Source organism: Amblyraja radiata, chromosome 30, assembly GCF_010909765.2.
Source record: "Amblyraja radiata isolate CabotCenter1 chromosome 30, sAmbRad1.1.pri, whole genome shotgun sequence".
Taxonomy (NCBI): Eukaryota; Metazoa; Chordata; class Chondrichthyes; order Rajiformes; family Rajidae; genus Amblyraja; species Amblyraja radiata.
In genome coordinates, this window is record NC_045985.1 from 23,869,290 (window position 1) to 24,013,468 (window position 144,179).

Sequence of the window (144,179 nt, forward strand, 5' to 3'; positions counted from 1 at the left end):
CCACTGCTCCACCGTGTCGCCCTATAAGTCTGTTATTTGTTCCACTCCAAATGTCTTTTCAATGTTGTCATTGTTCACTCCAGTTGGAGTTCATAAGATCATAAGTGATGAGTATAATTTGGCCATTCAGCACATCAAGTCTACTCCACCATTCAATCATGGCTGATCTATCTCTCCCTCCTAACCCCATTCTCCTGCCTTCTCCCCATATCCCCTGACACCTGTAGTAATCAATAATCTATATATCTCTGCCTTTAATATTCCACTGACTTGGCCTCCACAGCCTTCTGTGAGTTAGGGAAAGCTTTTGGATAACCTTCAAGGAAATTAATTACTCCAGCACTATGTGTGTTTGGATAGGTCGGTACATCAATAGGAAAAGTCCAGGCATGGTCAAATGGGATAAATTGGGTTAAAAGGGACTGTTTTCCTGCTTTGTTACTCCATAACTGTGGGGATGAGAGGGAGAGATAGATCAGCCATGACTGAATGGCACAGTAGACTCGATGGGCCGAATGGCCTAATTCTTCTCCTATCACTTATGAAATGCGGTGGAACATTAGGGTCAGACTTGTGAAATTAAACTTTAAAAACTTGAACCAGTGGATTTCCCCTCTCACACCGAGCCTGACCTACTTAATGAGAGGCGTCGTCCACTGGCCTGAAGACGGATGGAAAATGTGGCTTGTGGTTAAAAAGTTGCCAACTGCTTCTCGTTGAGTCATAAACCACGGAAACAGGCCATTTGGCCCATCCTGTCCATGCTGACCAAGAGGCCCCACGCATGCTAGTCCCACCAGCCAGTGTTTGGCCCACATCCCTCTAATCCTGTCCTATCTGTCCCTTGTCCAAATGTCTTATAAATGTTGTAAAAGTGCCTTCCTCAACTACCGTACAGTTTTGGTCTCCTAATCTGAGGAAAGACATTCTTGCCTTAGAGGGAGTACAGAGAAGGTTCACCAGACTGATTCCTGGGATGTCAGGACTTTCATATGAAGAAAGACTGGATAGACTCAGCTTGTACTCGCTAGAATTCAGAAGATTGAGGGGGGATCTTATAGAAACTTACAAAATTCTTAAGGGGTTGGACAGGCTGGATGCAGGAAGATTATTCCCGATGTTGGGGAAGTCCAGAACTAGGGGTCAGTTTAAGGATGAGAGGGAAGTCTTTTAGGACCGAGATGAGAAAATCATTTTTTACACAGAGAGTGGTGAATCTGTGGAATTCTCTGCCACAGAAGATAGTTGAGGCCAGTTCATTGGCTATATTTAAGAGGGAGTTAGATGTGCCCTTGTGGCTAAAGAGAAGGCAGGTACAGGATACCAAGTTGGATGATCAGCCATGATCATGTTGAATGGCGGTGCAGGCTCGAAGGGCCGAATGGCCTACTCCTGCACCTATTTTCTATGTTACCTCCTCTGGCAGCTCGTTCCATACACCCACCTGACATGTTGCCCCTCAGGTCCCTATCCTCACCCGGTGTCCACTGTCCACCAGTCAGGCCAGACTTCCATCTCGTTTTGTACATTGAGCCTTTTGCTGAATACATCAGGAAAAATGTGATATAAGAAAGGGGTCACCCAGGCAGTGGGAGCACCCAGATCAAAGCTTCCCTGAAAAATGGGCATGGTCATTGCCTTCTACTCAAACCAAGTCAGTTCACAGATTACGTACCATCTGCGATTGGTTTGAACTCCGGGATAACAGAGAGGCCATGTTTTTTGGTAACAAACCTGACTAATTGTCTGTCCCCTTCGCTATCAGGACAATTATCATTAGATTAGTTTAGTTGAGATAGAGCACGGAAACAGGCCCTTGGGCAACCAGCGATCCCCATATTAACATCATCCTACACACACTGGGGCAATTTTTTAATTTACCAAGCCAATTAACCTACAAATCTGTTGGTGGAAACCAAAGTGGAGTGTGGGAGGAAACCCACGCAGCTCACGGGGAGAACGTACCAACTCCGTACAGACAGCACCCATAGTCAGGATCAAACCCGGGTCTCCGGTGCTGCAAGCACTGTAAGGCAGCAACACCCTAGGGACTAGGAATCTGGTTTGGAAGAACTGGGCAATGTGGTGGGATTATTTGGAGTGAATGGCCAAGGGGAAACAAAATCCTATTGCTTCATTAACCCATCAACCCAATTGCAACAGAGTGGCGCAGCGGTAGAGCTCCTGCCTCACAGCACCAGAGAGCCAGGTTCGATCCTGACTACAGGCGCTGTCTGTGCGGAGTTTGTATATTCATCCTGTGACATGCAGGCTTGTAGGTTAATTAATCTGTAAATTACGAGTGTAGGATACAAGAGTCGGATGACATAGAACTGGTGCTTTTTCTGAGATACGGAGCAGAAACAGGCCCTCCGGCCAATGCCGACCAACGGTCCCTGCACATTAATACTACCTGACACACACTAAGGACAATATACATTTACTGTATACCAAGAAAATTAACCTACAAACCTGTGCATCTTGTTGGATCTTTTTGGAGCTAATGCATTTCGTTGTCTCTGTACTGTACACTGACAATGACAATTAAAATTGAATCTGAATCTGAATCTGAATCGGAGTGTGGGAGCAAACTGAAGATCTCAGATATAACCTATGCAGGTCACAGGAAGAATGTACAAACTCCGTAAAGACAAGCACTCCTAGTCAGAATCGATCCCGGGTCTCTGATGCTGTGAGGCAGCAACTCTGCCGCTGTGCCAACGATGATCGATGGCTGAAGAGGCTTGTTTCCATGTTTCTGTAAACATTAACCTCATGTACAAATTATCCAGTTTAGTTTAGTTTATTGTCACATGTACCGAGGGACGGTGAAAAGCTTTTGTTGCATGCTATCCAGTCAGTGGAAAGACGACATGATTACAATCTAGCCACCCAGTGTACAGATACATGATACTACGAAGAATGTGAATAGCATTTAAAGTCATTTAAATACATAGTGCAAGTAAATGTACAGTCCAATCAGAGATAGGCCAAGGGTCGCCAATGAGGCAGATAGTAGCTCAGGACAGCTCGGTAGATGTTGGTATGATGGTTCAGTTGCCTGATAACAGCTGAGAAGAAACTATCCTTGAATCTGGAGATGTGGGTTCTATACACTTCTATACCTCTTGTATGATGGGAGATGGAAGATGAGGGAGTGGTCAGGGTGCGATTCATCCTTGATTATGCTGGTGGTCTTGGTGAGACTGCATGAGGTGTATATGGAGTCAATGGAAAGGAGTTTGGTTTGTGTGACGGTCTGGGATTTGTCCACAATTCACTGCAATGTCTTGTGGTCTTGGATGGAGCTGTTCCTAAACCAAGCTGTGATGCATCCCGATAAAATGCTTTCTATGGTGCACCTGTAGAAGTTGGTGAGAGTAGAAGAGGACATGACAAACGTCCCAGTCCTTCTAAGGAAGTAGAGGTATTGGCACACTTAATGATTGCAAATTTGATTATTGTAGATGAACAAATTCCATGGGGTGGCGCCATCTATCTTTTCGTATTTTTTGTTACTTTTAGTGTGTTTTAAAAAGTTTGTGTTAATGTTGTCTAGTTTGTTTTATGTGGGAGGTGGGGGTTGGGAGAACCTTTTTTCAATCTCTTCCCTTGCCGGAGATGGATCGTATCTCTGGTCATTCTGCGGCCTAACATCATGGAGCTGGAGGCTTTGCTCAAGACTGATTTTAAGCCCCACCGCGGGGGCCGTGGACTTACCATCGGAGCCTGCGATCCCTTGCCTGGGATCGACGTTCCAACAGATTGCAGCCTGCGATCCCTTGCCTGCAGATTTCAACGTCGAGGAGCATGCAGTCTCTGGTAGAGACTGATATTGGGAAGCTCCAATTTGGACGAGGTTCGAATAGCACTGTTCCGGGGTCCGATCGCCCGGCGCGGAGAGCTGAGATCCCGACACACGAGCTTGATCGCCCCGATGCAGAGGGCTCGACCGCCGGCTGTGGGAGCCAAGATCGCTCCGACAACGGAAGGCTCGAGGCCCCCAACCACGGGAGAACAAAGAAAGGAAGAGATTTAACTTTTTTGCCACCTTCCATCACAGTGAGGAATGTGGAGAAGTCACTGTGGTGGATATTTATGTTTAAATGTATTTTGTGTGTTTTGGTGCTTTTTATTGGCATGACTGTATGGCAAATCAAATTCCTTGTATGTTGCAAACGATACTTGGCTAATAGAGTATGATTATGATAGGTTGACATCAACTTGGTGGTCCAAAAAGCCTGGATCTATCCTGTACCACTCCCTTGAACCATATGGATGTTTGTAGATTGGTTAAAAATACATATGACTGGTGTGCAACCTTAATAATGGATGACACAGGTTTTGTTATTATACTGCATGTATAATGATCAATATATGAATGGTGATTATTAGAGCCAGGATGTTTAGGCACTAAAAAACTCTTAAATAGGCAGGCTTAAAGGCATCATAAAATTACTAAAAAGGCATGAAAAAGGCATTTATTGACAAAAAAGGCATTTATTTCCACCACCAAAATATGGTTACAAATGATAATATAAAGGTATACTATATAAAATGACCAAAGTTGCCTGGTTGCACATCATTACTAGCATTTATTACAAATTAGCTGGTGTCAGACAGAATATGCTTCAGTTGTGAAAAGCTTCTGTCTACCTCAGCTGCGGTCACTGGTGCATACCTGAAACAAGCTACAGACTCTACATTCATGTCAATATCTTGTGCATTACAACTACATAGATACATAGAAAATAGGTGCAGGAGTAGGCCATTCGGCCCTTCGAGCCTGCACCGCCATTCAATCTGATCTTGGCTGATCATCCAACTCAGTATCCTGTACCTGCCTTCTCTCCATACCCCCTGATCCCTTTAGCCACAAGGGCCACATCTAACTCCCTCTTAAATATAGCCAATGAACTAGCCTCAACTACCCTCTGTAGCAGAGAGTTCCAGAGATTCACCACTCTCTGCGTGAAAAATGTTTTTCTCATCTCGGTCTTAAAGGATTTCCCCCTTATCCTTAAGCTGTGACCCCTTGTCCTGGGCTTCCCAAACATTGGGAATAATCTTCCTGCATCTAGCCTGTCCAACCCCTTAAGAATTTTGTAAGTTTCTGTATATATTTTTTTATTAAAGGTAATCAATTACAATGCTTCAAACAACTTTATATCAAATTAATTCAATTTGCATTAAGTAAAACACTAGTAATACTTATCTACTATTTTTTTTAGAAATAATAATAGAAAAAGAATAGAACAGTTATAAATCATTAAGAGAGTGATTAAATAATAATTTGATTATATATAAGAAAGAAAAGAGAAACGAAAAAAAAAAAAAAAAAAAAATGAAAAACCACAATATGTATTGTTAATAACACTACAAGTGATAGTATCAATAAAGACATATATGTTAATTCCAATATAAAAATGAATTATTCTCACCAAATCCCGCAGGGTGCACGCCGAGCTGTGTTGCCAAGAACAGCTACTTCTCTAAATACTGTATATATGGAGACCATATCTGTTCAAAAGAATTATACTTGTCCAATAGGACAAATCTAATTCTTTCCAGATGTAACGTCTCCATCATCTCTGTTGCCCACATTTTGGTTGTGGGGGATAATGTTCCCTTCCAAAATTTCAATATGATTTTTTTCCCAATTATCAAACAGTAATCAAAGAAATTTCTTTGATTTACTGTAAGTGATAGATGTAAATCCGGAATTCCAAATATTATTAGCTTTGGGTTAGGGTCCAATTTAACTTTGATGACTTCAGAAATAACTTTAAAAATTTCTGTCCAGTAATAATTCAATTTAGGACATGTAACGAAACTATGTATTAAATTTGCCTCTGCTTTCTTGCACTTATCACAAATAGCGGAGAGATTCGGAAAAATACTATTTAATTTAGTTTTCGAATAATGTAACCTATATAATACTTTAAATTGTATCAATATATGTCTGGCGTTTAATGAACACCGGTGTATTCGTTGTAGACTTTCTTCCCAGTTTTCTTTTGTTATAGCCAATCCCATTTCATTTTCCCATGCTTGACGATATATTTCCGTTATTGGATTCTCCTTATCCAAAATGATGTTATATATATAGGCTATTAATTTTTCTGTATTTGGATATAAATTAAACAGTTCGTCTAACAATCCTGCTTCTTTATTTTTATAATCTTGTGTATTGGATTTAATATAATCTCTAATTTGTAAATACCTAAACAAATGTTGTGGAGACAATCCATAAATATCTTGTAACTCCTGGAATAAAAGAAATTTTCCTTTTCTATAAAGGTGTTCTATCCTTGTAATTCCTAAATCATCCCATTGTTTAAACCCCCCATCTAATATAGCAGGTTTAAACGATGGGTTATTCATAATTGGTAATCTAAATGAGAGATTATCCAAATGTAGAGTCTTAACTATTTGTTTCCAAATACGTCTATTATTATATATTATTAGGTTGTCTTTATAATTTTTTTTTTGTACTTCCGTTGGTGCAAAAATTATCGAACCTACATTGAAAGGTAGACAGTCTTCCTTTTCTATATTTAACCATGTCGGTTCATGATCCATATTTACCCACCAGAAATTCATATTCTTAATCTGAACAGCCCAAAAATAATATAAAAAGTTTGGAAGCGCTAATCCTCCATTTATCTTAGCTTTGCATAGATGTTTTTTATTTATTCTGTGATTTTTATAATCCCAAATAAAACTATTAACAATATTATCAATTTAAAAAAAAAAAGTTTTCGGAAGAAAAAAAGGAATAGCCTGAAACAAATATAACAACTGTGGTAGAAATACCATCTTTATGGCACTTATTCTACCAATCATGGATATAGGAAGTGTTTTCCAATATAAAATATTTTTTCTAAGTTTATCTAATAGTTGAGGATAGTTGGATTTTATTAATGAGTTATGAGTTTTAGTTACGTTAATCCCTAAATATTTAAATTTGTCTGTAACTACTTTTAATGGGTATTGTTGTAATGTATTTAGATTTATTCCTGTTATTGGCATAATCTCGCTTTTATCCCAATTAATCCTATACCCAGAAAATGCACCAAACTTAGTTATAATGTTTAGCAGGTTGAGAATACTAATTTCCGGTTTTGTAATATAAATCAAAACATCATCTGCATATAAAGAAATTTTATTAATTGTTGTATCAGTATTATAGCCATATATTTCAGGTTCAGATCTAATTTTTTTCCGCCAATGGTTCTATCACCAATGCGAACAATAAGGGTGATAACGGACATCCCTGTCTGCATCCCCTAGAGAGTTTAAATTTGGCTGATAAAATTTGGTTAGTCAAAATTCTTGCAATAGGATTCGAATATAAAATTCTTACCCATTTACAAAATCTATCCCCCAATTGAAACTTTTCCATTATATTAAATAAATACATCCATTCCACCTGATCAAACGCTTTTTCTGCATCTAATGATATAACCGCTAGTTCCGTATCTCGTATTATTTTTGAATATATAATATTAAACAAGCGTCTGAGATTATGGGATGAATAACGTTTTGGGATAAAACCTGTTTGATCATAATGTATTAATTTAGAGATCACTAAACTTAATCTCCTAGATAAGACCTTAGTTAATATTTTTTGGTCTGTATTTAAAAGGGCAATCGCTCTATATGATCCAGGATCTTCCAAATCCTTATCTACTTTAGGGATGAGTATAATTGTGGATTCATTTAGAGATTCTGGTAATTTTCCTTGGTCATATGCATATCTATACATTATTTGTAATCTTGGAGAAATCAGATCTTGAAATTTTTTATAAAATTCTGCACTCAGGCCATCCGGGCCCGCTGCTTTTCCGTTCTTTAGCGAACTAATTGATTCTATAATGTCTTTTACTGTTATTTCAGCATTTAACAATTCTCTACCTTCCTGATCTAAGCTATTGATTTGACATTCTTGTAAAAATATTTCCATACTATCTGTTTGTCCTGTTAGTTTTGACAAATAAAGATTTTTATAATATTGTAAAAATCTATCATTAATATCTTTTGGAGTAGTCAATATATTTCCATACTCAGATCTAATTCCGTGTATCATCTTCTCATCTTCTAATTTTCTAAGCTGTCGTGCTAGTAATTTTTGTGGTTTATCTCCAAATTCAAAATACACTTGTTTAGTTTGTTGAAAAAGTTTAATAACTTGATTAGAATATATTTTATTTAATCTATATTTTACTGATGCAATTTTATTACTTAACTCTTTGGAAGGCTGTTTTATATTTTCATTATCTAGACGTTTTATCTCATTTTCTAAATTTTGTTCTATTTTTCGATTTTCTTTATTGAGATGTGCTTGTGCGGATATTATTGCGCCACGCATGAATGCCTTAAATGTGTCCCAAAATAGTGATGGGGAAGTTTCAGGATTATCATTAGTTTCAAAAAATAATTTAATCTGATCCATCACATATTTACAACAGTCATTGTCCTTTAATATCTGAGGGTTAAATCTCCAGGTAGTAGTTTTATTAGATATATCTTTTAATTTTATCTTAAATGTTAATGGCGCATGATCCGAGATGATAATATTATGATATTTTGCGTCATACGTAAAAGGAAGTAATTTAGAATCTATTAAAAAATAATCTATCCTCGAATAGGTTCCATGTACGGGCGAGAAAAAAGAATATTCTCGTCCGGATGGATTATCTAACCTCCAGATGTCTTTAATATTAGATGTATTGATAAAAGCATTTATGAATTTACTTGATTTCGAGGCAGCTTTCCTTTTTGCAGATGATCTATCTAGATAGTTATCTAAAGTACAATTTAAATCACCTCCAATTATTAAATTGTGTTGAGTGGATATAGGAATATTATTAAATATTTTCTTAAAAAATAGTGGATTATCAAAATTAGGGGCATATATATTCATTAAAATTACCTTTTTTGAATATAATTCCCCTGTAATTATTACATATCTGCCTTCTTTATCCTCTATAATAGAACTTTGTATGAAAGGTATACCTTTGCGAATAATTATTGCAACTCCTCTAGATTTATGTATAAATGTAGAATGATACACCTTAGAAATCCATTTAGCTGTCAATCTATGTTGATCATCTTTTTTAAGATGAGTCTCTTGAAGGAAAATGACATCTGTCTTCAATCTGTTCAACTGAGCTAACACCTTTCCCCTTTTAATTGGTTCATTAATTCCTTTTACATTCCAACTGCAGAAGGTTACTCCATCACCCCCAGTCTTCACCTTTATATCATGCATTTTACTATTAGGGCGGCTTTTTTTGGAGTAGCTTTCTTGACTCCCCCAGCTCCCCGTTGCACCCGGACATTAATCCAATGAGAATTTCTATCCACCTTAATCCGCATCTATGTCTTCTTAAACTAAATACACAATATCCTTCACATCTACATTCAAATAATATATAATATAAGATCAATAAAAAACAAAAACAATAAGAAATATCAATAATTAAAAAAAAGTAAAGGGTGTTAATAGGGTGCTCAGAAAAAAAAGAAACTACACTTATATAGTGTGTAGTATGTGAAGGTGAAAGCCACACTAACGTGGCCATTAATCTAAAGACTTCCGTTTTTTTAATAAAAAAAAAAGATGTTAATTATACCAGCTCCTATCTCAAATGCTATATATATTGGGGTGGGGTACTAACTTTATATACTTAGTACTTAGTAATTATTTCTATTATTCATATTACTATTTGCTAATTACTAATATCAATTGTATTTAATACTATAATATGTAATACTATTATCATGGAATAATTAAATATTTTCTAATAATTAATACAGAACTACAACTAAATGTCCATTATTCCACTTCCTTCTAAGTGAGTATTTCATAACCACAGCTCGATGATAAAAGTTCAGTTCTCTCCTTCTCCCTCGGGTCCTTCCTCCGCGTCTTCTCTCTCTTCATCTTCTGGCTTCTGCTGTATGCCTCGGGCGAATTCCAATGCTTCAGTATACTTAACGAAACGATATTCCTTGTCATCATAAGTTACTCTCAGTATTGCTGGGTACATCAAGCCATATCTCAGATCCTTAGTATTCTGTAAATTCCTCAGGATACCTTTTGTTTCTCTAAATAGTGATCTTTTCTTGGCCACTTCTGCTGGGTAGTCTCTAAAAATACTGATGTTGTCTCCCTCGTATTTCAGGTTTCTCTTTTTTATTATTATCTTCATCATTTCTTCGAAGACATGATCAAAGGCCACTTTTACAATCATTTGTCTGGGCGATGAACCTATCCCAGGAGCCCGTCTTAGAGCCCTATGTGCACGGCTCAACAGGGGTTCATGATCCAAATTCAGAATATCCTTTAAAAGTTTTGCAACAAATTTTCGAGGATCTTGATTCCCCTCACGACCTTCGCTCAGACCAACTATACGCAAATTTTTACGGCGTTGGCGTCCCTCCAGATCAATACATTTCTCGTTTGTTTTGCGTAATAATTCTAAGAGGCGTTTGTTCTCGGCACGGAGTTTTTCGGTCTCCTTAGTATTCAGTTCAGCAATCTTAGTTAGCTCTTTAATTGCTTCGCCTTGTTGGTCTAGCGAAATTATAGTAGGATCTATCTTGCCATCCAGCTTTCTTTCCATCCCAGCAGCTATATCCTTTACCTCCTCAATTTGAGTTTGTAACTCGGCATTAGCCTTTTCCTTCCACTCATCCATCATACTTCTTACCGTCATTATAACTTGTTTTATTAAGTCTTCTTTATTTTTCTCGTGAGACACCAGCATATCCGCTTTTAAACTTTTTATCTCCTCCATATACTCCTTCCTCTGCTTCTTTATCTCACCTAGAATGGTAGTCTTGAGTTCCTCCATTTCAGCTTTCCTCTGTGAGACATCTTCTTGAGAAGCAGCAGCAGCTCCCGAGCTCAGGCCTGTTTCCTTTCTCGTAGATTTTTTTCCAGTGGTGGGGGGAGGGGAGCGCTGGGTCATAATTTCTTCTTAAAATCGCTCGCGCCTGATGACGTCACGCACCTTTTAAACGCTGCCGGAGCCGTTTGCAATCGATCTCCTGTGGTAAGTGCGTTTGTTTGACCCTTTTACCCCCGTTTTAAATTCAGTTTTTTGCGGAGCTGTAATGGCGCGATTCCACTCATTTTGTAAGTTTCTATAAGATCCCCCCTCAATCTCCTAAATTCTAGCGAGTACAAGCAGAGTCTATCCAGTCTTTCTTCACATGAAAGTCCTGACATCCCAGCAATCAGTCTTTGAGAACTTTAGCTATGTTTTGTATTTCTTCAAGTTCTTTTGCTTGGGTAGTCTACACCCCAGCAGTATCAACATTAACTTCTCTAATTTTAGACAGCCCTTGTCTTCTACCTCCTCCCCTCCCCTTCCCAGCTCTCCTTCTAGTCCTGTCACTGCCTCTTCCTTTCCTTTTCCCGCCCCCCCCCCATCAGTCTGAAGAAGGGTCTCGACCTGAATCATCGCCTATTCCTTCTCTCCATAGATGCTGCCTCACCTGCTGAGTTTCTCCACATTTTTCATCTACCTTAGATTTTTCCAGCATCTGCAATTCTTTCTTAAATAGATCTTGGAGAAGACTGAACCAGCAGGCAGCGGCACGAGCGAATGAATGATCGACTGTGGCACCCTCGGTTTCGCCCCGGTGGTGGAAGTTTTCTTGTAAGTTATACTATGTTAACACTTTAATAATAACATTAATATTAATGTGTTAACATAGAAATCATAATTGTAATCATGGTACAACTAGAGAAAATAGCACGACCTTTTAGCAAAAAGGCACAAAAAGGCTGGTTTAGGCACTCGATCATGAAAAAGGCATTATCCCGGTGAAATCATCAAAAAAGGCATGAAAAGGCTCATGGCATTTATGGAAAAATCCTGGCTCTAGTGATTATTGTCCGTAAACTCTGTAAATGGGTAATTTGATTGTACATACTGAACAAACAGGTAAAGAAAGGAACGTGTTTCTACTGACTTCTGTGAGGAGGCAGAATGAAAACACAATGTCATCATAAACTGATGAAATACTGATGTTCCATTTAATACCTAACAGCTGCCAATACTTTGTCTCCCTGCTGTGTCAAGGGCAGCAAGCCTCCGAAAGTGCAAGCAAATACATGCGTTGGAAAGGATTGCTGTTTTAAGAACAACGCTGGGAAAGGGAATCCTTGACAGTCCCGGCAGGGAACATTATTGTGCAAGGGAACCACAGCGACCTCCAGGGATACAGCCAAGTAGTCTGGGCAGCCGCAGGGAGAAAAATGCAAGATATGGCAAGGATCAGTAGTGGCAGACGACAGAATGATCCTGGGGCTAGCAATCTGGCAGGCAATGAATGTGCTCAGCAGGCAAAGCAGTTCAGGCATGTGTGCAAGTTTGTATTTGAGTTGAAGATAGACACAAAAAGCTTGAGTAACTCAGTGGGTCAGTCAGCATCTCTGGAGAAAAGGAATAGGTGATGTTTTGGGTCAAGACCCTTCTTCAGTTCACAGATTGCAGTCAGGACTATCTTCTGTGGCACATGCTGTATGGTAATTGTACCGTGGAGAGATTAGTCCTCCAGGCTCTTCACGCATGGTACCTTAAAACTATGATTCAGGTGCCTGTGATAATTTTGGCAGATTATCAAGAATTACATTTCTTGAGGCCAAGAGATGAGATAAGTGCAATTTTGTTCTCTCCCAGGGTACGACCAGTTTCAGCTGCAGAGCACCATTTTCCCACTGTGGGAGAGATGGGTTTTCCAGGTCCCAGTCTATGGGAGGGACACAGAATTTGCCTTGATTGTGAGTGTCCCTTTTAAACGAGCTGAGGATTTTCAGGTTCAGCTGCAGGTTCAGAATGTTCTAGTCTCATGATTTGCAATTCTTGCCCTTCTCCATTACCCTAAAATAAACAAAATGAACACAAAATATTTGTTGCAATGTGATGACAAATCTTCATAGTCAAACAATGAAGATATGGACGAGAAGGAGAGAGAGGGAGAGTGGTGGATGGAGGTGGCAAACCAGGCACAACAAAGAATGCAAATGGAGAAGACCATACACAATCTGCAGAACCAGACATGTATCTGGAGAGTTGGTAAATGTCCACAATTTACATGGGGTTGTGTCCAGACATGAAAATAGAAAAACAGTACGGGAGGGGGTAGATGATGTTAAATCTAACCACACATCATGCATATTAGTAGAGATCAAGATTTCCTTTGGGCTGAGTGTGTCAATGTCTGACCTGGATAGGCATAAACACAGAGAACGTTTTCAATGAGTGTATACATGTACAAGAGCAAGAGAGAGGGCAAGGTAAACGATCATTTTGAACCCCCCCAAAAATACAGCAGCAATTTATCTTAATAAAATACCTGTTCTCTTTCAGTGGTGTTGGCTCTGCGAGTTCCATTACTTCTGCCTATAATGAATGAAATAATTATTCATCAACTCCTCATGCATGATACACAATATTGTCAGTGTGTAGGAAAGAACTGCAGATGCTGGTTTAAACCATAAACACAAAAAGCTGGAGTAACTCAGCAAGGCAGGCAGCATCTCTGGAAGAAAGGAATAAATGACTTTTCGGGTCGAGACCAGAGTCTGAAGAAGGGTTTTGACCCGAAACGTCACCTATTCCTTTTCTGCAGAGATGCTGCCTGACCTGCTGAGTTACTCCAACTTTTTGTGTCTATTGTCAGAGATTGTTGATGCCTCATCTCCCCTCTCAAAGAAGTGTTATTTTGATTTTGCGTTGCTCTTTTATTTTAACCTTCCAATGGGTCTCTGCCCCTATCGGTTTTCAGTGAGGTGGGCCCTTGGGTCGTTGGGACACAGGTGGCTGTTACTGTCTACAGAGCATGGATCGGGAACGTAAGCTAAGTTGTATGACCTAAGCTAGAATTCAGGAACAGCGGTAGTCCGAGAGCCAGGAGCTGGGAAAATGGTTATGTTTGGTCAGGTTTGTGCCTGTTCCAGAGACCTGGAATGCGGTTAAGTATACAACTGGAGTTGAGCCAGTAATGGTGTAACATAGTGATGTTGGTGGCCAAGAATACACCCCACCCACAAACCCTCTCAGATATCTGACATCGAAACCAATGCTGATATTTTAAACAATGAAAATTTAGATTATTTTTAAATAAACTAAATTATTTTAAAAATATATATTTTTAAACAAATAATACTTTGGGCGGCACGGTGGTGCAGTGGTAGAGCTGCTACCTGACAGCACCAGAGACCAGAGACAGGTTCAATCCTGACTACGGGTGCTGTCCGTACAAAATGTACGTTCTCCCATGATCGTGTGGATTATCTCCGGAAACTCCCGTTTCCTCACACACTCCAAGGACGTGCAGGTTTGTAAGTTAATTGGCTTCTGTAAATTGTAGATTTCCCTAATGTGTGTACGATAGTGTTAATGTGCAAGGATTGCTGGTCGGCGCCGGTCGAAGGGCTGAAGGGCCTGTTTCCACGATGTATCTCCAAACTAAAACAAACCAAACAATTCAAGCTGCAGCTCTTCCCAGTCCCCCTTTCCCAATGAATGGGCAGATGTAGGGGGCGCTGTTCTGGCAGCAGCCATGTCAGCAGCGTGTCAGTTTTTTCTCTCAACTTTTTCTTATTTTTTAGTATGTTTTAAAGTATGTTTTAATGTTCCTTCATGTGTTTTGTGTGGGGGGTGGTGTGGGGGGGTAAGGGGGAAACCACTTCGGTCGCCTCCTCCACGGAGAGGCGACTTTTTCCAGGTCTCCTCCCCCGTGGCCTAACATCAAGGATCGGCGCGGCCTTTCCCGGAGACACGCCTGGGGCTTCAGCGGCGGGCGCAGCGTGGACTCGGCGTGGAGCGGGTGAGCCCTCGCTGGAGGGGAGCGCTCCGTTTCGCTGGCCCGGTGCAGCCGGCAGCCTGAAGTCGCAGCCTGAAGCCGCGGTCTGCAGAGCTCCAGCTGGTGCGGCGTCTACAGCCCGGGATCCCTCGTGGGGGACCCGGGGGAAGAAGAAGCCACCACTGCCGGCCCGCGGCCAACTTCTACCGCGAGTCCGGCATGGACTTTCCATCACCCCTGGAGGGGAGCTTCGACCGCCGGCCCTGCAGTCTACGGTGCTTCTTGCTGCGGCGGGGACTTTAAATCTCGACCGCCGGCCTGCGGCCTACAACAACTTAAAGCCGCGGTCTCCGGTGAGGAAGAGCCGATCCTGGACTGACTCTGGACTCTGGTCCTGTCCCCGGGGGGGAAATGGAGGAGGACTGGCCAAATTTTTGTGCCTTCCACCAGTGATGAATGCTGTGGTGGATGTTTGTGGTACAGTTTTATTGTGGTTGTGTGTCCTTTATTATCGTACTGCTGCTGACAACCCAAATTTCCACCGACCCTGGTTGTGTGGCAATACAGTAATTAATTAATTAACTATCTATCTATCTATCTATCTATCTATCTATCTATCTATCTATCTATCTATCTATCTATCTATCTATCTATCTATCTATCTATCTATCTATCTATCTATCTATCTATCTATCTATCTATCTATCTATCTATCTATCTATCTATCTATCTATCTATCTATCTATCTATCTATCTATCTATCTATCTATCTATCTATCTATCTATCTATCTATCTATCTATCTATCTATCTATCTATCTATCTATCTATCTATCTATCTATCTATCTATCTATCTATCTATCTATCTATCTATCTATCTATCTATCTATCTATCTATCTATCTATCTATCTATCTATCTATCTATCTATCTATCTATCTATCTATCTATCTATCTATCTATCTATCTATCTATCTATCTATCTATCTATCTATCTATCTATCTATCTATCTATCTATCTATCTATCTATCTATCTATCTATCTATCTATCTATCTATCTATCTATCTATCTATCTATCTATCTATCTATCTATCTATCTATCTATCTATCTATCTATCTATCTATGAATCCTGCATGCGGTTAGACCTGGCACAGGATCCAGGGGTGGGTTCCTCAGCTGGGGAATCTCAGGGGGTCTCTGCTCCATCATTGGCCAGCAGGTACTGGGCTTCTGCATTCCTGCGAGTGTCCCAATAATACCGGCACTGGTCCTGTAAAGGTCAGCAGCTCTGTATGGAACTTCCTGCCGAACATGGAAATCTCCATGCCAGAGGGTTGCTCTTGAATGCCAGCAAACAGTCAGGGACAGAATGGACAAATTTGTTAGACTCACACAGCATGGAACCAGACCAAAGATAGACACAAAATGCTGGAGTTACTCAGTGGGACTGGCAGGATCTCTGGAGAGAAGGAATGGGTGATGTTTCGGGTCATGACCCTCCTTCAGTGAGAGTCAGGGGAAAGGTAAACTACCTCACCATCTAAATCTTTCGTTTCCCTTCTGCAGGCTCCCCCCCCCCCCCCGACTCTAAGTCTGAAGAAGGACTCGACCTGAAATGTCACCGATTCCATTTCTTCCGACACACTTAGTGGCCAATTTAATGTTTGATCTAATTGTGACATCACCACCCTGCTCTTGCATTCTGGAGATTTGCTCACAATAGCATCCTTTCAGAAACTGAAGTTTCACCAGGATTGGGGGAAACTTTTCACTGAAACTGAATCCTTCAGAAACTGCTTTGATGAACGATACTTACTGTGGCCAAATGGAAGTGCCATGGGTAATGCTAACAGCCATCCCAGCATTAGCGGAACAAGCAGTGTCCAGGTAGGAAAGTTGCTGTCACAACGTTCACCTAAAATACACAACAACGAACTCACTGAGAGAATTACACTGAGTGTTCACACAGTCTCACTTTTTAACAGTACATTTAATACGGCAAAACATACAATGCAGAACAGCATTGTTAACATATGATGAGTGTTTGACGGCAGTGGACCTCGACACTAGAGTTTAGAAGGATGAGGGGATGTGTCATAGAAACTTACCGAATAGTGTTTCCTGGATAGAATGGATTTGGAGAGGATGTTTCCATGAGTGAGAGAGTCTAGGACCAGAGGTCATAGCCTCAGAATTAAAGGATGTTCCTTTAGTCAAGTCACATTTATTTATATATCACATTTTAAAAAACAACTCTCGTTGGCCAAAGTGCTTTACATTTGTTATAAGAATAGTATAAACAAACAAACTACATACATATATACATATCGCCCTCGCTCAGTGAACGTCAGGAAAGGCTTGGGAGTATAGATAAGATTTTAGTCTTGACTAAAGGAAAGGGCTTTAGGAAGATGAGGAGGAATTTCTTTAGCCAGAGGGTGGTGAATCTGTGGAATTTATTGCCACAGAAGGCTGTCGAGGCCAAGTCAATGGATATTTTATGGGTGTCAGAGGTTATGGGGAGAAGGCAGGAGAATCGAGTTAGGAGGGAGAGATAGTTCAGTCATGATTGAATGGTGGAGTAGACGATGGGCCGAATGGCCTGATTCTACTCTAACTTTCTGATTATTCTACCCTACTGGTTATGGTTATGTGTTGGAAGTAACTGCAGATGCTGGTTTACACCGAAAATAGACACAAAACACTGGGGTAATTCAGCGGGACAGGCAGCATCTCGGGATAGAAGGAATGGGTGATGTTTCGGGTCGAGACCCTTCTTCAGACTGGTTATGGTTATTGGACTTAATTTGTCACATGCCACGAGTCACAGCGAAATTCATTTTTGTTTTCAGTTCGGTGCGTATCATTATACATAAGCACTTAGATACATATTAGATAAGCTTCTGAGTCAAGGTGCCTAGGTCTACACTGTGGCTGTCTGCCCCACAGCCTTTCTTTCATCCTCACAAGTAGTAAGTGAACCTTACCTATCCAACAGGATCAACACCTTCTATGGACCTTATCCTTAGCTTGTTGCAAGTGCCCACTATCCAGCTCAAGAACAAGTTATGCCCTTAGTTTAGTCAATTAACATACAAACCTGTACGTCTTTTGAGTGTGGGAGGAAACCAAAGTTCTTGGAGAAAACCCCACGTGGTCAGCTGTTATCAGGCAACTAAATCATTCTACCACAACCAGAGAGCAGTCCTGAACTACTATCTACTTCATTGGTGACCCTCGGACTACCCTTGACCGGACTTTGCTGGCTTTACCTTGTACTTTACCTTGTTATTCCCTTATCATGTATGTATACACTGTAAATGGCTTGATTGTAATCATGTATTGTCATTCCGCTGACTGGATAGCAGCAACAAAAACTTTTCACTGTACCTCGGTACATGTGACAATAAACTAAACTAAAATGAAACATTTAAAAAATACAAATTTCTCTCATATTTAGGTCAAAGGCCATTTACTTATTATTTCATGCAAAAAAACATTTCAGTCTTGACAACGTGTCACCTTTTTATCTCTCTTTAGGATGTAATGTTGCAGTTCACCGTTACTATACCACCCATCTTTGCACCGTAGGTGAATTTGATGAAGTGACTATCTAATTACTCAAGTTGGCCTGCGAGAAGTTACAGCCCCAATATAGATATTTGAAGAAGGGACTCGACCTGAAACGTCACCCATTCCTCCTCTCCAGAGATGCTGCCAGTCCCGCTGAGTTACTCCAGCTTTTTGTGTCTACCATAGATCTTTGTAGACCATGAATCACAGCCTGATGACTTGTATCTTGCAAGTTGTTCCTATATGCTGCTTCCTGTCATGGGAGCACCAATAATCCATTATCATATTCCTTCCATTTCATAAGTTTTAACTTACAAAGGACTTTATCTAATGCCCTCCAGAAGTCCAGATGTCCAACCAGTCATCCATTATTGACTATATTGGGTCTCACAATGCAGGTGCAGGTAGTTCAGGCAACATACATTATAATGTACTGACTGAGATACTGCATTCATTCCAACCATCTGATACAGTACCAAGTTTCCAATTTCATGAAAATAAAGAAAATGTGTGCACATACCTTTAAATGCAATCCAGCAAATGAAAGCAATGAGGATGGTAACAAGAGACACAATGTGGCAGATTTTCAGGCGCCACCACCACCATTTGTCCTCTGCAGTCGGTGTAGAGAAAAATTAAAATAGTTTGAAAAAACGAAATAGTAGATTGACACAAATGATTCAATGCATGCAATAACAAACAACGTTTGGAGACACAATGAGCCTGGAAGTCGAGCAAATATGTGCAGTTCTGGCGACATCCTTGTAAATCTTCCCTGCACCATTTCCAGTTTGGCAACATCTTTCCGATGACATGTTGCCCAGAACTAAACACAATACTCTAAACACAACGTCTTATATAACTGCACATGACCTCCCAACTGCTATACTCGATACTCTAATTGATGAAGGCCAATGTGCCAAAAGCCTTTTTGGCTACCCTAGCTATCTGTGACCCCACTTTCAAGGAACCATGCACCTGCATTCCTAGATCCCTCTGCTCTACAACACTCCTCATAGCCCTACCATTCACTGTGTAGGTCCTGCCCATGTTAATCTTCCCAAAATGCAACGCCTCACATTTCTCTGTATTATATTTCATCAACCATTCCTCAGCCCACCTGCCCAACTGATCAAGATCCTGCTGCAATTTTTGACAACCATGTTCACTGTCTGCAATACTACCCACTTTTGTGTCATCTGCAAACTTGCTAATCTTGCCATGTCATTGATACAGGCGACAAACAGTAACGGGCCCAGCGCTGAACCTTGAGGCACGCCACTAGTCACAGGCCTTCAGTCCAAGAAGCAACCTTGCACCATCACTCTCTGCGTTCTTCCATGAAGCCATTTTTCTATCCATTTAGCCATCTCTCCTTGCATCCCACGAGACCTAACCTTCCAGCAGCCTACTATGTAGAACCTTATCGAATTACTTGCTGAAATCCAGATGTACAACATCTGCAACTCTGCCCTCATCAACCTTTATGGTCACATTTTCAAAAAACACAATCAGATTTGTGAGATTAGACCTCCCACATACAAAACCATGCTGTTCCTAATCAGTATTTGTCAGTCTAAATGCATGTATATGTTAGCCCTCAGAAAACCCTCTACTAGCTTTCTGACCACAGATGTCAGGCTCACTGGCCTGCAGTTCCCAAGCCTTTCCCTGCAGCCCTTCGTGAATAGAGGCACAACATTTGCCACCCTCCAGTCTTCCGGCACTTCACTGGTATTTAATGACGACTCATAAATCTCACCCTCGGCTCCTGAAATTTCCTCTCTAGTTTCCCAGTGTCCTCGGATATATCTGATCAGGCCCGGGAGATTTGTCTACCTTCCTACTCGTCAGGACTTTCAGCACCTCTCCGGCCGTAATATTGACTGCGCTCAAGACACTTCCATCGGCTGCCCGAAGTAACCCAGTCCCACTGACTTTCTCCCTGGTAAAAACAGAGGAGAAATACTCGCTGAGGACCTTGCCCATCTCCTGTGGCTCCACGCAGAGTTGACCACTTTGATTCCTGAGAGGCCACACTCTCTCTTGTGGTACTGCCTCAAAAAGGCAGGTAGCATCATTAAAGACCTACACGATACTGGCCATGGTCCCACGTCATTCTGACCATCAGGAACAACGGAAAACTGTGACCATATGGTTCAAGAATAACTCTTCAAATCAACCATCAGGCTCTTGAACATGACACAGCACTAACCAGTGAATTATGGACTGTCTTGGGTTGCCCTAATGACTTCAGCATTTATTTTCCACTGGTATTCCAAATCTACAATTTGAGAGGGAGAAAGGAGAATCGGAAATGTCAGTATTGAACAAAGGGAACTATGGAGCCATGAGGGAGGTTCACAAGGTTAATTCCGGGATGGCGGGACTACCATATGTTGACAGAATGGTGCGGCTGGGCTTGTATACTCTGGAATTTAGGATGAGAGGGGATCTTATTGAAACATATGTAGCCCTGTGTAACTTCATATTAGTTTTTCTTATTAAGAAATTTATATAAGTTTTGCTGTGAATATGTGTTCTGCATTTTGATTTGTTGTTAATGAGTTAGATCATTTTTCCTGTGTGATTGGTTTGGGGGCGGGAGCTGGGAAGTGTGGGTAATCGAAGTCCAGGAGAGAGAGAGAAGAAGTCCAGAAGAAGCCTAGGCTAACTGCTACCCCTTCAGCTCGGAGGTGTGGATTAAAGACTGTCGCTGTTTGGACTTTGTGATTACAAGGAGAGTGAGAGCAGCGGTTAGCTGAGCCCTGGAGACAACGAGGGAGAAGGAAGATTTCTGCCATATGGGGTCCTCTCTGGTCAGCCAACTCCCGCCATCTTGTGAGCTTCTGCACTGTGCACTTGTCGGCTTCCACTGTATTTGGCCGCGACGCTCTCCAGCTTCGACCAGGCCTGCAACGTGGGGTTATTCTTGTTTTGTTTTTAATGTTGCCGGCTTGTGCGAGTGAGTGTGTGGGCCCACATAGTAATTAATACTTAAAGGTACTATAAAAGATTGATTTATTGAGTGTTGTTTTTTTTTTGAATATCTGTGTGAGAAACACCAATAAAACACCTATAAGGGAATTAAAGTTTACGAACCTGGGGCGCAGCTCATGTAGAGGGCAAAGAAGCGCTACACAAAATGGAGGCACCGCTGAGATTAATTCTCATTTCATTTACTGTTAGTTTTTGCCTTTAAGAAGTGTTTTTGTTTCCCGACTTTTGTATTAAAGTGCCTATAGCAGTTGTAGTATAATGGCTACTCAAGCAGACTCTCAGTTAGCAGCTAAGATTCATAGCTGGTGTAGTGAAGCATGCTTAAACCCAAACCATGCTTTTGTCCTGTTTGACGTGCCGACTAATACTGACCAAGCAGACATTGAAGAGACTGTTCAGACAGTAAAGGCACTTGGGAGAGTAAAGGTACGGGACGTCCAAAGTGACATTCAGACTGGCAGCAACCTGGTACTCTGTGAATGCCGTGAAGTTGTACAGCCAGATCGCATTCCCCCCCAACTGCAGCCAGTGAAGGAAGGCTCAGAATGGAAAATTTTCCTCTTCAATGAACCTGTGAGCCCAGCTGAAGATTTTTTAGCTAAGCTAAACAAACTAATGACTGATGAAGGAAAATCAGTAAATGATGTTCAAGCCATGCTGACTACAGAGACTCCACAAGGAAGCTCCCCAGAGTCCATCATCCGAGCAGTGGGAGACCTGTTGGGAAAAACGATGAGACCTACCAGTGAGAACAATGCATTTCGACGTGTGCGGATGTTCTCTGGAAACCTTCCCACACCGCCAGGAGAGGAGAGCCTTGACCATTGGCTCGAACAAGCCTATCTAATGATTGAAGAATGTGACTGCTCTGAACGTGAGAAACGAAAGAGAATAGTCGAGAGCTTAAAGGGGCCGGCCCTGGAAATAATTCAGGCTGTACGACTAAACGACCCAGATGCTGGCCCTGACTGCTATGTAAAGGCCTTGGAAAGTGCCTTTGGCACGCCTGTGTCAGGAGAAGACTTATATTTTGCCTTCAGGAGCCTTCACCAACAGTCTGGTGAAAAGCTCTCTGACTTTTTAAGGAGGCTGGAACGCTCGTTGATCAAAGTAGTGCAGAAAGGAGGCCTTCTCAGCCACAGAGCCGATCATGCTCGAATTCACCAACTTATTAGAGGTGCTACTGACTCTGATATGATGCTGTTACAGTTGAGATTGAGAGAAAGAAAAGAGAAACCTCCTACCTTCTTAAAGCTCCTAAATGAGATTCGTGAAGAGGAGGAATATGAGACAGCTCGACGAAGATTAACTACAACAGTAAGACATGTACAAGTCAGAGACCAAGCCAAAACACAAGCTACAGGACAGATGGAACCCCTTGCCCTATGTGGTGATAGCACAGTTGCCCAATCTTCCAGTGTATCGTGTGAAACCAGAGAGAGGAACAGGCACAGTGAAAACAATGCACAGAGATCACTTGCTTCCCATTGGTTACTTGGTAAGACTGCCTACTCCTGCAGAGAGGAAAACACAACCAAAGAAACCAGTAACCAGAGCACAGAAAGTAAAGTGTCAAGCCCAAAACCCAGAACATGCGAGTCAAGAGCCACCGACTTCAGAGTCTGAAGAGGAGAGTAATTACTACTTACCCCAGCTAAAGCTCTGTCTACGTCCGCAAACCCAAAACCCAGAACATGTGAGTCAAGAGGACCAGACTTCAGAGTCTGAAGAGGAGAGTAATTACTACTTACCCCAGCTAAAACTCTGTCTACTTCCGCAAACCCAAGGCCTGGAGGCTGAACACAGACATGGTCCGGTCATGATAGGTACAGCTATCAGCGTCTGTTCCAATGATCATGACTCACCTGAAGAGGAGGATCAAGTGGATGAACTGCCAGTAGCAACAGAAAATCTGGAAGAACCCTTACAGCCACACCAAGACTCTGTGGTGGACACAGAGCTGGGGGAGGGAGACGTCCCTACCCCTAGCACCTCGGCTGTGGTTGCTGAGTCCTCCCAGACACCCTGTGCCAAACGGCTTGTGAAACCTGTCCTACGCCTCAGTTATGACAAACTTGGACAGCCGACTGACAGACCTGTGACGATAGTTTTTAGAGGCCTGATTATTCAAATATGCTGTGACACAGAGACCACAGACACTAGTGAACCAAGATTAACGTTAAGTTCAGAATCCATCTAAAGAGCCCAAGTAAGCAGATGTGTTTAGTGCACAGTAGGTTAGCCTGATAGGGACATCAGACGTTTAGCAGGGGGAGGGTGTAGCCCTGTGTAACTTCATATTAGTTTCTCTTATTAAGAAATTTATAAATTTTGCTGTGAATATGTGTTCTGCATTTTGATTTGTTGTTAATGAGTTAGATCATTTTTCCTGTGTGGTGATTGGTTTGGGGGCGGGAGCTGGGAAGTGTGGGTAATCGAAGTCCAGGAGAGAGAGAGAAGTCCAGAAGTAGACAGAAGAAGCCTAGGCTAACTGCTACCCCTTCAGCTCGGAGGTGTGGATTAAAGACTGTCGCTGTTTGGACTTTGTGATCACGAGGAGAGTGAGAGCAGCGGTTAGCTGAGCCCTGGAGACAACGAGGGAGAAGGAAGATTTCTGCCACATGGGGTCCTCTCTTGTCAGCCAACTCCCGCCATCTTGTGAGCTTCTGCACTGTGCACTTGTCGGCTTCCACTGTATTTGGCCGCGACGCTCTCCAGCTTCGACCAGGCCTGCAACGTGGGGTTATTCTTGTTTTGTTTTTAATGTTGCCGGCTTGTGTGAGTGAGTATGTGGGCCCACATAGTAATTAATACTTAAAGGTACTATAAAAGATTGATTTATTGAGTGTTGTTTTTTTTGAATATCTGTGTGAGAAACACCAATAAAACACTTATAAGGGAATTAAAGTTTACGAACCTGGGGCGCAGCTCATGTAGAGGGCAAAGAAGCGCTACACATATAAGAGGTTTTGGGATTAAGGGATTGGACACGCTAGAAGCAGGAAACATGTTCCCGACGTTGTGGGAGTCCAGAACCAGGGGATACATTTCAACAATAAGATGTAGACCATTTAGAACAGAGATGAGGAAAAACGTTTTCACCCAGAGTTGTGAATCTGTGGAATTCTCTGCCTCAGAAGGCAATGGAGGCCAATTCTCTGGATGCTTTCAAGAGAGTCTTAAAGATAGCGGAGTCAGGGGATTTTGCGAGAAGGCAGGAATGGGGTACTGATTGGGGTTGATCAGACATGATCACATTGAATGGCGGCGCTGGCTCGAAAGGCCGAATGGCCTACTCCTGCACTTATTGTCTATTGTCCCGTCAGCTGGGGAGCTGCGACCCACTCAGAAGACTCTAGCTTGGCTGCGGTTCAAATGGCTGCAAATTCTCATCATTATCACCACCCGGTCACCAGACGCGGCTCACAACTGTATGCCCTCACAGATTGGAACCAACCACAGAGGTTAAAGCGACAGCATCTTTATTTAAGCCACATCTCAATAAAGTACTGAGTTTCAAAAAAAATGTGAGCGTAATTCTTTCTTTCATAAGTTCCAGGAGCAGGATGAAGCCATTCGGCCCATCAAGTCTACTCCGCCCTTCAATCATTGCCGATCTATCTTTCCCTCTCAACCCCATTCTCCCCCCCATAATCCTTGACACTTGTACTAATCAAGAATCTGTCAAAGCCTCTATCAAACTTTTCAAAGCAATTTTATCAACTGTCTCACATGTTATTATTACTACACTGTGTAATTCTGCGGCACGGTGGTGCAGCGGTAGAGTTGCTGCCTAACAGAGCCAGAGTCCTGGGTTCAATCCTGACGACGGGTGCTTGTTTTTTCGGAGTTTGTAAGTTCTCCTCGTGACTTGCCTCGGTTTTCAGTTTCTTCCCACACTCCAAAGATGTACATGTTTGCAGGTAAATTGGCTTGGTATCAATGTAAAAATTGTCCCCAGTGTAGGATAGTGTTAATGTGCGGGGATCGCCAGTGGGTACAGACCTAGTGGGCCGAAGGGTCTATTTCCCCGCCATATCTCTAAATTAAACTAAACTGAATACTTCCATGCATCCAGTCAGGTGTGAGTGCGGGCAGCCTGCACGTTCAGCCTTACATTGTTGTGGAGTAGAGTGTGCTTACTACCCAACCAGATCGAGGGCTTCCCTACCCCCAGTCCTTGGCTCTAAATTGACTTCCACGATGCGTCAATCATGAATGAATTCAGAGGCTCTTCTCAAGGTCACTTCTCCACTAGTGTCCTTGCTGGAGTCAGGCCAGAATACTTCCCGATGTTCTGTGTCATTCCGAGGCACCACTTCACAACTGGGCAAAATGTGGGGTCATTGCTTTCCACAAGTTACAGGAGCTGTTGGTGAGTTGGATAGGTGTCGGGAGGAGTTAATAAGTCATGTTTTGCGCTTTTGCTTTGCTAATGCTAATCACTTGGAAATGCCTGCGAGTTAATGCTTAAGTGCAAATTAGACAATATCAGATACCTGGGAACTCCTTAAATGTCCAGCAGAGAAACATAATGGCATATGTTTGACAAAGTACCAGTCCCACCATCGATGCAGCAGCAATTATAACGTCCTCTAGTGTAAGGTCTGCAATTAAAAAGAAGTTTGAATAACAAAATATGAACCCAAATGTAGATCATTATAGTTACAGTTTAGTTTATTGTCATGTGTACAGAGGCACAGTGAAAAGCTTTTATTGCGTACTAGCCATCGGTTATTGAAGATGTTATAACAGCGCATTTATAAATCAGTGACAGGATCGGTCAAAGTCAGCTTGGATTTATGAAGATCATGCTTGACTAATCTTGAATTTTTTGTGAATGTAACAAATAGAATGGATAAGGGAGAGCCAGTGGATGTGGTGTATCTAGACTTTCAAAAAGTCTTTGACAAGGTCCCACACAAGAGATTAGTGTGCAAAATTAGAGCACATGGTATTGACATGGATAGAGAACTGGTTGGCAGACAGGAAGCAAATAGTAGGAATTAACGGGTCCTTTTCAGAATGGCAGGCAGTGACTAGTGGGGTGCCGCAAGGCTCGGTGCTGGGACCCCAGTTATTTACAATATATATTAACGATTTAGACGAAGGAATTAAATGTGACATATCCAAGTTTGCAGATGACAAAAAAGCTGGGTGGCAGTGTGAGCTGCGAGGAGGATGTTATGAGGCTGCAAGTCTATGGATAGGTTGGGTGAGTGGGCAGATGCATTATAATGTGGATAAATGTGAGGTTATCCACTTTGGTGGCAAGAACAGGAATGCAGATTATCTGAATTGTGTCAGATTAGGAAAAGGGGCGGTGCAACGAGACCTGGGTGTGCTTGTACATCATTACAGTCACTGAAAATAAGTAAGCAGGCACAGCAAGCAGTGAAGAAAGCTAATGGTATGTTGGCCTTCATTGCGAGAGGATTTGAGTTTAGGGGCATGGAGGTCCAACTGCAGTTGTACAGGGCCCTGGTGAGACCTCACCTGGAGTATTGTGTGCAATTTTGGTCTCCTAATTTGAGGAAGGACATTCTTGCTATTGAGGAAGTGCAGCGAAGGTTCACCAGGTTAATTACCGGGATGGCAGGACTGACATACAATGAAAGAATGGGTCAATTGGGCTTGTCGTCACTGGAATTTAGAAGGATGAGAGGAGATTTTATAGAAACATATAAAATTCTTAAAAGAATGGACAGCGAGATGCAGGACAATTTTCCCCCATGTTGGGGGGGGGGGGGGGGGGGGGGAGTCCAGAAACAGTGGTCACAGTTTAAGAATAAGGGTAGGTCATTTCGGGCTGAGATGAAGAAAAACATTTTCACCCAGATGGTTGTGAATCTGTGGAATTCTCTGCCACAGAAGACAGTGGAGGCCAATTCATTGGGTGTTTTCAAGAAAGATTTCGATTTAGCTCATAGGGCTAAAGGAATCAAGGGATATGGGGGAAAAAGCAGGACAGGGTACTGATTTTAAATGATCAGCCATGATCATATTGAAAGGCGGTGCTGGCTCGAAGGGCTGAATGACGTACTCCTGCAATTATTTTTCTATGTATCTATCCAGTCAGTGGAAAGACAATACATGATTAGACATCGAGTAATTTACAGTGTATAGGGAATAATGTTTAGTGCAAGATAAAGCTAGCAAAGTCCGATCAAGGATAGTCCGAGGTTCACCAATGAGGTAAATACCAGTTACCTGATATCAGCTGGGAAGAAACTGTCCCTGAATCTGGAGATGTGCATTTTTACACCATTACATTTTGTTGATGGGAGAGGGCAGAAGAGAGAGTGGCCTGGGTGTGACTTGTCATTGATTGTGTTGCTGGTCTTGCCGAGGCAGCATGAGTCAATGCCTGTTATCAGAAGGTGGAAACTAACAAAACCTGTCAAATGCTGTGAAAGGGTCTGCAGTGAATTTCTCCATTGAAAATCAGAAATCTGCTATTTCACTGCACCTTTCACCACCATGAAGTATTTTAAATGCAGTCATAATTATAGGGAATGGGGAGGGAACCAGTTTGCGCTGAGCTGGGCTGAATAATCATTAATGTGACACAAACCAAGCAAGTTGCATTATGGATTTGAGTTTCATATTTTGTATTCCCTTATAACATAGGTGGCCATTCAGCCCAATGACTCCATCCGAGATCTCATCCCTCCTTTCCCTGTAACTAATTCTCTCGCATATGCCCATTAATACTCCCCAATTCTCCCGCCATTCACCTACAGGTGTAGATAATTTGTAAAGCCAATTAATCCACCAACCCACATCATGACTCTGGGATGTGGGAGGAAATTGGAGAACCAGGGAAACACCCATGCGGTCATGAGGGGAACATTGAACCTCTGAATACACAGCACTGAAGATCAGAATGCATCCCAACAAAAACCTTCCAAGTGTTTCCCAATCATAAGCCTTGGATGAACTATGAGATCCGCACTCTTCTGAAGACCAGACACCGGGCATTCATGTCTGATGATACAGTGGTCTACAAGAAGTCCCGATACGACCTTGGTAAGGCCATCAAAAAGGCCAAAAGGGACCTACTCCAAACTGGAGGATGAGACAGATGTTCCGCAGCTGTGGCAGGGCTTGAATGCGATCACCTCCTACAAGGCGAGATCAGGAGGCAGCTCGAATGTCGGCGAAACATCACTCCCTGATGAGCTCAATGCGTTTTACGTACGCTTTGATAGGGAGAACACTGATGTGCCTTCTCGAGCCCCCATTCGCTGTGATGGTATTTCAGTCACAGTCATAGACGTCAGAAAATCCTTCAGAGGGGTGAACCCTCGAAAAGCGCCTGGACCTGATGGTATATCTGGTCGTGTTCCAAAAACCTGTGCGGACCAACTGGCTGGTGTTTTTACGGACATTTTCAACCTCTCACTTCTGAGGTCTGAGGTTCCCACCTGCTTTAAAAGGGCATCAATTATACCGGTGCCCAAGAAGAGCAAGGTGACGTGCCTCAATGACTATCGACCAGTGGCACTAACGTCTGTGGTGATGAAGTGCTTTGAGAGGTTGATCGTGGCGCAAATCAACTCCTACCTCGACAAAAACCTGGGTCCTCTGCAGTTCGCTTACCGCCACAACAGATCAACGGTGGATGCGATCTCGTTGGCTCTCCACTCCGCTCTGGACCACTTGGTCAACAAAAACTCATATGTCAGGCTGTTATTCATTGATTACAGCTCGGCATTTAATACAATCATCCCCTCCAAGCTGATTACCAAACTTGCAGAACTGGGTCTCTTCGCATCCCTCTGCAACTGGATCCTCGACTTCCTCATTCACAGACCACAGTCAGTTCGTATTGGTGGAAATGTGTCAGCCTCTATAACAATCAGCTTGGGAGCACCTCAAGGCTGCGTGCTTACCCCCCTGCTGTACTCACTCTATACTCATGACTGCGTAGTCGGTCATAGTACGAACTCCATCATCAAGTTCGCTGATGATACCACTGTTGTGGGACGTATCACTGATGGGGACGAGTCAGAGTATAGATATGAGATCGACCGACTGACCAAATGGTGCCAGCACAATAACCTGGCCCTCAACACCAGCAAAACCAAGGAACTGATTGTGGACTTTGGAAGGGGGAGGATGGGAACCCACAGTCCTGTTTATATCAACGGGTCGATGGTGTAAAGAGTCACGAGCTTCAAATTCCTGGGCGTACATATCTTTGAAGATCTTTCCTGGTCCGAGAACACTGATGCAATCATAAAGAAAGCACATCAGCGCCTCTACTTCCTGAGAAGTTTACGGAGAGTCGGTATGTCAAGGAGGACTCTCTCTAACTTCTACAGGTGCTCACTTTGTAAGAATGGGGCAAAACTCATATTTAATCCATAAGTAACTGTATTTTAACTATGAAGTAGGGAAATTATTTGTGAAGTGTATTGTGTTTTAATTAGGATTGTAAGTATTAGACATTGTTTAAATCTGAAGTTTTAGAAATAACTTTCTTTTCCAAAGTGAAAATATATGTTTTGTGTGTATGTATTGTGTGATTGCTGTATGATGTGTATTTTATATTCTGAGAGGTGGTCTATGAGAATTAGTTTTATATTTCTGTGGTTTTACTTCATTGAAATAAAATGATTTTGAGCAAAGAGGTTAAAGAAAACCACAGAGGGAAAAAGGGTTGTAAAGAGGCCAGAAAAGGGGAAATCGTGTGATTATACGTGTTGTCAATCACTGGGAAGGATTTCGTTGATTGGTTAATGCAAATAAGCTAAATGTATGGTAAAACATAATGATTGGTTAATAGTTTGCCACTCCTTCTGTACCATAATTGTCTAATACCTATATAATGTGTTACATTTGTACCAAAGTCAGTAGTTCTTTCGACGTGCCCCAGAGTTTCAAGCTCTGTGTTGGAAGGTTTAAAGAATTATCCAGTGCTGTCAGAATAAAGAATTGATTTTAGCAGCAATGGTTTGAATCAAGTTTTCTTGAATTGGACTGGCAAAATAACTCAGTTTAACAAGAGCGGAATTAAGCCATTCAATCACGGCTCATCTATCTCTCCCTCCTAACCCCATTCACCTGCCTTCTCCCCATAACCTCTGACACCCGTACTAATCAAGAATCTATCTATCTCTGCCGTAAAAATATCCATTGACCTGGCCTCCACAGCCTTCTGAATTCTAGATTCACAACCCTCTGGCTGAAGAAATTCCTCCTCATCTCCTTCCTAAAGGCACGTCCTCTAATTCTGAGGCTAAGACATTTAGTCCTAGACTCCCACACTAGTGAAAACATCCTCTCCACATCAACTCTATTCAAGCCTTTCACTATTCGGTAAGTTTCAATGGTTGGTGAGGACTTACTTGCCCTTTTGGAAATAATGGCATGAGATCTTTCACATCCGCCCGAAGAACACATGGAACACATGGTTCACTGTTTATGGGCCAATGGAAAGATGAGGGTTTTTGCATTAGACCATTTTATTGGTGGGGCTACACTTCTGAGCCATCAATACAAGAATATTCACAAGGTTACACCCCAGCAGTATGAATATTGACATCTCTAACTTCAAGTAATTCCTGCTTCCCCTCTCTCACCATCCTTTCCCCTTCCCAGTTCTCTGACCAGTCTGACTGTCCCCGATTACATTTGCTTTGCTTCATGGAAGGAGGCAGAGGGTGATGGTGGAAGGTTGCTTCTCAGACTGGAGGCCTGTGACTAGTAGTGTGCCTCAGGGTTCGGTGCTGGGCCCATTAATGTTTGTCATCTACATCAATGATTTAGATGAGAGCATTCAGGGCAAGATTAGCATGTGTACTGATGATACAAAAGTGGGTGGTTTTGCAGATAGTGAAGATGGTTGTGAAAAATTGCAGCAAGATCTGGATCGATTGGCCAGGTGGGATGAGGAATGGTTGATGGAATTTAATAGAGAAATGTGAGGTGTTGTATTTTGGGCCATCTAACAAGGGCAGGGCCTACACAGTGAATGGTAGGCCTCTGGGGAGTGTTGTGGAGCAGAGGGATCAAGGAGTGCAGGTGCATGGTTCTTTGAAGGTCGAGGTGCAGGTAGATATGGTGGTCAAAAAGGCTTTTGGCACATTGGCCTTCATCAGTCAGAGTATTGAGTAGGTCATGTTGCAGTTATATGAAACATCAGTGAGACCGCATTTAGAGTATTGTGTTCAGTTCTGGGCACCACATTATAGGAAAGATATTGCCAAGCTTGAAGTTCAGACAAGAATTACGAGGATGTTGCCCGGACTGGAGGGTCTGAGCTGTAGGGTGAGGTTGAATAGGCTGGGTCTCTATTCCTTGGAACGCAAGAGGACGAGGGGTGATCTTATAGAGGTGTATAAAATCATGAGAGGAAAAAAACAGGTAGATGCACAGAATCTCTTGCCCAGAGTAGGGGAATCGAGGACCAGAGGACATAGGTTCATGGTGAAGGGGAAAAGATTTAATAGGAATCTGAGGGGTAACTTTTTCACACAACGGGTGGTGAATGTATGGAACAAGCTGCCAGGGGAGGTAGTTGAGGCACAGACTATCCCAGTTTAAGAAACTGTTAGACAGGTACATGGATCGGATAGGTTTAGAGGGATATAGACCAAACACAGGTGGGTGGGACTAGTGTAGCTGGGACATGTTGGCCTGTGTGGGCAACATTCCACACAAAGGGCCTGTTTCCAAACTTTATCACTCTATGACTATCTATGTTTGCTTCATTCCCTTCTCCTAGCTAACAATGATCTATTCTCCAATTTCCTTGATCTCCAACCCCTTTCATGCCTTGTTTTCACACCTTACTTCCATATCTCTGTATCTCCCTCTTCCCTGACTCTCAGTCTAAAGAGGGTCTCAATCCCGAAAACATCACTCATTCCTTCACTCCAGAGATGCTGCCTGCCCCACTGATTTACTCAGTATTTTGTGTCTATTTTCAGTAGGCTCCCTTGGTATTTCATCAATCACATGCTCCCTTTATGTCCTCTGCACTCCCATCATTCTATGCAACTAACAGTTGTTTCATTTCTAATGTTTCCCATTCTGAATAAACTTAATCAATCTGAAACGCTGTGATTCCCTCTCCGTAGATGCTGCCTTACCTGCTGATTATTCCTAGCAGATACAATTTTTACTGCAAGCACTTAAAGAATTGAGACAGAAGTAGATGATTTCTGTAGCGACAAGGAACTACAGGTGCTGGTTTGCAACACAAAAACAAAGTGCTGGGGTAACTCAGTGGGTCAGGCAACATCTCTGGAGAAAATGCATGGGCAAGTTTCGGGTCAGTTTAAAGAAGGGTCCCAATCCGAAACATCGCAGATCCATGTCCTTTTTTAGATGATTTAGGTCCTTAATTTATGGGGGGTGGAGGTGTAGAGGAACTGGATGTCCATGGTAAAGATGCGTGAAAGGGGGCCTAAAAATTGAGAGTTATTAAAGAGTTAAGGGACAGAAGTTTAGGGGTAACATGAGGGGGAACTTCTTTATTCAGGGAGTGGTAGCTGTGTGGAATGAGCTTCCAGTGGAGGTGGTGGAGGCAGGTTCGATTTTATCATTTAAAAATAAATTGGATAGGTATATGGACGGGAAAGGAATGGAGGGTTATGGTCTGAGTGCAGGTAGATGGGACTAGGGGAGAATAAGTGTTCGGCACGGACTAGATGGCCTGTTTCCGTGCTGTAATTGTTATATGGTTATATGGTTATAGTTGAAGGGCCTGTGAGGTGAACCGGTTGTAGGTGGGAATGGATTCTGGGGGGGGGGGGGGGGAACAGAATAGGCTAGAATCTAGGTACATGGATATATGTTCGGGGGGTGGGCAAAAGCAGGAAAAAACAATGGGTCTGCCACGACTGTTCTGTTTGTGGATTTTGGGGAGGAAGTAGAAGTGGATAGTGCAATTCTGGGAAACGATAAGCTTGGAGGCTGTGGAGGACAGATCGCCAGACTTGATGAAATCAGAGGCAGTTTGGAAGATATTGGGTTGAGCCCCTGAATTAGTACTGATTCGCGCCCTGAAATGTCGACCATCCTTTTACTTCCATAGATATTGCCTCACCCAATGAATTCCTCCATCAGTTTGCTTTTTGCTTTAAAAACTACTTTGCTCAATAGTCTTTGCATCCCAGTTTAATGACGTACATTAGCCTTCAGTGAATCACATTTGCCACAGGTTTTTCTTTTTAACCTATTAATTTAAGTAAGTAAGTTTATTGGCCAAGTATTCACATACAAGGAATTTGCCTTGGTGCTCCGCCCACAAGTAACAACATGACATACAGTGACAGTTACGAATGACTCAGAAAACACTAAACATTAATAATAATAAAACATTAACAATAAAACACCATTGATCAAGCATGTGAACCAACAAAATACCAGATCAAAGATAGGCTACAGATTTTTGGCTGTTGAGTAGTGTTTTTATGTCTGGCTGTGGCAGCTTTGACAATCCGGAGTCGCCTTCCAGAAGGAAGCGATTCAAAGAGTTTGTGGCTAGGGTGAGAGGGGTCAGAGATGATCTTGCCCACTCGCTTCCTGGCCCTTGCAGTGTACAGTTCATCAATGGAGGGAAGGTTGCAGCCAATAACCTTCTCTGCTGATCGGATGATTCGCTGCAGCCTCCACGTGTCGTGCTTGGTGGCTGAGCCAAACCAGACCTAGATGGAGAAGGTGAGGACAGACTCTACGATGGCCGTGTAGAATTGGACCATCATTACCTGTGGCAGATTGCGCTTTCTCAGCTGCCGTAGGAAGTACATCCTCTGTTGTGACTTTTTGACTGTGGAGTCGATGGTAGCCCCCCACTTAAGCTCATTGGAGATGATGGTTCCCAGGAACTTAAAAGACTCCACAAATGTGACTGTGGTGTTGTTGATGGTGTGTGAGGTGAGGGGAGGGGGAGCTCTCCTAAAGTCTACAATTAATCTTAAAGTCTTAATAGCATTGAGCTCCAGGTTGTTACGTTGGCACCAGGACGCCAGCTGTGACACTACCTGCCTGTAGGAAGATTCCTCCCCATCCTGGATCAGTCCAATCAGGGTTGTGTCGTCCGCAAACTTGAGAAGCTTGACAGAGGTGTCTGTGGAGGTGCAGTCGTTGGTATAGAGAGAGTAGAGGAGAGGACAGAGTACGCAGCCTTGCGGTGCTCCTATGCTGAGCGTTTGCGGGTCCGAGATGTGCTTCCCCAGACTCACATGCTGCTTCCTGTCTGTCAGGAAGCTGGTGATCCACCGACAGAGAGGTTCAGGCACAGTCTACTCTGAAAGTTTGGAGTGTAGTAGCTCTGGCACAATGGTGTTGAATGCAGAGCTAAAATCAACAAACAGGATCCTCGCATAGGTCCCCTGGTGGTCCAGGTGCTATAGGATGAAGTGCAGGCCCAGGTTGACTGCATCATCCACAGATCTATTGACCCGATATGCAAACTGCAGAAGGCCCAGTTTTTGAGTTTGTGATATTTTTCAGCTTGGCCAGCACAAGCCTTTCGAGTGTCTTCATGATGACAGAGGTCAATGCGACAGGCCTGTAGTCATTAAGACAAGTAATCCATGCCTTTTTGGGTACAGGAACAATAGTGGAGACTTTGAAGCAGGCAGGGACAGTACATGTTTGCAGGGACTGGTTAAAAATGTTTGTATATACTGGTGTCAGCTGTTTGGCACAGAGCTTAAGAGTAGAGGGGGAAACGTTGTCAGGTCCTGGAGATTTCCGGCTTTTTTGTCCTCTGAAAAGCCTCTCCACCTCCTCTATTTTTATTGTTGTTATTGGATAAATGATGTTGTGCAGCACAGAGGGTGTGGGTGATTGGGTGTGAAGTAGTGATTGGAGGGGGGTGGGTGTAGAAGGGCCCAGTCTTTGCAGAATGAGGTCAGGCTGTGAGTGGGTGTGAAGTGTTGGTTGGGGTGTTAAATGGTCCTGTCTTTTCATACTGGAGTCTTGTCTTAAGTAGGTGTGAAGTGGTGAATGGGAAGGAGAGGGTGCAGGGTTCATTCTTTGTAGACTGTGGTCTGGCTGTGTTGGTTGGGGATGGGGTGGACGCGTAAATGATGTAGCGTAAATTACGTGCAAATGACGGCCAAGTGGGACAGGCCCTTAACTAACGATTGAGTTTTTTGAGGAAGTGACGAAGGAGATCGATGAGGGTAGGGCGGAATAAGGTGAACTAGACAATGATCAGAGAGACCCAGACCTGCCCAGCGAACAGAGCGATATGTGTTCTTGATTGCCGTATAACAGTGATCGATGTTCTCTCCCCTCTGGTGGGGCAGGTCATATGAAGTCTGTATTTTGGAAGGTCACGGCTGAGGTTAGCTTTGTTAAAGTCCCCCAAAACAATGACCAAGGAGTCCGTGAAGTCACTCTCTACCCTCATTACCTGGCCAGCGAGTTGCATTTGCGCTTCACGTATGCAGGCTTGGGGGGGGAATGCAAACTCCAGCGAGAATAAAGGAGTTAAATTCCCTTGGAGAATAGAAGGGTTTGCAGTTTATAAAGAGGGATTCTAGGTTGGGAGAGCAGAAATTTGACAGTACCGTGATGTCACTGCACCAGTCCTGGTTGGTATAGAAGCATATTCCACCGCCTCTTGATTTCCCCGCTGCCTCCACTTCGTGATCTGCTCTGTGAAGTTGGAAGCCAGCCAGTTACAGCTCGCTGTCCGGGGTCGACTCACAAAGCCAGGTCTCAGTGAAACACAGGGCAGCAGCTCGAGAGAAGTCCTTGTTTGTCCGATGTAGGAGTTGCAGTTCGTCCACTTTGTTCTTGAGAGAACGTACGTTTGCCAGGAATATGCTCGGGAGTGGTGTGCATGATCCTCGTCGACGGGTCAGGTGAGTGCTCCAGAGCGCTTCCTACGGGTATTCTCCGTCTCAGGACCTTGAATGCAGCCACAGCCCCACCGACGAGTATGTCCAAATAATCCAGCGAGTGAGAGAAATCCGGAACGATGTTTGGAGGTACTGTATGTCCGATGTTTATGAGTACCTCTCTCGTGAAAGTAATCTTTGTAGGGTTTCCACAGACGACACAAACAAATAAACACATACAAAACAGCAAGGAGCAGTACACCGTGGCCGCCATCGTCGGCGCCAGCAGCAGCTGCAATGCAAGCAGCTACACTTATGTTAATGATGTACCAATAAAGTTGATGTTATCCTTCGTTTCATTGGGAAACTTGAAATTTATCCCGACTGTATATGCCATGTCGTGTCTAAAGGGCCTGTCCCACTTGGCTGTCATTTGCGCGTCACGCAGATGGCATGCGAAGATTTAGTACATCACAAAATCCTGCGACGCTGCGCTCGGCCGTGCGTCACTGCCTTTGTCATCACGCACCATGCGCGTGTAATGCGCGTTGTGCGTCGTGACGCGTAAATGATGTCGCGTAAATTACTTGCAAATGACGGCCAAGTGGGACGGGCCCTTAACTAACGATTGAGTTTTTTGAGGAAGTGACGAAGGAGATCGATGAGGGTAGCGCGGCGGATGTTGTCTGCATGGATTTTAGTAAGGCATTTGTTAAAGTCCTCTATGGTAGGCTGTTGTAGAAGATTAAGATGCATGGGATTAACTGTGACTAGGTCATATGGATTCATTTCAGAACAGGCTTACTGATAAAAGACAGGGCTGTGGTGGAAGGACAATATTCAGGCTGGAGGTCTGTGACCAGTGGGGTTCCACAGTAATCTGTGCTGGAACCACTGCTGTTTGTGATATATATTAATGACTTGGACATAAATGTAGACAGTTGCTCATGTTTGCAGATGACACCAAGATTGCTGGGGTCACAGACTGTGAGGAGGGCTGTCAAGGTATATAGCGGGATTTCGAACAGCTACAGAAATGGGCAGAGAAATTGTAGATAGATTTTAAGCCGAGCAAATGCGAGGTGTTGCACATTGGGAGGTCAAATATATGGGGAAAATTTACGACTCTCAACAGCATTGATGTACAGATGGATCATGGGGTCCAACTCCATAGGTCTCTGAAAATGGCAACACAAGGAAATAATGTGGTAAAGAAGGCATATTGTATACTTGCCTTCATTAAGTCAGGCATTGCATACAAGAGTCAGGATGTCATGATGCAGCTTTATAGGACTTTAGTTAGGCCACATATGGAATACTGCATGCAGTTCTGGCCGCCCCTTTATGTGGAGGCTTTGGAAAGGGTGCAGTGGTTTACCAGAATGTTGCCTGGATTAAGGCCTCTTACAGGAAGAGGCTGGACAGACTTGGTTTATTTTCTCTGGAACACTGGAGGCTGTGGGCAAATCTGATAGAAGTATATAAAATTATGATGGGCATAGATAGCGTAGTCAGAACCTATTTTCCAGAAATAAGTTGTGCGGAGCGTCCTTTTTTACACAGAGGGTGCCGATTGCCGGGAACATGCCGCTAGGGTTGGCGGTTGGGGCAAATACAATTGTGACATTTAAGAGGCTTTTGGATAGGCATATGGAGGTGCAGGGAATGAAGGTAAAACACAGGTAGATAAGAGATGGTATTGGCATTATGTTCAGCACAGGCATTGTGGGCCAAAGGGCCTGTTAGTGTGCTATGCTATTCAATGTTCTATTCCATTATTCGAATCAACCTGCTGAAATTTTACAGCCCTCATCACACTCCTTCCAGGCCACCATCAGTCACATCCTGTCAGCTGCTGCTCCTGTGAGCAATCTCAATGTTCTGTTGAAGATAGACACAAAATGCCGGAGTAACTCCAGTGGGTCATACAGCATCTCTGGAGAAAAGGAATAGGTGACGTTTCGGGTCGAGACCCTTCTTCAGATTGCCACAGAACTAATTGTCTATTCATGTCAACAATAGGATGGCACAGTGGCGTGGCGGTAAAGTTGCTGCCTCACCGCACCAGGCACCCGGGTTTGATCCTGACTATGGGTGCTGTCTGTACAGAGATCGCACCTTCTCCTTGTGACTGTGTGTGTTTCTCCAGGTGCTTCAGTTTCTTGCCACACTCCAGAGACGTACAAGTATGTGGGTTAATTGGCTTCCATAAAATTGTAAATTGTCCCTAGTGTGTTGGATATTGGTAGTGTATGGGGTTGATCGCTGGTTGCCGTGGTTGGCCGAGGGCCTGATGGCGTGCTGTATCTCTAAAGGTCTAACATAAATATCCTTTCAATTCCATGGGCTGGTGCTGGTGGAACAGGTCACGCAGTACACAATAATAATAATAAATTTTATTTATGGGCGCCTTTCAAGAGTCTCAAGGACACCTTACAAAAATTTAGCAGGTAGAGGAAAATGTAAGGGGAATGAAATAAATAGTAGAGACATGACTAGTACACAAAGTAAAGACAGAATTCAATACAAAACACAATAATAAGGCAATTAATGCACAGATGAAAAGGGAGGTGGACGTGGGGCTAAGGATAGGCAGAGTTGAAGAGATGGGTCTTGAGGCGGGACTGGAAGATGGTGAGGGACACGGAATTGCGGATCAGTTGGGGGAGGGAGTTCCAGAGCCTGGAGCTGCCCTGGAGAAAGCTCTGTCCCCTAAACTGCGGAGGTTGGACTTGTGGATGGAGAGGAGACCGACAGATGTGGATCTGAGGGACCATGAGGGTTGGTAGGGGGAGAGGAGGTCAGTGAGATATGTGGGGGCCAGATGGTGGAGGGCTTTGTAGGTGATACTGTATACAATATACTGATACAATATACAATGATACAATATACTGACTAGGATTCTCATTCTATTCCAATCACCCTGCTGAATACAGAGTACATTATTTTTATTTAAATACAGAATAATAATCGTTTCCATACTCATCTGGATAATCCAGGAAGCACTGCGAGTCATTTTTTTTAACTTCACCAATGCTTTTAACACCATCCAGCCTGCACTGTTAGGGAGGAAACTGAAGAAGATACTGGTGGATGCTCCACTGGTGTCAATAGACAATAGACAACAGGTGCAGGAGGAGGCCATTTGGCCCTTCGAACCAGCACCGGCATTCAATGTGATCATCGCTGATCATCCCCAACCAGTACCCCGTTCCTGCCTTCTCCCCATATCCCCTGACTAGATAGGGCTATTTTTAAGAGCCCTATCTAGCTCTCTCTTGAAAGCATCCGGAGAACCTTCCTCCACCGCCCTCTGAGGCAGAGAATTCCACACACTCACAACTTTCTGTGAGAAAAAGTGTTTCCTCGTCTCCGTTCTAAATGGCTTACTCCTTATTCTTAAACTGTGGCCCTGGTTCTGGACTCCCCCAACATCGGGAACATGTTTCCTGCCTCTAGTGTGTCCAAGCCCTCAACAATCTTATATGTTTCAATGAGATTCCCTTTCATCCTTCTAAACTCCAGAGTGTACAAGCCCAGCTGCTCCATTCTCTCAGCATATGACAGTCCCACCATCCCGGGAATTAACCTTATAAACCTACGCTGCACTCCCTCAATAGCAAGAATGTCCTTCCTCAAATTAGGGGACCAAAACTGCACACAATACTCCAGGTGTGGTCTCTGTAGGGCTCTGTACAACTGCAGCAGGACCTCTTTGCTCTTATATTCGATTCCTCTTGTTATAAAGGCCAACATGCCATTCACTTTCTTCACTGTCTGCTGTACCTGCATGCTTACTTTCATAGACAGATGTACAAGGACCCCCAGATCCCGTTGTACTTCCCGTTTCCCAACTTGATGTGTCCTGGATCACCAACAACCTGACTTAACGACGACAGTAGGTCAGGCTGCAGAACTGTCTCTCGGACATGGTAGTTGCATCGTATTGTATTGTATTGTATTGTATATTTTAGCACATACCTGGCGACGCTATCTGGGAAGTGATTGCGATGACGTTGAAAATGAAGGAAATTAACAAAATAACTTTAGCGATAGGCAGACATCGTCTGAATCTTGGAGATGCTTTAGAGAAATGAAAACAAGAACAGTTGAAGTCCATTGCAACAGATTTTACACAAATAATTGAATTCATGCATCAATGTCTAAGGTGTTTCAAGCAACTGGTTTGTCATGCTGCTAGCGATATTGTGTCCAATCAGCTCAGATACTTGACCATATCTGCAGATACTATAGAAGTTATATAGAGTGTATATAGAAGAAACACGTTACTTCTTAATTTTACCAATATGTTTAAAAACATTTAGTAAAGCTCGCAGATGTCAGCTATTTTTATGTGATCAGAAGGCCCAAAAACATGTTATTGCTTAGTTTATTTTTGCTTCAGTTAGAACATCATGGTAACTCAGAGATTGGAGATAAAGGGCAAGGACAGTGAGAGGTTAAAGTTAGTAAAAACATGCTTGCTAAGCAGCCAAAGATAAGAACTGAAATTATAATAAAATGCTGCTTGAAATTATGGATCAGAGAACATTTGGAGAGTGGCCGAGCTGTACTATCTCTGAATGTTCCAGGCCCAGATTTGTGCAAATTAAAGGCTTCTCGTCTTCTTGAAGAATTCTCCGTGTCTGTGTCATCTTATCTTTAATTTGAGTCTGGTAAACCACGACAAATTGGCGCAGCGAGCAGGGTCGGTAAGAACCATTAATTAAAAGACAAGTAGCCCAGGGCCTTCCCAGCCCCTAATGTGGCTCTTAAGGACAACAGGACAAAGGTGGCCACCTAAAAACTATGCGGTTTTCCGCTTCATTTGGACTAATAACCTGCTGTTCATGATAAGCCATTGGGGACACAGAAGTGCCTAGGTAGTTAGAAGGTCTCTCCGACCCAAGAATCTGGCACTAAATTGTTCTAAAAAGGAGGCCCGGGAGGATTGTCCAAGAAGGCCGCGCTGTGTGTGGTGAGTAATAATAGTTGTGATAAGAAAGTAATGTGATAGTATTAAGAGTTTATTAAGAGAAATCAGGGGTTTGTACGGGCGAGGCAGGTATTAAGACCTCTTGGTTACCACCCTGAGAAATCAGGGGTTTGTACGGGCGAGGCAGGTATTAAGACTTCATGGTTACTACCCTGAGAAATCAGGGGTTTGTACGGGCGAGGCAGGTATTAAGACCTCATGGTTACTGCCCTGAGAAGTCAGGGGTTTGCACGGGCGAGGCAGGTATTGTGTGGACAACGCCTTGGGTGACCAGGGGTCATCCGGGCAAAATACGAATTTGGGGTAGGTGCGTGGCAGAAGGTGTACACGGTGATAGAATATTGTAGAATAGCAGAAAGTAGAATAGCAATAATAATAGTGTATGGTTTAAGAACTGAGTGTCTTAACTGTTTGTGGAGATAAGCTTTCAGCATTCTTTAAGCTGAGAGATCAGAAAATAAATGTGTTTCCTTTGCCTGGAAATTAATGGGAGTGGTGTTTGGTCAGATGTTGAGTGACTAGGATTTTGATTGGTTGTGATTTAGTGGGGTGTGGTTAGAATTTGAGTGACGGTGAGTCTGACTGGTCACGATCTGAATCATTGTCCAATCACAGCGTTTGGGAACCTGACTGATGGAGGATTGGATCATCCTACTTTGGCTTGGGAGGGAGATAAGAATTATATAAATGTTAATTTTGAAATTTTAATACGTGTAGAAAATTGAATAATTTCTTTGAAGTAAGAATGGAACGAATGTGATTTGTGTGTAAAAACCGGTTTTGAATGAATGAGGAAGTTTATATATGTGATAATTATTTTGTTTATTGTATTTGTAGACCACATTGTAAGGGTAAGTAAGTTTTATTTATATAGCACGTTTTGAGTCAACTCGCATTGACACCAAAGTGTTTTACATAAAATAGATAATAAGTTTCCATAACAACCAGAGAAAAAGGTTAACAAATAAATAAATAAAAGAAAATAGAACACAACAAATTATAGAGTTGATCACAAACGTCCCCCCACAGCAGAATCAAACATTTCCACTGTGGGTAGGTGTATGTTCCTTTAAATAAATTGGAAGCAATGGGGGAAGGTTACGAACAGCTGTAAGATAATGATTAACTGTTTGTATCCTCGTAACCTAAAAGGGGAAGTTGGAAAATGTAGGTTTTTTGGTCTTTTCTGATGTTTCTTTTAGATTTCTTTTCAGTAAAGTTAATTTGGAAAATTGTTACTAGTGCTAGGAATTGGACATTTAAAATAGTGGTGAGAATGGATTGAAATAATTGGAAATAAGTTAATTGATGAAACATGACCAGCTTTTATGGTTTGTTGTTTTATGGTAAACATTCTGGTTAGAGAAGGGTAATGATTGTTTGGTGAGATTTTAAGAATTTGCTGAGATTTGAGGAAGTGACGTAAGGAAGGAACTTTTAAGGTGTGACAAGATGAAAGTGTTAATTATGAATTATATGGCCACAGATAAGTTGGAAAAGTGGGAAAAGCGGAAAGGAAAGGAATTAGATACACTTAAGCAGTTTAGAAAGAAAGGAGAGAGAGGCAGTTAGGAGATAACAGAAGTAGGAAACAACAGGTGTGAAAGTAATAAAGCAGGAGGAGTCAGTGGAAGATTTAAAAAGAAAGGTGAATGAATTTGCAAGGAGGCTAGAATATTGGAGAAGCAAGAAATTGAGTTTAGAATAAGAAAGAAGGCATACCAGAAAGGATTAAAGTGGGAAGCATAGGGATAAATTAATGAGACTGCTTTAAAAAGAAATGAGAAGAACAGGCATAGATTATCCCTTGGGACACCCATAAACTGAGAGGGCTAAAAAATACCTCACCCTATATCCCTGATGGGGGAGGAAATGGATTAGGGCTTTGGAGGAGGAGAACGTGGGACAATTATTGGCTATGGGAGATTTGAAGGCACTGTTGGTGAAATTGATAGGAACCACTAAACTGACAGAACTACTGAAGATGGATGGTATAAAATGATGCGAACAATGTAATAAGCAATGGCATGCTGTTTGACACAGTCAGGCAGAGGGTGTGGCAGGCCCTCAGACAATGTTACCCACTTAAGGTGAACCCCAAGGAATAAAGGGGAGATACACTGGGAGAGGCAAATAATCCTGCAGCCTATCTGGAAAACCAGCTGAAAAGGTGGAGAGTTGAAAATGAACAAGAAATAGAAGGAAACCAGTTAATGAACATTATATTATGAACTACTGTGGTGATGTCATTCATCTTAAAGTCAAGTAGATTGGAGGAGGTGGTGGGATTGTCATTTATTTCCCACCCCCGATTCAGCGATCAGTTGGTCGCTGCGGTCGAGAAATATCGCAAAGATAGGAAAAAGACTTTCAAACCAGCAGGAAGAGCTTAAAAAGAGAGCGTGAAAAAAGAAAGACAATGTTGTCAATAACAACGGACCTGGTTGAAAAGACTGAAATAAGTGATGAACTCACACGCGAGTCCCATGACAAAACCAAGCAGGGCCAGAGAATTACATGCCAATAATAAATGTATTTGGGGGATGGGTTCCTCAAAATGTCCTATAAGGAGTGAAATTAATCTGGATATAAGCCCTAACAGGACTGGGGTCCCCAAGGGAGGGAGGGATATAAAGGAGGATGTCAAGAAAGGTTAGGATGAGGTAGGGTTTTGAATACTAGCCCCATATTTTAATCAGATGATAAAGGCAGAGTTGGAAGGTGTACCCTTAGAAAGTATTTGATGATGTGGATGATTTGTTGGTTTGTTCCACAAGTGAGAAGCAATGTAAGAGAGAGAGACATTGTAAGTCTAAAAAATTTAAGAATGTAGGACAGAGGATGATGACCTTGGGAAAGGCAGGATATAGTTCAGACTAGATTGGAAAGAATGTTGAAATTGTGACATCATTAAGAAAGATAATGAAGGAAGAAGGACAAACAAGCCTAAAGAATGTTTACAGTTAGAACTTTTGAATGATGGAGACAAAAAGATTTTGTTTGTGAATGTTTATTGTTAAAAGGGACCATAATAGCAAGTATGTAGGGTTTGAAAAGGTGTATAAGGATGAATTAGACTTTAAGGTAATTAAATTAGAAGCCTGTAACCTTGCTTAGCTCAGTTGGCAGAAATTAAGGCTTTAAGAGAAGCATGTGACATGAGGGAAAGTGAGAAAGATGAAGTTTATACCGACTAAGCATATGATTATGGAGTTTGTCATATGTTTAGAGTAGCAGGGAAATAGAAAGGCTTTGAGAAAAGCAATGGAGACCAAAAGTTAGCAGTAAAGTTAGACCTGATAAGAGCAATATTGAAGTCAGGGGCACTAGCTGTCATTAAATGTCAAGCACATAAGAAGGTAAATTAAAGTGCAGACGAAGCAGCCAGAACAGCATCTGGAAGATGATAAGCTGTTGTTACGTCTAGGGTAAGTTTGAATAGATTTAGGTATGAGCACTGTAGTGTCGTTTATGATGAATAAGGTAATTAAGAGGTTTGGTAGACCTACAGGAATCAGCTTTGACAACGGATTGTTTTCATTTAGGGAGTAGTCAAGTTGGCGATACAGGCCCTTAGAGTAAAACACAGATTTGGGTGTGTAACACCTGCAGTCACAGGCATGGTGGAAAGAATAAATGGAACATTGAAGGTTAATATAAATAAGATTTGTGTAATTACAAAGTTGAATTGGATTGATGCCGTGCCATTGGCACTGAAGAGATGTTGCATGCAAACTAACCGAATAACCCACATAACACCACATGAGATGTTTATTGGCCGACCTATGTAGGTGGCACAATGGAGAGGTCCTTACAACGGACCAAGTTTGGAACAAATAGAGATAGAATTTAAGAAGTATATGCAACAGTTAATTATGATATACAAGTCTATTTGTGAACAGGTAAAGTAAAAGCTGTTGGAGGTGGACCAGGAGAAAGGACCCTTTAAACCTGAAGACAAGGTGTATGTATGAGTTTTCCAAACCACTGACCGATGTTCAGGTAGAAGGTTGATATACCTGGTACCATTTCAATCATTACATGAGGGCTGTCCCGCAGGTACAAATAGATAATAGCCCTGAGGTAAGTGAACAGGAGGACAAGGAAGTGAGAAAAGAGTAGAGTTTTAACAAGAATGTTGTTTGACATCAGTGGTGGGCAAAATAATGGAAAAGATACTTAAAGATAATATATATATAAGAATTTGGATAAATAGGGTAGGATTAGGAAGAATTAGCATGGATTTGTGATTAGAAGGTCATGTTTGACTAATCTTGAATTTTTTGAAAAGGTTATTAGGAAAAGGATTGATAGAGATCTTTAAAATGATGAGAGGAATAGACAGAGTTGATGTAGATAAGGTTTTTCCGTTGAGAGTAGGGAAGATTGAAACAAGAGGACATGATTTGAGAATTAAGGGACAGAAGTTTAGGGGTAACATGAAGTGGAACTTCTTTACTGAGAGAGTGGCAGCTGTGTGGAATGAGCTTCCAGTGGAAGTGGTGGAGGTAGGTTCGATTTTATCATTTAAAAATAAATTGGATAGGTATATGGACGGGAAAGGAATGGAGGGTTATGGTCTGAGTACAGGTAGATGGGACTAGGTGGGAGTAAGTTTTTCTGAGCCGGTGGCGGCGCGACTCACCTGTTGCAGCGGCCCCTACAGCCTGTCTGCCTTTTTTTTTTTTTTTGTCTAGTTAAATGCAGTTGTTTGTGTTTTTAATAGTGTTTTTAACTGTGTACATGTGGGGGGCGGGGGGGAAACTTAAAAAAAATCTATTCCCTGCACGGGAGACCCGACCTTTTCCCTGTCGGGTCTCCGTTGTCGTGGGGCCTAGCACCGTGGAGCGGCCTCCAGCTGGAACGACCTGGGGGCTCCAGTCACGGAGCCTGCGGAGCTGCAGACCTACCATCGTGGGGCTGGCCGGCCTCGGAGCATGGGGAGAAGTGGTGGCTCGCTGCTGCGGCCCGACACTGGAGCTCGGAGGGTCCAGCAACCTAGCTTCTGTGGACTGTCGGGATATCGGGAGCTCGCGGGTCCGGGTGGAGACCGCTTTTCAGAGCTCCCGCAACGCGACTTCTCCAGCCCGTGTCGCGGGGTTGGAACGACCCGGAGCGGGGCCGTACATCGCCCGGTGCGGCTAAATGGCCGCGGGACATTCCAGCGCCCGCCGGGGTCTCCAACTTTGTGACATTTAGACCGGGAGCGGGGCCGTACATCGCCCGGCACGGCCTAAAATGGCCGTGGGACTTACCATCGCCCGCCTGGGGCTTCGACATCGGGAGAAAAATGGAGAACAGGTGAGAGAAAAGACTTTGCCTTCCATCACAGTGAGGAGGAGGTTCACTTTGATGGATGTTTCTGTAAATTGAATTGTGTGTATGTCTGTAGGAAATTGTCTTTGTTTGTATGGCTGTGGAAACTGAGTTTCGTTTGAGCCTCACTGAGGTTCAAATGACGTAATAAATATTGTATATTGGCAAGGACTAGAAGGGCCAAGGTGGCCTGTTTCATTGCTGTCATTGTTATATGGCTAAGATAATGTGAGTTTTTTCATTAGTGACTATGAAATTGGTGTAAATAAGGTCAGAATAACGGGTGTATGTGTCTTGTTTGGGGAACAATATTTCAATTTCATACATAATAATACTAGCCCGAAGGGGTCTTTCACTAAAGCCATGGATAAGTTAAAAACCTAAGGAGTAAGGTTAAACAAAACACAGGGTTAAGACATCAATTGTGTGGGTGGCTTGAGAGGATGTTGGGGGGTTTGGGGAGAATGGCTGATTCAAAATTGGTCTGACCATTGGGGTCGTACTACATGTAGTGGCAATAATGTTGTGCTGTGTTTTCCCCTGTATTAAGTCCCTCCTGGTGAAAGATATTGTGAAACAACTGCCAATTATAACGGGTGCAGACGAATCCGGCCCTAAAGGAAAATGGACCTGGGTGATAGAATACTACTACGATGAAGAAGAACTGTTAGGAAAATGTTAAATGTAGCCTGTAAGGGAAGCTGGGTCTTTTTTCCTGCCTCACGTAATGGGGGTGGGTTTTTGGCCCAGTTTCTCAAGGAGCCAGAGAAAGAACATTACACAGCATTACGTTAAATTAATTAAACGAGCCTGCATTTTAGGGCTATATGAGTGATTAGACCTGGGGAATGTGTGTGCAGTTTTCTTTGTCTTTTGAGACTTTGTAAAGTCTCAGAGAAGGAAGTTATATAGAAGTTATATAGAATGTATATAGAAGAAACACGATACTGCTTAATTTTACCAATATGTTTAAAAACATTTAGTAAAGCTCGCGATGTCAGCTATTTTTATGTGATCAGAAGTCAAGGCCCAAAAACATGTTATTGTTTAGTTTATTTTTGCTTCAGTTAGAACATCATGGTAACTCAGAGATTGGAGATAAAGGGCAAGGACAGTGAGAGGTTAAAGTTAGTAAATACATGCATGCTAAGCAGCCAAAGATAAGAACTGAAATTATAATAAAATGCTGCTTGAAATTATGGATCAGAGAACATTTGGAGAGTGGCCGAGCTGTACTATCTCTGAATGTTCCAGGCCCAGATTTATGCAAATTAAAGGCTTTTCGTCTTCTTGAAGAATTCTCCGTGTCTGTGTCATCTTATCTTTAATTTGAGTCTGGTAAACCACGACAATACTTGACCATATCCACCATAGCCACCAAGTGGTCACAGGAGTGGAAGGAAACATCATCTCCATTACACAGCTACATCTCTTCACCAGATAAAAGCTGAGCTCCCCAGTGGAGCATGGGAGAAGCTCAACAGACTTGGTACTGGAGTTGGGTTTTAATACCAGCATGTGGAGATGGGGACTCCACCATAGCCCAGCCTGTCAATGCGGAGCAGAACAACAGACAGCCAACCATGTCATCTCTGGGTGCCCGCTCTACCATCCACCAAATGGAGATCAGGGCCTTGCAGACAATAACGCAGAGACAACAACATGGCTGCTCAACACCAGGCTTGAGATTTAACTATTCCTTTGGTTTATGTTTCAATCGCAAGAAGAAGAAGATGTCCGAGTGGGCGGCCAGCCTGCCTGGTGAATTAGGGGGGAAATTGGAATCATTGATGTCAAAAGGAATCTACCAAATAATTATCTCACCATATAGGCGGGGTCCCCATCGGGCGCAGTGGAATGTCTTCCCTGGAAACAGAAAATAGCTTTGAATTGACATTGATAGTCACAAATTATCCCAGCCTGTCCAACCTGTTATTGTAACTGAAGCCCGGAAGCACACACAATAGTCAGGCGATGCTTCCTGTCATCCCACCTGTGGTTGGGCCTCCATACCTGCACACAGTTCTCCAAGTGTGGTCTCGCCAACGACTTGCACACCTGCATCACGCCATCCCAAATTTGCAGAAAGCAACTGCAGATACCAGTTTACAGCGGAGATGGACACAGAATGCTGTAGTAACTCAGCGGGACAGGCAGCATCTCTGGAGAGAAGTATTGGGTGACGTTACGGGTCGAGACCCTTCTTCAGACTGAGAGTCAGGGGAGAGGGAGACAAGGAAGTGTAAGGTTTGAAAACAAAAGTTCTAAGGGGATAAGCATCACGGTCAAAAATGTCCTTCTGCAGTTGTACTTTTGGAATTCTGAAGCAGGCTAAATGTCTCTCACGCAGATGGGATAGGCAACTCTTGAAGAATTCTCCGTGTCTGTGTCATCTTATCTTTAATTTGAGTCTGGTAAACCACGACAATACTTGACCATATCTGCAGATCTAACTCGTACAGGCACCCATAGGAAAGCCAAAATTAACCGCCGTCACCATAATTCACCTTACTCTTTCTCTTTATAAATGACTAATGTCCTTCTCACGACTTACTTTCCTACTTATCTTTGCGACAAATTTAACAATCACACCTTTGGAATCTTTATCACATTTTCCTCTACAGTGTGAACAATGATATGAAGATAGGTGGAGGGGTAGGTAGTGTAGATAAAGCAGGGACTCTGCAAAAGGACTTGGACAGGTTGGGAGAGTGGGCAGAAAAGTGGTAGATGGAATATAGTGTAGCAAAGTGTAGAGTCATGCATTTTGGTAGTTGGAATAAAGGCGTAGACTATTTTCTAAATGAGAGAATCCAGAAATCGGAGGTTTAGTTTAGAGATACAGCATGGAAATAGGCCCTTTGGCCTACCGAGACCGCACCGATCAGCGATCCCTGCACACTTACACTATCCTACACACACTAGGGACAATTTACATTTATAGGGGGGTTGCACGTAACGTCACCGGGTCATAGGGCTCGACGCATGGAGCCGCTAAATCCAACTGGAAGACATCCGTCACTTCCGGTATATGTTATTAATGCAAGAAACGCGCACTTTCCTACCTGTTAAAAACCCGCCAAAATGTTGAATTTTAGCGCTGAAAAAAATTGTGGGAGTCGGGGTAAGTGTGAGAGACATGTACCCAACTTTAGAATTCCAAACGTGAAGTGAAATGTAGGTAAAGAGAAGCGAGAACAGAAGGGACTACAGCAGCTAAAGTGCTTGGTAAACATTGAAAATATTGGGAATTATCGCGTTTGCTCACTGCATTTCATCAAGTAAGGCATTATTTGTGTTTTTTCTTGATTCCTTTGGTATCTAAAAATTCTCAGAAGTGATCAATCTGGCTGTAAATTTTTCTTCAGATGCGTTTTCATTTTGTATGTAAAAACCCATGAGAACCATGGGCGATTTAAAAAAAATTAAAGCCAGATTTATCACTTCTGAAACTTTTTAGATGCCAAAGGAATCAAGAAAAAACACAAATAATGCCTTACTGTTGATGAAATGCAGTGAGCAAACGGCCAATGTTCGCTAAGCATTCTGGCTGTTGTCCCTTCAGCTCTCGTTTCTATCTACCGTCATTTCTCCTCACTTTTGGAATTCTGAAGCAGGCTAAATGTCTCTCACGCTTATCCCTTTAATTCCATAATTATTTACAGCGCAAAAAATGACAAATTCAGCGGGTTTTAACGGGCCCGCTACGCTGGAAACAATGGTAAGTGCCTACTTGCAGTTCATCGCGTGTAATCCACTTGGAGTAGCGTAGCAACAGTACGGGTCATGGGTCGTGACCCGACTGCCGTGAAACCTCCCTATACCAAGCGAAATAACCTACAAACCTGTACGTCTTTGGAATGTGGGGGGAAACCAGAGATCCTGGAGAAACCCATGCAGGAATTGGGAATGCTGGTGCAAAATTCCCAAAAAGTCAATTTGCAAGTTGAATCAGTAGTAAGGAAGGCAAATGTATGCTGGCATTTGTTTCAAGAGTACTAGAATACAAAACAGAGATGTGATGCTGAGGCTTTCTAAGGCTCTGGTCCGGCTGCACTAGGAATAATGTGAGTAATTTTGGGCCCCATATCTGAGGAAGGATTTGCTGGCTCCGGGGAGGGTCCAGAGGAGGTTTACAAGAATGATCCCAGGAATGAGTGGGTTAACATTTGATGAACATTTGACGGCACTGGGCCTGTACTTACTGGAGTTCAGAAGAATGAGGGGGGACCTCATAGAAACTTATTAAATAGTGAAAGGCCTGGATATGGAGTCTAGATCACAGCATCAGAATTAAAATGTGTTAGTTTAGGAAGGAGATGAGGAGAAATGTCTTTAGTTAGAAGGTGGTGACTCTGTGGAATTCATTGCCACAGACAGTTGTGGAGGTCAAGTCAATGGATATTTTTAAGGCAGGTAGATAGATTCTTGATTAGGGTGGGTCTCAGGGGAGAAGGCAGGAGAATGGGGTTAGGTGGGAGCAGTGCTTCCACACCTCAACTGCGCACGCTGGGATACCGGGCCCACTGCACACGCACGGGGAGACGGCTTCCCCAACAGCACATGTGCGATTGCCGTCCCAACTGCGCACGCTGGGATACCGGGCCCACTGCGCACGCGCGGGGAGACGGCTTCCCCAACAGCACATGTGCGATTGTCGCCCCAACTGCACATGTGCGATTGCCGCCCCAACTGCGCACGCTAGGATACCGGGCCCACTGCGCACGCGCGGGGAGACGGCTTCCCCAACTGCACATGTGCGATTGCCGCCCCAACTGCGCACGCTGGGATACCGGGCCCACTGCGCACGCGCGGGGAGACGGCTTCCCCAACTGCACATGCGCGATTGCCGCCCCAACTGCGCACGCGCAAGGAGACGGCGTTATTATGCGTCCCTACCGTGTCACCGGCACCATTTTCAATTGTGCGCGCGCGCGTGCGCGGCTGATGGGCCTGCCTCAACCAAAGATCTTATAGCGGAGCCTCAACTGCGCGGGAGCGGGCGGTCGAAACATTCCCCCCCCAAATCCCTTCGCGTCTCCCCGCGCGTGCGCAGTTGGGGCGGCAGTCACACATGCACAGTCGGGGAAGGCTTACCAGACCGGGAAATGTCCTGAAATTATTTAATTACCCGAACACAACCAGAATTTCCCGACTTTCAGGTAATTTCCTTCAAAGTGGAAACACTGGGTGGGGGAGATAGATCAGCCGTGGTTGAATGGCGGAATAGGGTGATTTCACGAAAGGTCACTGGAGCGTAGATCCGCACCCACGTGACCGAAAATTTTAACTGGGGGACAAGCGTCACTTCCGGTACATGTTAGTGAATGGGAAAACACGCACTTTCACACCCGTTAAAAACATCGAAAACGGCCAGGTTTTGAGCTGCAATTTACTGAGCCAGTCGGGGTGACCGTGAGGCACAGCGACCTAAATTTACAGTAAAAAAAAAAGATAGAAACTAAGGTAAATACAAGAGGGAGCTGAAGGGGCAAAATAAGCGGAGGTTGATAGCGGACATTTTTCGTGGAGATTTAAAGATCCAAAATATCGGGAATTATCGCGTTTGCTCGCTGCATTTCATCAAAAGTGGCATTATTGACTTTGTTATCTTTATTCATTTGTTAGATGAAAAGTATTAAAAGTTAGAAATCCTTCAGTAAAATTGCAAAATCGCCCATGGTTCTCGGGTGGGTTTTAACATGCAAAATGAACACGCTTCTGAAGCTACATTCACCATTTAAATATCCGTGAATCATAAATGCGTCTTGAAATAAATTTTACTCAGATGCAAGCTAAGGAATGGTATAATTCTCAACTGTTAATTTGACAAAAGCAGGACATTTTTTGGCTAATAATAAAATGTCCTGATTTTGTCAAATTAACAGCTGAGAATTATACCATTCCTTAGCTTGCATTTGAGTAAAATTTATTTCAAGACGCATTTATGATTCACGGATATTTAAATGGTGAATGTAGCTTCAGAAGCGTGTTCATTTTGCATGTTAAAACCCACCCGAGAACCATGGGCGATTTTGCAATTTTACTGAAGGATTTCTAACTTTTAATACTTTTCATCTAACAAATGAATAAAGATAACAAAGTCAATAATGCCTTACTTTTGATGAAATGCAGCGAGCAAACGCGATAATTCCCGATATTTTGGATCTTTAAATCTCCACGAAAAATGTCCGCTATCAACTTACGCTTATTTTGCCCCTTCATCTCCCTCTTGTATTTACCTTAGTTTCTATCTTTTTTTTAAACTGTAAATTTAGGTAGCTGTGCCTCACGGTCACCCCGACTGGCTCAGTAAATTGCAGCTCAAAACCTGGCCGTTTTCGATGTTTTTAACGGGTGTGAAAGTGCGTGTTTTCCCATTCACTAACATGTACCGGAAGTGACGCTTGTCCCCCAGTTAAAATTTTCGGTCACGTGGGTGCGGATCTACGCTCCAGTGACCTTTCGTAAAATCACCCTATAGACATGATAGGCCGAGTGACCTAATTCTGCTCCGATCAATTAAGCTGTCATAATATATTATTCATAAGTTCTTATGAAGAGACCTTGTCAACTTGTGACATCTTAACAACCAGTAAAAAATCCAGTCTGTTTTCCATTTCCTCTTGGTCAGCCATTCTGCCTGTACTAATGCGTGACCATTTTCACACAAGGTTTTATTTACACAATAAGCATGCAGGTACAGCAGGCAGTGGAGAAAGCGAATGGCATGTTAGCCTTCATAACAAGAGTATAGGAGCAAAGAGGTCCCGCAGTTGTACAGGGCCCGAGTGAGGCCACACCTGGAATATTGTGTGCAGTTTTGGTCTCCAAATTTGAGGAAGGACATTCTTGTTAATGAGGGAGTGCAGCGTAGGTTCACAAGGTTAATTCCCGGGATGGCGGGATTGTCATATGTTGATAGAATGGAGCGGCTGGGCTTGCATACTCTGGAATTTAGAAGGATGAGAGGAGATCTTATTGAAACGTATAATATTATTAAGGGTTTGGACATGCTGGAGGCAGGAAACATGTTCCTGATGTTGGGGGAGTCCAAAGCCAGGGGCCACAGTTTAAGAATAAGGGGTAAGCCATTTAGAACGGAGACGAGGAAACACAGTGAGTTAAGGCGACGGAGGCCGGTTCTCTGGAAACTTTCAAGAGAGAGCTAGATAGGACTCTTGAAGATGGGGTGGACAGGGTACTGATTGTGGATGATCAGCCATGATCACATTGAATGGCAGTTACGGCTTGAAGGGCCGAATGGCCTACTCCTGCACCTATTGTCTATAACTTTGGATGTAGCAGCTTATCAAATATACAATATATTCACTGCTACCGCTTCATCCATACTAAATTATTTCTTCAAATGACATCAAGAAATTGGTCAAACACAATTTCCCCTTTCTCAAAACCACGTTGTCTTTGCCTTTGACCATGAATGTTTTTAGACATTCTGTCGTAATATCCTTAATAATAGATTCTAACATCTTCCCCATGATAGACATAATGCCAATGGTTTGTTGTTTCGTGTTTTCCGACACCTGCCCTCTCAGAATAAAAATGTTACTTGTGCTATTTTTCAATCCAATTGAACCTTCCCTGAATTGCAAGAGTGTTTGAAAATGAAAAATTCCATGACTATGAGTTCTACGATTAATCATTACTAAATCCTGAGGATAAAGTCTTTCTGGACCCAGGGACTTGTCAGACCAGAGCTCCAACAATTTTCTCATTAGCTCTTCTCTGGCAATTGAGGGCAGTGGAGGCCAAATCACTGGATGGATTTAAGAGAGGGTTAGAAAGAGTTCTAGGGGCTAGTGGAATCAAGGGATATGGAGAGAAGGCAGGCATGGGTTATTGATTGGGGGACGATCAGCCATGATCACAATGAATGGCTCGAAGGGCCGAATGGCCTCCTCCTGCACCTATTTTCTATGCCTATGTCTATGATAAGGGAATAACGTTTAGTGTAATGTAAAGCCAGTAAAGTCCGATCAGGGTAGTCTGAGGTTCACCAGCGAGGTAGATATTGGTTCAGCACTGCTCTCTGGTGGTGGTAGGATGATTCAGTTGCCTAATAACAGCTAGGAAGATACTGTCTCTGAATCTGGAGGTGTGCATTTTCACACCTTCTATACCTTTTACCTGATGGGAGAGGGGAGAAGGAGTGGGCAATTGAGATGCACTGTTCTCTAGTTTCTCACCTCCATGTCAAATCACAGCACATTTGACTGCAGAAATATGAAACATGAAAAAAAGACTCCCATTTCTCACGGCTATTTTCCTAAAGACTCCTCTAGTCAGGTCAGCAGTGCCTCCACAATTGTTCCAGATACCTTGTACCACCTCACAACCAGGGCTGGCCTTAAGCCGATTGGACCGATTGCTCCCAATTGGGCCCCACACCTAAGGGGGGCCCCGCGCTAGAGTAATACAAAGCTCCACTCTAGGATCTTTGGAGTAATCTACTCTCGGCTCGGGTAGATCTACCCTGCGTGGAGGGGGGAGAGAGAGAGTAGAGGGGTGGAGGGGGAAGAAAGGGGTAGACGGGGAGGGGGGGTGTGAGGGGGAATGGAGAAGGGGGAGAGGAGGAGGTCCCTTACGTTCCCAGGGCAGCACTCCCGCCCCTCCAGTCGCCGTGGTTCAGGTACACAGCCCCGGCTCCACCCCTCTCTCTCCCCGGGGAGACACAGTGAACAATACAGGGAGGGCCGGGCTGGGGTTTGGAGCAACATTTACAAACCTCGGCCTCAGCTCACACGCGTTTGCCCGGAACCCGGCACCCGCTCCCGCCGCCGGCTCACCAAAATTGTTCCCAATTGGGCCCCACACCTCCTAAGGCTGGTCTTGCTCACAACTGACCAAAATTGCACTGACACCATCCCATAGGTCACAGCAACATGGAAGGGTAATTATGGATGGAGTGATGTCCTCTGCCTCTGTGAGGTGGAGGGATGGAGGTTTGTGGAGTGGTTGGGGAGAGTTCATTGGTCATGATTTCCTCATTTTTTGTTTTATTAAAGCTAATCATTTGGAGATGTCTGCTTATTTATGCGCATGCAAATTAGACCAGAAAAGATACCTGAGAACCTTGTACAACACTGCAGGAGCTTCAATATAGTACATGCTGCAGGAAATGGCAGTCCTATAATAATTGCAGCACCAATTATTGTGTTCATCATTATAAGATCTGCAATTAAAAATAGGTTTTAATAATTAAATGTGAAACCAAATCAAGATCATTAGCTGTCTCCCATTTAGAAGGGCATTGCTTACATAAACTGATACCCACAACACCCATCAACTGCTGTGAAAGGGTCTGCAGTGAATTTTCTCATTGAGTAACAGTGTTATTTCACAACATCTTTCACCCCCGAATCCCAGGAGCGGGTCCCAGCCAGAACAACCCATTCATCCTAGTAATTAGCTTAATGAACTGCTTTTCAACCCCCTCCAATGCTACCAAATACTTCCTCCACTGAGGGGATTAAAATTGTGCATGTTACCTCAGGTTTGGCTCACCAACACCCTGTATAATTATAAATAGTTCCTCATTTCTGAACGACAACTCCTTTGCAATAAAAGTAAATGTTTTAATAGATCCAAAGGGATTGACCTAATTTGTGCCAGAATTGAAATCTGTTTGCAATAGTACCATGCAGCATTATTATTTGCGACACAACATACCATCCACACTGCTTATATCAACTATCTTTGTGCTACGGAAATTATAGTTACAGACTTTTAAAATTCAGATTACTCGAATCAATTTGGCAAAAAATTTGAGCAGAAATCCAATTTCCTGAAGGATACCACGAGTCAAATCACGTCAACTTATCCTATGATATCCGAAGGAGTTAGTGGTGGACTTTAGGAGGAGAGGAACAGCCCTGGCCCCATCAATGGTGTGGAGGTGCGGATTACCAGGGAGTACAAGTACCTTGGAGTTCACCTCGACAGTAAAGTGGACTGGTCCAGGAATCTGTACTTTCGGAGAAGGCTCCACTCTTTCAATGTCTGCAGTAAGATGCTGCAGATGATCCACCAATCAGTGGTGGCTAGTGCCATCTTCTTTGCTCTTGTGTCCTGGCGTAGCAGTGCGAAGGCCGCGGACGCCAACAGAATTCACAAGCTCATTTGGAAGGCTGGCTCTGTCCTGGGGCGGTGTTGGATACATGGGAGGTGGTCTTGGAGGGGAAGATGCTCCTCAAACTGCGGAGCATCCTAGACAATAACAGCTCAACCCCTCCATGACACACTGGTCAACCTGAGGAGCACCTTCAGTAACAGACTAGTTCCACCAAGATGCAGCACAGAATGCCACAGGTGATTCTTTTTTCGCTGTGGTCATCAAACTGTACAACTACTCCCCTTCTCCCCCTTCTGTCGTGGGGTAGACTGACTCCTCTTGTTGTTCTGGCACTATTCCATTAGATTATCAATCTCCCTCCTAAACTCCGATTTATCATTCTTCATAATTTGCCCAACAACTGTGGTGTCATTGGTGAATTTAAAGATGGCGTTGAAACTGGGTGTGGATACACAGTCATGGGTATAGAGTGAGCAGATCAGGGAACTGAGTCTACAACCTTGAGGTGATCCTGTGCTGATGGTTATCAAGGCGGAAGAGCCAATTTGTGCTGATTGTGGTCTGTTGATGAGGAGGTTGAGGATCCAGTTGCATAGGGATGTACAGATATGTAATTTCCTGAGCTTGATATTGTTGAGAGTGGATAATGATGCTGAATGCTGAACTGTAATTGATGAATGGCCTGACGTGCACGTTCTTATTGTCCAAGTGGTCTAATTCAGGGTGGAGAACCAGTGCCATCACATCCCCTCTGGCAGTAGGCAAATTGTAGCGGGAGTTTGGAGTTGATATGTGCCACAACCAACCATATGTTAAACACAAATTAATTGAGACATCCTCCTCTCAAACCCATTTCTCCAAAAGTTCCCTTTGGAGTTAGGTCAGACATTACTCCAGAATTGTTCCCGGAGTGATGCATCACTGCGGAGCATCCACTTTGCAAATTGACACAAATGTAGGGCAATTTCATCCCACAGTAGAGTCAGAGTCATACAGCATGGAAACAGGCCCTTAGATCTAACTCATTCATGCTGCCCAAGATACTCCATCTAAGCTAGTCCCATTGGACTGTACTTAGCTCATATCCCTCTAAACCTTTCCTATCCATGTACCTGTCCAAACAACTTAGAAATGTTGTTATTGAATCTGCCTCAACTACCACTTCTGACAGCTCGTTCTAGAAAACCTTCCACCCTGTGTGAAAAGGTTGCCCCTCGGGTTCCTGTTAAATCTTTCCCCTCTCACTTTAAACATATGCCCTAGAGCTCTGTTTGGAGTTTGCTCCTAAATATACAGTAGGCAACAACAGAAGTAATGCACAAGTCGTCCAAGAACACACGGTACTAAGACCAGCCATTCAAGTCTAAACATCCATTAGGTTTCCCTGCTGTGTGTTGTGGGCTATTGTTCAGAGAACTGTGGGTGCTGGCGATCCGGGTGAAGCTCACAACACTCTGACTGACATACACCACTCCAGTCACCCTTCATCATTTTCATATGTTCAGAATAATATTTGTACACATACCAGTAGCGACGAAAAAAAAAATAATGCAGATAATCCACGACGTAAATATACACGCATCACCAAAGATTAGCAGGTACTTCAACCAAATTTTCATTCTTCGAAATGTTCCTCAAAAGCAAAAAATTAAAATAGTTTGAAATCCATAATAACAGATACGTACAAATAATTTCACAATAGCATCATGAGACAAATGTTCCAAGCAGCAGAAGTGAGCTCAGGATTGGTCAGGTTAGTAGCAATAATGAGTTTCCGAAACATGGACAAAACAAACAGTTTTGAAACAAGGCAGATGTCAGAGCACTGGACTGAAAGGATTTCAGAAACCAATCTCACACTGGCAGTGTGGAAAGCCCAGGGAGAGACAAAAGGCACTTTGTGCTCATTCTCCCTGTAACTTCGATTTCCTTCCCACATCCCAGACATGCAGTTTGCAGATTAATTGTCCCTCTGCAAATTGTTCCTAGTGTGTTGGGTGTGGATGCAAAAGTGGGATAACATAGAACTAAAATGAATGGGTAATCAATGGTTGGTGTGCAGTCGGTGGGCTGAAGGACTTAGTTCCACGCCGTATCTTTCAATCAAACAGTTCATTACGCCATCACTGGTGGATGTACTTTCATCAACCTCTGCCCAAGGCTCTGAATTTGCCACCCGACTCTCCATTTTGTACCCCTCCTTTAAAGCTCAACTCCTGTGGTCATCTAACCCATTATTGCTTGCTGACAGATTTTATTTAGTAATGTGCCTGTGAAGCAACAAGCGATGTTTCAGTATATTAGTGCCAAAAAGTCCCTGAATTAGGACATGAGGAATTGAAATGTCATAGGTAAAAAAAGAGAAGAGGTCCTGAAAGAAGAATTTAGGGAGTTAGGTAGAGAGTTAAGGAGAAGGACTGCAAAGGTAACAATCTCAGGATTACTGCCTTGCCACGCGACAGTGAGAGTAGGAATGGAGCGAGGTGGAGGATAAATGAGTGGATGAGGGACTGGTGCAGTGGGTATGGATTCAAGTTTCTGGATCATTGGGACCTATTTTGGGGAAGGTGCGACCTGTACAGAAAGGACGGGTTGCACTTGAACTCGAGGGGGACCAATATCCTGGCGGGAAGATTTGCAAAGGCTACTGGGGAGACTTTAAACTAGTATGGTTGGGGGGAGGGACTCAAATTGGAAAAGCTAGCAGTCAGTGTGTGAGGCAGGTGGCAGAGAATGGTAGCACTCTGACCCAAAATGTAGGGGAGAGAGAAGAAAAAGACAATAAACAGAGAATAAGAGAGGGTGGGTTTCTTAAATGTGTATATTTTAATGCTAGGAGCATTGTAAGAAAGGTGGATGAACTTAGAGCCTGGATTGACACCTGGAAGTATGATGTTGTGGTGATCAGTGAAACATGGTTGCAAGAGGGCTGTGATTGAAAACTAAATATTCCAGGATTTTGTTGCTTCAGGTGTGATAGAATTGGAGGGGCAAGAGGTGGAGGTGTTGCATTGCTTATCAGGGAAGATATTACAGCAGTGCTCTGGCAGGATATATTAGAGAGCTCATCTAGGGAGGCTATTTGGGTGGAACTGAGAAATGGGAAAGGGGTAGCAACACTTATAGGGGTGTATTATAGACCACCAAATGGGGAGCGAGAATTGGAAGAGCAAATATGTAAGGTGATTGCAGATATTAGTAGTAAGCGCAAGGTAGTGATTGTGGGAGATTTCAATTTTCCACACATAGACTGGGAAACACATTCTGTAAATGGGCTGGATGGGTTGGAGTTTGTAAAATGTGTGCAGGATAGTTTTTTGCAGCAATACATAGAAGTACTTACTAGAGAAGGGGCGGTGCTGGACCTCCTGTTAGGAAATGAGACGGGTCAGGTGGCAGAGGTATGCGTTGGGGAACAGTTCGGGACCAGTGATCACAATACCATTAGTTTCAATATAATTATGGAGAGGGTCAGAACTGGACCTAGGGTTGAGATTTTTGATTGGAGAAAGGCTAACTTTGAGGAGATGCGAAAGGATTTAAAAGGAGTAAATTGGGACTGTTTGTTTTATGGGAAAGATGTGGAAGAGAAATGGAGGACATTTAAAGGTGAAATTTTAAGAGTACAGAATCTTTATGTCCCTGTTCGGTTGAAAGGAAATAGTAAAAATTGGAAAGAGCCATGGTTTTCAAGGGAAATTGGACACGGTTCGGAAAAAGATAGAGATCTACAATAATTATAGGCAGTATGGAGTAAATGAGGTGCTTGAGGAGCATAAAGAATGTAAAAAGAATCTTAAGAAAGAAATTAGAAAAGCTAAAAGAAGATATGAGGTTGCTTTGGCAAGTAAGGTGAAAGTAAATCCAAAGGGTTTCTACAGCTATATTAATAGCAAAAGGATAACGAGGGATAAAATTGGTCCATTAGAGAGTCAGAGTGGACAGCTATCTGCAGAGCCAAAAGAGATAGGGGAGATATTGAACAATTTCTTTTCTTCAGTATTCACCAAGGAGAAGGATATTGAATTATGTGAGGTAAGGGAAACAAGTAGAGTAGCTATGGAAACTATGAGATTCAAAGAAGAGGAAGTACTGACACTTTTGAGATATATAAAAGTGGATAAGTCTCCAGGTCCGGACAGGATATTCCCTAGGACATTGAGGGAAGTTAGTGTAGAAATAGTAGGGGCTATGACAGAAATATTTCAAATGTCATTAGAAACGGGAATAGTACCGGAGGATTGGCGTACTGCGCATGTTGTTCCATTGTTTAAAAAGGGGTCTAAGAGTAAACCTAGCAATTATAGACCTGTTAATTTGACGTCAGTGGTGGGCAAATTAATGGAAAGGATACTTAGAGATAATATATATAAGCATCTGGATAAACAGGGTCTGATTAGGAACAGTCAACATGGATTTGTGCCTGGAAGGTCATGTTTGACTAATCTTCTTGAATTTTTTGAAGAGGTTACTCGGGAAATTGATGAGGGTAAAGCAGTGGATGTTGTATATATGGACTTCAGTAAGGCCTTTGACAAGGTTCCTCATGGAAGGTTGGTTAAGAAGGTTCAATTGTTGGGTATTAATGGTGGAGTAGCAAGATGGATTCAACAGTGGCTGAATGGGAGATGCCAGAGAGTAATGGTGGATGTTTGTTTGTCAGGTTGGAGGCCAGTGACTAGTGGGGTGCCACAGGGATCTGTGTTGGGTCCACTGTTGTTTGTCATGTACATCAATGATCTGGATGATGGTGTGGTAAATTGGATTAGTAAGTACGCAGATGATACTAAGATAGGTGGGGTTGTGGATAATGAAGTAGATTTTCAAAGTCTACAGAGAGATTTATGCCAGTTGGAAGAGTGGGCTGAAAGATGGCAGATGGAGTTTAATGCTGATAAGTGTGAGGTACTACATCTTGGCAGGACAAATCAAAATAGGACGTACATGGTAAGTGGTAGGGAATTGAAGAATGCAGTTGAACAGAGGGATCTGGGAATAACTGTGCACAGTTCCCTGAAAGTGGAATCTCATGTAGATAGGGTGGTAAAGAAAGCTTTTGGTGTGCTAGCCTTTATAAATCAGAGCATTGAGTATAGAAGTTGGGATGTAATGTTAAAATTGTACAAGGCATTGGTGAGGCCAATTCTGGAGTATGGTGTACAATTTTGGTCGCTTAATTATAGGAAGGATGTCAACAAAATAGAGAGAGTACAGAGGAGATTTACTAGAATGTTGCCTGGGTTTCAGCAACTAAGTTACAGAGAAAGGTTGAACAAGTTAGGCCTTTATTCTTTGGAGCGCAGAAGGTTAAGGGGGGGACTTGATAGAGGTCTTTAAAATGATGAGAGGGATAGACAGAGTTGACGTGGATAAGCTTTTCCCACTGAGAGTAGGGAAGATTCAAACAAGGGGACATGACTCGAGAATTAAGGGACAGAAGTTTAGGGGTAACATGAGGGGGAACTTCTTTACTCAGAGAGTGGAGGCTGTGTGGAATGAGCTTCCAGTGAAGGTGGTGGAGGCAGGTTCGTTTTTATCATTTAAAAATAAATTGGATAGTTATATGGATGGGAAAGGAATGGAGGGTTATGGTCTGAGCGCAGGTATATGGCACTAGGGGAGAATACGTGTTCGGCACGGACTAGAAGGGTCGAGATGGCCTGTTTCCGTGCTGTATTTGTTATATGGTTATATGAAATGGGAATGACATAATCTAGACATTGGCTTATAAAAGCCATGGGATGTGAAGTTGGTGCAAAGTAATTACAATCATCTCTGTGAGCCATGAATGGGACCCCTACCATGCCACCATCCAGAACCTTTATTCCAGATATTACCAGGACCCAGCAAGGGGGGACTACCATGAAGGGGGGGGGGGGGGGAGGGAAACAAAGAAGGCCCAGGCGCGGGATATTTTGTAACCATGTCAGCGCTCTATATGTGGAGACTATTTGCATACCTTGGGTATGCACGCAAAGGATTTCACTGCAACGTGTTACATGTGGCAATAAAGATTCATTCATTTGAAAGCATCACCACAATCAATGTGGGACTATTTCAACCGGCAGGCTATGTAGGGACTGGGGGGGGGGAGCGAGGGTGGGGGTGAGGGGTTGGTGTAGAAGGGCAGATCAAAGATTAATAATTCAAACTGTTCATTGTCATCATTTTTGTAAAAAAATCATAATTCACTTGGAGAGGTGCTGTGAATTCATATCCAGGTGTAAAGAATTAGGCTGCAATAGATACCTTTGCCTGATCTCGGGAGTTGGTCCACAAATTTTTGAATATATTCTGAAGAAAGAAACAGTCCTGAGGCCCATATATTCATCATCAGGGCAGTCAATGGCGAAACACCTGAAATTTAAAATAAATTCAGAGACACAAACATGTCACAAGGCTCCGTAAAATGATCAAAATAGCTGCCAATTGTTGCCAGCGAGCTGGTCCACTTATCTCCTGCACGAAAACGAGATCGCAGACATCACACATGCAACAAATGACTCGACATGGCCCTAAGGTGGGTTAACAAAGCACAGAATTGTTATGCTAGCCAAGAATGGATAATTAAAGGGGTCTTTTCAGTCTTTCCCGTGAATTGCCAGTCCAATTTCTGCATCACATCTGCTGCCACCATATTTGAGGAAGGATGTGCTGGCTCCGTATCTTGGGCAGCACATTTGAGGAAGGATGTGCTGGCTCTATATCTTGGGCAGCACATTTGAGGAAGGTTGTGCTGGCTCTGGAGATTGTCCAGAGGAAGTTTACAAGAATGATCCCAGTAATGAGTGGGTTAACATTTGATGAGTGTTTTATGGTACTGGCCTATACTCACTGGAATACAGAAGATGAAGGGGGACCACCTAGAAACGTACCGAATAGTGAAAGGCTTGGATAGAGTGGATGTGGTGAGGATATTTCCAATGGTGGGAGAGTCTACGACTAGATGTCATAGCCTCAGAATTATAGGACTTTCCTTTAGGAAGGAGAGGAGCAATTTCTTTAGTCAAAAGGTGGTGAATTTGTCGAATTCTTTGTCACAGAAGGCTGAGGAGCACTTCAATGTATATTTTGAAGGCGGCTATAGTTAGATTCTTGATTAGTATGGGTGTCAAGGGTTATTGGGAGAACAACCGCAAGGTATATTCACAGGTTAAGGCCAGGTCTGCTGCGTACAAGTCAAACGACCCCGCTATGATCTCCGCAAAGCCATCAGGGATGTCAAGAGACAATACCGGGACAAACTGGAGTCCCAGTATAATCACTCGGACACACAGAGAATGTGGCAAGGTCTGAAGAAGATAACTAGCTAAAAAGCACGGTAAGGTGATTGTGCAATTATACCCAGTGAATTGAATCCCTTCTATGCAATGAACGGAATCCTTTCTATGCTTGCTTCGAGCAGAAGGCCAACAAGGCGGTGACTCCTGGGCCTTCAGATTCCAATGAGCCTCCAATGAGGAGGTGATTGTAGCAGAGGTTAGATCGGCCTTCCTGAGATTAAACGCATGAAAAGCAACTGGCCCAGATGGAGTTCAAGTTCAAGTTACATTTATTGTCACATGCACCAATTGGTACAGTGAGATTTGAGTTACCATGCAGCCATACGAATAAAAAGAATACAATACACGATAGAATTTAACATGAACACCCACACACAGCAGAATCAACGTTTCCCACTGTGAGGGAAGGCAATAAAGTTTAGCAATGTTATAAAATTTTGAGATTTAAAAAATCAAGTCTGCAATTTATCCCATCAGATAAAGCATAAAAAGAAGTTTAATTTTACACCTAATTCACTTTCATATCTTCAGTATTAAAAAAGTTGCCATTTTCATACTCGTAAATTAGCATCATGTTCCCTATTGCTTTTCCATTGGCTTAACACAAAAGCTGTGATCGAGGACAGTCAAAAGCCCATAACATTCTAAAAAATTAAGAGAACTGAAAGAAATGTTCAGTTATTATAGATTGAAGCATTCTGAAACAAATGTGAAACAATCTTATTTGGATGACCTGAAATGAAAGCATATAATTAGTTAGTTACCTAATTGTAGCTAATTACAAAATTCAATTACTAGATCTAAACATCTATCTATTTCTTAAGAAAAGATTAACATTTTTTAATAGCCCAAGTGTCCAAATAATATTCACACAAGAATTCACAATATAACATGATTTTTAAATCTCATTGTCATGAATTTATAGGCCAAATGGAAGGAATTTAGTGTTTAATTCCCGTAAATTAATGGCCATTTTAATCATCGTGCGCGTGAGATTTTGTGAAACGCGATCGATTGGAACGTTGCTGTTGCGGCGAATTTAAACCCCATATCGGCAGGAAAAACACTGCTTGTTCGTATGGGACCTAAATCACCTTTTCGCAACGTGAAATTTGGTTTAATGTAATCCTAAGAAGCACGTTTATATGTAAAATAAACGGATTACCTTTAGCTGTACCGTACGTGAAATCCGTCCCGTTATCGGCGTTGACGGCATTAGAAGCGGATTTTTATTTTGCTCCAGCGCTGAAATTGTCCCGAGATTTTTTTTTTAAATTCACAAAACAGCCGTCGGAACAAATTCGTCAGCATTAGCCAGCACCCCGAGAAAATATATCACGGACAGGCAGGAGAAAAAACGCATTTTAACCCTGCCCCCCCCCCACCTCAAAGGCGCCAAAGTCGCACACACGGCCAGTGGCAGAATTGCAGCGCCGCTGAAGGTAAGTTTTGTAACATACCAATAAAGTTCAGTTATCTTCCTCTTCATTCGCCCGTGGTCGGGGCCTTTGAGCCCTCCACAGTCGCCGCTACGGGCAGCCCGATGTTCAGGCTCTCTTGCCGGGATGATCGGAGCTCCGGCGTCGGAAGGGAAGAACGCACTCGCGGCTTGGAGTTTCCGAATCGGCCGCTTCATACCAGAGACCGCGGCTCCAGAAGCCCTCAGGCCAAGCTGGGCGGAGATTCAACACTGGCGACCTTCGGCAAAAGATCCCAGGACTCCGCGATGTTAAAGTCAGCGCCGCCCGCGGATAGAAGCTCCGCAAACCACAGTTCAATGGTGTTAATCAGTAGGCCCAACACTCTGGAGGCGATCCTCGGTAAGGCGATCGCCGGTAAGGCGGGGATCGCCTCATCGTCCTGCTCCCCGATGTTAATTCAGTGCTGCGCTGCTGCTGAAGTTCATGCCGGTCTCCGGTAGGAAAGGCCGCACCAATCCAGATGGTAGGCCGCGAGGGGGGGGGAGGGGGGGGGCGAAGATGTGATTCGGAGAAAAGACGCATCTTCGACCAGGTCAGTGACTGGGAAACAGTCTCCCCTATTCCCCCCCACCCCCCCACATAAAAAAGACTAAGAACCTTTAAGACATACTTTTAGACATACTAAAAATAACAAAAAAGGGTGAAAAGGATGGACAGCTGCTGGCGAGGCTGCCACACCTGATAGACGTGATAGTTCTTGGCCGTGTCCTTAGTAGCTGCATGAACTAGCTAGCAGGACCATTCACGGACATCTTTAATCTCCCCCTACTCTGTTCTGAGGTACGCCACTTGCTTCAAGAAGACAACCATCATCCCAGTGCCAAAGAAAAGCAAGACACATGCCTAAACGACTACTGTCCAGTGGCCTTGACCACCACCATCATGAAATGTTTAAGAGACTTGCTATGGAACGCAATAAATCCACTCTACACAGCGGCCTTGACGCACAGCCGTTCACCTACCACTACAAAGGTCCACGGACGGTGTCATCGCCCTAGCCCTACACTCATCTCTAGAACACCTGGAGAAGAGAGATACCTATTCATAAACTACAGCTCTCCCATTATACCATCCAAGCTTTTCACCAAACTCACAGGACTTGGGGGTCAACACTCATCTCTGCAACTGGATCCACGATATTCTGACCAACAGACCCCAATCAGTGAGGGTAGGGAACAAATCATCTTCCACGATAATCTTTAACATGGGGGTTCCGCAAAGATGCGTTCTCAGCCCCCTTCTTTACTCCTTGTATAACTACGATTGTGCAGCCATGTAGAAATTTAATTCTATTTTCAAATTCGTAGACGACACCACCATTCTGGGCCGGATATCAAATAATAATGAGATGTACATGAAGGAGATTGAGAACCTCGTGTCCTGGTGTCGGGACAACAATCTTTCTCTCAATGTCAGCAAGGCAAAGAAGATAGTGATCGACTTCAGGAAGCGAAGCAGTACACATACGCCAGTTTGCATTGATGGTGCCGAAGTAGAGACGGTTGAAAACTTCAAATTCCTTGGAGTAAATATCACCAACAACTTCTCCTGGACCACACATATTGAAGCAACGACCAAGAAGACACACCAACGCCTCTACTTCCTTAGAAGGCTAAGGAAGTTCGGCAGGTCCCCTACAACTCTCACCAACTTCTACAGATGCACCATAGAAGGCATTTTATCAGGATACATCACAGTCTAGTTTAGGAACAGCTACATGCTGGGCAGCAAGAAATTTCAGTGAATTGTGAACACAGCCCAGACCATCACATAAACCACGTTTCCTTCTACTGATTCCATTTATACCTCACGCTGCCTCAACAAGGTATAGAAGTGTGAAAACACACACCTCCAGATTCAGGGGCAGTTTCTTCCCAACTGTTATCAGGCAACAGAATCATCCTACCACAACCAGAGAGCAGTGCTGAACAACTATCTACCTCTTTGATGACCCTTGGACTATCCTTGATCTGACTGCTGGCTTTTCCTTGCACAAAACATTATTCCCTTAGCATGTATCTATAAGCTGTAAATGCATTGATTGTAATCGTGTATTGTGTTTCAGCTGACTGGTTAGCACGCAACAAAATCTTTTCACTATGCGTCGGCACACGTGACAATAAACTAAATTGAACTAAGGCAAGAGAATGGGGTTCGGAAGAAGAGATAGGTCAGCCATGATTGAATGGCAGAGTAGACTTAATTCTGCTCCTATCACTAACCAACATTCTGCACTCACTGCTTCTTCTGGTGTATGGATGGCCAGATATTGAGGATGCATTATGGAGCTGCTGGGCATCAGGAGAAGATCCATGCTTTGTTTCAATTTATATCCACAAAGTTAGTTATGTAGAAGCCTGCATGATTTCACAAGAACCATGTTGAATCTCCAATCCTCAATCTCATCAGACCCAGCTCCCCAGACTCAGCGGTCCAGCCTGAAAGGTTCTCCATCCACCGCATGGACCGTACCCTGGCATCTGGGAAAGGGAGAGGAGGGGGCGTCTGCCTCATGGTCAACTCTGCATGGTGTTCAGACGTGACAGTCCTGTCCAACTCCTGCTCTCCACACCTCGAACATCTGGCGGTGAAGTGCCGTCCCTTCTACCTCCCAAGAGAATTCACCTCCGTTATCCTGACAGCGGTCTACATCCTACCCCAGGCAGACGTCCGTCTGGCACTGGAGGAGCTGCACGCCGTGGTCAACAAACACCAGACGTCTTACCCCGAGGCATTTACCACCATTGCTGGGGACTTCAATAAGGCGAACCTCAAGAAATCACTCCCCAACTTCCACCAACATGTCTCCTGCTGCACCAGAGGACCTAACACCCTCGACCACTGCTACACCACCATCAAGAATGCCTATCGTTCTATCCCTCGCCCTCACTTCGGTAAGTCCGACCATACCGCGGTGCTGCTTCTTCCTGCCTACAGGCAGCAATTAAAGAGCGCACCCCCAGAAGTGAGGACAGTACAGAGCTGGTCGGGGGGGGGGGGGGGGGGGGGGGGGGGCAGAAGAACAACTACATTACTGTTTGGAGTCTGTAGACTGGGCAATGTTCAAGGACTCGGCAACGGACTTGAACGAATATGCCACAGTCGTTACAGACTTCGTAAAGAAATGTGTGGAGGACTGCATCCCTACAAAAACCTTCCAAGTGTTTCCCAATCAGAAACCTTGGATGAACTTTGAGATCCGCACTCTCCTGAAGTCCAGACACAGGGCATTCACCTCCAATGATACAGTGGCCTACATGAAGACCAGATAGTCCTTGGTAAGGCCATCAAAAAGGCCAAAAGGGACCTGCTTCAAACTGGAGGACGAAACAGATGTTCGGCAGCTGTGACAGGGTCTGAATGCAATCACCTCCTACAAGGCAAAACCAGGAGGCAGCTCGAATGCCGGTGTAACATCACTCCCTGACGAGCTCAATGCGTTTTACGCACGCTTTGACAGGCAGAATACTGATGTGCCTTCCTGATCCCCCATTCGCTGTGATGGCATTTCAGTCTCAGTCACAGAGGCCGATGTCAGGAAATCCTTCAGAGGGGTGAACCCCCGAAAAGCACCTGGTCCTGATGGTATACACGGTCGTGTTCTAAAAACCTGTGCGGACCAACTGGCGGGAGTTTTTACGGACATTTTCAATCTCTCACTTCTGAGGTCTGAGGTCCCCACCTGCTTTAAAAGGGCATCAATTATACCGGTGCCCAAGAAGAGTAAGGTGACGTGCCTCAATGACTATCGACCAGTGGCACGAACGCCGGTGGTGATGAAGTGCTTTGAGAGGTTGATCATGGAGCAAATCAACTCCTACCTCGACAAAAATCTGGACCCACTGCAGTTCGCGTACCGCCACAACAGATCAACGGTGGATGCGATCTCGCTGGCCCTCCACTCCGCTCTGGACCACTTGGACAACAAAAACTCATATGTCAGGCTGTTATTCATTGATTACAGCTCGGCATTTAACACAATTATCCCCTCCAAACTGGTTACCAAACTCGCAGAACTGGGTCTCTGCGCATCCCTCTGCAACTGGATCCTCGACTTCCTCGTCCACAGACCACAGTCTGTTCGTATTGGTGGAGATGTGTCAGCCTCGATAACAATCAGAATGGGAGCACCTCAAGGCTGCATGCTCAGCCCCCTGCTATACTCACTCTATACCCATGACTGCGTAGCGAACCACAGTGCGACCTCCATCATCAAGTTCGCTGACGACACCACTATTGTGGGGCGTATTACTGATGGGGATGAGTCAGAGTACAGAAGAGAGATCGAGCAACTCTCCATATGGTGCCAGCGCAATAACCTGGCCCTCAACACCAGCAAAACCAAGGAACTGATTGTGGACTTTGGAAGGAGTAGGAGGGGGACCCACAGCCCCATTTATATCAACGGGTCGATGGTTGAAAGGGTCAAGAACTTCAAATTCCTTGGCGTGCACATCTCTGAAGATCTTTCCTGGTCCGAGGACACTAACGCAATTATCAAAAAAGCACATCAGCGCCTCTACTTCCTGAGAAGATTACGGAGAGTCGGATTGTCAAGGAAGACTCTCTCTAACTTCTACAGGTGCACAGTCGAGAGCATGCTGACCGGTTGCATCGTGGCTTGGTTCGGCAATTTGAGCGCCCTGGAGAGGAAAAGACTACAAAAGTAGTAAACACTGCCCAGTCCATCATCGGCTCTGACCTTCCTTCCATCGAAGGGATTTATCGCAGTCGCTGCCTCAACCACTTTCTGTTATTTGCACTTTACCAGTTTATTTATTCATGTGTGTATATATTTATATCATGGTATATGGACACATTTATCTGTTTTGTAGTAAATGCCTACTATTTTCTGTATTATGTTATATACAATAGTTTATACGATCGTACATTGCTTCTAATAATAAATAAATAAATAAATAAATAATACTCATTCCAATCCAACCACCCTGCTGAGTAATACAATAATCATTTTCATGCCAGGAAAGAAAATGTGTGCACGTACCTTGCCGGATTGACAAATAATATGCAATGTAGGTGGCAACATCAACCATTATTTTGCAGAAAACAAATGTACTTCCAAGAAATGCTGTGGAGAAATCCAAGAACATAAATTGTTCAAAATACATGCACATTTATTATGACACAAAAGGAGACCGATGCTCGCTCCGAGAGAACAAACCCATGTATTGCCCCCTTCTTATTTTCCCTGTGGCATTTTTTCCTTTCCTTTTTGATTTTTTCTGTTGTTTGCCAACATGAACTGTAACTTTCAGCAGCCACATAACCTGCCAACATGTCTTAGGGGAAAAGAGAAGCATCCAGGGGAAACCCACAAGGTCGCAAGGAGAATGTACACACTTCCCAAAGGCAGGACACAAACTCAAAACCATCACTGAAGATAACAGAAGCACCATCTGATGGGGGGAGGAGAGGGGGAGAGGGGAGAGCGAGGTCGGGGGGGAGAGAGAGCAGAGCTGGGGGAGAGTGAGGATGGGAGAGAGAGGGAGGGAGGGAGGGAGGGGGGGAGAGAGGGGGGAGGAGAGGGGGGGGGGGGCGAGAGGGGGGGAGAGTATAGGGGGAAGTGGCCAGAGGGGGGGGGGGGGGAAAGAGAGGGATGCCATTTAGAACATTTAGAAGAATAACGGGTAAGCAATTGTGAACGGAGACGAGGAAATACCTTTTCACACAGAGAGTTGTGAGTGTGCAATTCTCTGTCTCAGAGGGCTGTGGAGGCTGGGGGTTACTTTCAAGGGAGAGCTAGATAGAGCTCTTAAAGTTAGTGGATATGGGGAGAAGGTTGGAACGGGTACTGATTGGGGATGATCAGCCATGATCACAGTGAATGGCGGTGCTGGCTCGAAGGGTCGAATCACCGCCTCCTGCACCTATTGTCTATTGAGAGAGAGGCTAGGGGGACGGGAGGGGGGCCCAACTGAGGAGCCGAGAGATCGGGGGTGACGTCACTCGCAGCACGTGGAAGAACGGCGCGCGGAGCAGACCCATTGTGACGTCATCAGCGAAAGACAGTAGTTTTTAAATTCAAAGTTTTGTCATATTTTTGAACATTTTCAGTAATGTCGAGAAATAGAGCATGAAATTTTCAGATAAGTAGTTTAGGCCTCCAGGGAAAAATGTCTAGCGGAATATGTAAACATTTTACTGGTACCACGTTGTTTTTTTTGCGAAGATGTGATTATACACAGACAAGATCAGACTTTTAATAGTTACTAGACCAAGTGGGACTCGTTGGGTCCCATGTTCACACGGGAGGGCTGGTCCCCCAATGCAATATTCCATTTCTCCACCAATTCCAATATTGGTGGCCAGTGGGGGGGGGGAGGGGGGGGGGGGCGTTAGTATGGATGTTGTGGGCCGTTAGTATGGGTGTTCTGGAGCGTTAGTATGGGAGTTGTGGGCCGAAGGGAGTGTTTTTCAGAGCAAATTGGAGGCGTGGGTTCGCATCCCACTTCTGACCCTATGTCCTTACAATAACAGTGGTCTTACACCAAGATAATGATATATAGACTTTATTAGGTACAAAGCAACACAACTTCCCTCTTGAGAGTTCCACTTTAAACTAAAGGAATGCAGCAGACCATGATGCTGACAAGCTAGTGGGCGTAACTACAAATGCATGACTCAAAACATGAGTCACTAATCCACAGCTAGTATGGACATTGTGGGCCAAATGGATTATTGGGCTGGCAGCCCAGTCACTCAGGCCTGGTGAGCTGGCAGCTGGGTGGAGCAGGGACAGGTAGAATTTAATCCAGACAAGTGCAAGCTAGTTCACTTCAGGATGTCAAATTCTGTGTGGACATATAAATCATAAGTGTGGACATAAAAATCATAGGAGCAGAATTAGGCCATTCGGCCCATCAAGTCTACTCCGCCATTCAATCATGGCTGATCAATCTCTCCCTCCTACCCCATTCTCCTGTCTTCTTCCCATAACCGCTGACACCCATACTAATCAAGAATCTATCTATCTCGGCCTTAAAAATATTCGTTGATGACCTCCACAGCCTTCTGTGGCAAAGAATTCCACAGATTCACCACCCTTTTACTGAAGACATTCCTTCGCATCTCCTTCCTAAAGGAACGTCCTTTAATTCCGAGGCTATGACCTAAACTCTCACACAAGTGGAAACATCCGCTTCATATCCACTCTGTCCAAGCCTTTCACTATTCGACAATAAATGACAGGGAATTAAACAGTACTGAGGCACAAAGAGATCTAGAGGTACAAGTCAATAGCTCCCTGAAAGTGCCAACAAAGATGGACAGTGTAGTGTAAAGGTTGTTTGGTATGCTAGCCTTCACAGGCTGAGCATTGAGTATAAGAGAGTATCTGGTAAGTACACTACAGGAAGAATATGGTAATATAATACAGCAGAGGTGCAGAGGGATACAGGGCTAATGCAGGCAAATACAATTAGTACGTATGTTACAATACTTACCTTCAGCGGTGCTGCAGTTCTGCCACTGGTTGTGTGCGCGATTTTGCCGCCTTTGAGGGGGGGGGGGGGGGCGCGGTGTTAAAACGCGGTTTTCCTCTACCTTGTCCTGGATTATATTTTGTTGGAGTGCAAGCTTTTGCTGAAGAATTGTTCCGACGATCGTTCTGTGTATTCTTTTTTTTTTTAAATAAATACAATCGCCCGACAAGTTCAGCATTGGAGTCATTTTAAAATCAGCTTCTAAAGCCGTCAACGCCGACAATGGGGACGGATTTCACGTACAGGACAGGTAAAGGAAAGGCGTTTATTTCATGTATAAAAGTGCTCCTTAAGATGCCTTTAATTCACATTTTACGTTGCGAAACGGTGATTATTTCCCTCATACGAACCAGCAGTATTTTTCCTGCCGATATGGGGTTTAAATTCACCGCAACCACAACGTTCCAAATGATCGCGTTCCAGAAAAACCCACTCGCAGGATGATTTAAATGGCCATTAATTTACAGGTATTAAATTCCTTCCATTTGGCCTATAAATCCATGACAATGAGATTTAAAAATTATGTTATATTGTGAATTCTTGTGTGAATGTTATTTGGACACTACGGCTATTTAAAAATGTTAATCTATTCTTAAGAAATTGATGTTTAGATCTAGTAATTGAATTTTATAATTAGCTCCAATTAGGTAACTAGCTAATTATATGCTTTAATTTCAAGTCATCTAAGTAAGATTGTTTCATATTTGTTTCAGAATGCTTCAATCTATAATAACTGAAAATTTATTTCAGTTCTCTTAATTTTTAAGAAAGTTATGGGCTTTTGACTGTCCTCGATCACAGCTTTTGAGTTAAGTAAATGGAAAAGCAATAGGGAATAAGATGCTAATTTCCGAGTATGAAAATGGCCATAGCTCTTTTAATACTGAAGATATGAAAGTGAATTAGGTGTCAAATTAAACTTCTTTTTATGCTTTATCTGATGGGATACATTACAGGCTTGAATTTTAAAATCTCAAAATGTTGTAACATTGCTACAATTAGCGTAGAAATACAGTCAGCATAGGTGAGTTAAAAGGGCCCATTTCTGTGATGTAAATTTCTATGATTCATACCGCTAATTTATCCGCCAACTGAAATAAATGAACATCCCCGTTATTCTCTACACTATTGGTCACCGTGTCTTGGCCTTATATAATTCTGTACACCTCAGCCTCCTTAGTTCCAAAGAAAGAAACCTAGTTGAGACACTGTGCCCTCATGCCCACTGACAGCATCACTGTAGGGTGCAACCAGATTCGTCCTCGACTGATGACTGGAGCCAAATACAGGTAGGTGAGGCAGAGGTTTATTTGCACCTCCTCCAACCTCATCCACTGTATCCACTGTATCCACTGTTCCAGGTTTGGACTCCTGTATATTGGCGAGACCAAACGCTGGCTCGCCGATCATTTCGCTGAACACCTCGGCTCAGTCCGCCTAAACCCAAATGATCTCCTTGTTGCCAACCACTTTAACTCCCCCTCCCATTCCCACACTGCCATTCTATCCTGGGCCTCCTGCACTGTCAGAGTGAGACCCAACACAAATTGGGGGAACAGCACCTTATATTTCACTTGGGTAGCTTACAACACAGCAATGTGAATATTGACTTTGCTAACTTCAAGTAACCCTTGCTTCCCCTCTCTCCCCATCCCTCCCCTTCCTAGTTCTCCGACCAGTCTGACTGTCTTCCTGATTATATTTTATCTTTGCAGGCTTTGTTGTCACCTTCCCCTAGCTAACAATAATCAATTCTGCATTTTCCTTGACCTTCTTCCCCTTTGATGTCTCATTTTCACACCTTACTCTTCCATATCTCTCTGTCTCATTCTCCCGACTCTCAGTCTGAAGGAGGATCTCGATCTGAAATGTCACCTATTCCTTCTATCCAGAGATGCTGCCTGTCCCACTTAGTTGCTCCAGCATTTTGTGTCTATCTTAGTTGTACTATAATGTGTTCCCATAACAATAAGTGGATACAGTTTAACGTATCAGATAAATTACGGAGGATATTACGCAGGATGAATTTGTTATCACGTGATTTTGATTTGGAACTAGAGAAAGCTTAATTTGGAAATTGACAGACAGAATAAAAAAGCTGCCTAGGGTTAAAAAGTAAGGGAAGGTTTCCACATAAACACCATTGGCAGTAATCTACTGCTTAAGAATACCGTCTATCAGTTTCACTGTAGGTAGTCATAGAAATTGACACGTGATCACTTTTATTAACACTTGCACAATGATGCAGCCTTAGTATTTTTAGCTACCTGTAATTTAAAAAAACATTATAGCTAGTACAAAGAACTTTGCTTTTGAAAATCAAGTGGGTAAAAATAACTTCATTACTGCAAATCTGAAATTCTTTAACTCCTAACCCCTTTGCCCCACTGACACAGTTCTCTTTACGATGTACATTTCCTATCCATGTACCTGCCTAATGTCTTTTAAACGTTATGGTACCTGCCTTAAGTATTTCTTCTGACAACTCATTCCATACAGAGGAAGGAGTGTCTGGTTTAGTTTAGTTAAGAGATACAGCGTGCAAACAGGCCCTTCGGCCCACCGAGTCCGCACCGACCAGCGATCCCCATACATTAACACTATCCTACACTCTAGGGACAATTTTTACATTTACCAAGCCAATTAACCTACAAACCTGTACGTCTTTGCACTATGGGAAGAAACCGAAGATCTCGGAGAAAACCCACGCAGGTCACGGGGAGAACGTACAAACTCCATACAGACAGCACCCGCAGTCAGGATCGAACCTGGGTGTCTGGCACTACAAGGCAGTAGCTTTGCCGCTACGCCACCGTGCTGTCCTCCCACCACCGCATCACCGTCTGGTGATGGACTAGTAACGGTTCATAACAAGGAGGATGTAACGGCTTTGTGGCAAAAATCACTGTTGATACCCAAAGATCAGAGAGACTACCCTTCCTCCTCTACTGCACCTAAATGAGAATGAAGCACTCCTACCTACCATCAAAGCCAGTCAGGATCAAAGAGCACATTACCATCAGTTTTTAATTAACTTAAGAACTGATGGTAATGTGCTCTTTGTTACGATTTAATGCAATCCAACAAGCACAAATTAATTGAGACATTCTTGTCTTAAATATGTAGCAAGGAACTGCAGATGCTGCTTTAAACCAAAGATAGACCCAATATGCTGGAGCAACTCAGCGGGACAGGCAGCATCTCTGGAGAGAATGGGTGACGTTTTGGTTCGAGAAGAAGGGTCTCGACCTGAAACGTCACCCATTCCTTCTTTCCAGAGATGCTGCCTGTCTCGCTAAGTTCCTCCAGCATTTTATGTTTATTCTCATCTTAAATAATTTCTCCAAAATACACTTTCAGAGGCAGGACAGAGATCTTTCTAAGTAGTCTGTCACTGTGACTGTGAGGCACCACTTCACAACCAAGCAAAATGGACAATTGCAATCCACAAGTTAGAGGGAGAGAGGGAGTGAAAGCTGGGGGGGGGGGGGGGGGGGGTAACCAGGTGGTGGAGAAATTATTGATAGCATTTTTCTTGCGCTTTTGTTAATATTCAAAGTTAACACAGATGCCTATAAGTTTATACAGGAGCAAATTCATCCTTGACAGATACATCCTAGTGGTTTCCTCCTACAGTGGTACGGCATCATACCTGGATGAAGAGAAGCGGAAGAAATCACCAGTCCTGCAACCGACACAATAACAATCATACTGTCCTTCTCAGAGATACCTGGAATGAAAAATAAATTCAAACAATTAACCAGAATAGCGACTGTGAAAACTGATAATTGTGGCTACAACCAAACTGTTCCACTTGTGATTATTTTTGACAACCTGTGACTTCAGAACTAAATCTACAACCCCTCCAAGGACGATTAATAATCACTTAGTCGTTGTGCCAGCCAATAATGGATGATTTCATTCTTCCCTGCAGGTCTCCAGTCAATCTTTCCAATGTCACCTTAGTTTCAGTTTAGAGATACAGCGTGGAAAAAGGCCCTTTGGCAGACAAAGTCCACGCTGACCAGTGATTCCCTGCACATTAACACTATCCTACACACACTAGGCCAAGTTACATTTTACACCAAGCCAATTAACTTACAAACCTATACGCCTTTGGGGTGTGGAGATCTCGGAGAAAACCCACGTGGTCACGGGGAGAATGTATAAACTCTATATAGACAGCACCCGTAGTTAGGATTGAACCCGGGTCTCTGGCGCTGTAATGGAGCAACTCTCCCGCTGCGTCACCTGCTGCTGCCACTATTCTTCACAGGCTGCTGCTCCTGATGTTGGGATGGCCAGATCTTGAAGAGAGCATCATCGAGCAGATGAACCAGGGTTTGCTTTCCCAAAACCCACATTAACCAGTTAGGAAAAAGTCTCCATGATTCTAACGGGAAAATGCCCAATTGCATCCCTCAATCTGATCTCTCCTTGCCAAGGGGATTAACTTCAAGGACAGGTTGGACACACTTGGGATTGTTTCGCTGGAATGCTGAGATTGTGGAGAGACCTGGTCGCAGGCCCCCCTCGGTCATGACTGACCATGGGTGATGCTTCCTTTGTCTGCTTGCTTCAAACCTCGGCTAGAACAGCGTCGCTTGTGGCTGAAGAGACCAATGTGGGAGTGACAATACAATCTCTGTCGCAAAGGTCACATTTGTGTGTGGTCTCTGGTCTGTTGAAGTTGCTGCGCTCCTTGTCTGCCACTGCGTTCATCAGTTTCTCTTCCTTCGTTTTGAGATGTTGGTGCAGGGTACCTCTCCACCTCATGCGGTCTGCTGCAAGGCTCTCCCAGGACTCCACATCGATGTCGAGCACCTTCATATCTCTCTTGCAGTCATCCTTGTAACGTAGCTGGGGGCAGCCGATAGTTCTCCTCCCAGGCGTCAGCTCTCCATAGAGGATGTCTTTTGGAATACGACCATCCTCCATGCGGTGGACATGGCCCAGTCACCGTAGTCTGCGCTGCCTGAGTAGAGTGTACATACTGGGAAGGCCAGCACAAGACAGGATCTTGGCCTTAGACATTCTGTCTTGCCAGGATATGCCCAGGATACGGCGGATGCTTCTTAGGTGGAAGGTGTTGAGTCTTTTCTCCTGTCTGGCATATGTAGTCCATGTCTCACTGCCGTACTGTAGTGTGCTGTTGACACAGACGTTGTAGACTGCTATCTTTTTTTTCACTGTCAGCTTTGGGTTGTTCCCAACATACAGGAGCATCTGCTGTTCTCTGCACTTCTCCTGGAGGTGGCGAAGGGAGAAGACCATGTCTACTGTTGACATTCCAGCTCGGAAACTGCATTGTGACTCTGGGTAGACACGTTCTGCCAGCTGCTGCAGGCGGATCAAAATGACCTGAGCAATGACCTTGCCGATGATGTTGAGGAGGGAAATGCCTCTGTAGTTGTTGCAGTCGCCTCTCTTGCCCTTGTTCTTGTAGAGGGTAATGATCGTGGCATCCCTCATGTCACGCGGTACATCTCCTTCTTGCCAGCACTGGCAGAGGGCTTAATACAAAGGAAGCAGTAAGCTAGTCTTGCCATGCCTGATCAGGTCCCTTCGGTGCCTGGGGCCTTGCCTTTGGCCAGGCTGTCAATGGCCTTGCAGAGTTATTCTACCATCGGCTCTCCGTCTAACTTATCATGGTCGGTAGGCACTCAATGGCATCAAGGGCTGAGGGGGACACAGTGAGACCTGGTGGAATGTCATTAAATTACTATGAGAAGCTTGGATCAGGTAAACCTTTTTCTCAGATTGAAATAATCAAATACTAAAGAGCATAGATTGAAGATAAAAGTTTAAAGAACATGTGTTGGGCAAGCATTCATTTTACAGAGGCTGGTGGGTGCTTGGAATGCACTGCCAGGGATAGTGAGGAAACAGATATGATAGTAGTATTTGAGAGACTTTTGGATAGGCATACAGTATATATATGCAAGGAATAGAGGAATAGAGATTATGTGTAGACATACTGCTTCAAAGCGCCTGGACGTGTACTGTTCTATGTTCTATCGTCTATGTTCTAAATCTGCGATTCATAAAAAGAGCCCGATGCAAATTTCTCAAATTGGGACGATTCCTTGCTACTTCCATTCCTTCACTTTGTCATTTGATTTCTCCTATTCTTTTGCCAGAGGGTAATTGTGGTGCTTTCCATGATGTGGTCAATGATTCATTTCTGGATTAGAGTGTTGCACATATGAAGGTTTAGATTTTCATACATGGTGGTCATTTTCACCCGCCACTTTGCTCCTGATGTTTGGGGCAAGTACACGAGATAGCACAAAGGCAGGAAATAGAAGAATGTTTAGAGTTTAGCGATGCAGCGTTTAAACAGGCCCTTCAGCCCACCGAATCCACGCCAACCAACAATCACCCGAACACTAGTTCTATCCTACTCGCTAGGGACAAGTATCCTACAAACCCGCACGTCTATGGCGTGTGGGAGGAAAGGGAGCACACTGAGCAAACCCACAAGATCACAGTGAGAATATACAGTACAGACAGCATCCGTAGTCTGGATCGAACCTGGGGCCCTGACTCTGTGAGGCAACAACTCTACCGCTACACCAACATGCCACCAATGTGTTTTTAGCACCTGAATACAATTATCTGCTCATCAAATATGATTGCAAGAGTTGGAAGAATGCGATGAAGCAACAAATTAAAGGGAACATTTCTAAAAGGGTTACAGAACAAGAGAAAGTGGTTAAAAGCATTCTGGATTCTGGCATAGACATTAAAAAAATCAAGCTAAACATGTCTCATATACAATTCCCTGTCCTGGGTATAAAACTATAGTAAAGTTGTGATGGGTTTGGAAAGGAGGAAGAAAAAATGGAATAATATTATTTTAGGAATGGGGGCTTCAATCATGTGGAAAGACTGGAGAAGCTAGCGGTTGCTTTAGGAACAAAGGGGGTTATCAGTAAGTCTGACAGAAATATTCAAAATCATAAAGGGTAATAGAAGCTAGATAAAGAGAGACTGTTCCCAATGTTGCAGGAATTGGAAACCAGTTCAAAAAATGAATGTGACGAGCAAAAGAACAGAATGTGACTTATTTTATATACACAGCAGATGGGTGTAATCTACATTTCTCTGCCAGGGGCAATGGGAGGAGATTCAATTGCGGTATGGTGGCGCAGCGGTAGAGTTGCTGCCTTACAGCGCCAGATACACAGGTTCGATCCCGACTATGGGTGCTGTCCGTACGGAGTTTATGGATTTTCTCGGAGATCTTTGGTTTCCTCCCACACTCCAAAAGCGTACAGGTTTGTAGGTTAATTGGTTTGTATAAGTGTAAATTGTCCCTAGTGTGTGTAGGATAGTGTGCAGGGATTGCTGGTCGGCACAGACTCTGTGGGCCAAAGGGCCTGTTTCCACGCTGTATCTCCAAACTAAACTAATTGTATTGTTTATAGGTGACTTGATGAATATCCAAAGGAAAGCATTTGGAGGGCCATGGGAAAAGGAGTGAGATTAGCTGGATTAAATAGAACAGTAAATTACTAATTGGCCAAATGGCATCCTTTGATGCTGTAACCTTTAAGAGATTCAATGAACTATATTAACTCAGCTCGTGTCTATCTATTACGGTGCTGATTTGCACAGGTTGCATTCGATAGCACACCAACAGAAAGTGTTCACAAAGATTATCCTAAAATAATTAATGAAAGATTACCGTAAAGAATTAAATTGTAATCTTGCTTGATGGAGCTGATGGGATTTTTGGCGATACAGGTATACGTTCCACAGTCACTGACCAAACTATGTTTGATAACAAGTGTCCTGTTCTCTTCTGTAAGTTCGTGATGCGGGGAAATTTCCACTCCATCTTTCCACCATTGATACTCAGTAGGATTTCCAGTGACGTCACATCTGAGATTGACGAGGAATCCCAAGAATCTGTTGTCTGTCAATATCGAAACATCTGAAAGTTTTTCTGTAGAAGAAAAAAATGTTGCTGAACTATAATATTCTGCCTTGATTCAGAATGAATTCCTGCCCAATAACATTGCACCAAATGTGTACAAATGGACTTGTATTTCTTTATGTTCATATACACAAAGATATATATACAAATATAGAAATTAGATACAAGATACATTTATTTGTCACATGTGCCAGTTGGCACAGTGAAATGTGATCACCATATAGCCATACAATAAACACGACACACGATAGAGTCCAACATAAAACATCCCTACACAGCAGAATCAAAAGTTTCCCACCGAGAGGGAAGGCACCAAAATCAGTCATCTTCCTCTGATGTTCACCCTCTGCAGTCACGGGCAGCCCACCGCTCAGGCCCGCTCGCCGGGATGTTGCCACTCCGACGTCGGAACGGGAGGCTAACCTCAGCGGCTTGGACCGCCAAAACGGCCGCTTCCCACTCCGCAGCTCCTGACGTCCCCAGGCCGCCGGGCAGGGATTCAACGCTGGCGGCCCTCGGCAAAGAGTCCTAGGGACTCCGCGATGTCGGTCAGCGTCGCCTGCGCTGGGAGCTCCGCACCACAGCTCCACGATGTTGGAGCAGCAGGCCCAACGCTCCGGAGCTTCAAACGGCGAACCAGGTAGGTGTCGCCCGCTCCACAGTGAATCCAGTGCCGCACCGCCGCTGCCGAAGCTCTGGTCCGGTCCCCGGTCTCCGGTAAGAAAGGCCGCGCCAATCCATATGGTAGGACGCGAGGTGGGGGGGGGGGGGGGGGCGAGGACGAGACTCAGAGATATAGTCGCATCCTCGCCAGGAAGCGACTGGAAAACAGTTTCCCCCTTGCCTTAAGAGCAGGATTAGTATTTCAACCGGAAACCTGAACTGCCATTGCATGAGATCACGACTTATTGTAACCTCAACTCCACATTCCTGTCTACCCACAGTACCAATATACCACGTGCGTATTCATTACCTCCTTAGCTTCTTAACAATATTACAAAACTCAAATCCTCTACCTCAAAAGGAAAAATAGGAGAGCCAGCAAGATCTCATCCCACATTGATATATTGTGGTGGTGAGCAAATTGCAATTGTTCCGGGTTCTTGCAAAGGACTTGATATGAACCATAACCAACGTCTCAAAGCACTTCTTCACCATGGACCTTAGTACCATCGGTCAGTGGTCATTGAGACACCTATGAATTGCTCTATCACCTTGCTCTTATGACTGCCCTTTGAAAGCAGGTGGGAACCTCAAACCTCAATAATGAGAGGTTGAAGAAGTCTGCAAAATCTCCTGCCAGTTTGCCCACACATGTTTTGAGAATGCAACCATGTACACCATCTGGTCCAGATGCTTTCCGAGGGTTAACCCTCCTGAAGGATCTTCTGACATCGGCAACAGAGATTGCAATACCATCATGAGTTATGGTAAGGCGCATCAGTGTTCTCCCTATTGAAGCATGTGTAGAACACATTAAGCTCGTCCGGGAGTGACGCCTCACTGTTGTTTGATGTGCCACTTGATTTTGCCTTGCAGGAACTGATGGCGTGCAAGCCCTGCCACAGCTGCTGAATGTCTGCCTTGTCTTCCAATTTAGAGCCAAAGTCCCTTTTAGCCTTTTGGCCTTACAGAGGTTGTATCTGGACTTGTTCTATGAATCTGCGTCGGCAGACTTGAATGTCCAAGGTCCGATCCTCATAAGATAGCGGACCACCTGGTTCATCAAAGACTTCTGTTAGGGGAATTCTCGGAATGGCTTTTGTGGGAACATGCTCTTCCACACATGATCTTATGAAGCCGAAAACAACCGTGACGTGTTCGTTCAGGTCCATTGCTGAGTCCTTGAACATCGCACAGTCTACCAATTCTAAACAATCCTGGAGTCATTCCTCTGCCTCCCCTGACCTTGTTCAAACCTGGACAATACTAGGGCTCAAGGTAACTGAAATGTCCTTTTATTGTCATTAATAAAGTGATTCCCAGACTCTCCTGCCATCTCAAATCCCTCATCAACTTGATCTGACCCAACACTATTCATGAATAGGCCAGGTCCCATTGCTTGTGACCTAAACAGGTTCCAGCTCTGGCAATGCTTTGGTTCAAAATTCTCAATTCTCCATCTCATTCTAAAAATTTCAGAAGGGCTTTATTTCCCTGCTTCAGACACTTAATCCTCAGCTTCCTCAATTCTAGCTTCTTAAACGTTCTCAGTTTTATGCCCCTATATTGTCAGCTGAATTTCCATTCTCTGGAATTCATTCCCTGAACTTCATTTTCGCTCTACCTCCAAGATGATATTTAGCCATTTTCTCACACTGTGTTGCTCAACATTAAACCTATGAAGGCTTCTTGGAAATTCCTTTGGTCATTTAAAAATGCGCAATTGAAAACTGTTGTTTCCTGTCAGTGACAAGATTGCATGAGACTATCAATATCTTCGCACTCAATTTGTATATTGATGTCACTGATACTGAAGCAAAAATCATGCAAAATGCAAAAAGAGCAGCCTGCAACTGAAAATGAAAACGGGAGAGGAAAAGACAATCTAAGAATTTAAATTAAAAGAGACACAAAGTGCTGGAGTAACTCAACTGGTCAGGCAGCACGTCGTGAGAACATGGATAGGTAATGTTTCGGGTTGGGACCAGTCTGAAGAAGGGTCCCAATCCGAAATGTCACAGTCGTGTTCTCCAAAGATGTTGCTCAACCCGCTGAGTTACTCCAGTACTTTGAGTCTCTTATTTTTGTAACACAACATCTGCAGTTCCTTGTGACCCCATAACGTTTTTGATTATTAGCTATCACGGGATAGTGCATTGACACAGCACCATGGACATTGCACCATCCTCCGCAATAGGAAATTCCAACCCCTAGGTTTTATAAACACTTCTCTTTCTCCCATCGCAGCAGTAAAGGGATAGAGAGTGGATTGCGGTCCCGATTGAACCCTTCCATGATGGCTGCCTGAACGGCAGCTTTCAATGCCAAGTATTTCAGTATTTATTCCATCATGTGTTCTTTAATGGAAATAACCAACACAAATTCTATACTCACTATTTTACATTTTGTGATATGAATAGTGAAAATTACCTACCAAAGATAAGCAGTCGTAATATTTTCATCTCTTCGTCATTTATAAGAAATGTGTAATTTCCGTCGTCACCATGTTGTAATTCATTTATCATCAGAGTGCCCATGGAAGGATTAAACTTCAAACGGGACTTGAACTGGTCAGTTGGTTCCATTGTGATGTGACCCGGGATGTGACTTAAAATATAGTCGCCATAGAAGGTCCAACTGATATAATTCTTACTGGGATCAACTTTGAGTTCAGCATCCAATAAAACTGATGAACCAAGGACACCAATTACTTCTTTTATTTTATCTGTATAGAAGAAAAATAAATGTACTCATTTAAACACTGAAACATTGACAATGCAGCAAGTATAACTAAAGCAAATGAATACATACTGTACCACGTGAGCAGACACTGGAAGAATTTGCTGGGTTTACGGACTTGGCTATTGATTAAACATGTAATATCAACCTAATCTAAGTTAAATTGCCAAAAAGGACACAAAAAAAGCTCATGAACATTTAAATTAATTACAGCCAAAGCTACACATCTGTGTTCCCCTTGGTCCGCACCTTTCACCCACCAGCCTCCGCATCCAACAGATCACCGTCTGACCTTCTCATCACCACCAACGTGATCCCAGAAACCGTTCCCTCCACAACTCCTGGGCTCACATCCCATCCTAACGAAACCACTGCCTCCCCATTAACTTTCTCCTACGACCACAGGAGATGTAACACCTGGCCCCATACCCCTTCCGTCACCTCCATCCAGAGACTTCAGCAGTCCTTCCAGGTGAGAAAGAGGTTCATGTTCACCTCCTCTGACCTCATCAACTGCATCCAGTGTTCCCAATGTGGGTTCGCCCTCAGTCCTCCAAGGCATACTCGATTCCCAGTTGCGAACATTGAATTCTCCAATTTCTTCCACTTCCAACCCCCCCCACCCATACACAATTCTTCCTCTGGCTTCACTGTGTGAGACAGAACATAAAAACTTTCAGTCTTAATCTTTGGCCTTTGTTCCAACCATCTGTCTATCAAAAAAGCACCTTGCCCGTGTCTACCTATCACCATACATAGACACAGACACACACAGACGCACACTCAATCTGAAGAAAGTTCCTGACCCAAAACGTCAGCTATCCATAAATCTAGACTGAAGAAGGGTTTTGACCTGCAATGTCACCTATTCCTTTTCTCCAGAGATGCTCTCTGATCCACTGAGTTACTCCAGCTTTGTGTCCATCTTCAGTTTAAACCAGCATCTGCAGTTCCTTCCTACACTGAAATCATCAACATCAGGTAACTGACTTTCCCCATTGTGTCAGAACTGGCGAGGTCCATTGAAGCTCATCCATCTGTAATGTTGACTCAGTCTATCTTTTTCTGCTGTCATGTCCTGGCAATGTTAGGAATTTCCTACAGCTCTGCTCTTCAGTTATCACATTGTTATTTGCGCTCTCTCTCCAACTTCTCTTATTAATCCATTAAACAGATCACTCATCACTGACCGTTTATCAGCAACGCAACCTTGGTCTTACCCCATTACAAATATTCTCTCTCTCCTATCCCTCCCTCATCATTCTCTCTGCATCTTTTTCCATCCCACAAATAGAGTGGTGGAAAATCCGATCACAATTCCAAGTTGACTCCTCTATGAGTTGATATATGTATCGCAGTAACGGAAAGTGACTGTGCGACCGCAGTCAACATCTAGTCCAGCAGTGTATACTCGACAAGGCACGGTGTACTACTTATTCATTAACGTAAACAAGCACAGATTCCGCCATCGACAATCCTAATGCAACATCTCCAACAGGTGCAACTACTCACCATTGAGAAGTAATTGCATTACTCTGAACTCTTGTCCATCCACAGAAAATATATAATCTCCTTGGTCACTGGCTTTTAATCCGTTTATTCTCAGTCCACCAGAAGAAGCAAAAAACTGTAAGCGGTTCTTGAACTGGTCACTTGGTTCCATTGTGGCAATATTTGGGATGTGATCCATAATAATGTCACGGTTTTTGTTACTGGCAACAAATGTCCAAAGAATTTCATTCTTGTTGGGATCAACCTTGATTTTAGGATCCAATAAAACTGATGAACCAAGGATACCAATCACTTCTTTCATTTTAGCTGATTAGGAGAAAAGAAAACCTATTTAAACCAAGGTACTAATGAAACATTGAAATGTGGCGCAAATGAAATAATTACAATACATTTGTGTACATTACATGAGGAGAGATTGTGGAGCTGAACTCTAGTTCATGATCCAACTCAGAGCTCATTTCACAAGTTTACATTTGTAATATTAATAATTCAACTAGGCTAAATTGCCTTAAATAATGTAAAAGATCTGGAGGTTTTTAACATAAATGTGCACTCATGCTTGTGTTTCTTTTGAGCTAGTTTAAGATTCAGTTTGCCCCAGTCAGATATAGTTGTTGTGAACACCTCTACAAAATCTTCAGGTCACCTTCTCTGCACCGTTAACAACCCAAGTTCCTGCATTTATGGTATCCTCTGGTAGCGGTAGAGTTGCTGCCTTACAGCACTTGCAGCGACAGAGACCTGGGTTCGATCCCGACTATGGGTGCTGTCTGTATGGAATTTATACGTTCTTCCCGTGACGACATAGTCTTTCTACTAGATTGTCAGTTTCCTTTGTCGGCAAATTGGTGTTTGCATACTTGGATTAAGTGTAAATTGTCCCTAATCTGTGTAGAATTGTGCTAATTTGCGCGGATCGTTGGTCGGTGCAGACTCGGAGGGCCGAAAGGCCCGTTTCTGCGCTATATCTCAAAACGAAACTTCCTCCCATACACTTTACACCTTTTCTATGGAGCCCAAAATAAGGCACAATTGACCTTTGGGTTCATATCAGGTCAGCATAAGTTCCTACAAAGGTCAGCTGGGGTATTGTGCCTTATTCTGGGCTCCATAGAAAAGGTGTAAAGTGTTCTGAGCCAAAAGGCCAAGAAACAATTCTGGCAAATGCCTCAATTCACCAAAAGGTGCTAGAATGCAAACTGTTATATTACCATTCATTGACTGACATTAATATATTATTTGCCTTGCATGTTAAGACTACACATACCAGACCTGCACAATTGTATTAGAAGCAAAATCATGTAGACATGGCAGTATGGAATTGAAAGAGGAAATGAGAAGGGCAAAAGTTATCAGCTAACATTGAATTGAATTTTTTTAATGAAAATCAATCGAATTGCTACAGGATTGATAGTAAGAGATGGTGACTAAATATAAGGGCGGCATGGTGACGTACTAGTAGAGTTGCTGCCTTACAGCGCCAGAGACCCGGGTTCGATCCTGACTACAGGTGCTGTCTGTACGGAGTTTGTACGCTCTCCCTGTGACCTGCATGTGTTTTCTTCGAGATCTTCAGTTTCCTCACACACTCCAAAAACATGCAAGTTCATTGGTTTGGTATAAATGTAAATTGTCCCTAGTGAGTGTAGGATAGTGTTAGTGTACGGGATCGCTGGTCGGTGCGGACTCGGTGGGCGGAAGGGCCTGTTTCCGGGGCAGTATCTCTGAACTAAATAATTTGGAAATCACCTTGTCAGCTGCAAAATTTAAATTCACATTATGAAAAGAATGGTGACAATGAAACTAACAGATTTACATAAATATTCACCTGGCTCACGTGCTCTCAGTGAGAGAAGTCTGTTGTGTTTACCAGGCCTGGTCAACCATAACATTACTGAAGCTGATCACCCAGTTCCGATGTAGATTTTCTATTTGTAACATTGACTCAGTCTTTTTTTATCCATGAATATGGGATGGCATGCTGAAAAGTTCATAGTGTTTCCACTCCTTTATTTATGCTATCTCTCTTCCTCTTTAAACAGATCACATCATAAACATTTTATCACTGAGGCAACTCTGGTCTCACCCCCTTAAAAGTATTCCCATTTGTCTGAAGAAGGGTCTCAACCCGAAACGTCACCCATTCCTTCCATCCAGAAATGATGCCTGTCCCGCTGAGATACTCCAGTATTTTGTGTCTACCCTTTGTTCTATTGTTCCCTCCCACCCCCAACCTCTCTTAAACAACTTTGAACTCACAAGCGCTGCAGTGGACGTTGGATCATAATCCCAAGTGAACCGCTCCATAGGATGGCAGGTATATCATAACATTACAGTGCTTGTTCTACCAGGGCAGGCTTCCTTCAAAACTATTCTTGAAACCAACAGCCGCATGTTTTACATTCTTCACCACAAAGAAGTGAAAGGTCTTACCAATGACAAGCAGTTGTATTGTTTTCAAATCTTTGCCATCTACAGTTAAGGTGAAATTTCCCTCATCACTGGCTTTTAGCCCATATATCATCAGCACACCATTAGTAGCATTGAACTGTGTCCGGTTCTTGAACTGTTCACTTGGTTCCATTGTGAAGAGACCTGGGACATGATCCAAAATAACAGTGCTTTCGTCGCTGCCATGAAAAGTCCAAAACATCTCATACTTGCTGGGATCAACCGTGATTTTAGGATCCAGTAAAAATGACGAACCAAGGAAACCAACCACTTCATCCGTTTCTGCTGATTAGAATAACAATAAAACAATCATTTGAACTGTCGAGGCATTAAAACGTTGAAATGCAGCAACAAATGAAACAAATACAACAGTCAAGAACATATTACGAATGGTGAAGGGTCTCGACCCGAAACATCACCTATTCCTTTTATCCAGAGACCCACTGAGTTGTGTCCAACAGTTTGTGCTAATATTATATGAAGTGGCGGCGCTGTGATACAGCTGCGGCTCGCCTGCAGTCTGTCTGTTTTTACTTTTTGTGTTGTTTTTTTTGTCTAGTTTAGTAATTTTTTTGGTTATTAGGTGGTGTTATGTGTGTGGGGGGAGGGTGAAACAGAGCTTTCTGTCTCTCCCTTCGGGGGAATGCGACTTTTTGTCGTATCCCCTTCTCTTCCCCCGTCTGCGCTGAGGCCTAATGGCGGAGCTGGCGGCCTCCAACCTGCGACCGACCTCGAGGGTCCGGAGGTAGAGCCTGCCAGGACTCACCAACGCGAGGCTGGCCGTCTTCGAGCTGTGGCGACGTCCGGGTAGCGGCACGACTCGGCGCTCCGGTGAGGGCGGACGGCGCGGAGCTGAGACACTCCTGTGTGAGTGGCACGGCTACCGGCTGGAAGGCGCTCCCGTGTGAGCAGCCCGGTGCGGGGCTGAGATGCTGCCGTGTGGGCGGACCGGCTCCCGGCTGGAAGGTGCTTCCGTGGGGGCAGCCCGGTGCGGGGCTGAGACGCTGCCTTGTGGGCGGCCCGGTGCGGGGCGGAGACGGTGCTACGGCGGCTGAGACGGCGTTCTGGCGGCGGCGACCTGGATCCGGGGCTCGGCCGCGGGCCAGTGGAGGACAATGTCGGGAGCTCGCAGGTCACAGGCTGGTGCCTGTTTTCCGGAGCACCCGTTGCAACAGCTTCGACCACCCCCGGGCCGCGGAGCTTGAACCGCGGGACTGATGCCATCGCCCGGTGGGGTATCGCCTCGGCGCAGAGGGAGAAGAGGAGGGAAGAGACAGTAACTCTAAGACTTTTGCCTCCATCACAGTGAGGAGGCGTTTGGTGAACTCACTGTGGTGGATGTTAATTTGTGTTTATTGTGTTTTGTTATTATTACATGTATGGCTGCAGGCAACAGCATTTCGTTCAGACCGAAAGGTCTGAATGACAAATAAAGGATTCAATTCAATTCAATTAGGTTATTTAGTTAGTATTCAGGATCTGGCTATATGTAGTTTTCTCTTAATGAAATGGATAAGATCAACTACTTCACCAATTATCTGAGAGAGAACAAATGTTCAGGAAAGTTTAGTGAAAATATACTGTAAATGAGCAATAGTAAGAACCACTCGAGTTCATGCTTTTGTTTATTCATGATTCAGTTGGCCTCGTACAGTTTTTGCTGAATTTAAGCACCTCTGTAAAATCTTCCCATAAACTTCCCTGTACCAGTTTACAAACCTCAACTCCTTCAGTCATCTTCATCAGGGGAATCCCCTCTGCACAGCATTATAACCTTTCAATAGACCCCCGAGTTGGGCACAATACTCCAGCTGCTCCAATCCTTTTTTTGGTTTAAAATCATTTCCTAGCTTTTTATTTTCACATATCAAAAACAGTGTGAAATATTATGCCACAGATCTCCTTTAAATCTCATATTAAACCTCTGCCCTTTAGTTTTAGAGGCCCGTGGCATGGGAAATAAGCACTGGTTATCTATACCTCTCAAAACATTATGAACCTGTATCATGTCACCTCTCAGTTTCCTTCCCTCCGAGGATAAAAAAAAATTAGTTAAGACCAAAGTTGGACCCTTGAAGACTGAAAAAGGTGAATTTATGCGTAAACAGCAGGCCTCTAATACAATTCATAAAATAAGAGATCCTAAAACCAATCAATTATCACATGAGCCAGATGAGATAGAAAGAATATTTGAAGAATACTATAAGAAACTCTATTCTAAACCACCATCAGCTGACGAAAGGACAATGAGAAGTTTTCTTAACTCACTTGATCTGCCATCAATTGGTGAGATACAAAATAATACCATTACGTCACAATTTACGGTTAAGGAGCTGGAAGCTGCAATCAGTAGACTCAAGGCTAGTAAATCGCCAGGCAGCGATGGGTTTCCACCAGAATGGTACAAGGCCTTTAAGAAAGAGCTAACACCTCTGCTCCTGTCTTGCTTTAACTGGACCCTTAAAGAGGGCAGGGCTCCCCCATCATGGAAGGAAGCAATTATTACCATTTTACCCAAGGAAGGCAAAGACAAAGAGCAATGTAAAAATTTCAGGCCAATCTCAATTTTAAATGTAGTCTACAAACTATTTACCTCAATCATTTGCAAAAGACTCGAGACTTTTGTACCAGGTCTGATTAATGAAGACCAAACTGGATTTATTCGGGGGCGTCAAACATAGGATAATATTAGAAGAACCCTCCACATTGTGGATAATGCTCAAAAAAAGGATACAAATATGGTCCTGGTTAGTTTAGATGCAGAAAAAGCCTTTGATAGTGTTAGTTGGGTATTCTTATATGAAGTACTGAGGAGATTTGGTTTCAATGAAGATGCAATTCGGTGTATTAAAACAATATATCAGGAGCCTACAGCTAGGATTAAGGTAAATGGAAACATATCAAAAAGGATCCAGTTAGAGAGGGGCACAAGGCAAGGATGCTGTCATTCTCCTACTCTCTTCGTTTTGTATATCAAACCCTTAGCACAAGCAATAAGGCAGAGAGAAGACCTGCAGGGGGTCAAAATAGGGGGGAAAGAACATATCATTGGTCTTTTCGCTGATGATATCATTATTTTTCTTGAACGACCAGATATATGTCTCCCAAATCTAATGAACCTATTTGAAACATATGGATACTAATCAGGGTATAAATTGAATATAACAAAAACACAAATTTGTTCATTCAATTATTCTCCATCCCAACAAATCAGAGATGCATATAATCAGAAATGGAACTCTAAAACAATGCAGTATCTTGGTGTAACTATAACCAAAACACTTTCCAACTTGTTTGAAACTAATTATAACAAAATTGAAGAAAACATCAAAAAGGATGTTGAGAGGTGGTCGACCCTTCTGACTTCAGTGCCAGAATACAAATGGTAAAAATGAATATCCTACCTAAACTATTATATTTATTCCAATCTCTCCCAATTAATGTTCCCCGAGACAAATTCATAGCCTGGGGTAAAATGATCTCTAGATTCATTTGAAATAGCAAAAAACCAAGAATAAACACTTCAACTGCCGAAAAGCAAGGGTGAAATGGCTTTACCAAATCTGAAGAAATACTTTTATGCAGCTCAACTCAGACCTCTGGCTTGTTGGTGTAGACCTGATTATGAATCTTGATGGAAAGAAATGGAAAGGGAGATACAGGGTTACCAGACCCAGATTTTGGTGGGAGACAAAAATCTGAGAGGGGCTTTGAGACATGCTATGGATCCAATAGTAGCATTTACGTTAGAAATATGGAATGTTATAGTGGAAAATACAAATTAAAAAGAGGGGTTCACGCATTGAAGTGGTTCGCATATGACTCAAACTTTAAGCCAGGGGTGTATGATTCAAAATTCAAAGAATGGGCACAAAAAGGCATAACGGCAATGTATACAGTTTCAGAAAATGGCGAGTTTATGAGCTTCCAAGATTTAAAGTCAAAGTATGGTCTCGAAAACAAAGATTTTTTTAGATACTTGCAATTAAGAGACTACTTTATAAAAGAGATAAGTCCAGAACTAGATGAAACTTCAAATAATGTGATCAAGGTGATTGTGGATGCATACAAACAGAAGGGGTCTCGGGTCATCTCTGCTTTCTACCAAGCTCTGGTGGAAAGCGGGGGAGAATCAACGCTCTACATAAAAACAAAATGGGAAGCAGAATTAAAGATTCAAATAACTGAAGAAGAATGGTATCAAATGTGTGAAACACAATGTTCATCCACAAGCTCACTAGTATGGAGAGAATTTTGCTGGAAGAATCTATCTCGCTTTTTTATAACACCCAAAATAAAAAGCAGACAACTTGCTGTCCAACAACACTGTTGGAGGCTGTGTGGGAGTACGGAGGCAGACCACTCGCATATTTTCTGGAACTGTGTAAAGATAAGGCCATACTGGGAAAATGTTAATGCAGCTGTAAATAATATCTTGGGTTATAAAATCCCAAATACTTGCCCTGTGATGTATCTGGGGCGTATTAAAGATAGTTTAAAAATAGAAGATACATATTTGATTAAAGTTTTGCTTGCAGCAAGTAAGAAGACCATTATCAGGCAGTGGCTTAATGAAAAAAGTCCAAAACAGGAACAGTGGTTAGAAATTGTGCGAGACATCTTTAATATGGAGAAATTGACACATTCCTTGAGAGTCAAGGAGAAGTTATTTGAGAAGATCTGGGAAAAATGGACTGTTTATTTGAGTCATGACACCAATTAGATAAATGCCGAGCTAGATATGGGAAGATTGCGTTATATAGAACTAGATGGTATGTTTGTATGAATGTTGAATTATCTCCAGATAACTAATCAATGTAATGGTTTTTCTTTTTTTAATTTGTAAGTGAACCACACGGTCTTATTCCAATGTTTTTAATTTATTTACTTCTTTCCCCCCCCCCCCCCCCATCTACTTATTTTTTAATTTTGATTGCTGTTTTTCTTACTTTGTTTTATTTATGGTGATGGTGTTGCACTGTTTTGAAAATATCTCTTAAAAATCAATAAAAATTTAAGTGAAAAAAAAAAGATAAAGGTGAATTTAATATGGGGAACAAGGAAATGGCAGATAAGTTGAACAGGTACTTTGGATCTGTCTTCACTAAGGAGGACGCAAACAATCTTCCTGATGTACTCATGGCCAGAGGATCTGCGGTGATGGAGGAACTGAAGGAAATCCACATTAGGCAGGAAATAGTGTTGGGTAGACTGATGGGACTGAAGGCCGATAAATCCTTAGGGCCTGCATCCCAGGGTACTTAAGGAAGTGGCTCTGGATGCATTGGTGATAATTTCCCAATGTTCTATATATTCAGGATCAATTCCTGTGGATTGGAGGGTAGCTAATGTTATCCCAATTTTTAAGAAAGGTGGGAGAGAGGAAACAGGAAATTATAGACCAGTTAGCCTGACATCGGTGGTGGGGAAGATGCTGGAGTCAATTATAAAAGATGAAATAGCCACACATTTGGATAGCAGTAACAGGATCGGTCTGAGTCAGCATGGATTTACGATGGGGAATTCATGCTTGACTAATCTTCTTAAATTTTTTGAGGATGTTATTAGGAAAATGGACAAGGGAGAGCCAGTGGATGTAGTGTACCTGGACTTTCAGAAAGCATTTAGAAGTATGAGAGGGGATCTTATCGAAACATATAAGATTATGAAGGGTTTGGACATGCTAGAGGCAGGAAACATGTCTTATTCTTAGTATTCTTATTACAAATTTATTGTCTCAATTAGAGACAACGAAACGAATTTTCCTTACAGGCAGTATCATAAAAATAAATAAATAATAAATAATAAAACATTAAAAATAAAATTGAATTAAAAAAGAAAAGCACAAACACAGAAAGTCCACGACACAACATAACACAGTGGCACCAAGGTGAGGAAGGCACCATAGTCCAGCCAGCCTCCCCTCCGATCTTCCCAGATGTTCATCCGTGGTCTGGGCCTTCCGAGCACCTGCAGTCGCCGCACCGGGCGGCCCGATGTTCAGGCCCTCACGCCGGGCTGGTGGAACGCCGACGCCGATTCTCGACGGTGAACATCCTCCTCCTCAGCGGCCCGGACCTCCTGGTCAGCCACCTCCCGCAGCCGGAGTCCGCAGCTCCCGAGTCCGCAGCTCCCGAGTCCGCAGCTCCCGAGTCCGCAGGCCGAGCCGGGCGGAGTCGCAGGACCCCGCGTTGTTGATCAGCGCCGCCCGCGTTTGGAGCTCTGCAAACCGCAGCTCCATGATATCGGTGCAGCAGGTCCAGCACTCCGGGCTCCAGACGGCGATCCCCGGTAAATCATCGCCAGCCTCGCGATGTATCAGCGCTGTCCCGCCGCTGCTGGAGCTCTGGTCGATCCCGGCAGGAAAGGCCGCGCCAATCCAGTAGGTAGACCGCTGGGGGGTGAGGACACGACTCGAATAATAGTCGCGTCCTCTCCAGGAAGGATGGTATCCCCCGCACCGTGCCCTCTTCCCCCACATAAAGACATTTAAAAAAACATAAAAAACACACTTTAACATAACTAAAAAAAAAACAAAAAGATACCGTGTGCCCAATGTTGGGGGAATCCAGAACCAGGGGCCACAGTATAAGAATAAGGGGTAAGCCATTTATAACGGAGACGAGGAAACACTTTTTCCCACAGAAGGTTGTGAGTCTGTGGAATTCTCTGCGGCGGAGGCCTCTGGATACTTTCAAGAGGGAGCTAGATAGGGCTCTAGCGAAGTCATAGGATATGGGGAGAAGGCAGGAACGGGGTACTAATTGAGGATAATCAGCCATGATCACATTGAATGGCGGTGCTGGCTCGAAGGGCCGAATGGCCTACTGCACCTATGGTCTGTTGAAAACAGCTCCAACCTACCTAATTTAACCTGATAAATCAAGTCCTCCAATCAAAGTAACATCCTTGTGAATATTTTCTGCAACTTTCTAGATTATCTAGATTTTTTACCTGCAGGGAGAGTGGGAGAAATGGCTCCACACCAGGATAGAGCAGTTTTGTTTGCTGGAATATAGTGCATATTTTCAGAAAGGATACACCAGCTTTAAAGACCAAAAGAGATTAATTAAGCTAATTCCAACATCTGCAGTTCACTGTTGGAATGTGAGGTTTATCCTTTCATCAGTAGATAAAGAAATTGACCTGGACCTATGGCGTTAACCCCAACTTGGGGTTGAGTCGTGCCATCTGCTTCATGGTGTCCTGCCTGCTAGCTCTGACCAGAGAGTTGATGTTCTTTTTGCTGCAGTCTGCTTCAGGCAGTCACTCCATATTTTTGGTGATCTTCCTCTTGGGAGGTTTTCATGGACACGTGCCGCAGGAAGAGATAGACTGGTTAGTATAATCAGGGGTTAAAACCCTGGTAGGTACACAAAATTGCTGGGGAAACTCAGCGGGCGCAGCAGCATCTATGAAGCGAAGGAAATAGGCGACGTTTCGGGCCGAAACCCTTCTTCAGACTGATGGGGGGGGGGGGGGGGGGGGGGGAGAGAAAGAGGGAAAGGGGGAGGAGGAGGATGAGGAGCCCGAGGGCGGGCGGATGGGAGGGAGGGAGGAGACAGCTGGAGGGTTAAGGACGGGGAGGAGACAGCAAGGGCTAGCAAAATTGGGAGAATTCAATGGTAATGCCATCGGGAAGTAAGGTCCCCAGACCTTGGTCCGGGCCCAGACCTGGTGCTGTGTTGGCTTTTCATCATTTTTTCACTTTTCACGGCAGCAGCAACGGCCAACGGCCGCTCCACGTGACCAATAAACCCGAGCGCAGCCGCTCGGCTCAGTGCGGGCGCGTCACGTCACCACCCCCCCCCCCCCCCCCGCGACACGTGACCATCAGACCCTCCTCGCTCGGCCATCTCCGGACCCGTCACGTGACGAGGGGACAACAACCTCCCGCCTCCTCTCCTTCGGCGCCATTCCGTCCAAAGATCTTTGATTCCGTCGGTCAGGCGACCGGCCGGCGGTCGGGAGAGTCGGGGCTCTGTCCGTTTCTGACGGGAGGGGGGAGGGAAAGCAAATAATAACCCCTCTTTTGAAGCTGGTCCCCGTTTCCCGCCCTGAACTAAACTGTCCCCTTACCTTCCGCGTCCAGCGCGAACAGTGAAAGCAGCAACAGCAGCAGCAGCAGCAGCAGCAGGAGACGGGCGACACACAACATGTCCGGGCGGGAGCCCAGGCGACCAGTGCGGGCTCTTGAGGATCGAGGTGAACGGGGAGAATCTCCACGGGGACTCGATGACCCCCAGCCGGGACCGACAGCAGCGGCAAACAACAGGCGTTGGGGATTCCCGACTAATTGTGAAACCGAAAGCAAGGTGTGAATTCACTCTAAAATGAGGAAGTGGACAGTGCAAAGCCGACACACATAATTAACTGTTGCAGAGAGAACAAATACATTAAACGAATAAAATTATTCAGTGATTGAACAGGCTAGATACAGGAAACATGTTCCCCATGTTGGGGGTCCAGAACCAGTGGTCACAGTTTAAGTATAAGGACGTCATTTATTGCTGAGATGAGGAAAAAACTTTTCACCCAGAGTTGTGAATCTGGAATTCTCTGCCACAGACGGCAGAGGAGGCCAATACTGAATATTCTCAATAAAAAGTTAGATTTAGCTCTTGTGGCTAAGGGCCCCATTCCTAAATATCAGTCATTGTGAGTGATGAAGGGTCCCGAACCCAAACATCATCTATCCGTAGTCTCCAAAGATGCTGCCTGATCTGCTGAGTTACTCCAGTGTTTTGTGTCCATCTCCACAGATGCAGCCTGATCATGTTCTTCACAGATGCTGTTTGATCTGAGTTACTCCAGTATTTTGTGGCCTATGGAGAAGACCACCATCTATAGTTCCTTGTTTCTACCCCGTATATTGTCGGTCATTGGACTCGAATGTTGCTCTCTCACCACTTAATGCCTTTAATATCCAGAAATCCCACAAAGTCTATTGCAATAATGGTACAGTATGTTATTTGGAACTTACCGAGGTACAGTGAGATACATTTTTGTATTCAGAGATACAGCACAGAAACAGGCCGCACCAACCAGTGATCCCCACAAACATTTTCCGGCACACATAAGGGACAATTTACCATTATACCAAGCCAATTAATCTACAAATCTGTACGTCGTTGGAGTGTGGGAGGTAGCCAGAGCACACGGAGAAAATCCATACAGGTCATGGGGACAACGTACAAACATCATACTACAGACAGCATCCGTAGTAAGGATCAATCCCTGGTCTGACACTGTACGGCAGCAACTCAACCGCTGCAGTCGTACCATCCTGTCAGACTACTAACCCTTTGCCCATCTTTAAATCATATCATCATTGTTATTATCTGCCTATTTCATCACTCTGTGGTGCCTTTCTCCCTCTCTATTTCTTCCTTCTTCCTCCCCCCTCTTCGGTGAGGGAAGCAGGCCGGTGATGGGACAAAACGCCGCTCGGAGACTGTGTCTGATTGGCCGCCAAGTGACCAGCGCATTATGTGATCGGAGATAATGCCCATGGAGACAGCGGCTGATTGGACAGGAGGAGACTGATTTGTTGATTGGACGGGAATTTTAAGGGAAGCTGGTCGGTGATTGGACGCAACCCCCTTAGAGACAGCGTTTGATTGGCCGCCAAATAATCGGGCACAAAAAACTGACAAATAGGAAAACAATAAAATGGGAAGAATATCATGCCTGATCTGCAGCAAAGATACTAGTATCCACTCTAGTGTCTTTGATCTACAGTTCCTTCCTATTGAAGAACCCTGGCACGAAACATCTCCTAATGCGGAACTTGTTGAGGGGCTTTAGCTGCGGGAGGTCGTTCGAGTCACATCGGAGATTCTAGAGGCCCATGGCTTCAGAGAGCGGTGGGGCTGAGGGTGGTGGGTGGCAGACTGTAGGTAAGGAAAGGGGGGGCTCTAAGAGAGAGGCATCGAGCGAAAGACCCGAAATGTCAGGAGACGAAGGAAGTAAAGTTAGGAGAACTAGAATTATTGAAGAATTCGTCGTGCTGTTTAAAGTTAAAGGAGTAAATCAAGGAGATGCAGGATTTAGAGCAGTGAATCCATTAAAAATTACCACCGCTTTGGAGAGCCAGATAGGCAGGGATTTTCAGGCTAAGATTCTGTATAATGGGATGTTAAGCGTTTGTTGCAAAGACAGAAAACAGTTTAATGATGCTAGGGGTGTGGGGAAATTAGTGGTCAAGGTGGAGAGTTTGGTCCCTAGAGGAAGACAGCCGGGAATAAAGGGAGTGGTGTATGGGATGTATGATGGCTTGTCTGAGAAGGAGATCTTAGAAAATGTTAAGGGGGCCCAGGTAACTGATGTTGTGAGATTTAAGAGTAGGAATGGAGTCAGGGACCCGCCGGTCCTGCTTACGTTCAAAGATGGAGTACTGCCACAGAGAGTGTTTCTTGGGAGTATGGCATATCAAGTGAGGGAGTACATTAAACCACCGTTGCGCTGTTATAACTGTCAGAGGTTTGGACATGTTGCTGGGTCTTGTCGGGGTAAAAGAAAGTGCGCAAAGTGCGGTGGAGATCATGTAATACAAAATTGCAAGGCAGAGGCTCCTAAGTGCCCTAACTGTGATGGGGATCATGCAGCAGGGTTTCATGGTTGTGAGCGCTTTGTTCAGGCGAAGCGAGTGCAGGAAGTGAAGGATCAGAACAACGTGTCATATGCAGAGGCAGCTCAAAGGGTGGCTAGAGAACGCGGAGATGTGAGCGCTGGGACTAGAGTGGTGCTAGGAAGCCAGATCACTGTGCCAAACTTGCCGTCGGCTTTTCCATCTGACATGTTGATTTTTAATAAGGAGTCATTTCTGTCTTTTGTTTCTGATGTGCTGGTAGGAGCTAAGAAAGCAGCTAACCGGTCAGATATCATCAGGTTAGTGGTGGGGGCAGCTGAAAGGTTCCTCAGTGTAAAGCAGTTGCCAGAAAAGTTGCATCAATACATGACGGAGAGTCAGTGTATGGAGAGGTCACAGTTGTCGAGAGCTAGCAGCATGGAGTATGTCAGTGAGGTGGATGATGGTGATCCTCATTAACACCATAATGTTTTATATACTTCAATGGAACGCCCGGAGTCTGATTGGAAATGGTCAAGAGTTAAAGAGATTTGTTGATGAATTTAAAGAAGCACCAGAATTAATATGTATCCAAGAGACATGGTTAAAGCCCTGTCTAGATTTTGTAATCCCAGGTTATGAATGTGTGCGATTAGATAGGTCTGATAGATCAGGTGGGGGTTGTGCAACTTTTGTTAAGACAGGGTTGCAGTATAGGAAAGTTGACATTAATTCTAATCTTGAGGTTTTGGCTGTGGAAGTTAGGAGCGGCCAGAATTCTATCACTGTGATAAATTATTATAACCCCTGTCAACCCTTGATATTGTCAGATTTTGCTGAGATAATGGAGAAGGTAAGGTGTCCTGTTATATGGATTGGAGACTTTAATGCGCATAATCCTTTATGGGGTAGTGATCACAGGGATAAAAATGGTGTTATTGTTGAAGAATTTCTAGACAAGTATGAGTTGGTATTGTTAAATGATGGAAAGCCGTCTAGGTATAATATTGTGAGAAACACCTGCAGCCACATAGATTTATCAATTGCTTCATCAAATTTAGCAAGAATTGGTGAATGGGATGTAATGGATAGATATACACTGGGTAGTGATCATTGTCCAATTTTATGTAGGTTTGGTAGGGATTTGAGGAGAGAAGTGGAAAAGAAAGTCCCTAAATATAACTTTTTTCAGGCCAAATGGGATAAATTCCAAGAGAAGGCTCAAAGTTTAGTTGGAGAGGTTAGTAGTGAGGGTTCTGTAGATAGTTGGAATACTTCCATTAGTCTCATGATTCATGAGGCAGCTTGTTGTACTATTCCTGTGAAGCAGGAACCTAGGTCCCGTATGTCTGTTCCTTGGTGGAATAAAGAATGTGATGAAGCTGTAAGGAATAGGAATATAGCCTATCGAAAATTAAGAAAGTATCCAATTTTGGTCAATGCAATGGAGTACAAGCGGCTAAGGGCAGTAGCAAGACGAGTTGTAAAGGATGCAAAGAGGAATAGTTGGAGGAAGTTTTGTGGTACGCTAGGCCCGGAAACTCCAGTAAGGCATTTGTGGTCAGCTGTGCGTAGAATGTCAGGAGTATACAAAATAAGTTTGTTACCAGTGTTGCAGAAGGGTGAGGTGGTAGCAGTCTCCAATAAGGAAAAAGCAGACATGTGTGTTGACAGTTTTCAAGCTGTGCATAGATCAGAGAGCATGGGAGTGGAGAGGTGTAGAAAGATAACTGAGCTGATGGCAGTTAATCAGTGGAAACTGGAGAGGAGTTTAGTAAATGATAATACCTTTAATCTGTTTTTTACCATAAAAGAGTTGAAGGATGCAATTATGTCGGGCAAATACCACCCCGGGGAGAGATAGGTTGTCGTATGAGTTATTTAAACATCTGGATGATACTGTACTTGATGAAATCTTAGCTTTGTTTAATACTGTGTGGGCAGAGGGTTATTTACCAAAGGAATGGAAACATGCAGTCGTGGTCCCTATTTTAAAATCGGGCAAAGAGGCATCTGACCCTAGTTCATATCGCCCTATAGCGCTCACAGCAGTGCTCTGTAAAATTATGGAGAGGATGGTAACCAACAGACTAGTTTCTTTTTTAGAAACCAGAGGACTATTTGTTGATGTACAGAATGGCTTTAGGAATGGAAGGTCTACAATGGAGTCTGTATCCGTTTTGGATCAGGATATTAAAAGGGCATTTAGAAGCAAGGAAACAGTAGTGAGTGAGTGTATTCCTTGATATTGAGAAGGCATATGATTCTTTGTGGAAGGAGGGATTAATGATTAAAATTTTTGACTTGAGAGTCAGGGGACGAATGTTCAACTGGATTAAGGATTTTTTATTGAATAGAACAATACAAGTAATGGTTGGTAGTGTCAGCTCAGAGACTGTAGAAATAGAGAATGGAACCCCGCAGGGAAGTGTTATCAGTCCAGTTTTATTTAATATCATGATAAACGACATATTTTGTAAATTAGAGAGAGGATTTGGTCTGTCTTTGTTTGCAGATGACGGGGCCATCTGGAAAAGAGGTCGTAATGTAGAGTTTGTTTTAAAACAGATTCAAAGAGTGTTAGTGTCTGTAGAGGAATGGGGGAACACATGGGGCTTTAAAATCTCTGCCTCTAAGACTAAATATATGGTATTTGGTTTTAAAAGAAAGTTACCTAAGTTAGGGCTGTATATGTATGGGTCTCTATTGGAGAAGGTAAAGGTTTTTAAGTTTTTGGGTGTTTGGTTTGAAGAGCGTATGACGGGCTGTGCATGTAGGTAAAATTGTGTTGAAGTGTGGAAAAGTTCTGAATGTTATGAGAAGTCTGGTTGGGTGTGAGTGGGGGCCAACAGGGAGACAATGCTGCTAATTTATCAGGCCATGATCAGATCTTCTCTTGACTATGGGTGTTTTGTGTATGGGTCTGCGTCTAAAACTGTTCTGGTTAGGCTAGATGTGTTGCAGGCAAAGGCTTTGAGGCTTTGCTGTGGAGCCTTCAGGACTTCCCCAGTCCCTGCCCTGATTGTTGAAATGGGAGAAAAGCCCTTATGGTTAAGGCACATTAAGCTAGGGTTACATTACTGGGCTAAACTTTGTGGGTGTAATGATACCTTCCCAGCAAGGTGTTTGTTGCAAGAGGTTGATGATGGTAACAAATATAACACATTTTTTGTCATTATAAATCAGTGGGCTAGGAAGCTGGGTTTGGAACAAGGGGGTATTATAGAGCATACAATAAGGCTACCTGTGCCCTATTGGGTTCTTCCTGAACTGTTTATTGAGCTTGCTTTTCTTCAGGAAAAAGATAAGCGCGAGGTGACTCCAAGAATAGTGGAATATCTTAATTCAATCAGTGAGAGCACTTTGATTGTTTTTACAGATGGATCTAAAGATCCAGTTAGTGGGAGAGCTGGGTTTGGAGTGTATGTGGGGCAGCTTGGGTTGAAGATTGGCCGGCGCATTTCTGATGGTAGCTCTGTTCTCAGGACTGAATTAATGGCAATTCAATGGGCTCTATGGTGGATTGAGGAAGCCAGTTTTAGAGAAGTCATTATCTGTTCTGATTCTGCAGCTGCTCTTGAAACTTTAAGAGTAGGGAAATCTAAAGCTCGTCCTGACATTCTAAATGAAATCTTGAGTGTGTTTTCTAGAATTGGGTTTGCATGTAACATCACTTTTTGCTGGGTTCCCGGGCATGCTGGGGTGAGGGGGAATGAGCAGGTGGACCTCATAGCAAAGGAGAGTTTAAGAAGAGAAATAGATATCCATGTATTATTGGGGAGAGTGGAACTGAGAGAAATAATTAAAGAGGGCTTAACAAAAGAATGGCAGAGAGGATGGGAAATGGAAGTCAGGGGTAGACACTACTTTTCTATACAATCTGAAGTTAGGAAAATATGTTTCTGCACATCTCTGTCCCGTACGGACTCAGTTAAACTGTGTAGATTGAGGTTGGGACACTGTGGGTTAAATTACTATTTGTGCATTGTAGGGAAACATGTTTCTGGCTTGTGTGAATGTGGGAGTAATGAGACAGTTAAGCATGTTTTCCTAGAATGTAAAAACTACAGGGTAGAAAGAAAGGTATTGTTTGTTAGACTGACAGGACTTGGAGTTGAGGCTTTTTCTGTTTCATCTTTGTTTGGACACAGTGAGAAACATCAACTGATATCCAGGGCTGTTCTTCAATTCCTGCAAGTTACAGGACTGTATGTAAGAATTTAGTTCAAACTTTGACCTGTGGAGGGCAGTAATACGCTTAGTAGCGTCTACACTGCCGGAATCCTACAAGAAGAAGTACTAACGTGGCCCCTCCATCTGCGGCCTCACTCACTCACTCACACTGTCCGTAACTCTACCCTCTCTCGACATGGCCGCTCCTTCATGTCACCAAACACCCGCCCTTATTTCTTACAGAAACATATAAAATCCTTCAGGGGATTGGACAGGCGAGATGCAGTAAAATGTTCCATAAAGCCAGTGTTCAGGGAGAGTCCAGAACCAGGAGTCACACAGTTTAAGAATAGGGAGGTTTCACGGCAGTCGGGTCACGACCCATGACCCGTACTGTTGCTACGCTACTCCAAGTGGATTACACGCGATGAACTGCAGGTAGGCACTTACCATTGTTTCCAACGTAGCGGGCCCGTTAAAACCCGCTGAAATTGTCAATTTTTGCGCTGTAAATAATTATGGAAATCGGGATAAGCATGAGAGACATTTAGCCTGCTTCAGAATTCCAAAAGTGAGGAGAAATGACGGTAGATAGAAACGAGAGCTGAAGGGACAACAACAGTCAGAGTGCTTGGCGAACATTGGCCGTTTGCTCAATGCATTTCATCAACAGTAAGGCATCATTTGTGTTTTTTCTTGATTCCTTTGGCGTCTAAAAAGTTTCAGGTGATAAATCTGGCTGTAAATTTTTTTAATCGCCCATGGTTCTCAAGTGGGTTTTTACATACAAAATGAAAACACATCTGAAGAAAAATTTACAGCCAGATTTATCACTTCTGAGAATTTTTAGATACCAAAGGAATCAAGAAAAACACAAATAATGCCTTACTGTTGATGAAATGCAGTGAGCAAACGGCCAATGTTCGCCAAGCACTCTGGCTGTTGTTGTCTCTTCAGCTCTCGTTTCTATCTACCGTCATTTCTCCTCACTTTTGGAATTCTGAAGTAGGCTAAATGTCTCACACGCTTATCCCGATTTCCATAATTATTTACAGCGCAAAAATTGACAAATTCAGCGGGTTTTAACGGGGCCCGCTACGCTGGAAACAATGGTAAGTGCCTACCTGCAGTTCATCGCGTGTAATCCACTTGGAGTAGCGTAGCAACGGTACAGTGAGCAAACGTGATAATTCCCAATATTTTCAATTCCGATATTTGTACGGCCAATGTTTACCAAGCACTTTAGCTGCTGTTGTCCCTTCAGTTCTCGCTTCTCTTTACCTTCATTTCGCTTCACGTTTGGAATTCTAAAGTTGGGTACATGTCTCTCACACTTACCTCGACTTCCACAATTTTTTTCAGCCTAAAAATTCAACATTTTGGCGGTTTTTAACAGGTAGGAAAGTATGCGTTTCTTCCATTAATAACATATACCGGAAGTGACGGATGACCTCCAGATGGATTGAGCGGTTCCGTGCGTCAATCCCTATGACCCAGTGACCTTTACGTGCAACCCCCCTATAAGGGGTTTGGCCATTTAGGATTGATATGAGGCAAAACGTTTTCACCCAGAGAGTTGTGAATCTGGGGAATTCTCTGCCACAGAAGGCCGTGGAGGTCAATTCACTGGATGTTTTCAAGAGAGAATTAGTTAAGGAAATCAAGGGATATGAGGAGAAAGCAGGAATGGGGTACTGATTGTGGATGATCAACCATTATCATATTGAATGGCGGTGCTGGCTTGAAGGGCTGAATGGCCTAACAGCACCCATTTCCCCTCCCCTCAATATGGTATTGATCCTACCATAAAGCCATGAGATATCAATGTCATCGCATTATAACCATCTAAGCACCTCAGCAGCTCATTGTCACTGAGTCAGTATCCTGGAGTCCCCATCCTGCATCAATTACCCAGAGAACAGCAGATAATTTTATGGGAGTTCAGCATCTCATAGAGTGATACAGTGTGGAAACAGGTCCTTCAGCCCAACTTGCCCACAACGGCCAACATGCCCCATCTACACTAGTCCCACCTGCCTGCGTTTGGTCCATATCCCTCCAAACCTAATTGTTTCTTAACATCTCTATAAGTTTTATCCTTAAAAATATCAATTAACTTGGCCTCCACAGCCTTCTGTGAAAATGAATTCCACAGATTCACGACCCTCTGACTAAAGAAATTCCTCTTTAAAGGAACGTCCTTTAATTCTAACACTGTGCCCTCTGGTCCAAGACTCTTCCACCAATGGAAACATTTTCTCCACATCCACTTTATCCAGGCCTTTCTCTATTTAGTAAGCAAGACACAACATGTCTGAGCGGGTGCCCAAGCTTCCAGTGTGGGCTCTGAGGATGGAGATGAAAGGGAGCGGGGTCATTGACCTCTCCAGGACCGATGGCTGTCCGAACAGGGACCAACAGCAGCAGGAAACCAGGACCATTACCGGAGGAGGCCCAGAACAGAAAGGTCAGTATGAGAATGGGAAGGGGAGTTAAAATGTTTGGCGATCGGGAGATACTGATCTTTCCGTCCTGGTCCTCCTCCACTGTCACAGTTAGGCCAAATGCAAATTGGAGGAACAGCACCTCATATTTCAATTTGGCAGCTCACGGTATGAACGTTGAATTCTCACACTTCAAGTAGCCCTTGCATTCTCTCTCTCGCCGTCCCACTCCACCCTAGTCGTTGTTCTAGTTTCACTATCGTCCTGATGAGTTTCACTGTTTGTATAACTCGTTATCATGGACCATTGTGGGCTCCACCTTTCCTCGATCATCATTGCCGGCTTTGATTTGTGCTTTTCACAGGGCTGCCAACATTGGGTGAGAGTTGGGAGTGAGAAATTACGAGAGACCAAGCCCGAGGGAGCATGGGTGTCCCCCTCCCATTGGTACGGCTTTTGCATTTTTCAGCTTGAAATTGTGCAATATGTGCATACTGTAACAAGTCTTTAACTTACACTTGAATGCAATATATATGCTTTAAATTGGATTGGAGCGTTTTTGAAAGGGGGAAGGCTGAGCGGTCAGTGATCACTGGCCTTGGGGGTACCTGGTGAGGGAGTGGAGCAACTGAGTGGGGAGAGGGTGTGGAACAAGGGTGTCCCTCCTCCCAGGGTAGGAACTTTTTGATATTTGATGTATTAAAATCATGTTTTAGTGCATTGTAGAAGTATGATTTCAATGTTTTTGTATAAAATATTTTTAAGAGGTAACTTTTTAAGGGGTAACTTTATCCACACAAAGGGTGATGGGTATATGGAACAAGCTGCCAGAAGAGGCAGTTGAGGCACGGATCATCCCAACATTTAAGAAAAAGTTAGACTGATACATGGATAGGACAGGTTTGGAGGTATGGACCAAAAGCAGGTAGCGTAGCTGGGACATGTTGGCGGGTGTGGGCAGGTTGCGCCGAAGGGCCTGTTTTCACTGTATCACTCTATGACTACATTATACCTCATCCATGCATGAATGCTTCAAAATCAAGTGATCGAGTTTTATTGCCATATACTCAAGCATAGAAACATAGAAAATAGGTGCAGGAATAGATCATTTGGCCCTTCGAGCCAGCACTGCCCTTCAATATGATCATGGCTATTCATCTAAAGTCAGTACCTCTTTCCTGTTTTTTCCCCATATCCCTTGATGTCGTTAGCCCCAAGAACTAAATGTAACTCTCTTGAAAACATCCAGTGAATTGGCCTCCACTGCCTTCTGTGGCAGAGAATTCCACAGATTCACAACTCTCTGTGAAGAAAGTTTGTCCTTATCTCAATCCTAACTGTCCCCCCTTTATTCTTAAACTGTGACCCCTGGTTCCGAACTCCCCCAACATCGGGAACATTTTTCCTGCAGTTACAGTAAGTGAAAATCTAGCAGGCAAGCTTTCTCCAACCACCCCCATTTGAAGTCCACTATCTTCCACCGTTTCTACCCAGTGCTTGGTACTTACTTCCAGCAGCCACTGGCATCTGCGTTGTTAATTCAGTGCTGCCGCTGCTGAAGCTCTGGTCGGTCAGGCCGCGACAATCCAGTTGGTAGGCCGCGGGGGGGGGGCGAAGATGCGACTCGGAGAATAGTCGCATCCCCGCCTGGAAGTGTCTGAGAAATGGTTCCCCCTTTACCCTGCCCCCTCCCCCATGTAAAAAGACTAAGAATCCTCCAAACCATACTTTTAAACAAACTAAAAATAACAAAAAGATGAAAAAAAACAGACAAACTGTAGGCAGAGGCTGCCTTCAAACGGCGCCCCCAAGTGGATCTGAGATCTGAGAAAAGAGGTGAGGAGAGTGGTTAACCTGTGGAACTCATTGCCACAGAGGGCTGTGGAGAACAAGTCAGTGGATAGTTTTAAAGCAGAGACAGACACATTCTTGATTAGAACGGGTGTCAAGGGTTATGGGGAGAATGCAGGATTTTGGAGGCAGAGCTCAGCTATGAATGAATGGCGGAGTGGACTCGATGGGCTGAGTGGCCTAATTCTACTCTTACAACTTGTGAACTTCCCTCCCTACCTCCAACTTTGAAGTGAGTCTTTAACAAATCAACAAAGTGCAGGAAGAACGCAGCAGGGCAGGCAGCATCTGCGGAGGCAAAAAGGACGGTGAGAATTTAATTTTGTTCCCATTCGGGACGTATTGACAATAAAACACTCTTGAGGGTCCGACATTTTGGGTCGCGACCCTTCTTCAGACTGATAGAAAAGCATGGAGAAAGGTCCCCACCCAAAACATCACTGTCCGATTCCCTCCACAGATGCTAGCTGACCCGCTGAGTTCCTCCAGCACTTTGTGTTCAGAACAAGATTCCAGCATCTGCAGTTTCGTGCTGAGGCGCTACAGGGCGCTGGTCAGGCTGCATTTGGAGCATTGTGAGCAGTTTTAGGCCCCGTATCTGAGGAAGGATGTGCTGGTGCTGGAGAGGGTCCAGAGGAGGTTTACGAGAATGATCCCAGGAATGATTGGGCTAACATATGATGAGCGTGTGGTTGCACTGGGCCTATACTCGCTGGAGTTTAGAAGGATGAGGAGGGACCTCATTGAAACTTACTGAACAGTGAAAGGCTTGGAGAAAGTGGATGTGGAGATGTAATTTCCACTAGTGGGGGAGTCATAGCAGAATTAAAGGACCTTCCTTTAGGAAGGATATGAGGAGGAATTTCTTTAGTCTGAGGGTGGTGAATTCATTGGCACAGAAGGCTGTGGAGGCCAAGTCAATGGATATTTGTAAGGTGGAGATAGATAGATTCTTGATTGATCAGGGTGTCAGGAGTTATGGGGAGAAGGCAGGGGAATGAGGTTAAGAAGGAGAGATAGATCAGCCATGATTGAATGGCGGAATAGACATGATGGGCTGAATGGCCTAATTCTGCTTCTAGAACTTATGTAAGCCCCCTCTCTGTGTGTTCGAGGGACATTGTAAATGGAAATTAATGCCGTGTTGATGTAATGCTAATGGGTTGACATAACCTGTACTCCAATTGGTGATGGAGGGATATTCTGGATGACTGAACTGATTGAAAGATACAGCATGGAAACAGGTCCTTCGGCCCACCGAGTCCATGCCGACCATCGATCACCCGTTCACATACAAGTTCTACGTTATCCCACTTTCCCATCCACTCCTTACCCACTGGGGGCAATTTACAGAGGGCCGATTAACCTACAAACCCACATTTCTTTGGGATGTGGGGGGAAACTGGAGCACCCTGAGGAAATCCACGTGGTCACAGGGAGAACATGCAAACACCACACAGACAGCGGCCGAGGTCAGGATTGAACCCGCGACTCTAATAGTGTTATCGCTGGGTGTATTGAAGGTTCACTGTGATGGCCTTGTAAGAGTGTATCCTCCATGAGTATTGCTCTCCATCAGCCTGCCCTGGGTCCTCCGAGCCTCTTTCTCTCTCTCCCCTTCTCACCCTCTCTCTCTTTTTCCCCACTCCTTTCCCCCTCATTGTAACATCCACTTGTGACATAGAAGCACTCCTCAAGAGATAATAATAATAATAATAAATTTTATTTATGGGCGCCTTTCAAGAGTCTCAAGGACACCTTACAAAAATTGAGCAGGTAGAGGAAAAACATGTAAGGGGAATGAAATAAATAGTAGAGACATGACTAGTACACAAAGTAAAGACAGAATTCAATACAAAACACAGTATGAGGCAATTAATGCACAGATGAAAAGGGACGGGGACGTGGGGCTAAGGATAGGCAGAGGTGAAGAGATGGGTCTTGAGGCGGGACTGGAAAATGGTGAGGGACACGGAATTGCGGATCAGTTCGGGAGGGAGTTCCAGAGCCTGGGAGCTGCCCTGGAGAAGGCTCTGTCCTCAAAACTGCGGAGGTTGGACTTGTGGATGGAGAGGAGACCGGCTGATGTGGATCTGAGGGACCGTGAGGGTTGGTAGGGGGAGAGGAGGTCAATGAGATATGGGGGCCAGATGATGGAGGGCTTTGTAGGTGAGGATCAGGATTTTGTAGGTGATCCGGTGGGAGATGGGAAGCCAGTGAAGTTGTTTGAGGACTGGAGTGATGTAATGGCAGGATTTGGTATGGGTGATGAGTCGGGCGGCTGCATTCTGGACCAGTTGGAGTCGGTTGATGTAGGTGGAGCTGATGCCAAGGAGAAGTGAGTTGCAATAGTCCAGTCGGGAGGAGATGAAGGCATGGATGAGTCTTTCAGCAGCGGGCGGTGTGAGAGATGGAAGAGTATTGTTTGTATTTACTTATTAGTTTAGTTCAGAGCACATCGGCCCAGAATTCACCTCGGCCAGTGTGCCCCGGACACGTGTACCAATTAAGATATAGTGAAACTCGATACAGCTATACTAAAAAAAGCAACAAGATACACACCTACATCAAAGTTAACATAAACCACAGTGGATTCCACATTCCTCACTGTGATGGAAGGCAAAAAAAGTCCAAACTTCTTCCTCTTTATTCTCCCTCAGTCGGGGCAGTCGAACCATTTGCAATTGGAGCGATTGTAGCTCCCGCAGCCGCCGATCAAAGCCACCGCGTCCGTGCGGTCGATTCTCCTGTGGCTTGGAGTTCCTGAATTCGGTCTCTGACCAGAGACTGCGGGCTCCGTTATGTTACGTCCGCAAACACCCACGGTTGGAGCTCCGAGGTCGGTCCCTGGTAAAGGGACTGCCAGCTCCGCAATGTTAAAATTCCGAAGGCGACCGCGATTGGAGCTATCAAAATCGATCCGCAGCAAGAGGCCGCCAGCTCCTCGATACGGGAAAAATTGCACATCTATCGAGGTAAGAGAAAATCCCCCAACCCCCACTTAAAACAAAGCTAAAGAACACTAAAACATACATTTAACACAAACCAAAAAACAACCAGAAGGAAAAGGACAGACAGACTGTTGGCGAGGCAGCCATTGCGGCACCGTCTTCATCAGTCAGGATATTGAGTATACAAGTTGGGACGTGATGTTACAAGGTGTTTGTAAAGCCACATTTGGAGTACATTTTTTCAGTTTTAGTTACCCTGCTAGGGGAAGGATGTCATTAAGCTAGAAAAAGTGTGGAGAAGATTTAAGAGGATGTTGCCAGGAATTGAGGCCCTAAGCTATATTTACGACTACGACCATCAGGGGCGCCGTACGATGGCAGCTCCGCTGGCAGTCTGTTTGTTTTTTCATTTATTAAAATGTTTTATTGTTTGTTAAAAGTTTGTTTTAATGTTCTCCGGTTTGTCTTATGTGAGGGGGAGGGGATCAGGGGAAACGTTTTCAGGTTCTTACCTTGCCGGAGATGCAATTATTTTCTGGATCGCATTCTCCAGTCGCTCTGCAGCCTACCATCGATGGAGCTGGAGGCCTCCTCGGATTGTCGTGAGCCCCACCGTGGGGCGCAGACTTAACATCGGAGCTGATCCCTTGCCTGGGATTGCTCCAACCGCCGCCTGCGGACTTACCATCAAAAGCTCTCAGACTCAGGAGAGGCTGAGTTGGGAGCTCCAACGTCGTGGAAGGTTTGACCAGCCCCGACGCGAGGTTCGATCGCCCGGCGCGGGGGAGCTGACATCCCCCCTGATGCAGGAGCCTCAACGCGGAGGGCCAAATCGCCGCCGGCTACGGGTGTCAAGATCGTCCCGTCAACGGAGGGCTCGAGGCCCCCGACCGCGGGAGAACAAAGGGAAGAGACTTGAACTTTATTTTGCCTTCCATCACAGTAAGGAATGTGTAGGAGGCACTGTGATGGACATGTACATGTTAAAACATTGCTTTTTGTTTGCATGACTGACTTGGCAAATTAAATTCCTCGTACGTTGCAAAACATACTTGGCAAATAAAGTACTATTGTGGCGGCTCCCAAGGGTCGGGCCATCCGAACTGTCAAACCCCTCGGAACGGGAATGGTTCAGTCCAGAGGCGGCCCTTAACCAGAAGGTTTAAAGGCAAGGGTTTGGGTGCCATCTCTCTCTCGTGGACTTCCCTACAACCGGGAGGAACACAAATAAAGGTGCCTCTCGAAATACCTGACTCCTCTCTTTCTTTTCAAAACCTACCATCACATTGGTGACCCTGACACTCCATTGTCGTCCCGATGGAGGAAAACCGCCCGTCCCTACCACCTCACAGGGCCGGCCAGCCCTGTCTCTGGACGCGGTCTCTGTTAAATTACCCACCTTCTGGACCACCCGGCCGCACATCTGGTTCCAGGATGCGGAGGCCCAATTCAACCTGCGGGGCATCACAGTCGATGCCACCCGTTTCTATTACCTGGTGGGGGCCCTCGACCAGGACACGATTGAAGAGGTCACGGACTTCCTCGCAGCCCCCCCGGACACCGATAAATTCTTCAGCCTTAAGGAGCTCCTGCTCCAGATTTATGGACTCAGCAGGATGGAGCGGGCTGCTAGGCTCCTTCATATGGAGGGCCTAGGTGACTGATGGCCATCAAACCTCCTAAAGGAGATGGTTGCTCTCCTGAATGGGCACACGCCATGCCTGCTGTTTGAGTAAACTTACCTCCATCTGCTGCCGGCCTACATCCTCTTCAGCTCACGGACGCCTCCTTCGCCGACATCAGGGCCCTCGGGAGGCGCGCCAACGCGCAGTGGATGGCACGCCCTGATAACATCAACACATTGGCCGTCGGCAGGCGCGCCGATGACGCCACCCTGGCAGCTCCCGATTTCCTCCGGTGGGGCGGGAGAGTTGTGGAAGGAGTGACAGCTCGATCCCGGAGGCCTGTGAGATCGCCCCCCCTCGGCCGTGCCGAGTACTGCACCTGCAGTCCAGCGTCAGCAAGCTCCAAGTGCCACCAACAGGAGGCGCTGGTGCTACTACCATCAGCGCTGGGGTGCTGCAGCACGGCAATGCCGCCAGCCATGCATGTTCCCGGGCAATGCCTGGGCCTGCTGTCAATAGTCCCCGCGGCGGCCGGCCAGATTCAATGCCTCTTCGCCTGGGATCAGCGCTCCGGGACCCGCTTCCTCGTCGATTACCGGGGCGCAGCTGAGCGTCCTGCACCCTTGGCCGACATTCATTCCGGTAAGCGGTGACCCGTCCTCACCGCGGCGATTGGCTGCCCATCCGCACGTATGGTCCCGATCGTGTTCGGCTCCTGCCATTTCTCGTGGCGGTTCACCATTGTTGATGTCTCCCAGCCGTTGCTCGGGGCCGACTTCCTCCGAGCGCATTCCCTCCTGGTGGAAGTCAGGCGTCAGCGCTTCGTCAATGCCGCTACGATGGAGCCGATCATGTTACGTTTTGATCAGCCGGTGGGACGCCCCCTGTAGTCCGTGGATTCCCGCTTCGCTCGGATCTTGGCCGCGTTCCCGGATATCCTGACCCCACAGTTTCGGTCATCGACCCCCAGTCACGGAGTGGTACAGTTTATACAGACTACCGGCCCACCTATCCACGCACGAGCACGCCGACTGCTGCCGGATAAACTGCGTTGGCACGGCGGGAATTCCACACGATGGAGTCCTTGGAGATCGTCCGCCCTTCAAGTAGCCCATGGGCGTCCCCACTCCACATGGTCCCTAAGGCAAGCGGGGCTGGCGACCTTGCAGGGATTACCGGCGGCTGAATGCCGCAACAACTGCGGATCGATATCCCGTACCCCACATCCAGACTTCACCTGCCCATTTGGCTGGGTCTACTATATTCTCCAAAGTGGATCTGGTACGGGGTTATTACCAGATCCCGGTCCACCGGGTGGGTGTACCAAGACGGCGATCATCACGCCGTTCGGCCTGTGTGAATTCACGCGGATGCCGTTCAGCCTCAAGAACCTCAAGCAGGCTTTTCAACGCTTGATGGACGGGGTGTGTCGCAACCTCGAGTTTGTGTTTGTTTACCTAGACGACATCCTGGTGACCAGCCGCTCGCAGCAGGAGCACTGCGCCCACCTCCGGCAGCTCTTGTCAGCGGCTCAGCGAGCATGGCTTGGCTATCAACCTCGCCAAGTGCCGTTTTGGGGTAACGGAGATCGACTTCCTCGGCCACCGCGTGACTTCGCAAGGCGCGGTTCCCCTGCCGGACAGGGTCGATGCCATCTGTCAGTTTCCCCGCCCACACACGGTGCGCGGCCTGCAGGAGTTTGTCGGGATGGTGGCCCGTCCGTGGCCCACATTATGCGGCCGCTGTATCAACTTCTGGCGGGAGCATGAGAACATCGAATGGACCCACGAGGCAGTGGCAGCATTGGCGGCGCGAAGGAGGCCCTTGCTCGGGCCGTACTGCTGGTGCATCCGCAGTAAGATGCCCCGACTGCTCTCATGGTGGACTCCTCGGAGTCGGTGGTTGGTGCCGTACTGGAGCAACTGACGTGCGGAGGTTGGCGGCCCCTGGCCTTCTTCAGCCGGCACCTCAACCGCGCGCAGACAAATACAGCGCGTTCGATCGCGAGCTCCTGGCTCTGTACCTGGCAGTGTGCCACCTCCGCTACTTCCTGGAGGACCGCCCGTTCACCGCCTACACAGACCACAAGCCGCTCACTTTCGTCCTGGCCTTGGCAATTGGCCCACATTTCTGAATATACCACATCCATCCACTACGTCGAGGGGAAAGAGAACCGGGTGGCCGACGCATTTTCCTGCCCCGCTATCAACACCGTGTTCGAGGTGGCGCCCGGAATTGACTATTCTGCCCTGGCGGATGGCGCAGCTCACGGACTATGAGATGCCCGCCTACGAACTGCAATCACTGGCCTCGCCTCGAGGATTGCCCCTCTCGGTCCTGGAGAATGACGATCCGTGCGATGTGTCGGTCCGGTCAGTTACCAATCGTCCCTGCCGCCTGGCGCCAGAGGGTTTTCGAGGTTATCCACGGACTGTCTCACACATCAGTCCGGGCGACGACGGCACTAGTGGCCGCTCGTTTAATGTGGCACGGTCTCTGCAAGCAGGTTGGCCACTGGGCTCGCATCTGCATTCCGTGCCAGACGGCGAAGATCCAGCGCCATCTCCGGGCGCACCTCCGGGAGTCGGTCTACATCACCGGTGATTCGATCATCTCCACGTGGATATTGTGGGGCCTCTCATGATGTGGACCGCTTCACGCGGGTGCCGGGAGAACATACCGTTGGCCGATACTTCAACGACTACGGCGCTCGTGAGTTGTCCGCGCTGATGCTCGCTTGGGGTGTGGCGCACATCTCCTCGGACCGGGGGGCCACAGTCACCTCCGAGCTGTGGTCGGCCATGGCGCCTTGCTGGGGTTGCGGCTGCACCACACCAGGGCTTATCACCGCGCCAGCTAACGGTCTGGTGGAGAGGTTCCACCAGGCAGCTCAAGGCAGCGCTGAAGGCGCGACTCTCCGGCCCGGACTGGATGGACAAGTTGGCCGTGGGTCATGCTGGCATCTCGGACTGCTCCTAAAGAGGACTTGGCCCTCATCATCAGCGGAGCTCGTGTACGGGTCGCCACTCACGGTGCCCGGGGAGTTCGTGCAGTTGGCGCTGGGGCAGCATGGAATGCCCTCATCCACCCTTTAAAGCACCTTCGCGAGCGAGTTGGCAGGCTCGCACCCATCCCGACGTCCGCCATGGGTCTATTTCGCCCCGCACGTGCCATCAGGCCTCCGGGACTGCCCATACGTTTTCCTGCGCCTGTGATGGCCCACCGGATGCCACTCCAGAGCCGTTTATCGAGGGCCCGTTCGGGTGTGGAACACGGGCAGACAACATTTGTGCTGGACATGGGGGGCTGACCGGAGGCCATGCGATTGACCCGTTGAAGCCGGCACACCTGACATTGACCAGCTTTGCCCAACCTCGGCCCGAGGGCGCCCCCTTCACGGGTCCATATCCCTCCAAACCTGTCCTATCCATGTATCAGTCTAAACGTTTCTTTAATGTTGGGATAGTCCCTGCTCAACTACCTAATCTGGCAACGTTCCATAAACTCACCACAACCTTGCGTGAAAAAGTTACCCCTCAGATTCCTATGAAAATTTTTCCCTCACCTTAAATCTGTCCTCTAATTTTAGCGCTGAAAAAAATTTGGAGAAGTAGGGGTAAGGTGAGAGACATGTACCCAACTTTAGAATTCCAAACGTGAAGTGAAATGTAGGTAAGAGAAGCGAGAACAGAAGGGACTACAGCAGCTAAAGTGCTTGGTAACATTGAAAATATTGGGAATTATCGCGTTTGCTCACTGCATTTCATCAAGTAAGGCATTATTGTGTTTTTTTCTTGATTCCTTTGGTATCTAAAAATTCTCAGAAGTGATCAATCTGGCTGTAAATTTTTCTTCAGATGCGTTTTCATTTTGTATGTAAAAACCCATGAGAACCATGGGCGATTTAAAAAAATTAAAGCCAGATTTATCACTTCTGAAACTTTTTAGATGCCAAAGGAATCAAGAAAAAACACAAATAATGCCTTACTGTTGATGAAATGCAGTGAGCAAACGGCCAATGTTCGCTAAGCATTCTGGCTGTTGTCCCTTCAGCTCTCGTTTCTATCTACCGTAATTTCTCCTCACTTTTGGAATTCTGAAGCAGGCTAAATGTCTCTCACGCTTATCCCTTTAATTCCATAATTATTTACAGCGCAAAAAATGACAAATTCAGCGGGTTTTAACGGGCCCGCTACGCTGGAAACAATGGTAAGTGCCTACTTGCAGTTCATCGCATGTAATCCATTTGGAGTAGCGTAGCAACAGTACGGGTCATGGGTCGTGACCCGACTGCCGTGAAACCTCCCTATACCAAGCGAAATAACCTACAAACCTGTACGTCTTTGGAATGTGGGGGGAAACCAGAGATCCTGGAGAAACCCATGCAGGAATTGGGAATGCTGGTGCAAATTCCCAAAAGTCAATTTGCAAGTTGAATCAGTAGTAAGGAAGGCAAATGTATGCTGGCATTTGTTTCAAGAGTACTAGAATACAAAACAGAGATGTGATGCTGAGGCTTTCTAAGGCTCTGGTCCGGCTGCACTAGGAATAATGTGAGTAATTTTGGGCCCCATATCTGAGGAAGGATTTGCTGGCTCCGGGGAGGGTCCAGAGGAGGTTTACAAGAATGATCCCAGGAATGAGTGGGTTAACATTTGATGAACATTTGACGGCACTGGGCCTGTACTTACTGGAGTTCAGAAGAATGAGGGGGGACCTCATAGAAACTTATTAAATAGTGAAAGGCCTGGATATGGAGTCTAGATCACAGCATCAGAATTAAAATGTGTTAGTTTAGGAAGGAGATGAGGAGAAATGTCTTTAGTTAGAAGGTGGTGACTCTGTGGAATTCATTGCCACAGACAGTTGTGGAGGTCAAGTCAATGGATATTTTTAAGGCAGGTAGATAGATTCTTGATTAGGGTGGGTCTCAGGGGAGAAGGCAGGAGAATGGGGTTAGGTGGGAGCAGTGCTTCCACACCTCAACTGCGCACGCTGGGATACCGGGCCCACTGCACACGCACGGGGAGACGGCTTCCCCAACAGCACATGTGCGATTGCCGTCCCAACTGCGCACGCTGGGATACCGGGCCCACTGCGCACGCGCGGGGAGACGGCTTCCCCAACAGCACATGTGCGATTGCCGCCCCAACTGCGCACGCTGGGATACCGGGCCCACTGCGCACGCGCGGGGAGACGGCTTCCCCAACTGCACATGCGCGATTGCCGCCCCAACTGCGCACGCGCAAGGAGACGGCGTTATTATGCGTCCCTACCGTGTCACCGGCACCATTTTCAATTGTGCGCGCGCGCGTGCGCGGCTGATGGGCCTGCCTCAACCAAAGATCTTATAGCGGAGCCTCAACTGCGCGGGAGCGGGCGGTCGAAACATTCCCCCCCCAAATCCCTTCGCGTCTCCCCGCGCGTGCGCAGTTGGGGCGGCAGTCACACATGCACAGTCGGGGAAGGCTTACCAGACCGGGAAATGTCCTGAAATTATTAATTACCCGAACACAACCAGAATTTCCCGACTTTCAGGTAATTTCCTTCAAAGTGGAAACACTGGGTGGGGGAGATAGATCAGCCGTGGTTGAATGGCGGAATAGGGTGATTTCACGAAAGGTCACTGGAGCGTAAATCCCCACTCACGTGACCGAATATTTTAACTGGGGGACAAGCGTTACTTCCGGTACATGTTAGTGAATGGGAAAACACGCACTTTCACACCCGTTAAAAACATCGAAAACGGCCAGGTTTTTGAGCTGCAATTTACTGAGCCAGTCGGGGTGACCGTGAGGCACAGCTACCTAAATTTACAGTAAAAAAAAAGATAGAAACTAAGGTAAATACAAGAGGGAGCTGAAGGGGCAAAAAAAGCGGAAATTGATTGCGGACATTTTTCGTGGAGATTTAAAGATCCAAAATATCGGGAATTATCGCGTTTGCTCGCTGCATTTCATCAAAAGTGGCATTATTGACTTTGTTATCTTTATTCATTTGTTAGATGAAAAGTATTAAAAGTGAAAAATCCGTCAGTAAAATTGCAAAATCGCCCATGGTTCTCGGGTGGGTTTTAACATGCAAAATGAACACGCTTCTGAAGCTACATTCACCATTTAAATATCCGTGAATCATAAATGCGTCTTGAAATAAATTTTACTCAGATGCAAGCTAAGGAATGGTATAATTCTCAGCTGTTAATTTGACAAAATCAGGACATTTTTTGGCTAATAATAAAATGTCCTGATTTTGTCAAATTAACAGCTGAGAATTATACCATTCCTTAGCTTGCATCTGAGTAAAATTTATTTCAAGACGCATTTATGATTCACGGATATTTAAATGGTGAATGTAGCTTCAGAAGCGTGTTCATTTTGCATGTTAAAACCCACCCGAGAACCATGGGCGATTTTGCAATTTTACTGAAGGATTTCTAACTTTTAATACTTTTCATCTAACAAATGAATAAAGATAACAAAGTCAATAATGCCTTACTTTTGATGAAATGCAGCGAGCAAACGCGATAATTCCCGATATTTTGGATCTTTAAATCTCCACGAAAAATGTCCGCTATCAACTTACGCTTATTTTGCCCCTTCATCTCCCTCTTGTATTTACCTTAGTTTCTATCTTTTTTTTAAACTGTAAATTTAGGTAGCTGTGCCTCACGGTCACCCCGACTGGCTCAGTAAATTGCAGCTCAAAACCTGGCCGTTTTCGATGTTTTTAACGGGTGTGAAAGTGCGTGTTTTCCCATTCACTAACATGTACCGGAAGTGACGCTTGTCCCCCAGTTAAAATTTTCGGTCACGTGGGTGCGGATCTACGCTCCAGTGACCTTTCGTAAAATCACCCTATAGACATGATAGGCCGAGTGACCTAATTCTGCTCCGATCAATTAAGCTGTCATAATATATTATTCATAAGTTCTTATGAAGAGACCTTGTCAACTTGTGACATCTTAACAACCAGTAAAAAATCCAGTCTGTTTTCCATTTCCTCTTGGTCAGCCATTCTGCCTGTACTAATGCGTGACCATTTTCACACAAGGTTTTATTTACACAATAAGCATGCAGGTACAGCAGGCAGTGGAGAAAGCGAATGGCATGTTAGCCTTCATAACAAGAGTATAGGAGCAAAGAGGTCCCGCAGTTGTACAGGGCCCGAGTGAGGCCACACCTGGAATATTGTGTGCAGTTTTGGTCTCCAAATTTGAGGAAGGACATTCTTGTTAATGAGGGAGTGCAGCGTAGGTTCACAAGGTTAATTCCCGGGATGGCGGGATTGTCATATGTTGATAGAATGGAGCGGCTGGGCTTGCATACTCTGGAATTTAGAAGGATGAGAGGAGATCTTATTGAAACGTATAATATTATTAAGGGTTTGGACATGCTGGAGGCAGGAAACATGTTCCTGATGTTGGGGGAGTCCAAAGCCAGGGGCCACAGTTTAAGAATAAGGGGTAAGCCATTTAGAACGGAGACGAGGAAACACAGTGAGTTAAGGCGACGGAGGCCGGTTCTCTGGAAACTTTCAAGAGAGAGCTAGATAGGACTCTTGAAGATGGGGTGGACAGGGTACTGATTGTGGATGATCAGCCATGATCACATTGAATGGCAGTTACGGCTTGAAGGGCCGAATGGCCTACTCCTGCACCTATTGTCTATAACTTTGGATGTAGCAGCTTATCAAATATACAATATATTCACTGCTACCCGCTTCATCCATACTAAATTATTTCTTCAAATGACATCAAGAAATTGGTCAAACACAATTTCCCCTTTCTCAAAACCACGTTGTCTTTGCCTTTGACCATGAATGTTTTTAGACATTCTGTCGTAATATCCTTAATAATAGATTCTAACATCTTCCCCATGATAGACATAATGCCAATGGTTTGTTGTTTCGTGTTTTCCGACACCTGCCCTCTCAGAATAAAAATGTTACTTGTGCTATTTTTCAATCCAATTGAACCTTCCCTGAATTGCAAGAGTGTTTGAAAATGAAAAATTCCATGACTATGAGTTCTACGATTAATCATTACTAAATCCTGAGGATAAAGTCTTTCTGGACCCAGGGACTTGTCAGACCAGAGCTCCAACAATTTTCTCATTAGCTCTTCTCTGGCAATTGAGGGCAGTGGAGGCCAAATCACTGGATGGATTTAAGAGAGGGTTAGAAAGAGTTCTAGGGGCTAGTGGAATCAAGGGATATGGAGAGAAGGCAGGCATGGGTTATTGATTGGGGGACGATCAGCCATGATCACAATGAATGGCTCGAAGGGCCGAATGGCCTCCTCCTGCACCTATTTTCTATGCCTATGTCTATGATAAGGGAATAACGTTTAGTGTAATGTAAAGCCAGTAAAGTCCGATCAAGGATAGTCTGAGGTTCACCAGCGAGGTAGATAGTAGTTCAGCACTGCTCTCTGGTGGTGGTAGGATGATTCAGTTGCCTAATAACAGCTAGGAAGATACTGTCTCTGAATCTGGAGGTGTGCATTTTCACACCTTCTATACCTTTTACCTGATGGGAGAGGGGAGAAGGAGTGGGCAATTGAGATGCATTGTTCTCTAGTTTCTCACCTCCATGTCAAATCACAGCACATTTGACTGCAGAAATATGAAACATGAAAAAAAGACTCCCATTTCTCACGGCTATTTTCCTAAAGACTCCTCTAGTCAGGTCAGCAGTGCCTCCACAATTGTTCCAGATACCTTGTACCACCTCACAACCAGGGCTGGCCTTAAGCCGATTGGACCGATTGCTCCCAATTGGGCCCCACACCTAAGGGGGGCCCCGCGCTAGAGTAATACAAAGCTCCACTCTAGGATCTTTGGAGTAATCTACTCTCGGCTCGGGTAGATCTACCCTGCGTGGAGGGGGGAGAGAGAGAGTAGAGGGGTGGAGGGGGAAGAAAGGGGTAGACGGGGAGGGGGATGTGAGGGGGAATGGAGAAGGGGGAGAGGAGGAGGTCCCTTACGTTCCCAGGGCAGCACTCCCGCCCCTCCAGTCGCCGTGGTTCAGGTACACAGCCCCGGCTCCACCCCTCTCTCTCCCCGGGGAGACACAGTGAACAATACAGGGAGGGCCGGGCTGGGGTTTGGAGCAACATTTACAAACCTCGGCCTCAGCTCACACGCGTTTGCCCGGAACCCGGCACCCGCTCCCGCCGCCGGCTCACCAAAATTGTTCCCAATTGGGCCCCACACCTCCTAAGGCTGGTCTTGCTCACAACTGACCAAAATTGCACTGACACCATCCCATAGGTCACAGCAACATGGAAGGGTAATTATGGATGGAGTGATGTCCTCTGCCTCTGTGAGGTGGAGGGATGGAGGTTTGTGGAGTGGTTGGGGAGAGTTCATTGGTCATGATTTCCTCATTTTTTGTTTTATTAAAGCTAATCATTTGGAGATGTCTGCTTATTTATGCGCATGCAAATTAGACCAGAAAAGATACCTGAGAACCTTGTACAACACTGCAGGAGCTTCAATATAGTACATGCTGCAGGAAATGGCAGTCCTATAATAATTGCAGCACCAATTATTGTGTTCATCATTATAAGATCTGCAATTAAAAATAGGTTTTAATAATTAAATGTGAAACCAAATCAAGATCATTAGCTGTCTCCCATTTAGAAGGGCATTGCTTACATAAACTGATACCCACAACACCCATCAACTGCTGTGAAAGGGTCTGCAGTGAATTTTCTCATTGAGTAACAGTGTTATTTCACAACATCTTTCACCCCCGAATCCCAGGAGCGGGTCCCAGCCAGAACAACCCATTCATCCTAGTAATTAGCTTAATGAACTGCTTTTCAACCCCCTCCAATGCTACCAAATAGTTCCTCCACTGAGGGGATTAAAATTGTGCATGTTACCTCAGGTTTGGCTCACCAACACCCTGTATAATTATAAATAGTTCCTCATTTCTGAACGACAACTCCTTTGCAATAAAAGTAAATGTTTTAATAGATCCAAAGGGATTGACCTAATTTGTGCCAGAATTGAAATCTGTTTGCAATAGTACCATGCAGCATTATTATTTGCGACACAACATACCATCCACACTGCTTATATCAACTATCTTTGTGCTACGGAAATTATAGTTACAGACTTTTAAAATTCAGATTACTCGAATCAATTTGGCAAAAAATTTGAGCAGAAATCCAATTTCCTGAAGGATACCACGAGTCAAATCACGTCAACTTATCCTATGATATCCGAAGGAGTTAGTGGTGGACTTTAGGAGGAGAGGAACAGCCCTGGCCCCATCAATGGTGTGGAGGTGCGGATTACCAGGGAGTACAAGTACCTTGGAGTTCACCTCGACAGTAAAGTGGACTGGTCCAGGAATCTGTACTTTCGGAGAAGGCTCCACTCTTTCAATGTCTGCAGTAAGATGCTGCAGATGATCCACCAATCAGTGGTGGCTAGTGCCATCTTCTTTGCTCTTGTGTCCTGGCGTAGCAGTGCGAAGGCCGCGGACGCCAACAGAATTCACAAGCTCATTTGGAAGGCTGGCTCTGTCCTGGGGCGGTGTTGGATACATGGGAAGTGGTCTTGGAGGGGAAGATGCTCCTCAAACTGCGGAGCATCCTAGACAATAACAGCTCAACCCCTCCATGACACACTGGTCAACCTGAGGAGCACCTTCAGTAACAGACTAGTTCCACCAAGATGCAGCACAGAATGCCACAGGTGATTCTTTTTTCGCTGTGGTCATCAAACTGTACAACTACTCCCCTTCTCCCCCTTCTGTCGTGGGGTAGACTGACTCCTCTTGTTGTTCTGGCACTATTCCATTAGATTATCAATCTCCCTCCTAAACTCCGATTTATCATTCTTCATAATTTGCCCAACAACTGTGGTGTCATTGGTGAATTTAAAGATGGCGTTGAAACTGGGTGTGGATACACAGTCATGGGTATAGAGTGAGCAGATCAGGGAACTGAGTCTACAACCTTGAGGTGATCCTGTGCTGATGGTTATCAAGGCGGAAGAGCCAATTTGTGCTGATTGTGGTCTGTTGATGAGGAGGTTGAGGATCCAGTTGCATAGGGATGTACAGATATGTAATTTCCTGAGCTTGATAATGTTGAGAGTGGATAATGATGCTGAATGCTGAACTGTAATTGATGAATGGCCTGACGTGCACGTTCTTATTGTCCAAGTGGTCTAATTCAGGGTGGAGAACCAGTGCCATCACATCCCCTCTGGCAGTAGGCAAATTGTAGCGGGAGTTTGGAGTTGATATGTGCCACAACCAACCATATGTTAAACACAAATTAATTGAGACATCCTCCTCTCAAACCCATTTCTCCAAAAGTTCCCTTTGGAGTTAGGTCAGACATTACTCCAGAATTGTTCCCGGAGTGATGCATCACTGCGGAGCATCCACTTTGCAAATTGACACAAATGTAGGGCAATTTCATCCCACAGTAGAGTCAGAGTCATACAGCATGGAAACAGGCCCTTAGATCTAACTCATTCATGCTGCCCAAGATACTCCATCTAAGCTAGTCCCATTGGACTGTACTTAGCTCATATCCCTCTAAACCTTTCCTATCCATGTACCTGTCCAAACAACTTAGAAATGTTGTTATTGAATCTGCCTCAACTACCACTTCTGACAGCTCGTTCTAGAAAACCTTCCACCCTGTGTGAAAAGGTTGCCCCTCGGGTTCCTGTTAAATCTTTCCCCTCTCACTTTAAACATATGCCCTAGAGCTCTGTTTGGAGTTTGCTCCTAAATATACAGTAGGCAACAACAGAAGTAATGCACAAGTCGTCCAAGAACACACGGTACTAAGACCAGCCATTCAAGTCTAAACATCCATTAGGTTTCCCTGCTGTGTGTTGTGGGCTATTGTTCAGAGAACTGTGGGTGCTGGCGATCCGGGTGAAGCTCACAACACTCTGACTGACATACACCACTCCAGTCACCCTTCATCATTTTCATATGTTCAGAATAATATTTGTACACATACCAGTAGCGACGAAAAAAAAAATCATGCAGATAATCCACGACGTAAATATACACGCATCACCAAAGATTAGCAGGTACTTCAACCAAATTTTCATTCTTCGAAATGTTCCTCAAAAGCAAAAAATTAAAATAGTTTGAAATCCATAATAACAGATACGTACAAATAATTTCACAATAGCATCATGAGACAAATGTTCCAAGCAGCAGAAGTGAGCTCAGGATTGGTCAGGTTAGTAGCAATAATGAGTTTCCGAAACATGGACAAAACAAACAGTTTTGAAACAAGGCAGATGTCAGAGCACTGGACTGAAAGGATTTCAGAAACCAAACTCACACTGGCAGTGTGGAAAGCCCAGGGAGAGACAAAAGGCACTTTGTGCTCATTCTCCCTGTAACTTCGATTTCCTTCCCACATCCCAGACATGCAGTTTGCAGATTAATTGTCCCTCTGCAAATTGTTCCTAGTGTGTTGGGTGTGGATGCAAAAGTGGGATAACATAGAACTAAAATGAATGGGTAATCAATGGTTGGTGTGTAGTCGGGGGGTGAAGGACTTAGTTCCACGCCGTATCTTTCAATCAAACAGTTCATTACGCCATCACTGGTGGATGTACTTTCATCAACCTCTGCCCAAGGCTCTGAATTTCCCACCCGACTCTCCATTTTGTACCCCTCCTTTAAAGCTCAACTCCTGTGGTCATCTAACCCATTATTGCTTGCTGACAGATTTTATTTAGTAATGTGCCTGTGAAGCAACAAGCGATGTTTCAGCATATTAGTGCCAAAAAGTCCCTGAATTAGGACATGAGGAATTGAAATGTCATAGGTAAAAAAAGAGAAGAGGTCCTGAAAGAAGAATTTAGGGAGTTAGGTAGAGAGTTAAGGAGAAGGACTGCAAAGGTAACAATCTCAGGATTACTGCCTGTGCCACGCGACAGTGAGAGTAGGAATGGAGCGAGGTGGAGGATAAATGAGTGGATGAGGGACTGGTGCAGTGGGTATGGATTCAAGTTTCTGGATCATTGGGACCTCTTTTGGGGAAGGTGCGACCTGTACAGAAAGGACGGGTTGCACTTGAACTCGAGGGGGACCAATATCCTGGCGGGGAGATTTGCAAAGGCTACTGGGGAGACTTTAAACTAGTATGGTTGGGGGGAGGGACTCAAATTGGGAAAGCTAGCAGTCAGTGTGTGAGGCAGGAGGCAGAGAATGGTAGCGCTCTGACCCAAAATGTTGGGGAGAGAGAAGAAAAAGACAATAAACAGAAAATAAGAGAGGGTGGGTTTCTTAAATGTGTATATTTTAATGCTAGGAGCATTGTAAGAAAGGTGGATGAACTTAGAGCCTGGATTGACACCTGGAAGTATGATGTTGTGGCGATCAGTGAAACATGGTTACAGGAGGGCTGTGATTGGAAACTAAATATTCCAGGATTTCGTTGCTTCAGGTGTGATAGAATTGGAGGGGCAAGAGGTGGAGGTGTTGCATTGCTTATCAGGGAAGATATTACAGCAGTTCTTTGGCAGCATAGATTAGAGGGCTCGTCTAGGGAGGCTATTTGGGTGGAACTGAGAAATGGGAAAGGGGTAGCAACACTTATAGAGGTGTATTATAGACCGCCAAATGGGGAGCGAGAATTGGAAGAGCAAATATGTAAGGAGATTGCACATATTAGTAGTAAGCACAAGGTAGTGATTGTGGGAGATTTCAATTTTCCACACATAGACTGGGAAACACATACTGTAAATGGGCTGGATGGGTTGGAGTTTGTAAAATGTGTGCAGGATAGTTTTTTGCAGCAATACATAGATGTACCTACTAGAGAAGGGGTGGTGCTGGACCTCCTGTTAGGAAATGAGACGGGTCAGGTGGCAGAGGTATGCGTTGGGGAACAGTTCGGGACCAGTGATCACAATACCATTAGTTTCAATATAATTATGGAGAGGGTCAGAACTGGACCTAGGGTTGAGATTTTTGATTGGAGAAAGGCTAACTGAGGAGATGCGAAAGGATTTAAAAGGAGTAAATTGGGACTTTGTTTTATGGGAAAGATGTGGAAGAGAAATGGAGGACATTTAAATTTTAAGAGCACAGAATCTTTATGTCCCTGTTCGGTTGAAAGGAAATAGTAAAAATTGGAAAGAGCCATGGTTTTCAAGGGAAATTGGACACTTGGTTCGGAAAAAGAGAGAGATCTACAATAATTATAGGCAGCATGGAGTAAATGAGGTGCTTGAGGTGTATAAAGAATGTAAAAAGAATCTTAAGAAAGAAATTAAAAAAGCTAAAAGAAGATATGAGGTTGCTTTGGCAAGTAAGGTGAAAGTAAATCCAAAGGGTTTCTACAGCTATATTAATAGCAAAAGGATAACGAGGGATAAAATTGGTACATTAGAGAGTCAGAGTGGACAGCTATCTGCAGAGCCAAAAGAGATGGGGGAGATATTGAACAATTTCTTTTCTTCGGTATTCACCAAGGAGAAGGATATTGAATTATGTGACGTATGGGAAACAAGAAGAGTAGCTATGGAAACTATGAGATTCAAAGAAGAGGAAGTACTGACACTTTTGAGAAATATAAAAGTGGATAAGTCTCCAGGTCCTGATAGGATATTCCCTAGGACATTGAGGGAAGTTAGTGTAGAAATAGCAGGGGCTATGACAGAAATATTTCAAATGTCATTAGAAACGGGAATAGTACCGGAGGATTGGAGTACTGTGCATGTTGTTCCATTGTTTAAAAAGGGGTCTAAGAGTAAACCTAGCAATTATAGACCTGTTAGTTTGACGTCAGTGGTGGGCAAATTAATGGAAAGGATACTTGGAGATAATATATATAAGCATCTGGATAAACAGGGTCTGATTAGGAATAGTCAACATGAATTTGTGCCTGGAAGGTCATGTTTGACTAATCTTCTTGAATTTTTTGAAGAGGTTACTCGGGAAATTGATGAGGTTAAAGCAGTGGATGTTGTATATATGGACTTCAGTAAGGCCTTTTACAAGGTTCCTCACGGAAGGTTGGTTAAGAAGGTTCAATGGTTGGGTATTAATGGTGGAGTAGCAAGATGGATTCAACAGTGGCTGAATGGGAGATGCCAGAGAGTAATGGTGGATGGTTGTTTGTCAGGTTGGAGGCCAGTGACTAGTGGGGTGCCACAGGGATCTGTGTTGGGTCCACTGTTGTTTGTCATGTACATCAATGATCTGGATGATGGTGTGGTAAATTGGATTAGTAAGTATGCAGATGATACTAAGATAGGTGGGGTTGTGGATAATGAAGTAGATTTTCAAAGTCGACAGAGAGATTTATGCCAGTTGGAAGAGTGGGCTGAAAGATGGCAGATGGAGTTTAATGCTGATAAGTGTGAGGTGCTACATTTTGGCAGGACAAATCAAAATAGGACGTACATGGTAAGTGGTAGGGAATTGAAGAATGCAGGTGAATAGAGGGATCTGGGAATAACTGTGCACAGTTCCCTGAAAGTGGAATCTCATGTAGATAGGGTGGTAAAGAAAGCTTTTGGTGTGCTGGCCTTTATAAATCAGAGCATTGAGTATAGAAGTTGGGATGTAATGTTAAAATTGTACAAGGCATTGGTGAGGCCAATTCTGGAGTATGGTGTACAATTTTGGTCGCCTAATTATAGGAAGGATGTCAACAAAATAGAGAGAGTACAGAGTAGATTTACTAGAATGTTGCCTGGGTTTCAGCAACTAAGTTACAGAGAAAGGTTGAACAAGTTAGGGCTTTATTCTTTGGAGCGCAGAAGGTTAAGGGGGGGGACTTGATAGAGGTCTTTAAAATGATGAGAGGGATAGACAGAGTTGACGTGGATAAGCTTTTCCCACTGAGAGTAGGGAAGATTCAAACAAGGGGACATGACTTGAGAATTAAGGGACAGAAGTTTAGGGGTAACATGAGGGGGAACTTCTTTACTCAGAGAGTGGTGGCTGTGTGGAATGAGCTTCCAGTGAAGGTGGTGGAGGCTGGTTCGTTTGTATCATTTAAAAATAAATTGGATAGTTATATGGACGGGAAAGGAATGGAGGGTTATGGTCTGAGCGCAGGTATATGGGACTAGGGGAGAATACGTGTTCGGCACGGGTCGAGATGGCCTGTTTCCGTGCTGTAATTGTTATATGGTTATATGAAATGGGAATGACTTATAATCTAGACATTGACTTATAAAAGCCATGGGATGTGAAGTTGTTGCAAAGTAATTACAATCATCTATGTGAGCCATGAGTGGGACCCCTACCATGCCACCATCCAGAACCTTTATTCCAGATACCAGGACCTGGCAAGGAGGGACTACCATGAAGGGGGGGGGGGGGGGGGGGGGAGGGAAACAAAGAAGGCCCAGGCGCGGGGTATTTTGTAACCATGTCAGCGCTCTATATGTGGAGACTATTTGCATACCTTGGGTAGGCACGCAAAGGATTTCACTGCAACGTGTTACATGTGGCAATAAAGATTCATTCATTTGAATGCATCACCACAATTAGGCATCAATGTGGGACTATTTCAACCGGCAGGCTATGTAGGGACTGGGGGGGGGGGGGGGGGTGAGGGGTTGGTGTAGAAGGGCAGATCAAAGATTAATTCAAACTGTTCATTGCCATCATTTTTGTTAAAAAATCATAATTCACTTGGAGAGGTGCTGTGAATTCATATCCAGGTGTAAAGAATTAGGCTGCAATAGATACCTTTGCCTGATCTCAGGAGCTGGTCCACAAATGTTTGAATATATGTTGAAGAAAGCAACAGTCCTGAGGTCCATATATTCATCAATAGGGCAGCCAATGGCGAAACACCTGAAATTTAAAATAAATTCAGAGACACAAACATGTCACATGGCTCCGTAAAATGATCAAAATAGCTGCCAATTGTTGCCAGCGAGCTGGTCCACTTATCTCCTGCACGAAAACGAGATCGCAGACATCACACATGCAACAAATGACTCGACATGGCCCTAAGGTGGGTTAACAAAGCACAGAATTGTTATGCTAGCCAAGAATGGATAATTAAAGGGGCCTTTTCAGTCTTTCCCGTGAATTGCCAGTCCAATTTCTGCATCACATCTGCTGCCACCATATTTGAGGAAGGATGTGCTGGCTCCATATCTTGGGCAGCACATTTGAGGAAGGATGTGCTGGCTGCATATTAAGAGAGGCAAAGTGTTAGCTCATTTAAAATAATTGAAAACAGATATAATATTTCTCCAGGAGACACACCTGAAAAAGGAAGCACAACATAGATTGAAAGCAAAATGGATTGCTAAAGCGTACCACTCCTCATTCTCACATAAATCTAGAGTGGTTGCAATATTAATTCGTAAAGGTATACCCTTTAAACATATATCAACGATAGAAGATATTGAAGGCAGATATATTGTAATAATAGGGGAGTTATACTAAAAAAAGGTGACTCTCCTTAATGTGTATGGACCAAATTTTGATAGCCCCCTGTTTTTTAAGAGAATACTTAACAATATCCCGGAATGTACACAACAAAACTTAATAATCGGTGAAGACTTAAATTGTACATTGGATGCTTATTTGGATAGATCATCAACTCAAAGAAAACTAAAATCCCAATCAAGTGAATTTCTAAACTCATATATTAATACTACCAACATTAAGGATGTTTGGAGAATTGAAAACCCATCGGGTCGAGAATATTCATTTTACTCACCAGTACATAAAACCTACTCAAGGATAGATTATTTTTTAGTAGACTGAAAACTTATCCCATTTACCTATAACTCGCAATATCATGATATCATAATCTCAGACCATGCTCCACTAACATTTATGATTAAACTAAACGGAATGGTAGAGACACAGTCACAATGGAGACTTAATCCCCAAATCTTAAAAGAAAAGTTATGTCATGAATACCTCGTAAAACAGATTAATATGTTTTTTGAGGCTAATGATAGCCCTGAAATCTCTGCTCCCTTCTTTGGGAAACATTTAAAGCATTTGTGCAAGGAGCATTAATCTCTTCTCAATAATTTCTTAACAAAGAGAATAGGGCCAAACAACAGAAATTGGAAATGGAAATAAGGCAATTAGACATAGAAAATGCAGCAGCACCATCCATGATAAAACACAATAAAATTGCAGTACTGAAATATAAATTGAGCAAGATATACTCAGACCAAGTTATAAAACTTTATCAACATGCACTGACAATTTAATAACTCTGGCACTGGCCACTTGAATCAGCTGCCCTGGACATTTTAATGACTGTTTTTACTGTATTTTAATGTTGCTGTTTTACCTGCTTTTAACTATTTATACTGTTTCATCAGGGACTGGATTGTTTTTACTGTTATTATGTGTGAAATGTTTACGTTTTTTTATGTGCGATGCTCCGTTATTCCCTGGGAAACGTCTTCTCATTTTGCACTGTACAATTGTTGCTTTGCAAGATGACAATAAAGGTTGATTGATTGATTGATTGATTGATTGATTGATTGATTGATTGATTGATTGATTGATTGATCATCGTTACTTTTTTGCACATCTTTCATTCATTCATTCTCTATCTCTCTACATCACCATCGATATCTCTCGTTTCCCTGACTCTCAGTCTGCTGAAGGGTCTTGGCCCGAAACGTCACCCATTCCTTCTCTCCAGAGATGCTGCCTGAGTTACTCCAGCATTTTGTGTCCACCTTCAATACTCAGTACCCTGACTGATGAAGGCAAATCTATCAAAGGCCTTCTTTACCACCTTATGTACCTATGACACCATATTCAAGCAATTTGATGCCTGTATTCCTAGATCAGCATCTACACTTCACGCTGCCTCGGCAAGGCCAGCAGCATCATCAAGGACCAGTCTCACCCCGGTCACTCCCTCTTCTCCTCTCTCCCATCAGGCAAGAGGTACAGAAATGAGAAAACACACACCTCCAGATTCAGGGACAGTTTCTTCCCAGCTGTTATCAGATAACTGAACCGTCCTCTCACCAACTAGAGAGCGGTCCTGACCTCCCATCTACCTCATTGGTGATCCGCGGACTGTCTTTAATCGGACTTTTTTCTTATTTTATTTTTTAATAATAAAACAGGAATAAGGAAGAAAAGAGTAGAAAAGAGGAGATTGGCATAAGTGGTGTTTGAGATGGAAAGATAGGCCGAAAGAAGAAGAAGTAGAAAGAGAAAGAGACGAAAAAGAGAAAAGAAAAAAATGAAAAAGGAGATTGAAAACTATATATACCTATTTTATGTTCCAGGCCACTCGTCACCTGATTCTGAAACATTTTATTTCTATGGTTGTCTTGCACCATATGCTTGTAAGAAGTCGATAAAAGGAGACCAAATCAATAAGAATTGGTCTGCTTTACCTGCTAGAAGGAGTCGCATTTCTTCCAGATATGCCGTTTCCGACATATTTGAAATCCACATTTTGAGCGTTGGTGTTGGCGCATTTTTCCAAAATTTAAGTATAAGTTTTTTTCCGTTATTAAACCATGATTAAGTAGAGATTTTTTAAAACGTATTTAGCTTATTCCCATCTTCCATTGATCCAAAGATAATAATTTCTGTGTAAGGTTCAAGTCTTCTATCAAATAGTTTTGTAAAAATTTCAAAAATGTCATTACAAAATGTGTAAAGTTTGATACAGGAGACAAAAGAGTGTGTTATAGTGGTATTCTCAGATAAGCATTTATCACAGATGGGAGAGATATTTGGATAGATGTTATTCAATCTTGTTTTCGAGTAGTATAATCTATGTAAAGTTTTAAATTGATTTTAAAGTATGTTTTGCATTAATCGAACATTTATGTATATATATATCAGGTGTTTTTCCCATGTTTCTTTCGAAATTTCTATCTGTAGTTCTCGTTCCAAATCTGCTCTGATTGCCCCTGTCGATGGTGATCCTATATTTAAAATTATATTATATACGTATGATATTAAATTGCATGAATCTGCCTTAATATTCATTGCTTCATCTAATAAATCTAGTTAGACTTTGATATACTTGTATATGTTTTTTGAAATAGTCTCTAATTTGAAGGTATTTCAAGTATTGGTTATTTTTAAAGTTGTATTTTAATTATAATTGTTGAAATGATAAAAAAATTCCCATTTCATACAAGTCTCCAATCCTTCTAATTCCTAATCTTTCCCAATAGGTATACGTTTTGTCAGTGAGAGATGGTTTAAATGAGGGATTATTTACTATTGGAGATAAAAGCGATAAGTTTCGTAATTTCAAAGTTAGTTTTATTGTTTCCAAATTCAAATTGTATTCTGGATAATTGGGTTCTTCTTGTATATTGTGCTGTTTAATTTTATCAGGGAGAAGAAGATCGCCCCTATATTAAAAGGAGAACAGTCCTCTTTCACCATTCTTATCCATTCTGCCTGTTGGGCAGAACTGTCCAACCAAAAAATTATATTTTTAATATGTACTGCCCAGTAGTAGTATAAAAAGTTCAGAAGTGTCAGTCCCCCTAATTCTTTAGGTTTACACAGGTGTTTTCTTTGAATTCTGTGCAATTTGTAGTCCCATATGAAGTTTGTAATATTGGAGTAATTTTTTTAAGAAATTTTTTGGTAAGTATATTGATATTGATTGAAATACATATAATATTTGTGGTAGAAAAATCATTTTTATAGCATTTATTCTACCTATTAAAGACATCGGTAAGGTTTTCCAGAATTTAATCGACGCATTTAATTTAGCCAGTAAAGGCATAAAATTTGCATTAAATAGTGATTTATATTTTCTAGTAATTTGGATACCCAAATACTTAAATTTTTCTGTTGCAATTTTAAATGGAAATTTTAACAGGTGTGTCGAATCTTGGGGTTTTAACGTCATAATTTCACTTTTATTCCAATTTATTCTGTATCCTGAAAAGGAGCCAAATTCCTCTATTAAATTTTGTATATTTGGTATACTGAGTTGCGAGTTTGTAATGTATAATAAAACGTCGTCTGCGTATAGTGAAATTTTATTATTTGAGTCTTTGGTATTATATCCCCGAATATTCAGATGGTTTCTTATACTTTCTGCTACAGGCTCTATCACCAGGGCAAATAGCAGGGGCTCCGCTCTGGACCACTTGGACAACAAAAACCCATATGTCAGGCTGTTATTCATCGATTACAGCTCGGCATTTAATACAATCATCCCCTCCAAGCTGGTTACCAAACTCGCAGAACTGGGTCGCTGCGCATCCCTCTGCAATTGGATCCTCGACTTCCTCATTCACAGACCACAGTCTGTTCGTATTGGTGGTAATGTGTCAGCCTTGATAACAATCAGCACGGGAGCACCTCAAGGCTGCGTGCTCAGCCCCCTGCTGTACTCACTCTATACTCATGACTGCGTAGCCAGTCACAGTGTGAACTCCATCATCAAGTTCGCTGACGACACCACTGTTGTGGGGCGTATCACTGATGGGGATGAGTCAGAGTATAAAAGAGAGATCAAGCAACTGTCCATATGGTGCCAGCGCAATAACCTGGCCCTGAACACCAGCAAAACCAAGGAACTGATTGTGGACTTTGGAAGGAGTAGGAGGGGCACCCACAGCCCCATTTATATGTTTGAAAGGGTCAAGAGCTTCAAATTCCTGAGCGTGCACATCTCTGAAGATCTTTCCTGGTCCAAGAACACTAATGCAATTATCAAGAAAGCTCATCAGCGCCTCTACTTCCTGAGAAGATTACGGAGAGTCGGTTTGTCAAGGAAGACTCTCTCTAACTTCTACAGGTGCACAGTAGAGAGCATGCTGACCAGTCCATCATCGGCTCTGACCTTCCTTCCATCGAGGGGATTTATCGCAGTTGCTGCCTCAAAAAGGCTGGCAGTATCATCAAAGACCCACACCATCCTGGCCACACACTCATCTCCCTGCTACCTTCAGGTAGAAGGTACAGGAGCCTGAAGACTGCAACAAACAGGTTCAGGAATAGCTACTTCCCCACAGCCATCAGGCTATTAAACCTGGCTTGGACAAAATTCTGATTATTAATAACCCATTTTCTGTTATTTGCACTTTATCAGTTTATTTATTCATGTGTGTATATATTTATATTATGGTATATGGACACATTTATCTGTTTTGTAGTAAATGCCTACTATGTTCTGTGTGCTGAAGCAAAGCAATAATTTTATTGTCCTATACAGGGACACATGGCAATAAACTCACTTGAACTTGAACTTGATGCGCACCCCTGTCTGTTGCCCCATTATAAATGAAATTTTAAAGATAACATATTGTTAGTCAGTATTCTGGATGTCGGCTTGTCATATAATAATTTTATCCATGAGATAAAATTCTCTCCCATGTTAAATTTTTGTAATACTTTGTACATATATTGCCATTCTACTTGATCAAATGTTTTTTCTGCGTCCAATGAAATAATTGATACATCTGCTTCTTCAGTTTTTTGTGAATACATTATATTAAACAAGCGTCTCAAATTATTGGCCGAGTATCTTTTAGGTTTGATCCGAATTTATTAATTTACTAATGTATTTACTCAAAAAGTTTTGCTAGTGTTTTCTGATCTGTGTTTAAGAGTGCTATCGCTCTATATGAACCTGGTTCTTCTAGATCTTTATCTTTTTTTGGTATAAGTGTGATCGTTGATTCAGCTAATGTTTCTGGTAGTGTATTTTCTTTAAAGGCATGAGTATATAGATTTTGTAGGCGCGGAGATATTATCTCGTAGAATTTTTTGTAGAATTCATTACTAAAACCATCTGGTCCTGGTGTTTTACCATTTTTCAGCGAGTTTATTGTTTCTTCTATTTCTTTAAGTGTAATCTGAGCTCCTAACTCCTCTTGTTCCAACAAAGTAAGTTTTGGAAGGTTTCACTTATCTAAGAAATTTGTAATTTTAATGTTATCTGCTACGGTTTTAGATGTATATAAATGTTGATAAAATTGAGCAAATCTTTTATTAATAACTTTAGGTAATGTTATAATTCACCCTTATCTGATTTAATTTTTGTAATTGTATTTTCCTTTTCTCGGATTTTTCAGCTGACGTGCTAAAAGGTTATGTGGTTTATCGCCAAATTCAAAGTTTTCCTGTTTTGTAATTTGAAATAATCTTATTACTCTTGCCGATAAGATTTTATTTAATTTAAATTTCAATAAAGTTATCTTATTGTGTTTGTCTATGGTTGGGTCTTTGACATTATCTAGGTCTAATTGTTTAATTTCTTGTTCTAACTGCAATTGTTCTATATTATTCTTTTTATTTTGGAAGGCTTGATATGAAATTATAACTCCTCTGATAAATGCCTTGAAAGTTTTGCATAATAACGAAGGTAAAATACCTGTTGTATCATTAGTCTCGAAGAAGAATTTCATCTGTTGTTTTAAATATGTATTACCTTGTGGGTTGTTTAGAATTTGGGGGTTAAACCTCCAAAATGCTTTTTTATCCATCATTCCTTCTACTTTTAATTAAAAAAAGTTAACGGGGAGTGATCAGAAATAATACTATTATGATATTTAGGGTTAATTGTATACGGAATTAATTTCATGTCTACCAAAAAATAGTCAATTCGTGAATATGTTTCATCTACCGATGAGTAAAACAAGTATTCCCTTCCAACTGGATTAGCAAATCTCCATACGTCTGTTATATTTGTGTTTTGTATATATGTATTTAGGAGTTTGCTCGTTTTAGATTTTATATTACTCCTTTTATGTTTTGCCGATTTATCTAAATATGGATCTAGGACACAGTTGAACCCCCCCCCCCCCCCCCCCTATTCTCACATTTTGATAATTAAACTCTGAAATCATATCCAGAATTTTATTAAAGAGTTGAGGGTTGTCAAAATTAGGCGCATAAATGGTTATCATAGTAAGTGGAGTGGAGTAAATTTCTCCCGTAACTATGAGATACCTCCCCTCTTTATCTGATATGATGTTCTTGGATTTAAATGGTATACCTTTACGAATAATAATAGCCGTCCCTCTAGATTTAGAAATAAGGAATAATATGTTTGTCCGATCCAATTTTCCTTCAATCTTATCCGTGTTTGATGTTTCAGACTGGATAGACTCGACTTGTACTCGCTAGAATTTAGAAGATTGAGGGGGGATCTTATAGAAACTTACAAAATTCTTAAGGGGTTGGACAGGCTAGATGCAGGAAGATTGTTCCCGATGTTGGGGAAGTCCAGAACAAGGGGTCACAGTTTAAGGATAAGGGGGAAATCTTTTAGGACTCAGATGAGGAAAACATTTTTCACACAGAGAGTGGTGAATCTCTGGAATTCTCTGCCACAGAAGGTAGTTGAGGCCAGTTCATTGGTTATATTTAAGAGGGAGTTAGATGTGGCCCTTGTGGCAAAAGGGATCAGGGGGTATGGAGAGAAGGCAGGTACAGGATACTGAGTTGGATGATCAGCCATGATCACATTGAATTGCGGTGCAGGCTCGAAGGGCCGAATGGCCTACTCCTGCACCTATTTTCTATGTTTCAGATGTGTTTCCTGCAGAAGAATTATGTCATAATTAAGTGATTTTAATTGGGCGAATATCTTGCCCCTTTTAATTGGATCATTAGCGCCCTTTATATTCCAACTACAAAACATGATTCCTCCTGTCTTCTTCTGTTTATCGTCTTGCATTGTGAATCATTTTATTACCCTTAAGTCATATGGTGCAACCAAGTACCTCAGGACTCTAGGTGTTGGGTGGTCATCCAGAACTGTTGATTTTACTTCGGAGTCACGTGAGTGACTACGTGAAGAACCCGCTCAGCGCGCATGCGCAGCATTAACGCCAGCAGTGCAACAGCGGCTGCAGCGGGAGTTAGGCACTCCCGCTACAGAATGAAACGGACCGTCAGGTGAGTACCCTGAGGTCGGGTTTCTATTACAGGGGAGCCTTTTTCTGCTTGTGTTTTACAGGCAGAGAAAAAGGCTCTGGAACAAAACTGTCCCCCGTTCGAGGAGGAACGTTTTCCGTCGGGGAGGGGGGCAGCAACAGGCGGTAGGAGCGTTTACCCGGTGTTTCGCTATTCCCTGACACCGTGCCGAGCCCAGCCAGCTAGTACCTGAGCAGCGGGCTGGATGCATAACCACCCGGAGAGGCATCCGGCAGGTGTTCCCGATTTGGGACGGGATGTCTCTCCACCCGCACGGGGGGAGAGAGAGCCGCCTGAGCCGCTGGAGCGGCTCTCGGAGCAGGTGCCTGCGAGACGCGCTGCTTGAGGGGCGCTCTCACTTCTACAAGGCACAAAAGCTCTAGAAGAACCTGTCCCCCGCTTTCCTCCTTAGTGTGGTTAGCTTTGGGGTGACCAGGGCTGGGCTGGTCATGAAGAGGGGGTCGCTGGCTGAAGAATTCGGGAGTATGCCACGGGTGCAGGAACAGGAAGAGCTGCTGGGTGTGTGTGGACCGCTACGTGGCTACCCCACGCGCAGTAAGGCCATTAGAGCCTAAAAACTAACGGCCAGCGTTGACCACCTCTCCGACAGACACCCACAGGAGCAGGTGGTTAATAAGGCTTAAAATGTACAGCTCCAATGAATTATAGTCCTTCAAAGTGCCGGCACTCAACAGCCAAATCTGGGGGCACGTCGGGACAAATACTTGGACCAGGATCTGATACTGCAGCGGATCCTCAGGCTCCTGACGTCAGCCATCACACCATTTGCTCGTTTTCTGTGGACAATACGGAGATGACCACTAACTAACAAATCACTCTCACACTGTTGTGCAACACGCAGAGCGAGATAAATTACCTCCGTATATAAATCATAAGACCTGCCCTAAAATCCCGAATTTGGGTTGTGCTAAACCCCAGCCACTGAGTCAGCCTCACAGCTCTTTGGCAAAAAACCTCATGGGAATAAAAACTTTCGGCCTCATGAGGGCAGGCCCCAGGACGTGCAAACCCCAAAAATACAATACCCAAGCAGCAGCACCCCATCGCGTCCACCAGTCGACGTCTACCATATGGGACTGGTGAAAGCTCGGGGACCGCATTTTTTTATGCCCGGGAGTCTTTTAGACCACGGCCCAGAGCAGGACCCCATGGAAAATGCGCCACCCCCAACATCACCGCCACGTCAGACAACGCGCCAGACTCGCTGGTCTGGGAAGAGACAGAAGAAATGCCCATATCCATGGAGGTAGGTGGGTCTGGTGCCTACAAGAATATGTAAAATAAGGAATCTAATTTCAAAGGATACTTTATGGCAAGCATTGGCCTCAAATATGCTTACTATTCAGTACCCATTCAAAAGGATCTACGCAGATACCTAAAATTTACCTGGATGGGGCAACTATGACAGTTAAAGCATTACCCCATGGGGTAACGTCAGCTCAAGGTTATTCATCAAGATACTAAAACCAGCCCTGGCAAAACTAATAAGAAGACCATGGAATTGGCTATGTCAGCTGTTTTTCAGCTACAAAACAGTTTTCGAAACCCTGGGGTTTGTTTTACATCCAGATAAATCAAAGTTGAAGCCATCCACTATCATGGACTACTTAGACTTCACAATTAATTCAGTCCATATGACTGTAACTTTGCCAAAAGACAAAACGGTTGAATTGGCACAATTATGCCACAATTTAATGGTCAACGAGCAACCAACTATTCGACAAGTAGCAAGAGTAATTGGGAAAATGGTAGCAGCATTCCTGGCTACACAACTCGGACCATTGCATTATAAAATCTACAAAGAGCAAAGTTACAGGCATTAAAATATCATGCAGGTCATTATGATCGGGTCATGAAATTACCCACTGAAACTATATCAAAACAGTTGGCATAGTTTCAGCCCTATCATTATCTAACAGGTGGTAGATGGACTAACCTAAAGTCATCATTACTACTTACACGGGGCATTAATTATTTAGCGATGTTGGGTGCCTTTTATGGATTAAAAGCATATACATCAAATATGCATCACTGCATGTACGGTTACAAATGGATAATACTACAGTGGTGGCCTACATTAACCATATGGGAGGCATAAAATCGTTATCATGCGACAAATTGGTCAACACAATTTGGCAATGGTGTGTCAAAAAGACATATTTGGCTGTCAGCAACTTACCTATCACCAGGTCACGCAAATTCAATGACAACATCAAATGGATGTAAAACCCAAAGTATTTGCAAAAATTATCAAGCTATATGGCACGCCAGATATCGATTTGTTTGCATCAAGGCTAAATCACCAGATACCTATGCATGTCGCTTGGGAACCAGACCCAGAGGCAGCAGCGGTAGTAGATGCCTTCACGCTGGATTGGGGAAATTCCTTCTTCTATGTTTTCCCTCCCTTCTGCCTCATCAGTCAGGTACTACGAAAAATACAGATGGACTCTGCATCAGGGTTTGATAGTACCCGACTGGCCTACACAGCCATGGTTCCCAGTACTGCATGACATGTTTGTTGAAACACCATGTCAGCATCCCGTTCGAACATCCACTAAGAAGCAGTACTTAACTAGCATCAAGAAATGCGAGAAGTACTGCCAGGAAACAAGGACAACGTACACAACAGCAACAGTCACCAACGCACTGAAGTTCCTGGCCTACCTACACCACAAAGAGGAATCAGCTACAGTGCCGTCAACACAGCAAGGAGTGCCCTGTCTGCTTATTTGAAACCAGCACCAGGACAACAGCCGATGGGATCCCATCCACTGGTGGTCAAATTAATGAAGGGCATCTATAACATCAAACCCCTAGACCAAGGTATACCCATTTATGGGATGTCAGTGTGGTCCTGACGTACCTCAGGGGATGGCCACCAGCCAGATCCCTCAGCCTCAAACAAACTACCCTGAAAACGCTCATGTTGATGGCACTTGTACCCACTCAGAGGGTCCAGTCACTACATCGATTGCGACTGGACAACATGGTGACCACCCCAGACCAGATCTCGTTCATCATCCAGGGTCTGGTAGAACAGAGCAGGCCAGGTATAGCCAATCCAGTTGTGGTGTTCCGGGCTTACCCGCCAGAGCCGCGGTTGTGTGTCATGACCTTTCTACTATATTATATAGACACAACCTATAACATCAGAGGGAGTGAAAAAGCCTTATGGGTCAGCTACAAAAAACCTCATGGCCGGGTAATGAGCCAAACCATTGCAAGATGGCTCAAGCAGGTACTAAAGGCTGCCGGAATAGACTAACTTTTTTCAAATCTCATTCCACCAGGGCAGCGTCTACATCAACGGCCGAAAGAATGGACGTACCGGTTGACCATATTCTGACGACAGCAGAATGGTCGAGGGAAACGACATTCAGAAATTTTTACAATAAGCCGTTGACGAAACCTGACTTGTTTGCAGAAAAATTTTACAAACTGCAAATATTTAATTTAAGCCCAGGGGAGCAATTTAATTTGTTATTGTTACTAAATACCATTTTTGTTTCTCGAAAAACAGATTCATTGGTTGGTTACGATAACACACTTCCTCCCTCAAGAACTTCGGCAGTGAGTGAAATAAAACTGTTACACGGTTTGAAATCACAGAGCTTTGAAGTCTTCACGTAGTCACTCACGTGACTCCGAAGTAAAATAGTAAGATTAAACGAGAACTTACCAGTTTGAAGTTTGATCTGTATTTTATGAGGAGTTACGATGAGGGATTACGTGCCCTCCGCTCCCACCATCATAATATAGGTCAAACTGATAACTGATGTCTCCTTTTCTTTACTATGTTTACTTCAATAACTGTGTCTATCTGTGATTCCACACCGCTGCTTGGAAGTATGCCGCGCATGCGCGCTTAGCGGGTTCTTCACGTAATCCCTCATCGTAACTCCTCATAAAATACAGATCAAACTTCAAACTGGTAAGTTCTCGTTTAATCTTACTAATTTATTTGACATCTCCTTTCCAAAGTAAACCTTAAAACCAACAAGAAAGAGTGAAGTGATGAAAAAAAAAAAATAATAATAATAATAATTAAAACAAAGTGGTGTTAAAGTAAGAAAAATGTATTTAAGACAATTTTAACATTTACTGTTTACTCTAATCACAAATACTTTCATCGTTACAATCTTTGCCAAATTTAATAAAATTATTTAATTAAACTTGTTCGCCTTGTTGTACATGATTATTCTTCAATGAAAATAGACACAAAAACCTGGAGTAACTCAGCAGGTCAGGTAGCATCTATGGAGAAAATAAATAGGTGACGTTTCGGGTCGAGACCCTTCTCCAGACTGAGGAACTTACATTGGCGAGAACAAACGTAGACTGGGCGATCATTTCGCTGAACTCCTTCGCTCGGTCCCCCTGGGCCTACTTGATCTCCTGGTTGCTAAACACTTTACCTCCCCCTCCCATTCCCACTGATATTTCTGTCCTGGGCCTCCTCCAATATCAGGGTATAAATTGGGGGAATAGAACCTCATATTTCGCTTGGGCAGCTTACACCCTAGCGGTATGAACATTGACTTCTCAAACTTCAAGTAACCCTTGATTTCCCTCTCTCTCCATCCCTCCCCCTTCCCAGTTCTCCAACCAGTTTGACTCTCCTCCTGATTACATTTTATCTTTGTATGCCTCGTTGCCTCCTTCCCCTAGCTAGCAATGATCTATACTATTTTCCTTGGCTTTCATCCCATTTGATCTTTCCTTTCCACACCTTACCCTTCCTTATCTCTGCGTCTCCCTCTCCCCTGACTCTCAGTCTGAGGAAGGGTCTCGACCCAAAACGCCACCCATTCCTTCTTTCCCGGGGTGCTGCCTGTCCCGATGAGTTACTCCAGCAATTTGTGTCTACCTTTCATTTTGTTTAATTAAATCAATATGCATTGTATTGTTTCTCGTCAACATGTTAAGTGGATGGCAAACTATTTATTAGAAGTTTAAACCGTCATTCTGCTGAAAGTTTTTCACTCTAAATATAGGAGCAAGGTCCTATTGCAGTTGTACAGGGCCCTGGTGCAACCACAACTGGAGTATTGTGTGCAGTTTTCATCTCCTAATTTGAGTAAGGACATTCTTGCGATTGAGGGAGGTCAGCGTAGGTTCATCAGATTAATTCCCGGGATGGCGAGACTGACATATGATGAAAGAATGGGTCGACTCGACATATTCACTGGAATTAAGAAGGTTGAGAAGGGATCTTATAGAAACGTAAAATTCTTAAGCAATTGGACAGGCTAAATGCAGGAAAAATGTTCGCGATGTTGGGGGAGTCCAGAACCAGGGGGTCACAGTTTAAGGGGTAGCCCATTTCGGAGTGAGATGAGGAAAAGCTTTTTACACCCAGAGAGTTGTGAATCTGTGGGATTCTCTGCCACAGAAGGCAGTGGAGGCCAATTCACTGGATGTTTTCAAGAGAGAGTTGGATGTAACTCTTATGGCTAACGGAATCAAGGGATATGGGGAGAAAGCAGGAACTAATTGTGGATGATCAGCCAATGATATTGAATGGCGGTGCTGGCTCGAAGGGCCGAATGGTCTACTACTGCACCTATTTTCTATGTTTCTGTTTCTCTACTGTGGCACGGTGGCACAGCGGTAGAGTTGCTGCCTAACAGCACATACAGCGTCGGAGACCCAGGTTCGATCCCGACTACGGGTGTTGTCCGTACGGAGTTTGTACGTCGCACCCATCACCTCTCACTAAGTGAAAATGTCCAGCCCAGTAAGTCTAAGCTGAAACTCATTCTGTGAAGTCTTATAAGTTTATAAGACATAGGAGCAGAATATGGCCATTTGGTCTGCTCTGCTATCCAAACGTGGCTGATCAATTTTTCCCTCACAACCCTATTCTCCTGCCTTCTCCCCATAACCTTTGATGTAGTAACTAATTAAGAAACTATAAATCTCTGTTGTAAAATACCCAATTGACTTGGCCTCCACCGCTGTCTGTGGTAATGAATTCCACCCTCTGGCTATAGAAGATCCTCCTCATCTCCATTCTGCAGGTACGCCCTTTTATTCTGAGGCTTTGCCCTCTGGTCCTAGACTTTCGCTCTAGTGGAAACATCCTCTCCACATTCACTCTTTCCAGGCCTTTCAGTATATTTCCATGAGGTACCCCCTCATCCTTCTACACTCGAGTACAGGCCCAGTAGATGGAACATGTTGGCTGGTGGGAGTAACATGGGCCGAAGGGCCTGTTTCCATTTTCTATGACTCAATGGCTCCAGAGATGCTGCACCACCTGCTAAGTTCCCACTATTTTAATGTTCATAAGTACTAGGAACAGAATTAGGCCATTCGGCCCATCGCCATTCAATCATGGCTGATCTATTACCCTCCTACCCTATTCTCCTGTCTTCTCCCCATAACCTCTGACATGCATACTAACTGAGAATCTATCTATCTCTGCCTTAAAAATATCCATTGACGGTCTTCACGGTCCTCTGAGGCAACGGATTCCACAGATTCACCACCCTCTGACTAAAGAAATGCCTCCTCATCTTCTTAAAGAAACGCACTTTAGTCTCCCACTAGTGGCAACATCCTCTCCACATCCACTCTATTCAGGCCTTTCACTATTCGGTAAGTTTATGTCTATGTTTGGTGTAAACCGACATCTGCAGTTCCTTCCAGCGGTTTGTTTGTAGAGAATAGACTTTGAGCCAGCACCGCCATTCACTGTGATCATGGCTGATCATCCACAATCAGTATCCCGTTCCTGCCTTCTCCCCATATCCCTGGACTCTACTATCTTTAAGAGCTCTGTCTAACTCATCCATATCTATATTTTGTTCCAAAATCCACTGTCTGTTTTTCACTGCAATTTCTGAACTATGTGGCTTTATGTGAGCTCAAACCACTGTGCGGTATCTGCTAGTTTCCTTTTCTATGTTGAGTTTTCTTTTTCAGTTTAGAGATACAGCGCGGAAACAGGCCCTTCAGCCAACCGAGTCCACACCGACCAGCAAACCACGCACATAAACACCACCCTACATGCACTAGGGGCCATTTATATTTATGCCATGCCAACCAACCCACAAACCTGAACGTATTTGGAGTGTGGGAGAAGACTAAAGATCTCAGTGAAAACCCATGCGGTCACGGGGAGAACGTACAAACTCCATACAGACAGCACCTGTAGTCAGGATTGAACCCAGGTCTCTGGCGCTGTGAGGCAGCAACTCTACCTCTGCACCACCGTGCTCCAAAAAAACTGATGAGGAAAGAAACTTGTGTCTCGAACGATTACTGTGGGCGTGGAGGGTGACTGAACCCACACAACTGGGTGGCACGGTGGTGCAGTGGTAGAGTTGCTGCCTCACTGCGCCAGAGACCCAGGTTCAATCCAGACTACGAGTGCTGTCTGTTCGGAGTTACTAGGTTCTTCCTGTGACCTGCGTGGGTTTTCTCCAAATGCTCAAGTTTCCTCCCATACGACAGACCTAACGATTTGTATGCAGATTGGCTTGGTAT

The 144,179-nt window shown here is 44.0% G+C and overlaps 2 protein-coding genes across 2 annotated transcripts; both read right to left on the bottom strand.

The window, feature by feature from the left end:
• Positions 1-12,553: 12,553 nt before the first annotated feature.
• Positions 12,554-58,170, bottom strand: LOC116990198. Its single transcript, XM_033047746.1, has 9 exons — positions 58,139-58,170; positions 55,606-55,713; positions 48,345-48,386; positions 40,190-40,291; positions 25,901-26,008; positions 18,922-19,014; positions 16,645-16,743; positions 13,375-13,421; positions 12,554-12,899 (listed from the first exon to the last, which is right to left on the bottom strand). Exons 2-9 carry the CDS (start codon positions 55,703-55,705, stop codon positions 12,813-12,815), a joined length of 678 nt encoding a protein of 225 aa, XP_032903637.1. The 5' UTR covers positions 55,706-55,713; positions 58,139-58,170; the 3' UTR covers positions 12,554-12,812.
• Positions 58,171-62,640: 4,470 nt separating this feature from the next.
• Positions 62,641-96,418, bottom strand: LOC116990197 (hemicentin-2-like). Its single transcript, XM_033047745.1, has 8 exons — positions 96,266-96,418; positions 88,169-88,471; positions 85,736-86,041; positions 83,919-84,209; positions 80,570-80,830; positions 76,493-76,609; positions 70,383-70,466; positions 62,641-62,970 (listed from the first exon to the last, which is right to left on the bottom strand). The coding sequence occupies exons 1-8, from the start codon at positions 96,342-96,344 to the stop codon at positions 62,825-62,827; spliced, it is 1,587 nt and encodes a 528-aa protein (XP_032903636.1). The 5' UTR covers positions 96,345-96,418; the 3' UTR covers positions 62,641-62,824.
• Positions 96,419-144,179: the final 47,761 nt, after the last annotated feature.

Excerpts from the sequence above, each read along its gene's own strand:
- LOC116990198 (XM_033047746.1), bottom strand. The coding sequence starts at position 55,705 with ATGATGAACACAATAATTGGTGCTGCAATTATTATAGGACTGCCATTT. Across the intron at positions 19,015-25,900 it reads GACATTTAAGGAGTTCCCAG|AGGACAAATGGTGGTGGTGG; the intron begins GTATCTGATATT and ends CACCGACTGCAG. Across the intron at positions 12,900-13,374 it reads ACACCACTGAAAGAGAACAG|GGTAATGGAGAAGGGCAAGA; the intron begins GTATTTTATTAA and ends TGTTTATTTTAG.
- LOC116990197 (XM_033047745.1), bottom strand. The coding sequence starts at position 96,344 with ATGTTGTGTGTCGCCCGTCTCCTGCTGCTGCTGCTGCTGCTGCTGTTG. Across the intron at positions 84,210-85,735 it reads AATGCAATTACTTCTCAATG|ATAAAATAAAAGAAGTAATT; the intron begins GTGAGTAGTTGC and ends TCTTCTATACAG. Across the intron at positions 70,467-76,492 it reads TAGGAGGAAACCACTAGGAT|CATTTCTTGGAAGTACATTT; the intron begins GTATCTGTCAAG and ends ATTTCTCCACAG.